At 38.0% G+C, this 121,896-nt stretch overlaps 1 protein-coding gene across 1 annotated transcript; it reads right to left on the bottom strand.

The window, feature by feature from the left end:
* Positions 1-2,234: 2,234 nt before the first annotated feature.
* EGLN1 (egl-9 family hypoxia inducible factor 1) lies at positions 2,235-106,708 on the bottom strand. Its single transcript, XM_053711115.1, has 5 exons — positions 105,437-106,708; positions 47,912-48,031; positions 18,913-19,049; positions 4,963-5,030; positions 2,235-2,959 (listed from the first exon to the last, which is right to left on the bottom strand). Exons 1-5 carry the CDS (start codon positions 106,313-106,315, stop codon positions 2,895-2,897), a joined length of 1,269 nt encoding a protein of 422 aa, XP_053567090.1. The 5' UTR covers positions 106,316-106,708; the 3' UTR covers positions 2,235-2,894.
* Positions 106,709-121,896: the final 15,188 nt, after the last annotated feature.

The following is a 121,896-nucleotide window of genomic DNA, read 5'->3' as shown; positions in this document are numbered from 1 at the left end:
GCTAAGGAAAGTAGTCTGGACTTAGACACCATGTCAGCAGAACAAGATTTCAGCCAAAGTGCTCTCCTGGAGAGAACAGCAAATGCAGAAATTTTGCATTTAAACATATGATTTGCATAATGGCATCACAAATTAAAGAATTTGCCATTTTAAGAGCTTTAATTCTATCTTGAATATCTTCCAGAGGGGTCTCTACAAAAACCATGTCAAATAAGGAGTCACACCAGAATGTAGAGGCTTCAAGCAACAGCAGCTACACCCGCCGTGGGTTGGAAAAGGAGAACCATCTGATCAAACAACCTTCACAATTAACCTTCCATATTTCTGTCCATAGGGTCTCTAAAAGAAGTACTGTCCTCTAATGGGATAGTAGTTCTCTTAGCCAGAGTGGATATAGCACCATCCACTTTAGGAAATGCACTCCACAACTCCAGATAATTATCAGGAACTGGAAACATCTTCTTAAAATTTGGAGAAGGAGAGACTTGAACTCCTGGTTACTTCCATTCCTTAGAAATAATGTACGCCATTTGGGCAAGAACCGGGAAGGCGTCAGGAGCCTTGGCTCTGGTCTTATACACCATGTTCAACTTAGAAATCTTCTGTTCCTCCGTTGGTTTAGACTCTGGAACATCTAAAGTAGATAAGATCTCCTTTAGTAGAAAAACGCTAATGTTCAAGTCTGCCTGTGAAACAGCAGGAGAGTGGTACTGCAGGACAAGGGTTGGTATTTCAGTACTAGCATATTCCAGAGAAGTAGAGGGCTCTGAAGGGTTAATCTGCATAACAGGAGAAAAAGTAGGAGTGATAGGCTTAAGCACAGTAGAATGAGACTTCAGCACAGAACGTAAACAAATGGCACATAGTTGAGCAGGAGGGGGCACACTTTGGTCACTATACATAACATACATTTGCTTGAGTCCAACATAACTGAAATATTAACCTCCTCAGAGGAAATAGACAATTGTGTGTCCTCCATGATGTGGATAAGGACCTAAGGTAATGAACAACACACCAAACACTTCCAGGCACACTCAGACCCCCAAAGCTAATGCTGGGGTGACTCACCACCTCCAGGTATACCAGAGAGAGGCTTGGAGCAATCTGGATGACTGTTGCTCCTGAGGAGACAGGAACTATGCAAGCCACCTGTCTGAAACTTCCCAAGCTGATTCCGCCCCCTGCTACGGCACTACCAAAAGAGTGCAAAGAAGCTGCGCTATTAAGTCTGCCCCAGGCCTCAAAAAGCTCCTGTCATGGTGATCGCCCTCTCTCTTGCATAAAACATGTACACAAGAGCCCAATAAATGGTGTGTGGCGGTCTAAGTAACCTCTGTAATGATCGTAAGGAAACGCTGTCAGCACAATCCCTTCTGTGATTAAACTCCCTTTCCCTAGCCCAACATCCCACTATGGAAAGTTTTAGGTACAAAACTGACCCCCTATGAGGCTACCGGTGCACACCCCAGTCACCCTGCTGTAGAGTCCCAGCTGAGCTTCCCAGTAAAAAAGAAGCATTAAAGGGACTTACCCTTAGAGGTCTTCTGCTGTGCAGTCAACACAGCCTTCCAGGTCTGACAGCTCCATCCTAACATCTGACAGGGACCTGAGAACAGAGGAAAACAGTGTAACGAACACTGGATGCCAGTAGGGGTGTTAGTATTCGAACTGCAATGAGGCATGGGAAGCTTCCCTGCAACATCCAGATGCTAACCTTCACCAATATTCTAACTAAGAGGTTTACATGGCTACTACTTTACACCAATCATTACTTGCAGGAAACAATCCATTTAAGGAATTACTTAAATAATAATTACTTGGAGGGTAGGGGAAGTGGGAGGGATATTTATAGCTTTTGCTGGAGTGTCTTTGCCTCCTCCTGGTGGCCAGGTGTTGAACTCCCACAGGTAATGAATGAAATCTTGGACTCTCACTGCCATTAGAAATAAATAGTTGGTTGTACATCAAACATAAAAATGATTTGTAAATGAGGTACAGATTATTCAAAACCTATAAGGGCACTATTAAAGCTCTACAATATAAATGAAACATTCAAGGCACTGTGTTCAAGTTATGACATGTTATGTTTTAACTATTAATATTATCAACATCACCATAGTAGATTTGATAACAGTTTGGCAGGAAGCAAACATAACACCAGTCTTTTGACCTGTATGACAGATCATGCAAGACATGGAAATATCTTAAGAAACAATGGTATGCAAATATCATAATTCTTTTCCATTAACTGAGGTCTGTATTTTTATTTTTTTAATGTACATACTTTTCTTGAAAATATGATAATACTCTCATGAACCCAGCAGCCTACAACATTTTAAAGGAGAATCGTTTAATGAACCTTCATTATTTAAACATTCAGAATATTAATATAAAGTAGAAAAAAAAGGATATTTCATAATTGATCGAAATCTTCGTTTTCTGAGCCTTCTTTCCAAAGGAAAGAAAATAAAGAAATGAAATATATGGGTAAATTAATTATATGGTTAACAATGAAGACCAATTTTATTGTGATTGGAAAAACGATGTTGAACTGAATGCTGAAATAAAAATATATATCTGAGACAGATGGCCTTGGATATTTAACATCTTAAGGTAAAATCATCTTTATTAAGCAATTCATTATATTAATTTGTATTTCTTTAATCAGTGCCAGGATAGAATTTCCTCTTGGGTCAGTATGGTTCAATGTCCTAAAGAAGTTGTGTTTTTTTAGCTTTCAACCCTTTGCTTTACAGATCCAGAAGAAATCAAGTGTTAACCCAATTGTATGATCAAGGAAGCAGCAATACTGACTGAAATGCATGGTAAGGGGTCTTTTTATGACTAGAAGATGTTGACAAAATATGTTAATCACTTCTGCTTGCAACAAGGCCTTAAAATACTTCTTTTACAAGTGAATCAGAGGATTTGTTGAGTTCAACTCTCACTCCCTTTTCACCTAAGAAGAAGAGAAAATAATAATTAGTATTAGTAAAGGTTGATAAGAATTTCCTTAACAGCTGTAGCAATGTATATGTGCGTGTCCAAAAAAACAAAAAAGAGAATGATAACTGTGCTGTAAGAGGTTTACTGAAAGCAAAACAGTATATAAAGGGGAATCCCTATACTCCTATATCTAAACACAGAGTAGAAATACTCTCTAAAAAGAGAGAAAATACTATATGTTATGCAAATTACAGCTTAATTAGTAACTATTTAGACAGAATATAGATTAAAAAGCAAATAGTAACATTTAATATACATAAAAAACGATTAAAACAATGTTGCACTTAAGTAATCACACACTGTGATCAGACATAAAACGATAGAAAGTGCAGTATCAATTTACACAGTAAAATCCACATATAATTCAATAGCTGGAGAAAGTCCATCAATGTATAAAGTCCCAAACCAGGATTCTGAATGGTACTGGAGAATAGGGTGCCGAGATTGCTGGAATATAAAGAAATTCCAATCACAAAGAAGAACCAAACAACAAGGTGTTACGTCTTACTTACACCGGAAAGGTTCTGTTAGATCTCCTTCAATCTCTCTTGGCACTGGCTTCCGTAATTTTAGGTCCGAAGTCCTGTAACTGAAGCTCAAAATATGTGTCAATATGCTAAGTGGGATCAGGATGGGTATATGGATGCTACGAGAAACCTGGTGTCAAGTGAGATCAAAGGAGATCTAACAGAACTTTTCCAGTGTAAGTAAGACGTAACACCTTGTTGTTTGGTTCTTTTTTGTGGTGATTGGAATTTCTTTATAGTCCAGCAATCTCGGCACCCTATCCTCCAATACCATTCGGAATCCTGGTTTGGGACTTTATGCATTGATGGACTTTTTCCAGCCATTCCATTATATGTGAATTTTACTGTGTAAATTGATACTGCACTTTCTATCGTTGTATGTCTGATCACAGTGTGCGATTACTTAAGTGCAACATTGTTTTAATAATTTTTTTATGTATATTAAATGTTACTATTTGATTTTTTAACCTATATTCTGTTTAAATAGTTACTGATTAAGCTGCAATTTCTAGCACATATGGTATTTTCTCTCTTTTTAGAGATTATTTGTACTACGTGTGCGTGTCCAAAAAACAAAAAAAAAACAAGGAGGCCTATGAAGATCAAAGTTTGGCCTTTTCAAGCTCCAAATCACATTATTACTTTAACCTGCATAAAGATTGATTTCTCCTCTGTAGGCAAAGATGGCTGTATGTAAATAAGTATGCAAAGAAAGAGAATTATGAGCGGTGTATAAATGGTGTTTGTGTGCCTACTGATGCATGTGCAGCTGGAGATGAATAGTAATCAATGTGCTGAACTTTTCACAAGGTTCAAGCCCATGCCAAGGACATTAGTCTAGGACAGCTGTGAAATGTATGTCTGAACAAAACAATCTTTTTTCACTTTTAAGACACACTTATTTTTCAACATTATTGCTACTCTTAAAATAGACAGTCTATTCAAAATTAAATTTTCATGATTTAGATAGGGCACGCAATTAAAAAAAAATATTCCAATTTACTTTTATCATTAAATTTGCTTTGTTCGTTTGGTATTCTTTGTTGAAAGCTAAACCCTTGAAGGCTGCCTCTTATCTCAAAGCATTTGTCAGTTTTTCACAGCTAGAGGGCATTAGTTAATGTGTGCCATGTAGATAACATTGTGCTCATGCACGTGGAGTTACTTATGAGAAGGCACTGATTGGCTAAAATGCAAATCTGTCAAAAGAACTGAAATAAGGGGGCAGTCTGCAGAGACTTAGATACAAGGTAATCACAGAGGCAAAAAGTATATTAATATAACCGGATTAGGTATGCAAAACTGGGGAATGGGTAATAAAGGGATTATCTATCTTTTTAAACAATAAATATTCTGGAGTAGACTGTCCCTTTAATAATACAAATAAATGTTGATTTGTTGAAAAAGTAACATCGCAATTAGAACTGACCTGTTAGATATTTTTCTTTAGCTCGTGCTCTTTCGTCTGCATCGAAATACCACACTGTTATAGCGTACCTGAGAAGATAAAATTACACAAAAATTAAGATATGCCAAAACAGTGCACAATTGTCCTTAATAAAAATATTTAGTCACCATGAATCCGCTCTGGACATACTCTACCTTATCAAGTACAGTCAAAATTTGTCATTACCACCTCTTGTGGAAGTTTATTCCATGAATCAATCACTCTTTCTGTAAAGAAGAGCTTCCTCAAATTACTCCTTAATATACTAGCTATTCTAACCCTAACACATTATCTGAAACCCATTTCAGTAGTTATTACCAAATTCCTAGGATCATTATTAAAAACAGTGGGCTGCTTTTATATTTGATCATCAAAGTTGCTGAGGTTCTGGTGAAGCATCACAACAGAATCAGGTTTCCCTGGAAGGTCTTATCAAGAAGAAAAAAACAAATTTATGTCAAGTCCTATAAAACACCTCATCCAGCAAGAACTCCAGTAAACAAAACCCAATCCATCAGTAAACTAAAGGATGATGCAAGAGCTTTGATGACTTCCACAGGCTAATGGTGGTAGCATTTGTCTAGACTGATTTGGAGAAAGCCCCTGATGCAACTTCTGTTTTAGCCTACTTTTGACTACAAATGGGAATCTAAGGTGGGATTGTATGTCATCCGGCACTCCAAGACAATTCATGATTAGTATGAAAGGTCTACTCTAAATTCATCTGTCTGCTGATAATTAGAACAAGGGAGCTAATATTGCATTATGAAAATTATACTTTTTGAACATGTGCCCAATTATAATAGTAGTTAAAAAGGCAGACCTGAGTCAATCTTTAGTTTGCTATCCCATCAAGGAATTGAATTTTGAGGGAAAAATCTCACATTATCTGGGACTTTTGGAGAGATGATTTGTACCTCTTTCAGTCAATGATCTGCTCCAAGAGACCTAAAATACAATATTCTTTATCTAAGAATTCTGGAACACTTGTAATCTACTGGAATTCTTTTTGAGTAGCTTCTTACCTCCTAAAACATGGAGCCCAAAATATCATCAATTGTTATTCACAGTAATAAATTAATCAGCAACAATAGTGTGGTACTAGGAATATCAACAATTTTAAAAATGGCTCATAATTACCATACTAGCAATTCTTAAATGTTGCTTTAGAGTTTCATTTAGGGTTTAGCTGCAGTGGATTTCAATCATGACTATTGCATCAAGTGACAATTCTGAATTCATGTGGCAGTAGCACCTGTTTGATACACAGCCTCATTCCTCCTGTCAAAGATAGAAACTTCTCCAAGATGTCTGAAAAGATTTCTTTCATTTCTCTATACAACCTTCTCCCATCAAATGCATTTAGTGTTTAATGTCCCCAATACAATTACCAAAAGTAATCATTTAATTTTCATCTGTCTAGGATTACTTAAAGGGACAGTCTACCCCAGAATTTTTATTGTTTTAAAAGATAGATAATCCCTTTATTACCCATTTCCCAGTTTTGCATAACTAACACAGTTATAATAATATACTTTTAACCTCTGTGATTATCTTGTATCTAAGCCTCTGCAAACTGCCCCTTTTTTCAGTTCTTTTGACAGACTTGCAGTCTAGCCAATCAGTGCCTGCTCCCAGATAACTTCTCGTGCACAAGCACAGTGTTATCTATATGAAATACGTGAACTAACACCCTCTAGTGGTGAAAAACTGTTAAAATGCAATCTGAAAGAGATGGGCTTCAAGGTCTAAGAAATTAGCATATGAACCTCCTAGGTTAAGCTTTAAACTAAGAATACCAAGAGAACAAAGCAAAATTGGTGATAAAAGTAAATTTGAAAATTGTTTAAAATTACATGTCCTATCTGAATCATGAAAGTTTATTTTGGCCTAGACTGTCCCTTTAACAGTACTCATGAACAATAAATTACAAAAGCAGTAAAGATATAAATGCTGGCATCAGAATTAAATAAGACACAATTCTTAAAATAGTCTAAACACTGGACTATCGATTTATGTGCAAACATTTAACTTGCAGCGTTTAAAAAAGCACATGGTATACTCCAGACAGCAACTTTGCAGAAGTCCTGCATCCAGATAACAGTCACCACTGCATATGAGGTTTAAACCATCCTTATAGAATGAGCCTTAAAGGGATAGGAAAGTCAAGATTAAACTTGCATGAATCAGATAGAGCAGGCCATTTTAAGACACTTTTAAATTCACTTCTATTTTCAAATGTGCTTTGTTCTCTTAGTATCCCTTGTTCAAAAATGAATACGCACATATAATACACTAGCAGGAGCTGCTGCTAATTGGTGCCTGCACACATTTGTCTCTTGTGATTGGCTAAATAGATATGTTCAGCTTCCTGTCAGTAGTGCAATGCTGTCACTTCAGCAAACAAGAGAATGAAGAAAATTAGATAATAGCTATAAATTGGAAAGTTGTTTAAAATTGTATGTTCTATCTGAATCATAATAGAAAATTTTGGGGTTTACTATCTCTTTAAGCCAATAGAACAATTCAGTGAAAAAACATAATTTATGTAAGAACTTACCTGATAAATTCATTTCTTTCATATTAGCAAGAGTCCATGAGCTAGTGACGTATGGGATATACATTCCTACCAGGAGGGGCAAAGTTTCCCAAACCTTAAAATGCCTATAAATACACCCCTCACCACACCCACAAATCAGTTTAACGAATAGCCAAGAAGTGTGGTGATAAGAAAAAGGTGCGAAAGCATAAAAAAAATAAGGAATTGGAATAATTGTGCTTTATACAAAAAAATCATAACCACCACAAAAAAGGGTGGGCCTCATGGACTCTTGCTAATATGAAAGAAATGAATTTATCAGGTAAGTTCTTACATAAATTATGTTTTCTTTCATGTAATTAGCAAGAGTCCATGAGCTAGTGACGTATGGGATAATAAATACCCAAGATGTGGAACTTCCACGCAAGAGTCACTAGAGAGGGAGGGATAAAATAAAGACAGCCAATTCCGCTGAAAAAATAATCCACAACCCAAATCAAAAAGTTTTAATCTTATAATGAAAAAAACTGAAATTATAAGCAGAAGAATCAAACTGAAACAGCTGCCTGAAGTACTTTTCTACCAAAAACTGCTTCAGAAGAAGAAAACACATCAAAATGGTAGAATTTAGTAAAAGTATGCAAAGAAGACCAAGTTGCTGCTTTGCAAATCTGATCAACCGAAGCTTCATTCCTAAACGCCCAGGAAGTAGAAACTGACCTAGTAGAATGAGCTGTAATCCTTTGAGGAGGAGTTCTACCCGACTCGACATAAGCATGATGAATCAAAGACTTTAACCAAGACGCCAAAGAAATGGCAGAGGCCTTCTGACCTTTCCTGGAACCGGAAAAGATAACAAATAGACTAGAAGTCTTTCGGAAATCTTTAGTAGCTTCAACATAATATTTCAAAGCTCTAACTACATCCAAAGAATGTAACGATCTTTCCTTAGAATTCGGACACAAAGAAGGAACCACAATTTCTCTACTAATGTTGTTAGAATTCACAACTTTAGGAAAAAATTTAAATGAAGTCCGCAACACCGCCTTATCCTGATGAAAAATCAGAAAAAGGAGATTCACAAGAAAGAGCAGATAACTCAGAAACTCTTCTAGCAGAAGAGATGGCCAAAAGGAACAACACTTTCCAAGAAAGTAATTTAATATCCAGAGAATGCATAGGTTCAAACGGAGGAGCTTGTAAAGCCCCCAGTACCAAATTCAAACTCCAAGGAGGAGAGATTGACTTAATGACAGGTTTTATACGAACCAAAGCCTGTACAAAACAATGAATATCAGGAAGATTAGCAATCTTTCTGTGAAACAGCACAGAAAGAGCAGAAATTTGTCCTTTCAAAGAACTTGCAGACAAACCTTTATCCAGACCATCCTGAAGAAACTGTAAAATTCTAGGAATTCTAAAAGAATGCCAAGAGAATTTATGAGAAGAACACCAAGAAATGTAAGTCTTCCAGACTCGATAATATATCTTCCTAGACACAGATTTATGAGCCTGTAACATAGTATTAATTACGGAGTCAGAGAAACCTCTATGACTGAGAATCAAGCGTTCAATCTCCATACCTTCATATTTAATGATTTGAGATCCTGATGGAAAAAAGGACCTTGAGATAGAAGGTCTGGTCTTAATGGAAGAGTCCAAGGTTGGCAAGTAGCCATCCGAACAAGATCTGCATACCAAAACCTGTGAGGCCATGCTGGAGCCACCAGCAGAACAAACGAACGCTCTTTTAGAATCTTGGAGATCACTCTTGGAAGAAGAACTAGAGGCGGAAAGATATAGGCAGGATGATACTTCCAAGGAAGTGACAATGCATCCACTGCCTCCGCCTGAGGATCCCTGGATCTGGACAGATACCTGGGAAGTTTCTTGTTTAGATGAGAGGCCATCAGATCTATTTCTGGAAGTCCCCAGATTTGAACAATCTGAAGAAATACCTCTGGGTGAAGAGACCATTCGCCCGGATGTAACGTCTGGCGACTGAGATAATCCGCTTCCCAATTGTCTATACCTGGGATGTGAACCGCAGAAATTAGACAGGAGCTGGATTCCGCCCATACAAGTATCCGAGATACTTCTTTCATAGCCAGAGGACTGTGAGTCCCCCCTTGATGATTGGCATATGCCACGGTTGTGACATTGTCCGTCTGAAAACAAATGAACGATTCTCTCTTCAGAAGAGGCCACGACTGAAGAGCTCTGAAAATCGCACGGAGTTCCAAAATGTTGATTGGTAATCTCGCCTCCTGAGATTCCCAAACCCCCTGCGCTGTCAGAGACCCCCATACAGCTCCCCAACCTGTCAGACTCGCATCTGTTGAGATCACAGTCCAGGTTGGAAGAACAAAAGAAGCCCCTTAAACTAAACGATGGTGATCTGTCCACCACGTCAGAGAGTGTCGTACAATCGGATTTAAAGATATTAACTGTGATATCTTCGTATAATCCCTGCACCACTGGTTCAGCATACAAAGCTGAAGAGGTCGCATGTGAAAATGAGCAAAGGGGATCGCGTCCGATGCAGCAGTCATAAGACCTAGAATTTCCATGCATAAGGCTACCGAAGGGAATGATTGAGACTGAAGGTTTCGACAAGCTGAAACCAATTTCAGACGTCTCTTGTCCGTCAGAGACAAATTATATAATATATCAATTATATAAGTTTAAGTGATATACACTGTTAACATTTGAGATAATAGTCTCACATACCATTGAGATATTAATCTCACATACCACTAGAAATACTACTACAAATAACCCAATCAAAGATTGGTTATATATTATTTTAAATATTTAATTCACAAATATTATTTTATTCACAATATTACCAATCAAAGATTGGCTCACACATTATACATCTAAACACAATCCTACTCACAGCTCACACCAGAGCGCTCCCCTCCCCCCACTTAGCCAAAACTCTAATCTGTCAGATGGCACAGGATACAATTTCTTAAACCTTTTAGAAGGAGTAAATGAATTACCCAGATTATTCCATTCCCTAGAAATTACTTCAGAAATAGCATCGGGGACAGGAAAAACTTCCGGAATAACTAAAGGAGGTTTAAAAAACTAATTTAAACGCTTAGAAGATTTAGTATCAAGAGGACTAGATTCCTCCATCTCTAATGCGATTAAAACTTCTTTAAGTAAAGAACGAATAAATTCCATTTTAAATAAATATAAAGATTTATCAGTGTCAATATCTGAGACAGAATCCTCTGAACCAGAAAAATCATCATCAGAAACAGACAAATCAGAATGATGATGTTCATTTAAAAATTCATCTGAAAAATGTGAAGTTTTAAAAGACCTTTTACGTTTACTGGAAGGAGGAATAACAGACATAGCCTTCCTAATAGATTTTGAAACAAAATCTCTTATATTAACAGGAACATCCTGAGTATTAGATGTTGATGGAACAGCAACAGGTAATGGAATATTACTAATGGAAATACTATCTGCATTAGCAAGTTTATCATGACATTCATCACAAACTACAGCCGGAGGAACAGTTACCACAAGTTTACAGCAAATACACTTAACTTTGGTGGAACCAGCATCAGGCAGCGTTTTTCCAGAACTAGCTTCTGATCCAGGGTCAATCTGAGACATCTGGCAATATGTAAGAGAAAAAACAACATATAAAGCAAAATCTATCAAATTCCTTAAAAGACAGTTTCAGGAATGGGAAAAAATGCCAATGAACAAGCCTCTAGCAAGCAGAAGCAAATGAAAAATGAGACTTAAATAATGTGAAAAAAAGGTGGAGACAAAAATGACGCCCACATTTTTTAGCGCCAAAAAAGACGCCCACATTATTGGCGCCTAAATGCTTTTGGCGCCAATAATGACGCCACATCCGGTGACACCGACATTTTTGGCGCAAAACGTCAAAAAAATTACGCAAACATGAACAACTTCCGGCGACAAACATGACGCCGGAAATGACAAGAAATTTTTTGCGCCAAAAAAGTCCGCGCCAAGAATGACGCAATAAAATGAAGCATTTTCAGCCCCCGCAAGCCTAACAGCCCACAGGGAAAAAAGTCAATTTTTAAGGTAAGAAAAAATGATTTATTCATATGCATTATCCCAAATAATGAAACTGACTGTCTGAAATAAGGAATATTGATCATCCTGAATCAAGGCAAATAAATGTTTAAACACATACATTTATAACTTTATATAAAAGTGCCCAACCATAGCTTAGAGTGTCACAAAAAATAAGACTTACTTACCCCAGGACACTCATCTACATGTAGTAGAAAGCCAAACCAGTACTGAAACGAGAATCAGTAGAGGTAATGGTATATAAGAGTATATTGTCGATCTGAAAAGGGAGGTAAGAGATGAATCTCTACGACCGATAACAGAGAACCTATGAAATAGATCCCGTAGAAGGAGACCATTGAATTCAAATAGGCAATACTCTCTTCACATCCCTCTGACATTCACTGCACACTGAGAGGAAAACCGGGCTCCAGCCTGCTGCGAAGCGCATATCAATGTAGAATCTAGCACAAACTTACTTCACCACCTCCACGGGAGGCAAAGTTTGTAAAACTGATTTGTGGGTGTGGTGAGGGGTGTATTTATAGGCATTTTGAGGTTTGGGAAACTTTGCCCCTCCTGGTAGGAATGTATATCCCATATGTCACTAGCTCATGGACTCTTGCTAATTACATGAAAGAAAGAAGTGTTTTTTGATTACATAAATAAAAAAAATGCTTGGAGTTCTACTACATTTGTCAATAGAAATTATTCCTATTGAAACAGACCCATTTTTCACCCTTCCAGACCTCAAAATTGTGCCACAGCCTGATTATGCGAAACCAGTCATATAAAAAATAAAAGGTGAATGGGACACATACTCTATTTGGTCCACTTCTAGAAGACATTCACTCCCAGAGATGTTACCCACATACAAGCGGCCATCCCTTGGAGAAACCTGAGAAACAGCAATGATTGAAGCACGCAGACATTTTTTTCTTCTCTAAGAAAATGGTGTTCAAATGTAACGTGTAATTCTTAGAGGCAAGATGTGAACTCGAGTTATCTTCCACAGAAAATCATAGAATGTGAGTGATCGCATTGAATAGTTCTCAAAAGCGACTCCATCTTGAAAACAGTAGTAACAAGTTGTTGAATACCCTGGTGTTTAGCACTTGACAAACTGACACATAATTAAGAAGTGTGTTTTGTGTTGGACTTGTGTGAACTGAGGGCCTAGTATTCTCTCTTTACAATATCTAATACTCAAGCATGTAATCAAGCTACCAGACCTTCAAAGAGAATGATAGATGAACTCCATTAGTAAAATCTATATATGTGTGGCCTCATGCTAATTTTGTCAGGTGAAAGCTGTCTTCACCTCTAAATTGCAGATATAGGGGCCGATTTATCATTGGTCTGTCCGACATGATCCGCTCAGCAGATCATGTCCGACAGACATCGATGAATACCAACAGCATACGCTTGTGAACTGTTGTGCAATGCCACCCCCTGCAGCTTTGCAGCCAATTGGCCGCTAACAGGGGGTGTCAATCAGCCCAATCGTATGAGATTGAGCGGATTGATGTCCGCAGCCTCAGAGCAGGAGGACCAGTTACTATTAAATAGTTAATTATTTTTTTAAAAATCTATGATCTGTTGCTTCCACCCTGATTGACCTATGGCTGGAAGGTCTTTAATCCTGTGCACCTAATAATTCCTGTTTCTTTACATTTTAATATAATAGGAGGTGCCTATGAAGAAACAAAATAAAAAAAAATAAAAAATATATACACACACACTCACTGGCCACTTTATTAGGTTCACCTTGCTAGTACCGGGTTGGACCCCCTTTTGCCTTTAGAACTGCCTTAATTCTTCTTGGCATAGATTCAACAAGGTGTTGGAAACATTCCTCAGAGATTTTGGCTCATATTGACATGATAACATCACGCTGTTGCTGCAGAATTGTTGGCTGCACATCCATGATGAGAATCTCCCGTTCCACCACCTCCCAAAGGTGCTCTATTGGATTGAGATCTGATGACTGTGGAGGCCATTGGAGTACAGTGAACTCATTGTCATGTTCAAGAAACCAGTTTGAGATGATTTGAGCTTTGTGACAATTAAGGTGGCAGGTGACTGACCACATAGGGCCACAGAGAAATGGAATGGACAGGGAGAAGCTTTTAAAACAAAGAGAGATGCAATGGATCCATAGGCTAGAGACACTTAGGCCTAAAGGTCTTAATAAAGATTATGATTTAACAGTGTTTCTATAACATTGAACATATCTATCTATCTATCAATTTGGTACTTGTAAAGCGCAAACTAATCACTCGTGAGGGTCTCAAGACGCTATGGGAGGGGGGGGAGAGGGGGGCTAAGGGAAGACGATTCAGTTGAAGAGCCAGGTCTTGAGGTCCATCCTGAAGTTTGAAAGGGAGGTGGATTGTCTGAGGTGCAACGGGAGGGAGTTCCATGACCTTGCTGCCATATAGGAGAAGGATTTTCCTCCAGCTGTTTTTTTCTTGATGCGGGGGATGACTGCGAGTGCTTGGTCGGCAGAGCGGAGTTGTCTGGAGGGGGTATAGAAATTGACACAGTGGTTGATGTATTCAGGACCGATATTGTGGAGGGCCTTGAATGCATGGGTTAGGAGCTTGAAGGTGATTCTCTTGTTGACGGGGAGCCAGTGTAGGTTCCTTAGGTGTTCGGTGATGTGGTTTTGGCGAGGGATGTCGAGGATGAGTCTGGCCGAGGTGTTCTGGATGCGTTGGAGTCGTTTCTGGAGTTTGATGGTGGACCCGGCGTAGAGTGCATTGCCGTAGTCCAGTCGACTACTGACGAGGGCGTGGGTGACAGATTTTCTAGTTTCGGTGGGGAGCCACTTGAAGATTTTTCGCAGTAGGTGGAGTATGTGAAAACAAGTCGAAGAGACAGCGTTAACTTGGCGGTCCATGGAAAGTGATATACGATACATTGAATCGCCTAACCCACTTCCTATCCTCCAACTTATTTATTGACCCCCTGCAATCTGGCTTCCGTCCCGAACACTCAACTGAGACTACCCTCACCAAGGTTACGAACTATCTTTTTTCTGCTAAAAACAATGGCCACTATTCTATACTTATCTTACTTGATCTGTCTGCTGTCTTTGACACTGTTGACCATCCCCTCCTCCTATGGACTCTTAGCTCCCTTGGGCTCTGTGACATTGCCCTCTCCTGGATCCACTCTTATCTCTCTAATAGGTCCTTTTCAGTCTCCTTTGCTGGCGACTCCTCCTCTCCATTGCCTCGGTCTGTTGGAGTACCTCAAGGCTCTGTTCGAGACCCTCTACTCTTCTCTATTTATACTTTCTCACTGGGTAAGCTTATCAGTAGCTATGGCTTCAACTATCACCTCTATGCTGAAGATACTCAGATCTACCTATCCACCCCTGCACTCTCTCCTTCTGTCCTTTCCCACATCAGCGACTGCTTATCTGGCATTTCTTCATGGATGGCCTCTCACCACCTAAAAATCAACATCTCCAAGACTGAGCTTCTTCTAATCCCCCATCTAATTCTACTCCAGTTTCTAACTTTACTATCACTGTTGGTGGCACCACTATCTCCCCATCACCCCAAGTCCGCTGCCTAGGAGTTAGACTTGACTCCAATCTGTCCTTCATACCCCACATCCAATCGCTCTCTTCATCCTGTCGCTACCACCTACGCAATATCTCCAAAATTCGTCCTTTTCTGAGTGCTGAAACTACTAAACAGCTAATCCATTCCCTAGTAATTTCCCGGCTTGACTACTGTAATAACCTACTAACTGGCCTTCCTCTCTCCCGCCTCTCCCCCCTTCAATCCATCCTAAATGCCTCTGCTAGGCTAATCCACCTCTCCCGATGTTCTGTATCCACTACACCCCTCTGTGAGTCCCTTCACTGGCTCCCCATTCACAGCAGAATTAAATTCAAAATTCTCACTCTGACCTACAAAGCCCTTACCAATGCAGCCCCCCCCCCCCCACCTGTCCTCACTCATCAACAAATATACTCCAGCCCGTCCCCTAAGATCCAACAACAATCTACTCCTTGCCTCTTCTACCATCATCTCCTCCCATGCTAGACTACAGCACTTCTCTTGTGCGGCACCAACCCTCTGGAACGCACTTCCTCTAGCTGTCAGACTTTCCCCCAACCTCTCCTCCTTTAAACGCTCCCTAAAGACCTTCTTTTTCAGAGAAGCCTATCACCAAATCAGTAACTAATGAATTCCACTTGCCCTCATCTAACTCCACACTAACATCATTTTCACCTTTGCAGTCCTCACCTCCTGTTTCTCACCCCCCCCTACCCATTTAGATTGTAAGTTCCCACGGGAACAGGGCTCCCAATTCCCTCTGTATTTGTTCATTAAATTTTGTCTGGTGTCTCATATTGTACTGTCCTTTTATGTTTGTTATCCATGGACAGTGCTGCGAAATCTGTTGGTGCTTTATAAATAAAGAATAATAATAATAACCTGTCTTTTGATTGGATCTGTTAAAAAAAATAAAAAATTATTCAATATGCTTAGTTTATAAATAGCCTGTATCTCTAGCATCTGTATGTGTGAATTGTATTCAGTATTTGTATCTATGATACATTGAATTGAAATTATATCATTATGATACATAGTTACAATTACATAGATTGCTATCTCAAGAAATGTAATATATGTGACTGCAATAACTAGTTTTATCCACTAGATGGCAGTAGGTAACCAGGAATGGAGAGATTGGCACCAAAAAAGCCTTTAAAAGTTTGTACAAAATGAATGCACAACATGTATGATTAAGGGGGAGCCCCCGAAACATCACTATTGTTTTTACCTTTTGCCAATAAAGTAAAGATATACTTTTAAGGTGCTGTGGACCATCTTTGTGATGAGATTTGTGACATGGTGCATTACCCTGCTGGAAGTGGCCAAAAGAAGATGGTTACACTGTAGTCATAAAGGGATGGACATGGTCAACAATACTCAGGTAGGCCTTGGCATTTAAACAATGCTCAATTGGTACTAATGGGCCCAAAGTGTGCCAAGAAAATATCCCCCACACCATTACACCACCAGCAGCCTGAACCGTTGATACAAGGCAGGGTGGATCCATGCTTTCATGTTGTTTACGACAAATTCTGACCCTACCATCTGAATGTCGCAACTGAAATCGAAACTCATCAGACCAGGCCACATTTTTCCAATTTTCTTTTGTCCAATTTTGGTGAGCCTGTGCGAATAGTAGGCTTAGTTTCCTGTTCTTAACTGACAGGAGTGGTCTTCTGCTGTTTAAACCCAACTTCTTCAAGGTTCGACGTGTTGTGTGTTCAGAGATGGTATTCTGCATACCTTGGTTGCAATGAGTGGTTATTTGAATTACTGTTGCCTTTCTATCATCTCGAACCAGTCTGCGCATTCTCCTTTGACATCAACAAGGCATTTCCATCCACAAAACTGGTGCTCACTGTTTTTTTTCTGTTTATTGGACCATTCTCTGTAAACCCTAAAGAGGGTTGTGCATGAAAATCCCAGTAGATCAGCAGTTTTTTAAATACTCAGACCAGCCCGCCTGGCACCAACAACAATGCCACGTTCAGAATCACTTAAATCCCCTTTCTTCCCCATTCTGATGCTCGGTTTGAACTTCAGCAAGTCGTCTTCACCACGTCTAGATTCCTAAATGCATTGAGTTGCTGCCATGTGATTGGCTGATTAGCAATTTGTGTTACTAAGCAGTTGAACAGGTGTATCTAATAAAGTGTCCGGTATATATATATATATACACACACAGTATATATATATATATATATATATACACACTCACACACACATATATACATACACGCTTAGGAGCCGGCCCATTTTTGGTTCAGTACCTGGGTAGCACTTGCTGATTGGTGGCTAAATGTAGACACCAATAAGCAAGTGTTATCCAGGGTGCTGAACCTAAAATACTAGTTCTTCGTACGGCAGTTCTGTCTGGGTAAGCAGGCGGCTCATGTAAAGCTTATTCTGCAAGGTCACCTTTGGATTGAACTGGTACATGGTACATGGTCTGAAAAATAAAACTTACCAGGATAGGCTCAATGACCTAAATATGTATAGCTTAGAGGAGAGAAGGGAAAGAGGTGATATGATAGCAACTTTCAAGTACATGAAAGGGTTTAGTAAAACTGAGGCTGTGGGTATTTTACATAAAATGGAAAATTCAAGAACAAGGGGTCATGAGCTCAAGCTAAAGGGTAGTAGATTCAGGAGTAATTTTAAGAAGCATTTCTTTACAGAAAGAGTGATTGATTTATGGAATAAACTTCCACAAGAGGTAGTAGCAACAAACACTGTGGGGGACTTTAAAAATGCCTGGGACGATCATAAGGCTATCCTACGAACTAGATAAGTTTATACTGTTAGGTAAGGTCGGGCAGACTTGCTGGGCCTATGGCTCTTATCTGCCGTCAATATCTATGTTTCTAACTGCTAATTTAAATTAAAAAAGCAGCGTCCAGGCACATTTCAGTGATAATAAAATAGAGCTTGTACATTATTTATAGTAATAAGTAGATTTCTGCAAACTTCTGTATTTTTATGACAATCAGCTTGTAACTGGATGGACATAAAACCACTCATTTGAAAGAGGAGGACTGGTGTATTCCAATAGGTTTATGACCTCTATGTACTGTATGCTGGAAACAAAGGAAGTACACCATTAAACAATTTTGTAATTTGTATATGGCTCTATTGGGTGATCATTGTTGCAAATGTCAACAATAAATAGCCATGTAACCTCTTTATAACAGGGGGCACTTGCCCCATTTTATTACTTACATGAGGTGCTAAAGTACCATTTAGAGACCAGAGCACACTAAAAATCCCCTACTTCATAGATGATTGCAATTTCTATGTCAACCACTCTATCTAGAGTGGTCCGCTCATTAGAAAGCTTTATCACTTCTTTCATGTGAGTGGTATTGTGTGTGTATGTTATATTGCTACTTTTAGGAGACTGGGGGTTCTCACTAACCAGACAACATAATAAAAAGGGAAGTATATTGCTATTTTGAAAGAAAGAACAACTATCTTTTTAAAATAAGGTATTTATGGTGCCTAGCCTAGCGAACTTTGAAAAAAGTATTTACTGTCCGTTTAAGAGAATGGACACCAAAATGTTTATAAAACATGTGGCACAGATCAAATACCCCAAACAATTATTAAAATATTGTTTTGTAGCTCAAATGTTTAATAAAAAATATATTTTTTTTTAAATAATTAACCTTGTCATTTCTCATATCTAATTCAAATATCAAAATACCCATTTGTTGCATATTTACTATAAGCAAAACTGTATACCTTGTGGCAAAGGCTGGCTGAACTTCATGAGGGTTGCGTCGATCGGACCAGAAAAACAACAGTCTATCAAATTTAGGTTCAATATCTGCAAACTGGGCTTTCCCTTCAGGAAAAATTCGAAGCACACCTCCATTCACCTACAAGGAAAAATGTATTAAATAAATATATCAATAAAGAAAAAAAAAAGTTAGTAGCTAAGCTAAACATGAAGGTCCCTACCCTTTTCCCAACCCAGTGTGGTAAAAAGATATATTTATTTATAAAATGTCATCTTCTGACTCATCACATTTGCCCATTTATTAGGATACCTGCTGATTTTTATAAGTGCAGAGAGTGGACTATCTGTTGCCGCAAGATGATCATCACTATGATAATCAATTTATAGCTTTAAGAACACTAAAGTCTTACCTGAATAGTGGCACACTCTCTTTCAAATAAGGGTCTTAAAGAGATATTCATTTTTTATTATTATTTTTTAAACAATGTAAAGTTGGATAATATTATAAACTTTTAGATTATTTACTATTATTTATTCTTTGTTGTTTTGATTCAATTTTATTTAAAAATCGATTAATTTCCAAACCCACCATCCTCATGTGGGCTACCTCAGTAGGACCTCCGTGAGTAAGCACTGACCTGCATGTGAATTGAGAGCCATTGCCTAAGCCCCAACAGAGATAAAGCACCGGATGGGGAACTAAAAATCAGTAGCATTAAAGATGATGTGGTTTGATAAATGTATTGGAAGGTAGCGCACATGTGATTCAAAATGTACCTTATTGCACATGCGTTTGTGAGTGTGCATTTCCCTCATTAATATGCAAATTAAACACTGCATACAACCACCATGATTGCCAACATTAATTACAACAGGCACAGACTTATGTGGAGGGATGTTGTTGATGTAGAAAAATTGGGAAGGATTGAAGAGGTTTTTTTAAAAAAAATGAGATGTTTCGTTTTGGACTAAAAGTACATGTTTTTTATTTAGATTATATTAATATATAATATCCAATATGTTTAATGTATCTGTTATTACAAATAGTTATAAACCTTTAAGATACATATTCTAAAGTTAAGGGTTGAAAGAGTCTTTTTATAATCACCAGAACCTCAAAATTAGGACCAAAGCTGTATTTTTATGACAATTAGTTGGCAGCTGGAAGGACAAAAAGCCACTCATTTGAAAGAGGACTGCTATATCCAAAGAAGGTTTATGACCTCTATGTACTGTATGACATAACTTAATCATTGCTTTCATATGAGTGGTATTGTGTATCTGCTATATGTTTTCTTTAGGATACTGGGTATTCTCCTAATCAGTAAAAATTGCAATCACCTAAAAAAAAAAGGACATTAAATTGATCATTTGAAATAAAGGGCTACCCTATTTCTAAAGTAACGTGCCTAGCTGGAGAAAGTTATCATGATAACTATGGGGAATCTCCTCTTTTAAATTAGTTGTTTCATACATCATTAAATCAGAGTGAAAGAGGGATAATATCCCAACCTCTCCATAGAAAAACTTCCTTGTGGTCAGGAGAACAGGAGTTCACCATTTCTTGCAGTGATCATTTGCATCATAGTGGGAACACATCACTTATCCCTCTAGATTAAACAAACTTGTTTTTCACACCATTTTCAAACAAGAGGTTTTATGTGTCTTTAAAGGGACATGAAACCCAACATTTTTCTTTCATGATTCAGATAGAGAATACAATTTGAAACAATTTTCTAATTTACTTCTATTATTTAATTTGCTTCCTTCTCTTGTTATACTTTGCTGAAAGGTTTATCTAGGCAAGTTCATGTGCAGCAGACAACCTTAGTTCTAGCTGTTGAATGGTCGCTGCATATAAATAGTGTACCTATTTTTATTGGCTCACCAATGTGTTCAGTTAGAAATCAGTAGTGCATTGCTGCTCCTTCAACAAATGATACCAAGAGAATACACATTGGATCAGCCAATCCAATTGAGCTTGCATTCTATTGGTTGATCGGAACAGCCAATAGAATGCGAGCTCAATCTGATTGGCTGATTGGATCAGCCAATCCGATTGAACTTGAATCTGATTGGCTGATTCAATCAGCCAATCAGATTTTTCCTACCTTAATTCCGATTGGCTGATAGAATCCTATCAGCCAATCGGAATTCGAGGGACGCCAGCTTGGATGACGTCACTTAAAGGAACCTTCATTCGTCGGAAGTCGCCGGAAGAAGAGGATGGATCCGCGTCGGCTGTTTCAAGATGGTCCCGCTCCGGATGGAAGAAGATAGAAGATGCCGCCTGGATGAAGATGTCTACCGGTCCGGATGCCCTCTTCTTGCCGGATAGGATGAAGACTTCGGACCCTCTTCTGGACGGATCGGTGATACCCGGCGTGGTGAAGATAAGGTAGGAAGATCTTCAGGGGCTTAGTGTTAGGTTTATTTAAGAGGGGTTTGCGTTAGATTAGGGGTATGTGGGTGGTGGGTTGTAATTTTGGGGGGGTATTGTATGTTTTTTTACAGGCAAAAGAGCTGTTTTCTTTGGGGCATGCCCCGCAAAAGGCCCTTTTAAGGGCTGGTAAGGTAAAAGAGCTGTACATTTTTTATTTTAGAATAGGGTAGGGCATTTTTTTATTTTGGGGGGCTTTGGTATTTTTTTAGGGGGCTTAGAGTAGGTGTAATTAGTTTAAAATTCTTGTAATCTTTTTTTATTTTTAGTAATTTAGTGTTTGTTTTTTTTGTAATTTAGTTTAGTTGATTTAATTGTAGATAATTGTAGATAGTTTATTTAATTAATTTATTGATAGTGTAGTGTTAGGTTTAATTGTAACTTAGGTTAGGATTTATTTTACAGGTAATTTTGTAATTATTTTAACTAGATAACTATTAAATAGTTATTAACTATTTAATAGCTATTGTACCTGGTTAAAATAAATACAAAGTTGCCTGTAAAATAAATATTAATCCTAAAATAGCTACAATATAATTATTAGTTATATTGTAGCTATATTAGGGTTTATTTTACAGGTAAGTATTTAGCTTTAAATAGGATTAATTTATTTAATAAGATTTATTTTATTTCGTTAGATTTAAATTATATTTAACTTAGGGGGGTGTTAGTGTTAGGGTTAGACTTAGCTTTAGGGGTTAATACATTTATTAGAGTAGCGGCGAGGTCCGGTCGGCAGATTAGGGGTTAATACTTGAAGTTAGGTGTCGGCGATGTTAGGGAGGGCAGATTAGGGGTTAATACTATTTATTATAGGGTTTTTGAGTCGGGAGTGAGGCGGATTAGGGGTTAATACATTTATTATAGTAGCGGTGAGGTCCGGTCGGCAGATTAGGGGTTAATAATTGTAGGTAGGTGGCGGCGACGTTGGGCGGCAGATTAGGGGTTAATAAATATAATATAGGGGTCGGCGGTGTTAGGGGCAGCAGATTAGGGGTACATAGGGATAACGTAGGTTGCGGCGGTGTACGAAGCGGCAGATTAGGGGTTAAAAATAATATGCAGGGGTCAGCGATAGCGGGGGCGGCAGATTAGGGGTTAAAAAGTGTAAGGTTAGGGTTGTTTAGACTCAGGGTACATGTTAGGGTGTTAGGTGCAGACTTAGGAAGTGTTTCCCCATAGGAAACAATGGGGCTGCGTTAGGAGCTGAACGCTGCTTTTTTGCAGGTGTTAGGTTTTTTCCAGCTCAAACTACCCCATTGTTTCCTATGGGGGAATCGTGCACAAGCACGTTTTTGAAGCTGGCCGCGTCCGTAAGCAACGCTGGTATTGAGAGTTGAAGTGGCGGTAAATATGCCTGTTCGCTCCCTTTTTGGAGCCTAACGCAGCCCTTCTGAGAACTCTAAATGCCAGCGTTGTTTAAAAGGTGCGGGGGGAAAAAAACACGCGTAGCTAACGCACCCCTTCTAACGCAAAACTCTAAATCTAGGCGTAAGAGATTGCAACATGAAACAAACCATGAAAACAGATTTTAAGCCCTTGTACATAAAATAAGAGCGCATACATTTCACGGACATTAGTACAGATATATGGGGTTTCTGTACAACAGGAATAACATAAAAAGCATTATTATGTTATATAACTTATGTTTCATTACAATAAAAAAAGATTAATAAAAATATGACTTTCCACTGGAAATTCAAAGAAGATCTTACATCCTAGGGAAGTATTAACAGATCTGGAATCATCCAGAAAGAAAATTAAGAAAACCTCAGAGAAGGTTTAAAAAGTCTGAACTACAAAAAACTAATCTAGAATAATTTTAAAAAGGCAATGATAAATACCGTTCATTACCACTAGATGGTAGTAGACAACAGGGATTTCAAATATTGTAGAAAGGTTGATGTAAAAAGGATGACCCTTTCCATCTCCACACATAATAAACAAATACTTGTTCTCTAAAAGAAAGCTGATTTAGAGAAAAAGAAACCCTGAAAAAAGAAACGTAAAGGGAAGACACAGACTGTATGAACTTTACCAAGTATACATTCTACTGTGGCTACGCAGACCCAAATTACTAGACCCAGTAAAATATATATTTTGACTTTTCAAACAATATAAACACAATATATAGAGTTCATAAGAAAAACCCAGTAGCTGAGTCAAAATATAATGCACCAGAGAACATGATTCTCTATGAGGTGTAGCGTAGCAGCGCTCCCTGTTCATGAGGGAGAAGCAATCAGAAGTGCGCCACAAGAAAAATGGCATCTACTCTAAAGGGCATCATTGTACAGGATAGCCCTATCGTTACTGTCACCATTACGGATGAAGGCTAGGCTAACTGCTCTGCACTGAGAGCCCCATACCACTGCAACACAGGAGAAAAAGCCACCGTCTCTTAAAAAGGATCGAACAGAACGCACTGAAATAAAAAGTGTGACGCGCTGTGAGCTGTAAATGCAGCCCTCGCTAAAAGCCATTTAACCCCTTAATGACCACAGCACTTTTCTATTTTCTGTCCGTTTGGGACCAAGGCTATTTTTACATTTTTGTGGTGTTTGTGTTTAGCTGTAATTTTCCTCTTACTCATTTACTGTACCCACACATATTATATACCGTTTTTCTCGCCATTAAATGGACTTTCTAAAGATACCATTATTTTCATCATATCTTATAATTTACTATAAAAAAATTATAAAATATGAGGAAAAATTAAAAAAAATAAACACTTTTTCTAACTTTGACCCCCAAAATCTGTTACATATCTACAACCACCAAAAAACACCCATGCTAAATAGTTTCTAATTTTTGTCCTGAGTTTAGAAATACCCAATGTTTACATGTTCTTTGCTTTTTTTGCAAGTTATAGGGCACTAAATAAAAGTAGCACTTTGCTATTTCCAAACCATTTTTTTTTTCAAAATTAGCGCTAGTTACATTAGAACACTAATATCTTTTAGGAATCTCTGAATATTCATTGACATGTATATATTTTTTTTTAGTAGACAACCCAAAGTATTGATCTAGGCCCATTGTGGTATATTTCATGCCACCATTTCACCGCCAAATGCGATCAAATAAAAAAAATCGTTCACTTTTTCACAAATTTTTTCACAAACTTTAGGTTTCTCACTGAAATTATTTACAAACAGCTTGTGCAATTATGGCACAAATGGTTGTAAATTCTTCTCTGGGATCCCCTTTGTTCATAAATAGCAGACTTATATGGCTTTGGTGTTGCTTTTTGGTAATTAGAATGCCACTAAATGCCACTGCGCACTACACGTGTATTATGCCCAGCAGTGTAGGGGTTAATTAGGGAGCATGTAGGGAGCTTTTTGGGGTAATTTTAGCTTTAGTGTAGTGTAGTAGACAACCCCAAGTATTGATCTAGGCCCATTTTGGTATATTTCATGCCACCATTTCACCGCCAAATGCGATCAAATAAAAAAAAAAAGTTACATTTTTCACAATTTTAGGTTTCTCACTGAAATCATTTACAAACAGCTTGTGCAGTTATGGCACAAATGGTTGTAAATGCTTCTCTGGGATCCCCTTTGTTCAGAAATAGCAGACATATATGGCTTTGGCGTTGCTTTTTGGTATTTAGAAGGCCACTAAATGCCGCTGCGCATCACACGTGTATTATGGCTAGCAGTGAAGGGGTTAATTAGGTAGCTTGTAGGGAGCTTGCAGGGTTAATATTAGATTTAGTGTAGAGCTCAGCCTCCCACCTGAAACATCAGACCCCCTGATCCCTCCCAAACAGCTCTCTTCCCTCCCCCACCCCACAATTGTCCCCGCCATCTTAAGTACTGGCAGAAACTCTGCCAGTACTAAAATAAAAGGTATTTGGCCCTTTTTAAAAAAAAAAAAAAAAAAAAGAAGCATATTTACATATGCTGATGTGTACGATCCCCCCTTAGACCCCAACCTCACTGATCCCCCCCAAACAGCTCTATAACCCTCCCACTCTAACTTAATGGGCGCCATCTTGGGTACTGGCAGCTGTCTGCCAGTACCCAGTTTAGAAGAAAAAATTGGGTTTTTTTTTACATTTGTTAAAACGTTTCTGTAGTGTAGCTTCCCCCTCACACAAAACCAACCCCCCACCCCTCCATGATCACTTTTTGTGCTTTTGCACAAACAAGATTAGGCCACATTTATTAAAACATTTTCCGTAGTGTAGCAGTTCCCACCCGCTCCCGCCCCGTGCACGCGCCCGCCCGCCACCCTCCATGCACGCGCGCGCCCGTGCGCGCCCCCGACGATCCCGCCCCCGATCCCGCCCCCCTTGACGTCACGCGGCACACCGATGGCCGCCCACCCGCCTCCCAAGTCGGCTCCCACCCACCAACGAAACCGGCCATCGATGTCCGGTGCAGAGAGGGCCACAGAGTGGCTCTCTCTGCATCGGATGGCCATGTGAGGTTATTGCAGGATGCCTCCATATCGAGGCATCACTGCAATAACCGGAAAGCAGCTGGAAGCGAGCAGGATCGCTTCCAGCTGCTTTCCACACCGAGGACGTGCAGGGTACGTCCTCAGGCGTTAACTGCCTTTTTTTTGAGGACGTACCCTGCACGTCCTCGGTCATTAAGGGGTTAACGCCACTGTATGATAGTTTAGAGTTGCGTAGCGGCCATGTGCACGAGCCCCTCTCCCACAAGCGCCATAATAATGAAGCGCCCTAGATGTGAGCTGTGTATGCGGCCATCATGCTGGTACCGTGTTTTAAAATAACTGTAGTGACATCACTAGCAACTTAGGGCTAGATTACAAGAGTCACATTATTTAGCTCTACAGCCTGCATGGGAATGGTATTGCTATGAGTATACCTAGATATGAGTACAATTAAGTCCCAGCCGGCCTGGATGCAAAGAAGGAGCAGACAAAAGAAGGCCATATTAAATGCGCAACAATTGTCGTCCTTAAAGCAACCGCCGCCCCAGATGTATGACCCCAAGCATAATATAGAAGACTGTCACTCCTATAATATAAAGGGAACCGTTATTCTATATAAGAAATTAACATCTTATGTCCCAAATGCTTATTAAGAGCCCTACCACTGTAAAGTAAAAACTCCACTGCCCATAATATCCCTGACATTTGTCTATTGAAAGGGATAGGAACTAATCCCCTCCAGGGATCCTTGACCTTTGCTCCTTAAGTGTTGTCCCCCCACCTGGAAGGTAAAAAGGCACTTACCTGGTCTGTTGTAGGGCAGGAGCCCTTCTAGGTGTGATAGACCATATCTATCAGGGACCTGAAGAGAAAGAAAATACAGAGTAACCAACCCTGGTTTTCCAAATAGGGGTAGCATAATGTTAGAAACAAAGCAAAGACTACCTCACCGCTTTCTAACTGCTATCAGCCACCATTAATCTTACTAAAGAGATTGACATGGACACAGAATAGCCCCTAAGCCTTGCTTGCAGGGAAAAGTACCCATAAAAGGATTAAATATCTTCAGACACCAACTTCGCACATCCTCTATTGACAGAGGCAAAAAGAATGACTGGGGGTTATAGGTAAGGGAAGTTACACTAAACAGCTTTGATGGGGTGCTCTTTGTCTCCTCCTGCTGGCCAGGAGTTAAATATCACACTAGTAATTGGAATGACGTCGTGGACTCTCCATGTCATAGGAAAGAAAGAACATTTTTGGGTTTCATATCCCTTTAAATAATTATAATTCAGAAGCAATACATTTCTACTTTTGACTAGGAAAAAATAAATAAATAAAAAGCTGGCTCCGGAGGCGGAGTAGAGCATAAAGGAAGGGGCCTTTGACCCCAAGGAGGAAGCAGGTCATGGTTAGGGTAGGGGACAAGTGTTGGTATATAAGAGTGGGCTGTGACAGCACAATTTCACTCCATTAATTAGAAACCAAAGAGGAACCTAGTTGACTGTTTAACGGTTTTATAGTACACTATTTTATATTACATTTTGTAAATGGTTTATAGTTCAATAAACAGGCTCTGGCCAGACTTATTTATCCATATTGGTTTTTTGTGTCTTGGGTGGAATTGGGTTTTATTAAAGTAGGCCGGGAATATTAACAACTTGTGGGGTCAAGGCCCACTGCAATTTAAATTCAAGAAATTGCAAAACAAAATTAACTTTGCTTAATGAAAATCTGTAATTGAAATATTGCTGTATAGTAGTTCTTATGGGGGAAGACATATTTTATTATATGATGTGCTTTTCAAAAAAATAAGCATGAGAAGAAATGTTCATGCAAATAGTTTAAATATACAAAGGGAAGTAAAAAATTCCTGAACTAATCAGGAAAATGTAGATAAGGTCATATAGACAAATACAGCTCACATACATCTCAGCACTCTTGTATCACATACTGGCGTCAAGCACATAAAACAATAGAGGTATTATGGTTAGGAACAAGTAGAAAGTTTTGTACTCGACAATCTAGGCAAAGCATATACATTTTGTACCAAATGCAGGGGACATTGTATTTTTTCTATAAATTGCTGTAGTTACATGAAATGCAATTAATGAACACCCATAACAGAAAAAAACGACAAGTTCCAATTTGTTAGAGCATGTTATATTTACAGCAGGGTGGATTTAATTTAAATAAATCAAATTTAAATCAGGATTTAAATCACAATTTGAATCACTAGTCAGTAAGACTCAATTTAAATCATGGTTTTCTACATAAAGGTTTTATTTTTAGAACAACAACTATTTCGATTATTTTTCCAGTTTTATCAGAAAATTACTGATTTAGTTATATACTATTGATAATTATGCAATTATTGGGCGGTAAGCTATTAGTTCAGCTGTACTTTATTGCAAAGAGAAAAATAATCATTACCTTTTTAATAGCAATTTAAAGTGATGGTAAATCCGATCGTTTAAAAAACACTAGGATTTACCATCACTAAAAATAAAGTGGACTTTTAGTGATCACCTAGTAAAAAAATGTGCTAAATTCAACCCAGCTGTGCTACGGCTACTCGCTAAAGTCAGCTGCTTCGGCTGCCCATGACACATCGCTCTTTACAAATGAGGTGACTTTCCACCTCTAAACCAACTGTCACATGACTCTAGCTATTAGAGGTAGAAACGTTACCTCATTGAAAAAAGAGCGCTGTGCTGTGGGCGGCCAGATGTGATGACTTTACCGTAGAGCCGCAGCACAGAAAGGATGAGTTTAGCACTTTTTCTTTACGAAGTGATCAATGAAAGTCCACCTTATTTTTAGTCATAGTAAATCTTAGCGTTTTTTTAAATGCTTGAATTTACCATCACTTAAACAGTTTTTACTGCTTGTCCCTCCATCATCAAATTTAGGTCATATTCCACTTCAGACAATCCTCTTTTCATTGAGCTTCTTGACACTTAGGGTCACATTACGAGTGGTGCGGTAACAGTTATGTGCGAGAAATAACACAATATGATGCTTACCTGATAAATTTATTTCTCTTGTGGTGTATCCAGTCCATGGATCATCCATTACTTGTGGGATATTCTCATTCCCAACAGGAAGTTGCAAGAGGACACCCACAGCAGAGCTGTAATATAGCTCCTCCCCTGTCATAGCCAGTCATTCGACCGAAAACAAGCCGAGAAAGGAGGAACCATAGGGTGTAGTGGTTACTGTAGTTTAAATTTAAAAATTACCTGCCTTAAAATGACAGGGCGGGCCGTGGACTGGATACACCACAAGAGAAATAAATTTATCAGGTAAGCATAAATTGTGTTTTCTCTTGTAAGGTGTATCCAGTCCACGGATCATCCATTACTTGTGGGATACCAATACCAAAGCTAAAGTACACGGATGAAGGGAGGGACAAGGCAGGAACTTAAATGGAAGGAACCACTGCCTGTAAAACCTCTCTCCCAAATATAGCTTCCGAAGAAGCAAAAGTTGCAAATCTGTTCAACAGAAGCCTCATTTTTAAAGGCCCAAGTGGAAGCCACAGCTCTAGTGGAATGAGCTGTAATCCTTTCAGGAGGCTGCTGTCCAGCAGTCTCATAGGCTAAGCGGATTAAGCTTCTTAGCCAAAAAGAAAAAGAGGTTGCCAAAGCCTTTTGACCTCTCCTCTGTCCAGAGTAGACAACAAACAAAGCAGATGTTTGACGAAAATCTTTAGTAGCTTGTAAGTAAAACTTTAAAGCACGGACCACGTCCAGATTGTGTAACACAAGGATGGAACCACAATCTCTTGATTGATATTCTTGTTAGATACCACCTTAGTGAGCCCCCTCCGGGCCCCCGAGCCTACCCCGGCTTCCCCGCTCGGAGGACGGGTCCCCGGGAGGCTGAGGGGAACCGCCGCCCCAGAAGTGGCGCCCCCCGGTGGCCGTAAAAGGTAGCGAGCTCCCCGCGGCCCCCGAGCCTACCCCGGCTTCGCCGCTCGCAGGACTTAGGTAAGAACCCAGGTTTGGTACGCAGGACTACCTTATCCGTATGAAAAATCAGATAAGGAGAATCACATTGTAAGGCAGATAGCTCAGAGACTCTACGAGCCGAGGAAATAGCTACCAAAAAAAAAAAAAAAAAAAAAAAAAAGAACTTTCCAAGATAAAAGTTTGATATCTATGGAATGAAGAGGTTCAAACGGAACTCCTTGAAGAACCTTAAGAACCAAGTTTAATCTCCATGGTGGACCAACAGGTTTAAACACAGGCTTGATTCAAACTAAAGCCTGACAAAATGCCTGAACGTCTGGAACATCTGCCAGACGCTAGTGCAAAAGAATAGACAGAGCAAAAATCTGTCCCTTTAAGAAACTAGCTGACAATCCTTTTTCCAAACCTTCTTGGAGAAAAGATAAAATCCTAGGAATCCTGACCTTACTCCATGAGTAACCCTTGGATTCACACCAATAAAGATATCTACGCCATACCTTATGGTAAATTTTCCTGGTGACAGGCTTTCGTGCCTGTATTAAGGTATCAATAACTGACTCGGAGAAGCCACGCTTTGATAAAATCAAGCATTCAATCTCCAGGCAGTCAGCCTCAGAGAAATTAGATTTGGATGGTTGAAAGGACCCTGAAGTAGAAGGTCCTGTCTCAGAGGCAGAGACCATGGTGGAAAGGATGACATGTCCACTAGATCTGCATACCAGGTCCTGCGTGGCCACGCAGGTGCTATCAGAATCACAGATGCTCTCTCCTGCTTGATCTTGGCAATCAGTCGAGGGAGCAGAGGAAACGGTGGAAACACATAAGCCAGGTTGAAAGACCAGGGCGCTGCTAGAGTATCTATCAGTGTCGCCTTGGGATCCCTGGACCTGGATCCGTAACACGGAAGCTTGGCGTTCTGGCGAGACGCCATGAGATCCAGTTCTGGTTTGCCCCAACGGAGAATCAGTTGTGCAAATACCCACTCTCCCGGATGAAAAGTCTGACGACTTAGAAAATCCGCCTCCCAGTGCTCTACACCTGGGATATGGATAGCTGATAGGTGGCAAGAGTGAATCTCTGCCCAGTGAATTATTTTTGAAACTTCTAACATCTCTAGGGAACTTCTTGTTCCCCCTCGATGGTTGATGTAAGCTACAGTCGTGATGTTGACCGACTGAAATCTGATGTACCTCAGAGTTGCTAACTGAGGCCAAACCTGAAGAGCCTTGAATATCGCTCTTAGTTCCAGAATATTTATTGGAAGGAGAGACTCCTCCTGAGTCCACGATCCCTGAGCCTTCAGGGAGTTCCAGACTGCACCCCAACCTAGAAGGCTGGCATTTGTTGTTACAATAGTCCAATCTGGCCTGCGAAGGTCATACCTTTGGACAGATGGACCCGAGATAGCCACCAGGGAAGAGGATCCCTGGTCTCTTGGTCCAGATTCAGTTGAGGGGCCAAATCTGTGTAATCCCCGCTCCACTGACTGAGCCTGCATAGTTGCAGCGGTCTGAGATGTAAGCGTGCAAACGGCACTATGTCCATTGCCGCTACCATTAAGCCGATTACTTCCATATACTGAGCCACCAAAGGGCGCGGAATGGATTGAAGAACCCGACAGGAATTTAGAAGCTTTGATAACCTGGACTCCGTCAAGGTAAATTTTCATTTCTACAGAATCTATCAGAGTCCCTAGAAAGGAAACTCTTGTGAGTGGGGATAGAGAACACTTTTCCTCGATCACTTTCCACCCATGCGACCTCAGAAATGCCAGTACTACGTCCGTATGAGACTTGGCAATTTGGAAGTTTGACGCCTGTATCAGGATGTCGTCTAAATAAGGGGCTACTGCTATGCCCCGCGGCCTTAGGACCGCCAAAAGCGACCCTAGAACCTTTGTAAAGATTCTTGGGGCTGTAGCTAATCCAAAGGGAAGAGCTACAACTGGTAATGCCTGTCTTGAAAGGCAAACCTGAGAAACCGATGATGATCTTTGTGTATCGGAATGTGAAGATAAGAATCCTTTAGATCCACTGTAGTCATATATTGACCCTCCTGGATCAGTGGTAGGATGGTACGAATAGTTTCCATCTTGAACGATGGAACTTTGAGGAATTTGTTTAAGATCTTTAGATCCAAAATCGGTCTGAAGGTTCCCTCTTTTTTGGGAACCACAAACAGATTTGAGGAAAAACCCTGTTCCTGTTCCTCCTTTGGAACTGGATGGATCACTCCCATAACTAGGAGGTCTCGTACACAGTGTAAGAATGCCTCACTCTTTATCTGGTTTGCAGATAATTGTGAAAGGTGAAATCTCCCTTTTGGGGGGGGAAGCTTTGAAGTCCAGAAGATATCCCTGGGATATAATTTCCAATGCCCAGGGATCCTGAACATCTCTTGCCCACGCCTGGGCGAAGAGTGAAAGTCTGCCCCCTACTAGATCCGTTACCGGATAGGGGGTCGTTCCTTCATGCTGTCTTAGAGGCAGCAGCAGACTTTTTGACCTGCTTACCTTTTTTCCAAGTCTGGTTTGGTCTCCAGACCGTCTTGGATTGAGCAAAAGTTCCCTCTTGTTTATTATTAGAGGAAGTTGATGCCGCACCTGCCTTGAAGTTTCGAAAGGCACGAAAATTAGACTGTTTGGCCCTAGATTTGGACCTGTCCTGAGGAAGGGCACAACCTTTTCCTCCCGTGATATCAGCAATAATCTCCTTCAAACCAGGCCCGAATAGGGTCTGCCCCTTGAAGGGAATGTTAAGTAGCTTAGATTTTAAAGACACGGTTGCTGACCATGATTTAAGCCATAGCGCTCTGCGCGCCTGTATAGCAAAACCAGAATTCTTAGCCGTTAGTTTATTCAAATGAACAATGGCATCAGAAATAAAATAATTGGCTAGCTTAAGTGCTCTAAGTTTGCCAAGTATGTCATCCAATGGAGTCTCTACCTGTAAAGCCTCTTCCAGAGACTCAAACCAGTACGCCGCAGCAGCAGTGACAGGGGCAATGCATGCAATGGGCTGTAGGATAAAACCTTGTTAAATAAATATTTTCTTAAGGTAACCTTCTAATTTTTGATCCATTGGCTCTAAAAAAGCACAACTGTCCTCGACAGGGATAGTAGTACGCTTTGCTAGAGTAGAAACTGCTCCCTCCACCTTAGGGACTGTCTGCCATAAGTCCCGTGTGGTGGCGTCTATTGGAAAACATTTTTCTAAAAATAGGAGGGGAAGAGAACGGCACACCTGGTCTATCCCATTCCTTATTAATAATTTCTGTAAACCTTTTAGGTATTGGAAAAACATCAGTACACACCGGTACTGCAAAGCATTTATCCAGTCTACAAAATTTCTCTGGCACTGCAATGGTATCACAGTCATTCAGAGCAGCTAAAACCTCCCTAAGTAACACGCGGAGGTGTTCAAGCTTAAATTTAAATGTAGAAATATTAGAATCAGGTATCTTTCCTGAGTCATTAACATCACCCACTGACTGAAGCTCTCCTTCCTCAGCTTCTGCATATTGTGAGGCAGTATCAGACATGGTTCTTAAAGCGTCAGTATGCTCTGCATTTTGTCTCACCCCAGAGCTATCTCGCTAACCTCTAAGTTCAGGTAGTCTGGCTAATACCGCTGACAGTGTATTATCCATGACTGCCGCCATGTCTTGTAAAGTAAACGCTATGGGCGCCCTAGATGTACTTGGCGCCATTTGAGCGTGAGTCCCTTGGGCGGGAGTCAAAGGGTCTGACACGTGGGGAGAGTTAGTCGGCATAACTTTCCCCTCGTCAGATTCCTCTGGTGATAATATTTTTAAAAACAGAATATGATCTTTATTGCATAAAATGAAATCAGTAAATTTGGTACACATTCTAAGAGGGGGTTCCACCATGGCTTTTAAACATAATGAACAAGGAGTTTCTTCTATGTCAGACATGTTTATACAGACTAGCAATGAGACTAGCAAGCTTGGAAAACACTTTAAATCAAGTTAACAAGCAAATATAAAAAACGGTACTGGGCCTTTAAGAGAAACAAATTTTGTCAGAATTTGAAAAACAGTGAAAAAATGCAGTAAATCAAACGAAATTTTTACAGTGTATGTAATAGGCTAGCAGAGCATTGCATCCACTTGCAAATGGATGATTAACCCCTTAGTTCAAAAAACTTTTTTTTTTTTTTTTTTTTTAACAGTCACAACCAACTGCCAAAGCAAGCTGTGGTCCTACCTTCGCCAATAAACGACTTTGGAAAGCCTTTGAGCCCTTTAGAGATGTCCTATAGCATACAGGGGACTCCTGAGGGAAGCTGGATGTCACAGTTTGTAATTTTAACTGCACCAACTGTAACTTTTATACTATAACAGTGGAAAGCCTCAGTAAAACTGTTTCTAGTCAAAATTTAAGCCAGCCATGTGGAAAAAACTAGGCCCCAATAAAGTTTTATCACCAATGCATATATAAAAACGATTAAACATGCCAGCAAACGTTTATATTGCAATATCAAAAGGGTATTACCCCTGGGAGTAAGCATGATACCAGTCGTTATTACATCACTGTATTCAGGCTTAACTTACATTAATCCGGTATCAGCAGCATTTTCTAGTGTTTTCCATCTCTAGAAAAAATTATAACTGCACATACCTGATAGCAGAATAAACTACACGCCATTCTCTCGCTGAAGTTACCTCATCTGTGTAATCCCCTCAGACATATGTGAGAATAGCAATGGATCTTAGTTACAACCTGCTAAGATCATAGAAACCTCAGGCAGATTCTTCTTCTATTTACTGTCTGAGATAAAATAGCACAACTCCGGTACTATTTAAAATTAACAAACTTTTGATTGAAGAAAATTAACTATATTTAACCACTCTCTCCTACAACATCCTATCTTGTTGAGAGTTGCAAGAGAATGACTGGCTATGACAGTTAGGGGAGGAGCTATATTACAGCTCTGCTGTGGGTGTCCTCTTGCAACTTTCTGTTGGGAATGAGAATATCCCACAAGTAATGGATGATCCGTGGACTGGATACACCTTACAAGAGAAAACATAATTTATGCTTACCTGATAAATTCCTTTCTTCTGTTGTGTGATCAGTCCACGGGTCATCATTACTTCTGGGATATAACTCCTCCCCAACAGGAAATGCAAGAGGATTCACCCAGCAGAGCTGCATATAGCTCCTCCCCTCTACGTCAGTCCCAGTCATTCGACCAAGAATCAACGAGAAAGGAGTAACCAAGGGTGAAGTGGTGACTGGAGTATAATTTAAAAGATATTTACCTGCCTTAAAACAGGGCGGGCCGTGGACTGATCACACAACAGAAGAAAGGAATTTATCAGGTAAGCATAAATTATGTTTTCTTCTGTTATGTGTGATCAGTCCACGGGTCATCATTACTTCTGGGATACCAATACCAAAGCAAAAGTACACGGATGACGGGAGGGATAGGCAGGCTCATTATACAGAAGGAACCACTGCCTGAAGAACCTTTCTCCCAAAAATAGCCTCCGAAGAAGCAAAAGTATCAAATTTGTAAAATTTGGAAAAAGTATGAAGCGAAGACCAAGTTGCAGCCTTGCAAATCTGTTCAACAGAGGCCTCATTCTTAAAAGCCCAAGTGGAAGCCACAGCTCTAGTGGAGTGAGCTGTAATTCTTTCAGGAGGCTGCTGTCCAGCAGTCTCATAGGCTAAGCGTATTATGCTACGAAGCCAAAAAGAGAGAGAGGTAGCGGAAGCTTTTTGACCTCTCCTCTGTCCAGAATAAACGACAAACAGGGAAGAAGTTTGGCGAAAATCTTTAGTTGCCTGCAAGTAGAACTTGAGGGCACGAACTACATCTAGATTGTGTAGAAGACGTTCCTTCTTTGAAGAAGGATTTGGACACAAGGATGGAACAACAATCTCTTGATTGATATTCCTGTTAGTGACTACCTTAGGTAAGAACCCAGGTTTAGTACGCAGAACAACCTTGTCTGAGTGAAAAATCAGATAAGGAGAATCACAATGTAAGGCTGATAACTCAGAGACTCTTCGAGCCGAGGAAATAGCCATTAAAAACAGAACTTTCCAAGATAACAATTTTATATCAATGGAATGAAGGGGTTCAAACGGAACACCCTGTAAAACGTTAAGAACTAAGTTTAAACTCCATGGCGGAGCAACAGCTTTAAACACAGGCTTGATCCTAGCTAAAGCCTGACAAAAAGCCTGGACATCTGGATTTTCTGACAGACGCCTGTGTAATAAGATGGACAGAGCTGAAATCTGTCCCTTTAATGAACTAGCTGATAAACCCTTTTCTAACCCTTCTTGTAGAAAAGACAATATCCTAGGGATCCTAACCTTACTCCAGGAGTAACGTTTGGATTCGCACCAGTATAGGTATTTACGCCATATTTTATGGTAAATTTTTCTGGTAACAGGCTTCCTAGCCTGTATCAGGGTATCAATAACTGACTCAGAAAAACCACGTTTTGATAAAATCAAGCGTTCAATTTCCAAGCAGTCAGCTTCAGAGAAGTTAGATTTTGATGTTTGAATGGACCCTGTATCAGAAGGTCCTGTCTTAGAGGTAGAGACCAAGGCGGACAGGATGACATGTCCACTAGATCTGCATACCAAGTCCTGCGTGGCCATGCAGGCGCTATTAGAATCACTGATGCTCTTTCCTGTTTGATTTTGGCAATCAATCGAGGAAGCAGCGGGAAGGGTGGAAACACATAAGCCATCCCGAATTTCCAAGGTGCTGTCAAAGCATCTATCAGAACCGCTCCCGGATCCCTGGATCTGGACCCGTAGCGAGGAAGTTTGGTGTTCTGGCGAGACGCCATGAGATCTATCTCTGGTTTGCCCCAACGTCGAAGTATTTGGGCAAAGACCTCCGGATGAAGTTCCCACTCCCCCGGATGAAAAGTCTGGCGGCTCAAGAAATCCGCCTCCCAGTTCTCCACTCCCGGGATGTGGATTGCTGACAGGTGGCAAGAGTGTGACTCTGCCCAGCGAATTATCTTTGATACTTCCACCATTGCTAGGGAGCTTCTTGTCCCTCCCTGATGGTTGATGTAAGCTACAGTCGTGATGTTGTCCGACTGAAACCTGATGAACCCCCGAGTTGCTAATTGGGGCCAAGCCAGAAGGGCATTGAGAACTGCTCTCAATTCCAGAATGTTTATTGGAAGGAGACTCTCCTCCTGATTCCATAGTCCCTGAGCCTTCAGAGAATTCCAGACAGCGCCCCAACCTAGTAGGCTGGCGTCTGTTGTTACAATTGTCCAGTCTGGCCTGCTGAATGGCATCCCCCTGGACAGGTGTGGCCGATGAAGCCACCATAGAAGAGAATTTCTGGTCTCTTGATTCAGATTCAGAGAAGGGGACAAATCTGAGTAATCCCCATTCCACTGACCTAGCATGCACAATTGCAGCGGTCTGAGGTGTAGACGTGCAAAAGGTACTATGTCCATTGCCGCTACCATTAAGCCGATCACCTCCATACATTGAGCTACTGACGGGTGTTGAATGGAATGAAGGGCACGGCATGCATCTTGAAGCTTTGTTAACCTGTCCTCTGTCAGGTAAATCTTCATTTCTACAGAATCTATAAGAGTCCCCAAGAATGGAACTCTTGTGAGAGGAAAAAGAGAACTCTTCTTTTCGTTCACTTTCCATCCATGCGACCTTAGAAATGCCAGAACTAACTCTGTATGAGACTTGGCAGTTTGAAAGCTTGAAGCTTGAATTAGAATGTCGTCTAGGTATGGAGCTACCGAAATCCCTCGCGGTCTTAGTACCGCCAGAAGGGCACCCAGAACCTTTGTGAAGATTCTTGGAGCCGTAGCCAATCCGAATGGGAGAGCTACAAACTGGTAGTGCCTGTCTAAGAAGGCAAACCTTAGATACCGGTGATGATCCTTGTGGATCGGTATGTGAAGGTAAGCATCCTTTAAATCCACTGTGGTCATGTACTGACCCTCTTGGATCATGGGTAGGATTGTCCGAATAGTTTCCATTTTGAACGATGGAACTCTTAGGAATTTGTTTAGAATCTTTAAATCTAAGATTGGCCTGAAAGTTCCCTCTTTTTTGGGAACCACGAACAGGTTTGAGTAGAACCCTTGTCCTAGTTCCGACCGCGGAACCGGATGGATCACTCCCATTGTTAACAGATCTTGTACGCAGCGTAGAAACGCTTCTTTCTTTATCTGGTTTGTTGACAACCTTGACAGATGAAATCTCCCTCTTGGGGGAGATAATTTGAAGTCTAGAAGGTATCCCTGAGATATGATCTCTAGTGCCCAGGGATCCTGAACATCTCTTGCCCAGGCCTGGGCGAAGAGAGAGAGTCTGCCCCCCACTAGATCCGGTCCCGGATCGGGGGCTCTCGGTTCATGCTGTCTTTGGGGCAGCAGCAGGTTTCCTGGCCTGCTTGCTCTTGTTCCAGGACTGGTTAGGCTTCCAGCCTTGCCTGTAACGAGCAACAGCTCCTTCCTGTTTTGGTGCAGTGGAGGTTGATGCTGCTCCTGTTTTGAAATTCCGAAAGGGACGAAAATTAGACTGTCTAGCCTTAACTTTGGCCTTGTCCTGAGGTAGGGCGTGGCCCTTACCTCCCGTAATGTCAGCGATAATTTCTTTCAAACCGGGCCCGAATAAGGACTGCCCCTTGAAAGGTATATTAAGTAATTTGGACTTAGAAGTAACATCAGCTGACCAGGATTTTAGCCACAGCGCCCTGCGTGCCTGTATGGCGAATCCTGAGTTCTTAGCCGTAAGTTTGGTTAAATGTACTACGGCCTCCGAAATGAAAGAATTAGCTAGTTTAAGGACTCTAAGCCTGTCCGTAATGTCGTCTAGCGTAGAGGAACTAAGGTTCTCTTCAAGCGACTCAATCCAAAATGCTGCCGCAGCCGTAATCGGCGCGATACATGCAAGGGGTTGTAATATAAAACCTTGTTGAACAAACATTTTCTTAAGGTAACCCTCTAATTTTTTATCCATTGGATCTGAGAAAGCACAGCTATCCTCCACCGGGATAGTGGTACGCTTAGCTAAAGTAGAAACTGCTCCCTCCACCTTGGGGACCGTTTGCCATAAGTCCCTAGTGGTGGCGTCTATTGGAAACATCTTTCTAAATATTGGAGGGGGTGAGAACGGCACACCGGGTCTATCCCACTCCTTAGTAACAATTTCAGTTAGTCTCTTAGGTATAGGAAAAACGTCAGTACTCGCCGGTACCGCAAAGTATTTATCCAACCTACACAGTTTCTCTGGTATTGCAACGGTGTTACAATCGTTGAGAGCTGCTAAGACCTCCCCTAGTAGTACACGGAGGTTCTCCAATTTAAATTTAAAATTTGAAATATCTGAGTCCAATCTGTTTGGATCAGAACCGTCACCCACAGAATGAAGCTCTCCGTCCTCATGCTCTGCGAGCTGTGACGCAGTATCAGACATGGCCCTAGCATTGTCAGCGCACTCTGTTCTCACCCCAGAGTGATCACGCTTGCCTCTTAGTTCTGGTAATTTAGACAAAACTTCAGTCATAACAGTAGCCATATCTTGTAATGTTATCTGTAATGGTCGCCCAGATGTACTAGGCGCCAAAATATCACGCACCTCCCGGGCGGGAGATGCAGGTACTGCCGCGTGAGGCGAGTTAGTCGGCATAACTCTCCCCTCGCAGTGTGGTGAAATTTGTTCACATTGTACAGATTGACTTTTATTTAAAGTAGCATCAATACAGTTAGTACATAAATTTCTATTGGGCTCCACCTTGGCATTGGAACAAATGACACAGATATCTTCCTCTGAGTCAGACATGTTTAACACACTAGCAAAAAAACTTACAACTTGGTTATAATCTTTTTTAGCAACAAAAAACGCACTGTGCCTCAAAGAGGTACTAACGATTAAATGACAGTTGAAATAATGAACTGAAAAACTGTTATAGCATCAAACTTTAAAACAACACAATCTTTTAGCAAAGGTTTGTTCCCATTAGTAAAAACAACACTAATTAAATTTGTACATAAGAAAATAAAACAACGTTTTTATTCACAGTCACTATAAGGATTCTCACAGCTCTGCTGAGAGAATTTACCTCCCTTCAAAGAAGTTTGAAGACCCCTGAGATCTGTCAGAGATGAACCGGATCATGCAGGAAATATAAAAGTAACTGACTGGAATTTTTTGATGCGTAGCAAAGAGCGCCAAAAACGGCCCCTCCCTCTCCCACACAGCAGTGAAGAGAAACGAAACTGTCACAATTAAAGCAAAAAAAAAAAAAAACTGCCAAGTGGAAAATAATGCCCAAATATTTATTCACACAGTACCTCAGCAAAGTTAAACGATTCTACATTCCAGCAAAAACGTTTAACATGAGAATAGTTATTAAAAGGATTAATGACCTTTAACAGAGTAGTTCCGGTGAAATACCATCCCCAGAATACTGAAGTGTATACATACATGTCATTTTAACGGTATGGCAGGCTTTTCTCATCAATTCCATTCAGAAAATAAAAACTGCCACATACCTCAATGCAGATTCATCTGCCCGCTGTCCCCTGATCTGAAGCCTTTACCTCCCTCAGATGGTCGAGAACAGCAATATGATCTTAACGACTCCGGTTAAAAACATAGTAAAAATCTCTGTCAGATTCTTCCTCAAACTCTGCCAGAGAAGTAATAACACGCTCCGGTGCTATTTTAAAATAACAAACTTTTGATTGAAGTCATAAAAACTAAGTATAATCACCATAGTCCTCTCACACATCCTATCTAGTCGTTGGGTGCAAGAGAATGACTGGGACTGACGTAGAGGGGAGGAGCTATATGCAGCTCTGCTGGGTGAATCCTCTTGCATTTCCTGTTGGGGAGGAGTTATATCCCAGAAGTAATGATGACCCGTGGACTGATCACACATAACAGAAGAAAAGGGGTTTATTGCGGGAGTTTGTGCTTTACGGGCTTACCGCTGGTATTACGAGTTGAAAGTAAACACGATCGTTTAAGCGCAATCACGATTTATGCTAAAATGATTAATGTGACTACAGAGCTCTGGTTAACTGTTTTGCAAAACAAAAAAGTTGCATAAAACACATCAAAAGTACATTACAAAATATAGTTACACTCATAATAACACTGTCTAATGCAAGTAGAAGAAAACACAGAGAGCAACCGCAACGCAAGGTAAAAGCATTTAATGTTTGGTATGGCGCTATCAATACAATTGCACTTACAAGATGTTAGTAACAATATCGCCTTTGATAAACAATTCTCCGACTGCACCCAGGCTCTTTAACTCCTGACGTCACTTCCAGTTCTATTGCGTCCAAGCGTCTGTGTAAAAATCAGAAGCGCTGATATATATCACCACCGGTAGCAGTTTGTCTCTGTAACAACAACTCGTTTGTGTGGGAACAAAGTCTGTAATGTTGTCCTCCGTCTACGCGTTTCATCCGATTAACACGGAATTTCTCAAGACGCTTGGACGCAATAGAACTGGAAGTGACGTCAGGAGTCAAAGAGCCTGGGTCCAGTCGGAGAATTGTTTATCAAAGGCGATATTGTAACTAACATCTTGTAAGTGCAATTGTATTGATAGCGCCATACCAAACATTAAATGCTTTTACCTTGAGTTGCGGTTGCGCTCTGTGTTTTCTTCTACTTGCAGTATCGATTGGGCTGGGCGCTCTTTACCCATGCAGACCTTGCAGTGTGCGGCATATGGTCTGAGCACTGACAGGCTGACCCCCCACCCCTGCAGCAATGCTGGATATGACCTCTGGATATGACGCTGAGCACGTGCACTCAACTTCTTTGGTTGACCATGGCAAGGCCTGTTCTGAGTGGAACCTGTCCTGTGAAACCGCTGTATGGTCTTGCCCACCATGCTGCAGCTCAGTTTCAGGGTCTTGGCAATCTTCTTATAGCCTAGGCCATCTTTATGTAGAGCAACAATTCTTTTTTTCAGATCCTCAGAGAGTTCTTTTCCATGTGGTGCCATGTTGAACTTCCAGTGAGCAGTATGAGAGAGTGTGAGAGCGATAACACCAAATTTAACACACCTGCTCCCCATTCACACCTGAGACCTTGTAACACTAATGAGTCACATGACACCGGGGAGGGAAAATGGCTAATTGGGCCCAATTTGGACATTTCCACTTAGGGGTGTACTCAATTTTGTTGCCAATGGTTTAGACATTATTGGCTGTGTGTTGAATTATTTTGAGGGGACAGCAAATTTACAATGTTATACAAGCTGTACACTCACTACTTTACATTGTAGCAAAGTGTCATTTCTTCAGTGTTGTCACATGAAAAGATATAATAAAATATTTACAAAAATGTGAGGGGTGTACTCACTTTTGTGAGATACTGTATGTGTGTGTATATATCTATACCTATATATAATCATGTGTAAATATATGGTATAGATATGTATTGTAACAAAATACCATCAGATATATCAAGAAATATGTATTTATGAATAAATAGAACATATGAATGTGAAATAGTCATATTTTCATGTCGGGTTAGCGCACTTGAGAATATGCGATGTTTGCGCACGAGTAGGTTTTTTCTATTTTTTTTTCTTCATTGACTTCTAAGGGAGAATAGGTTATTGCGCACACGATATGCTAAGTTTCGCTTTATGCACTTGTTAGGTTAGCGTGCAAGCACAGCCAGCTTGCTTTCAACTCATAATACGAGCGCAACCCAACAAACTTACTTATCTCACAGTTAACGCGGGATCGTTAATTAGCACTCCACTTGTAATCAGACCCTTAGTAAGGGGGTTGATTCTGTGTACACAGAATTGCAGGGAAACAATGTAATAAAATGGACAAAAAGTTAAAATTAAACTTTCATTATTCAGATAGACCATGCAATTTTAAAGAACATTCCAATATACTTCTATTATCAAATTTGTTAGAATGGTAGCTGCACATATATGCCCCTTCTAATTGGCTTACCCATTGTGTTCAGCTAATTCCTAGTAGTTCTGCTGCTCCTTCAACAAAGGAGAGAGAATGAAGCGGTTTAGAAAGTTGTTTTTTTATTTCATGCTTTATCTAAATCATGAAAGTTTAATTTTGACTCTAGTGTTCCTTTAACAATATTGTCTTTAGGGTATGGTTCAGATCGGTGTCAATTTTGTACAGATTAAAGCTAAAATGCATGGTATCATCTGAAAGGAATTGCTTTTCAATAGCCTAACTCCATCCATAATTTGCCTTATTTGGAGGGGTCAATCTGGGCTTTAGTCAACAGACAACAAGGCTGTCATAACTTACTATAAAAGTACATTGTTTTGCAGTTGTTACCTGATAAAGCCAATTAGGGGCAGATATGTAGCAGAGTTAGCCTTGATAAGTCAGCAGTTCTGAGAAGAAGAAAGTGTTACATTTTCAAAGCTAAATTACATGAAAGGGTATAAAATAAATAAGGAACATATATTGCAAAGTTGTATCATGATGCATAAGATAACTAAACATTTATATGACATCAACAAAAGCATGTGTGGCGATGTCAGAAAGGGGAGAACATGGGAGTGTCTTGCAGGGAAGGGAGCATCATCTCCTTTACTAGACACAGACCCTTATTAAAGGTATGGGAAAGTTAAAATTAAACTTGCATGATTCAGATAGAGCAGGTCATTTTAAGACACTTTTAAATTGACTTCTGATTTTAAATGTGCTTCGTTCTCTTAATATCCCTTGTTAAAAAATGAATATGCACATATTATACACTAGTGGGAGCTGCTGCTAATTGGTGCCTGCACACATTTGTCTCTTGTGATTGGCTAAATAGATATTTTCAGCTTCCTGTCAGTAGTGCAATGCTGTCCCTTCAGCAATGGATAACAAGAGAATGAAACAAAATTGGATAATAGAATTAAATTGGAAAGTTGTTTAAAATTGTATGTTCTATCTGAATGATAAAACAATATGTTGGGGTTTACTATCCCTTTAAGACCCCTCTTTTGTAAAAGATAGGACTGCTCTTTCAAAAAGAAAAATCTAAAAGCACAGCACAGTGTTTTGCTGGGGACCAAGTCTTTATGAGCTTCAGAACAAAAAACAAAAAATGTATAGAGATACCCAAGTCTCTCTTTTATAGGGGCAGTAAAGTCAAAATTAGCATTAAGGAGTAGATTACAAGTAGAGCGCTAATTTATTGCACGCCCGTAATTGGGCAAATTCACCCATTTATGAGGGCGCGTAGTTTGCGGTAGCAATTAGCAGTCCGAAAATTAACCAAAGATCAGATCTAAATGTCCTTCAATTGCCCCCAAAATATAGTGTAGTGTAGTTTATTAAAATAAAAAAAAGTAGAATATTTTTTTTTAAAAATATTTACTGTATGAAACAGTTATGAGGGTTAAATTGAGTGACCAGGTCTATGGGGAACTGTATGTTCCCTGTAAATATATATGTATGTTCTTATATACATATATATTTATGTGTTAATACGTTATTGACACATACATATATATGTATATATTCATATACATATATATTTAAATTTGCTGCCCATCACTGCGCGACTTACCCCTTTCGCTATGCTAGGTTCTCATCGGAGCACAAAGCTTCCCTGCAATGCGAACGTGACCTCGCGTTCGCTTTGCACCTAACCTGTAATACCAGCGCACATTTTTAGTGAGTAGAGCTCAAGAAACGCGCTTGCATAAGCAATATTTTGCGCTCCACTTGTAATCTGGCCCTAAATGAATTAGATAGAGCATGACATTTTAAACAACTTTCCAATATACTTTTATTATTCATTTTTCTTAGTTCTCCTGGTATTCTTTATTAAAAAGTAATACTAGGTGCGCTCAGGAGCGTGCACGAGTCATCTGGCAGTAAATTGTTTATAGCAATGTTATACATGCTCCTAAGCTTCTATGAGCCTACCGAGTTTTACTCTTAAAGGGACATAATACTCATATGCTAAATCACTTGAAATTGATGCAGTATAGCTGTAAAAAGCTGACAGGAAAATCTCACCTGAGCATCTCTATGTAAAAAAGGAAGATATTTTACCTCACAATCTCCTCAGCTCAGCAGAGTAAGTTCTGTGTAAAAAGTTATACTCAGCTGCTCCCAGCTGCAGGTAAAAATAAAAAAAAATGAAGAAATGAACAGCAGCCAATCAGCATCAGCATTGCTGAGGTCATGAACTCTTACTGTGATCTCATGAGATTTGACTTAACTCTCATGAGATTTCATAGTAAGCTTCTTTTACCTGATTGGTGAAATAATATGAGAGTGCACGATGCTAGTCCCTTCAGATGTCCCAGGACAAACACACTAAAATGCTGCTTAGAAATCCTTTACAATGGGAGGTGGCTACTGAGGAACTTTTGAGGTAAAATATCTTTCTTTTTTACATAGAGATGTTCAGGTGATATTTTCTAGTCAGCTTTTTACAGCTATGCTGCATCACTTTCAAGTGTTTAAACATTTGGGTATTATGGCCCTTTAACTAAGAATATCAAGAGTACAAAGCAAATGTAATAATAGAAGTAAATTGGACAGTTGTTTAAAATCACATGTTCTATCTAAATCAGGACAGTTTCATTTTGACTGTCTTTAACCCCTTCACTACCGGGACTTTCAGAGAAGAAGTTGCCCAAAATACTGGAGAATTTTTAGCATTTTTGCTATCACTCCATTTAAACAGAAATAGTCTTGTTTTTATTAATTTACCTGTCAAAACTATATTTTTTTATCTAGGCCCATTTTGGTATATTTCATGCCACCATTTCACCGCCAAATTTGATCATGTAAAAGAAAATGTTAATTTTTTCACAAACATTTCTCACTGAAATTATTTACATACAGCATGTGCAATCATGGCACAAATGGTTGTAAAAGCTTCTCTGGGATCCCCTTTGTTCAGAAAAAGCAGACATATATGGCTTTGCCATTGATTTTTGCTAATTAGAAGGCCCCTAATTGCAGCTGCGCACAACACACTTCTATTATTCAGCAGTGAAAGGGGTCAATCAGGTAGCTCGTAAGGTTAATTTTAGCTTTAGTGTAGATATTACCCTCCCTCCTGACACTTCCCACCCCCTGATCCCTACCTGATCTGTAGTGTAGTGGTTCCCCCACCTCACCCCCTCTGGCGATCATTAGTTAGGAAGGGCCCCCACCCTTTTTCTGTAGTGTTGTTACTTATCCCTCCCTGTCCCTTTATTTTTTTTTTCTCCCTTTATTGCTGGACCGCCAACCCGCTTTCAGGATTCCCTCCTACACCTCCCGCCGGCACCAGCAAATTATCGTTGCAGACAGTGTCACCATCTGTAATAATCTGGCATCTACCCTCATATGGAACCAGAGCACCGATCGTGCTCCAGTTCCATATGAAGACAGATGCGATGAGCTCAGGAACTCCAGCTCTCGGCTGTAATTTAACAGCCAAGACTGCTGGAGCTTCCTGCAGCTCAGACGTATATATACATTGTGCAATACAATATGCAAAGTACTGCACAACGTATATATATGTCATTATGGGTTATGGTGTTAAATAAATATATAAATTTTGTGTGTAGAGCCATGTTATCATTGTGGTAACATTGATCACCTGGCAAAGAAGTGATATATTTCTGCATTGGCACAAAAATAGTCCCTTTAGTTTATTTTATAATCCCTAAAAACCTGTAAGAGCCCTCTGTCTCATTCAGCATATTTTGAACCTGCTGGGACCGCTTATAAAAAACAAGGTAAAAAAAAACTGTTGAAAAAAACTAGATATTACTTGTGTGGGTTAATCACTGAAATATGAGTTACAATAATGTTTAAATGTAAGCAGTAAACAAAAGCTCTAAATCAGCTTAGCACAGGGGTGTGAATTGTAACCTGATATCTTTGTAGAAAAAAATGTTGAAGTACAGCACTTCAGTTCACTATAACAGAAAATAAGGAAGATGACTAGAAAGTCAGTGTGTTTCTAAAATGAATACTTTTGTTGGGAAATAAAACAAACAGATAAAAGATAAATTGGAATAGAATGCTCCACTGCAGTCGTTTACAGTCTTCCTATCAAACGCATGTAAATACTAAAGTATTACCCTAGTAGTAATAAAAATACAGACTAAATGTAAATACAGGTATACCTCACTTTACAGCGCTTCACTTTTTGAAACAGTGCTGAACTCATTGTGAGATTGCGAGAAAAGTGACTGGCACCATTTTGTTATGCGCAGTTCACTCTGTTTACAGAATTACATTGCAATCTGTGTCTCAGTGTTGTAGTCTGGCAAATTTTACTACAGTAATTGTCACTATTTTACAGATACAGTTTTTATTGAATACGAATTGAAAACTGTGCTGTGCTAGTGTTAAACTAAATGTAGCGTTATTGCACCCCTAATATATGTTAGTTCAAACGTTTTTTCAAGTTTTTAAACACACTGGCAAATGAAAAGAAAGCTAAAACCACGTTGTTTCACTTTAAAGGGACATAATACTCATATACTAAATCACTTGAACCTAATGCAGTATAACTGTACAAAGCTGACAGGAAAATATCACATAAGCATTTTTATGTAAAAAAGGAAGATATTTTACCTCACAATCTCCTCAGCTCAGCAGAGTAAGTGCTGTGTAAAAAGTTATACTCAGCTGCTGCCCAGCTGCAAGTAAAAAAAAAAAAAAAAAAAAAAAAAAAGAGGAAGAAATGAACAGCAGCCATTCAGCATCAACAGTGCTGAGGTCATGAACTCTTTTACTGTGATCTCATGAGATTTGACTTAACTCTCATGATATTTCATAGTAAACTTCCTTAAACTGAATAGGCAAATAAGATGAGAGTGCACAAGGCTCAATCCCTTAGCTGTCCCGGGACAGACATACTGATATGCTGCTTAGAAGTCCTTTACAATGGGATGTGGCTACTGAGGAACTTTTGAGGTAAAATATCTTTCTTTTTTACATAGAGATGCTCAGGTGATATTTTCTAGTCCGCTTTTTACAGCTATGCTGCATCACTTTCAAGTGCTTCAACATTTGGGTATCATGGCCATTTAAGGCTGTTTTTTACTTTACAGCGGGCTCCGGTCCCTAACCCGCTGTTTGAGTGAGGTATACCTGTAATAGGATTCAAATCTAAACATCGTGCAAAGAGCATTAACTAAAATTTGGAAGTAACTTTATAAATGCTAAAGTTTAATGTACCTTTGCGTCCCAATCTTTATTTAGGTAGTATATACAAGTGACACATCTGCCATCGCCATTCGGATTGTCAACATGCCGTACATATCCTGTTCCTTTTCCTGGGTAACAAGCTACCATTGCCTGTAAAAACAAAGATAATGGTTTGTGATTTACATATAATGTATACATACATTTTCACAATAAATATAATACCTATAATTAAAGAATTACTATGATCTTTGACCTTTTAGGTTTAAGCATATGGACAAAGGCCTACCACTCCAAAGTTCTCCCACGTTCTAATCGGTAAAGGGAAAAGGGACTACATTTCCCATACTGCTTCAGTGGTGCGTGCCTTTGCCACGGAACGGACTGCCAGTCAAAGCAAATAGTAAAAAAACAGTCACACTCAAATGAAGTAATTATAAAAAACAAATCGGTAATTAATGCTCATTAAAAAAAAGCATATGGATGCAATACAAATATGTCTTACGTTCATGTTTCGTGACAAACATGGCCTCTTACTCATACATTTTGAAAAATACAGATATCTCAACAAATCTTCTCTGAGAAGAATATCTTCTCTAAGTTAAAGCTTACACAATAGTTAAAGCTTATACATTAGAAAATGGAGATGACAGAAAAGCCAAAAAAATAATATGTAATGTTTATCATGCATTTTAGACATGCAACCTAACCCCTTAGTGACCAGACCATTTTTCAATTTTCATACCGTTAGGGACCAGGGCTGTTTTTACATTTCTGCGGTGTTTGTGTTTAGCTATAATTTTCCTCGTACTCATTTACTGTACCCACACATATTATATACCGTTTCTCTCGCCATTAAATGGACTTTCTAAAGATACCATTATTTTCATCATATATAATTTACTATAATTTTTTTAATAAAATTTGATGAAAAAATTGGAAAAAAAACACTTTTTCTAACTTTGACCCCCAAAATCTCTTACGCATCTACAACCACCGAAAAACTCCCATGCTAAATAGTTTCTAAATTTTGTCCTGAGTTTAGAAATACCCACTGTTTACATGTTCTTTGCTTTTTTTGCAAGTTATAGGGCAACAAATACAAGTAGCACTTTGCTATTTCCAAACCATTTTTTTTTTTTTTTTTTTTTAAATTAGCGAAAGTTACATTGTAACACTGATATCTGTCAGGAATCCCTGAGTAACCCTTCACATGTATATATATTTTTTTTTTTAGTAGACAACAAAGTATTAATCTAGGCCCATTTTGGTATATTTCATGCCACCATTTCACCGCCAAATGCGATCAAATAATATTTTTTTTAAAAAGAAACTTTAGGTTTCTCACTGAAATTATTTACAAACAGCTTGTGCAATTATAGCATTGATGGTTGTAAATGCTTCTCTGGGATCCCCTTTGTTCAGAAATAGCAGATATATATGGCTTTGGCATTGCTTTTTGGTAATTAGAAGGCTGCTGCACACCACACTTTTATTATGCCCAGCAGTGAAGGGGTTAATTGGGTAGCTTGTAGGGTTACAAGCTACCTCCCTGACTCCCCTAAAACAGCTCTCTTCCCTCCCCCACCCCCAAAGGTCACCCTCATCTTAAGTACTGGCAGGAAGTCTGCCATCACAAAAATAAAAGTATATATATATATATATATATATATATATATATATATATATATATATATATATATATATATATATATATATATATATATATATATATATATATATATATATATTCTGCCCCTTACCTCCCTTGCCTCCCAACCTTCCTGACCCCCCCCCCAAACAGCTCTCTAACCCTCCTCCCTCTACCTATTAGCCACCATGTTATGTACTGGCAGCTGTCTATATTTTTTTTGCTTTTATTTGTTTTATATATATATTTTCCATAGTGTAGCTGCCCCCCCCTCATTCCCCTACCACCCTACCCCCTTCCAGATAATTTTACTAAACTATTATCCCCCTCTCCCTCCTTCTCACTTTTTTCCCTAGTGTAAGTGGTTCCACCCGCTCCCGCCCCCTCAAGCGATGGGCCGCCCACCCGGCTCCCTCCTATCCCTCCCACACCACCAACGATCAGCACCATCGCTGGCCGGTGGAGAGAAGGCCACCGAGTGGCCCTCGCTGCATTGGTTGCTTACCAGAGAGAATTGCACAATGCCTCAATATCGAGGTATCGCTGCAATACCCTGAAACCGTCTGGAAGCGATCACTATTGCTTACATCACTTAATGACCAAGGATGTACCCTGTACGTCCTCAGGGGTTTTAACGACTGGTTTTTGCAGGACGTACCCTGTACATCCTTGGTCGCCAAGGGGTTAAAAGTGACAGGAAACCCCAACATTTTCTTTCATGATTTGGATAGAACATACAGTTATAAACAACTTTCCAATTTACTTCTGTTATCAAATTTGCTTTGTTCTCTTGTTACCCATTGCTGAAGGAACAGCATTGTACTACTGGCAGCTATCTGAACATATCTAGTTAGCCAATCACAAGAGAAAAATGTGTGCAAGCACCAATCAGCAGCTAGCGCCCACTAGTGTAGGATATGTGCGTATTATTTTTCAACAAGGGATACCAAGAGAACGAAACACATTTGAAAATAGAAGTGAATTTAAAAGTGTCTTCAAATGACATGCTCTATCTGAATCATGCAAGTTTAATTTTGACTTTCCTATCCCTTTAAAGGGACCTTAAACACTAAATATATTTTATAAGCATAGTAATTTGGTTATTTCATGGCTCCATCTAGTCATGGGTTCTGCCATGTTGAAATCTATCTTACACTACATTCCAGTGCTGATGTCTTTGCACATGTGCAGCAAATGTCCTTCAGATACCTGTGTTCTATCGAAAACTCCAAAGGATCGAAAACTCTTCCGATGAATCCATACATCTGATTGGTTGTGCATCCTGTCCCTCACTGAGACACGGGCCAATCAGATGGGACTGTAATTGCCTATCTTTACGATCTATATTCCCTCCTCCTGGGGGGTTCAAGGGTGACGAAGCCCCTCCTATAAACTTAATTCCCCAAAGTTTACTTGGGGTGGATTCCAGAGGATCGGCAGTGTGCCCCCCAGACAGAGGCAAAAACAGATAGTGAAAATGGAAAAATCACCGGAAGTTACGTAATCTTGGAGTTTGACAGAACACCTGCAGTGTAACCTAGGTTCCAAAATGGTAACAGACATAATTAGAGGGAGGTGCATAAACTGTATTTTAATGTCCCTTTAAAGGGACACTAAACAAAATACATTTCCATGAACCTCACTATAATCATGGCTGCTGCCACTTTGGAACCTAGGTTACACTGCAGGTATCTGAAGGAGAGTTGCTGCACATGTGCAAACAGGTCAGCACTAGAATTAAATAAATGATAGATTTCAACATGGCAGCACCCAAGACTAAAAGGAGGCAAAAATAGCATCAATACTATGTATATAAAAACAGAATTTATGCTTACCTGATAAATTACTTTCTCCAACGGTGTGTCCGGTCCACGGCGTCATCCTTACTTGTGGGATATTCTCTTCCCCAACAGGAAATGGCAAAGAGCCCAGCAAAGCTGGTCACATGATCCCCCCTAGGCTCCGCCTTCCCCAGTCATTCGACCGACGTAAAGGAGGAATATGCATAGGAGAAATCATATGATACCGTGGTGACTGTAGTTAGAGAAAATAATTCAACAGACCTGATCAAAAACCAGGGCGGGCCGTGGACCGGACACACCGTTGGAGAAAGTAATTTATCAGGTAAGCATAAATTCTGTTTTCTCCAACATAGGTGTGTCCGGTCCACGGCGTCATCCTTACTTGTGGGAACCAATACCAAAGCTTTAGGACACGGATGATGGGAGGGAACAAATCAGGTCGCCTAGATGGAAGGCACCACGGCTTGCAAAACCTTTCTCCCAAAAATAGCCTCAGAAGAAGCAAAAGTATCAAATTTGTAGAATTTGGTAAAAGTGTGCAGTGAAGACCAAGTCGCTGCCTTACATATCTGATCAACAGAAGCCTCGTTCTTGAAGGCCCAAGTGGAAGCCACAGCCCTAGTGGAGTGAGCTGTGATTCTTTCAGGAGGCTGCCGTCCGGCAGTCTCATAAGCCAATCGGATAATGCTTTTAAGCCAGAAAGAGAGAGAGGTAGAAGTTGCTTTTTGACCTCTCCTTTTACCAGAATAAACAACAAACAAAGAAGATGTTTGTCTGAAATCCTTAGTAGCTGCTAAGTAAAATTTGAGAGCACGAACTACATCCAAGTTGTGCAACAAACATTCCTTCTTTGAAACTGGATTAGGACACAAAGAAGGCACGACTATCTCCTGGTTAATATTTTTATTAGAAACAACTTTCGGAAGAAAACCAGGTTTAGTACGCAAAACCACCTTATCTGCATGGAACACCAGATATGGAGGAGAACACTGCAGAGCAGATAACTCTGAAACTCTTCTAGCAGAAGAGATTGCAACCAAAAACAAAACTTTCCAAGATAATAACTCTATATCAACGGAATGTAGGGGTTCAAACGGAATCCCCTGAAGAACTGAAAGAACTAGATTGAGACTCCAGGGAGGAGTCAAAGGTTTGTAAACAGGCTTGATTCTAACCAGAGCCTGAACAAAAACCTGAACGTCTGGTACAGCCGCCAGCTTTTTGTGAAGTAAAACAGATAAAGCAGAAATCTGTCCCTTCAAAGAACTTGCAGATAAACCTTTCTCCAAACCCTCTTGAAGAAAGGATAGAATCCTAGGAATTTTTATCTTGTTCCATGGGAATCCTTTAGATTCACACCAACAGATATATTTTTTCCATATTTTATGGTAGATTTTTCTAGTTACAGGCTTTCTAGCCTGAACAAGAGTATCAATGACAGAATCTGAGAACCCACGCTTTGATAAAATCAAGCGTTCAATCTCCAAGCAGTCAGTTGGAGTGAGGCCAGATTTGGATGTTCGAACGGACCTTGAACAAGAAGGTCCTGTCTCAGAGGTAGCTTCCATGGTGGAGCTGATGACATATTCACCAGGTCTGCATACCAAGTCCTGCGTGGCCACGCAGGAGCTATCAAGATCACCGATACCCTCTCCTGTTTGATCCTGGCTACCAGCCTGGGAATGAGAGGAAACGGTGGGAACACATAAGCTAGGTTGAAGGTCCAAGGTGCTACTAGTGCATCCACTAGAGCCGCCTTGGGATCCCTGGATCTGGACCCGTAGCAAAGAACCTTGAAGTTCTGGCGAGACGCCATCAGATCCACGTCTGGGATGCCCCATAATTGAGTTATTTGGGCAAAGATTTCTGGATGGAGTTCCCACTCCCCCGGATGAAATTTCTGACGACTCAGAAAATCCGCTTCCCAATTTTCCACTCCTGGGATGTGGATTGCAGACAAGTGGCAGGAGTGATTCTCCGCCCATTGAATTATTTTGGTCACTTCTTCCATCGCCAGGGAACTCCTTGTTCCCCCCTGATGGTTGATATACGCGACAGTCGTCATGTTGTCTGATTGAAACCTTATGAAGTTGGCCTTTGCAAGCTGAGGCCAAGCTCTGAGAGCATTGAATATCGCTCTCAGTTCCAGAATGTTTATCGGTAGAAGAGATTCTTCCCGAGACCAAAGCCCCTGAGCTTTCAGGGGTTCCCAGACCGCGCCCCAGCCCACCAGACTGGCGTCGGTCGTGACAATGACCCACTCTGGTCTGCGGAAGCTCATCCCTTGTGACAAGTTGTCCAGGGTCAGCCACCAACGGAGTGAATCTCTGGTCCTCTGATCTACTTGTATCGTTGGAGACAAGTCTGTATAATCCCCATTCCACTGTCTGAGCATGCACAGTTGTAATGGTCTTAGATGAATTCGCGCAAAAGGAACTATGTCCATTGCCGCAACCATCAAACCTATTACTTCCATGCACTGCGCTATGGAAGGAAGAAGAACAGAATGAAGTACTTGACAAGAGTTTAGAAGTTTTGATTTTCTGGCTTCTGTCAGAAAAATCTTCATTTCTAAGGAGTCTATTATTGTTCCCAAGAAGGGGACTCTTGTTGACGGAGATAGAGAACTTTTCTCTACGTTCACTTTCCACCCGTGAGATCTGAGAAAGGCTAGGACAATGTCCGTATGAGCCTTTGCTTGTGGCAGAGACGACGCTTGAATTAGAATGTCGTCCAAGTAAGGTACTACTGCAATGCCCCTCGGTCTTAGCACCGCTAGAAGGGACCCTAGTACCTTTGTGAAAATTCTCGGGGCAGTGGCTAATCCGAATGGAAGTGCCACGAACTGGTAATGTTTGTCCAGAAACGCGAACCTTAGGAACTGATGATGTTCCTTGTGGATAGGAATATGTAGATACGCATCCTTTAAATCCACCGTGGTCATGAATTGACCTTCCTGGATGGTAGGAAGAATTGTTCGAATGGTTTCCATCTTGAACGATGGAACCCTGAGAAATTTGTTTAAGATCTTGAGATCCAAGATTGGTCTGAATGTTCCCTCTTTTTTGGGAACTATGAACAGATTTGAGTAGAATCCCATCCCTCGTTCCTTCAATGGAACAGGATGAATCACTCCCATTTTTAACAGGTCTTCTACACAATGTAAGAATGCCTGTTTTTTTATGTGGTCTGAAGACAATTGAGACCTGTGGAATCTTCCCCTTGGGGGTAGTTCCTTGAATTCCAGAAGATAACCTTGGGAGACTATTTCTAGAGCCCAAGGATCCAGAACATCTCTTGCCCATGCCTGAGCGAAGAGAGAAAGTCTGCCCCCCACCAGATCCGGTCCCGGATCGGGGGCCAACATCTCATGCTGTCTTGGTAGCAGTGGCAGGTTTCTTGGCCTGCTTACCTTTGTTCCAGCCTTGCATGGGCCTCCAGGCTGGCTTGGCTTGAGACGTATTACCCTCTTGCTTAGAGGGTGTAGAGCTTGAGGCTGGTCCGTTTCTACGAAAGGGACGAAAATTAGGCTTATTTTTAGCCTTGAAAGACCTATCCTGAGGAAGGGCATGGCCCTTTCCCCCAGTGATATCTGAAATAATCTCTTTCAAGTCAGGGCCAAACAGCGTTTTCCCCTTGAAAGGAATATTAAGCAATTTGTTCTTGGATGACGCATCCGCTGACCAAGACTTTAGCCATAGCGCTCTGCGCGCCACAATAGCAAACCCTGAATTTTTCGCCGCTAATCTAGCTAATTGCAGGGTAGCGTCTAGAGTAAAAGAATTAGCCAATTTAAGAGCACGAATTCTGTCCATAATCTCCTCATAAGGGGTAACTTTATCTAGCGACTTTTCTAGTTCATCAAACCAAAAAGACGCTGCTGTAGTAACAGGAACAATGCATGAAATTGGCTGTAGAAGGTAACCTTGCTGAACAAACATCTTTTTAAGCAAACCTTCTAACTTTTTATCCATAGGATCTTTGAAAGCACAACTATCTTCTATAGGGATAGTGGTGCGTTTGTTTAAGGTAGAGACCGCCCCCTCGACCTTAGGGACTGTCTGCCATAAGTCCTTTCTGGGGTCGACTATAGGAAACAATTTCTTAAATATAGGGGGAGGGACAAAAGGTATGCCGGGCCTTTCCCATTCTTTGTTTACAATATCCACCACCCGCTTGGGTATAGGAAAAGCTTCGGGGGGCACCGGGACCTCTAGAAACTTGTCCATCTTACATAATTTCTCTGGAACGACCAAATTGTCACAATCATCCAGAGTAGAAAGCACCTCCTTAAGCAGAGCGCGGAGATGTTCCAATTTAAATTTGAATGTAATAACATCAGGTTCAGCTTGTTGAGAAATTTTTCCTGAATCTGAAATTTCTCCCTCAGACAAAACCTCCCTAGCCCCTTCAGACTGGTGTAAGGGCATGTCAGAACCATTATCATCTGCGCCCTCATGCTCTACAGTATCTAAAACAGAGCAGTCGCGCTTTTGCTGATAAGTGGGCATTTTGGCTAAAATGTTTTTAATAGAATTATCCATTACAGCCGTTAATTGTTGCATAGTAAGAATAATAGGCGCACTAGATGTACTAGGGGCCTCTTGTGTGGGCAAGACTGGTGTAGACACATAAGGGGATGATGCAGTACCATGCTTACTCCCCTCACTAGAGGAATCATCTTGGGCATCATTTTCACTATCACATGCATCACATATATTTAAATGAGAAGGAACTTTGGCTTCCTGACATACAGAACATAGTCTATCTGAAGGTACAGACATGATAAACAGGCATAAACTTGATAACAAAGTACAAAAAACGTTTTAAAATAAAACCGTTACTGTCACTTTAAATTTTAAACTGAACACACTTTATTACTGAATATGCGAAAAAGTATGAAGGAATTGTCCAAAATTCACCAAAATTTCACCACAGTGTCATAAAGCCTTGAAAGTATTGCACACCAAATTTGAAAGATTTAACTCTAAAAATAACGGAACCGGAGCCGTTTTTTCATTTAACCCCTATACAGTCCCTGGTATCTGCTTTGCTGAGACCCAACTAAGCCCAGAGGGGAATACGATACCAAATGACGCCTTCAGCACGCTTTTTCAGTGTATCTGAGCTCCTCACACATGCATCTGCATGCTCTGACTCCCAAAAACAACTGCGCATTAGTGGCGCGAAACTGAGGCTCTGCCTAAGACTAGAGAAGGCCCCCAGTGAAAAAGGTGTCCAATACAGTGCCTGCCGTTTTTATTAACAAATTTCCCAGATAAAAACAACTCCTCAGAGTAACAAACCACTAAACAAGCTAATAAAACAAATGTTTTATCCCAGAAAAATGTCTACCAGTCTTTAAAGCCCTTGTGAAGCCCTTTATAAATTGTTATTAAAATGGCTTACCGGATCCCATAGGGAAAATGACAGCTTCCAGCATTACCAAGTCTTGTTAGAAATGTGTCATACTTCAAGCAGTGAAAGTCTGCACACTGTTCCCCCCAACTGAAGTTACTTCATCTCAACAGTCCTGTGTGGAAACAGCCATCGATTTTAGTAACGGTTGCTAAAATCATCTTCCTCTTACAAACAGAAATCTTCATCTCCTTTCTGTTTCAGAGTAAATAGTACATACCAGCACTATTTTAAAATAACAAACTCTTGATTGAAGCAATAAAACTACATTTAAACACCAAAAAACTCTAAGCCATCTCCGTGGAGATGTTGCCTGTACAACGGCAAAGAGAATGACTGGGGAAGGCGGAGCCTAGGGGGGATCATGTGACCAGCTTTGCTGGGCTCTTTGCCATTTCCTGTTGGGGAAGAGAATATCCCACAAGTAAGGATGACGCCGTGGACCGGACACACCTATGTTGGAGAAATGTATTTAGTGTTTAATGTCCCTTTAAGGGCTACATTACACATTGCAAGCTTGATATGCATCACAGTGAGAAAAACCTTGTTTACTATCTCTTTGCTTCCATGTCCGTTAAATAATGCAGTAGGAGTTGTGCTCAGACATGTAGTTTCTAGAACTTTCAGGTAAACAAGTTTTTCATGCTAGCGTTTTATATAAGAGGGGAAAAAAAGGCTTTCCCTGTTTTCAGTGAAACAAACTTATTAACCCAGATTTTTTTATTTCATGATTCAGATAGAGAATAAAATTTAAAAAAAAAAAAAAATCCAGTTCACTTCTATTATCAAATTTCCTTTGTTCTCGTGTTATTCTTTGTTGAAAAGATATCTAGATAGGTAACATGCACATGTCTGGCGGACTACATGACAGGAAATAGTGCTCTTGCTAGATTGTTGCAAAACTGCTGTCATATAGTGCTGCAGACACATGCACACTCCTGAACTCACCTTCCTGCTTTTCAGCAAAGGATAAAAAGAAACAAAGACAATTTTATAATAGAAGTAAATTGGAAAGTTGTTTTAAATTGTATGTTCTATCTGAATCCTAAAATATATATTTTTTCTTTTATGTCCCTTTAATATGCTGAAAATAATACACGTTAAAGAGACATGAAACTCAAAATTTTTATTTCATTATTCAGATAGAGAATACAATTTTAAACAGAATTCCAATTTACTTCTATTATCTAATTTGTTTAAAAATGCACATGGGTGAGCCAATCACACAAGGCATCTATGTGCAACCACCAATCAGCAGCTACAGAGCCTATTTAGATATGCTTTTCAACAAAGGATATCAAGAGATTGAAGCAAATTAGATAATAGGAGTAAATTGGAAAGTTGTTCAAATTGAATGCTCTTTCTAAATCATGAAAGAAAAAAATTGAGTTTAATGTCCCTTTAAAGTCCTAAATCAAATTAGAAAACTGGCATGAAGTAGAACAAACATCATCAAAATTGGCTGTTTTAAAGGGACATTGAAATGTACATTTTTCTACTCTTTAAAGGGACATTATACACTAGATTTTTCTTTGCATAAATGTTTTGTAGATGAGCTATTTATATAGCCCATACAGTTAGTTTGTTTTTAAAAATTGATAGTTTTGCTTATTTTTAAATAACATTGTGCTGATTTTCAGACTCCTAACCAAGCCCCAAAGTTTTAGGAGAATACCGATGTATACCTTCTACAGCTTGCTCCTGTTTGTGTAAAGGGTCTTCTCATATGCAGAGGAAGGGGGAGGGGGGAGTGTCTACTTTCACTGGGCGTTCCAGTCAACCTAATAAAAAGTGCTAAACGGGGAGCTGCTAAGTAAGTTTTTAAACGGTTTTATACTGGATTTTTAGATCAGCATCTGTGCATATTATTCTTTATAGTAATGCCTATTACATGCAGTTTTATGAAAATTGGTGTATACTGTCCCTTTAATGTGTTCCTAATGATCGATTTTGCTTGCTGGACTGTATTAAAAAGTTTGCAAACAGCTCAGTTATCTTTATTTTGTCAATTTAAATAGTTGTTTTTGCTGTTCAAACCTCCACTGAAAAATATGAATACTGCTGTATTCTCTGTAGAATAGTTATATAAATAGGGGAATATGTTATCATCCCATTGGAAGGTGGAGGGGGAGAGATTTTTGTTTCTGATATACTGTAGCTGGTTTTGTTCAGTGAACCCCATCCATAATTAGAACTTAAATACCTATTAGGCTTTATAGACATGTATAGAAACGTATTCGTTTAGAAGAGCAGATCCCAAATGGTTTGCCCTCTAGAACACATGCACATAAGTGCTGCAGACCTACTACACATTACATACAACAAGCCATATGGCTAACATTTTCATTGGTTGCTGGACCAAGCGTCATTTTAAAAAAGCGATAACGAAGGGAGGCAGCCAGTGGATTGTGAGTGACATAGGATGATATCAGGGATTATGACATATTTGTAGGTACTTCTAAAATATAATAGAATTACTTTTGTAAGTTTTAAAGGGACAGTCTAGTCACAATTAAACTTTCATGATTCAGATAGAGCATGCAATTTTAAGCAACTTTCCTATTTACTTTTATTATCAAATTTGCTTTGTTCTCTTGGTATTCTTTGTTGAAAGCTAAACCTAGTAGGCTCATATGCTAACTTCTAAGCCCTTGAAGGCTGCCTCTTATCTCTGTGTATTTTGACAGTTTTTCACAGCCAGACAGTGCTAGTTCGTGTGTGCCATACAGATAACATTGTGCTCACTCCCCTGGAGTTATTTATGAGTCAGCACAGATTGGCTAAAATACAAGTCTGTCAAATGACAGAGATAAGGGGGCAGTCTGCAGAGGCTTAGATACAAAGTAATCACAGAGGTAAAAAGTACATTAATATAACCATGTTGGTTATGCAAAACTGGGGAATGGGTAATAAAGGGATTATCTATCTTTTAAACAATAAAAAAAATCTGGTTTAGACTGTCCCTTTAAAGTAAGTATTTTACTGACTTTACTATCACTTTAAGACTCAAGCAGAAACAAGACCCATTCCAGTGAGCTGTCCACTCCAAAGCTCGGGAATAAAACAAGGCATATCTAGTGAGTTCAACTGCTCTCTATTTAACGCAAATTACATAAAATGTAGGTGTTTTTGAAGCCGAATAAATGTTAAAATAACAGTGAACTATATGGCATTGAATTTGTACTAATCTTCCAACCAATCACAATTTGCAGCACACAATGCAATTATTTCCATATATCTGACATCTTTAACAAATGTCTACCAACCTGCTTCAAGATTATTGTGTCGTCTTGTAGAAGATTCAGAATGAGTTACTTGGTCTTATGCAAATACAAACACAGACAAATCTAGGTAAAGCATAACGCATATGAAGTTCTTTTTTAAAGGGACACTGAACCCAAAAATTGTCTTTTATGATTCAGATAGAGCATGCAATTTTAAGCAACTTTCTAATTTACACTTATTATCAAATTTTCTTCAATCTCTTGGTATCTTTATGTGAAAGCAAGAATGTAAGTTTAGATGCCAGCCCATTTTTGGTGAACAACCTGGGTTGTTCTTGCTGATTGGTGGATAAATTCCCCCACCAATAAACAAGTGCTGTCCAGGGATCTTAACCAAAAAAATAGCTAAGATGCCTTCTTTTTCAAATAAAGATAGCAAGATTAAAAAAATGATCATAGGAGAAAGTTGCTTAAAATTGCATACTCTATCTGAATCATGAAAGAAACAAATTGGGTTCAGTGTCCCTTTAAGCAAATAGATAGGTTTGTTCCAGTAAAAAAATTTTTAGCAGCACATGAAATGAACAAACAATTCCAAGGTGGCACCTTATATGAAAAGGTTTGACATGTCTACAGTTTTTGCCAGACAGGCAAGAATTTTTGGACCAAATGGGTCAAATAAGGTTATGTTATGTGACCAAAATTCTTGATTTCACATGGGCCTGCCCTGTAATGAAATGTTTAAATAGGTTCTGCCAATACTTTTATTAAAAGGGACATGAAATCCATTTTTTTTCCTTTCATGATTCAGATAACGAATGCAATTTTAAACAACTTTCCAATTGAAGTCTATTATGTAATTTGCTTCATTCTCTTTGTATCTTTTGTTGAAGAAACAGCAATGCATATGGATGAGCCAATAACATGAGACATACACGTGCAGCCACCAGTCAGCAGCTCCTGAGCCTAACTAGGTATGCTTTTCAGCAAAGGATACCAAGAAAACATAACAAATTAGATAGAAATAAATTGGAAAGTTATTTAAAATTGCATGCTTTCTATGAATCTCGAAAGAAAAAATTAAAGGGACAGTATACTCCAAAATTGTTATTGTTTTTAAAAAAATAGATAACACCTTTACTACTCATTCCCCAGCTTTGCACAAACAACATTGTTATATTAATATACTGTATAACCTTTAAACCACTAAATTTCTGCCTGTTTCTAAGCCGCTGCAGGACACCTTTATCTCAGTGCATTTTTATAGCTTTTCACAGCAATGCTCATTCATGTGTGCCATATAGATAACATTGTACTCACTCCCGTGGAGTTATTTACGAGTCAGCACGGATTATCACTGAGATAAGGGGCAGTCTCCATAGGCTTAGATACAAGGTAATCACAGAGGTAATAAGTATATTAATATAACCGTGTTGGTTGTGCAATACTGGGGAATGGGTACTAAAAGGAATAACTATCTTTTTTAAACAATAAAACATTTTGAAGTAGACTTTTGCTTTAAGTTTCGTCAGCCATACTCATGCTTCCTGCTAAAGTTATTAAAAAGCCTTTAAATCATCCAAAAGTGTAAATTTGTAAACTGATGTTCTGTGACATTGACAACAAAGTTAGATTTTTCATTTAGATATTAGATTAGATGGTATTTATTAAATTGCCTGTAAAGTACCACAGAGCCTACTTGGATGTCCAGTAGTTTATACAAAATTCCATGGTACAGACAAACCATGTACTTTTAAGAAACTTTGCTATTTGCATTAACTACCAAATGTACTTTGTTTCTTTTGGTATTCTTTGTTGAAAAGAATGCCGAAGTAAGTGTAGGAACAGCAATTACACTACTGGAAGCTATTTGACGATTGGTGGCTTCTCACAAATGTCTCGTCACTGTTTTAACCTCTGTGTTTACCTTGCTCCCAGTAATGCATTTCTGCTCTGAAACAGGGATTAAACAAATATGCAAACAGTAGTGTAATAATAAAATGCTGTAACACATTACATCTTTTTATTGTTGCACTTTTAGGTTAATTTAATAATAAAATGCTCTTACAAAGCAGGGCTTTATATTATTACACTAGATATCCCTATAAAAGGGACATTAAACACTATAAAAAAACCCTCTGCAATATACTTTAATTTTTATTATTTATTTTGCCCCCTTTTCCCGTAATTCCATTCTGAAACTGTGAGCTTTTCAGTTCCTGTTCCACACAGCCATTGGCTGCACACCAGTGACTTATTTATAACTGTCCCTAATTGGCCACAGCAGTAAAAGTAACCTAAGTTACAACATGGCAGCTCCCATTGTTTTATAGACATTAAGGGACCGATTATCGATGCACCTGTTTCCGTGCGACCCTTCAGGCTCACTGGAAACAGCAGTTATGAAGCAGCGATCTTAAGACCGCTGCTCCTCAACTGGTCTGCCTGCTCTGAGGCTGTGGACATCAATCTGCCCGATCTCATACGATCGGGCTGATAGGCTGCAAATCTACAGGGGGGCATTGCACAAGCAGTTCACAAGAACGGCTTGTGCAATGAAACTGTTGGCATTCATCGATGTCTGTCGGACATGACCTGCTGAGCGGATCATGTCGGACAGACCGATGATAAATCAGCCCCTAGGGGTGGATTTAATAAGCAGCAGATGCAGCTTAATCCGCCCAAAGTTTCCGGCAATCCGGAAACTGAAGTTAAGAAGCAGCAGTCGTAAGATACGATCGGGATGATTGACATCCTATTGGCCGTGAATGTGCAGGTGGGGTGAATTGCACAAGCATTTCTTGTGTATGTCGACATTTAGCGATGCAGGGCGGACTTGATTTGCCATAACGAATCATGTCCGCCCAGGAATTAATAAATATAACCCTAAAACTTTATACTTATCTTGTCAATATTTAAGCAACCAATGAAACATTTAAAATTACACCTACATGTTATGCTCAGATTAATCTTTTCTTTGAAGGCTTCATTGTATCTAACATTAATTTAGGGCAAGATTACAAGTGGAGCGCTAAATGATCGCATTTGCGGGCTCGCAATAATTAACCAGTGGCTGGTTATTGCTACTGCGAGCTCGCGGTAACAATTAGCGCTCAGAAAATTAACCAGAGATCCCAAATGCCTTTAAAATAGAGGGTATTTTAGTTTTTTATTAAAAGAAATGTAGCTTTTTTTTTAAATAAAAAACAACTGCACTAGGCAGTTTTTGTGATCTAAAGTTGGTGGGAGTGGGGTGTTAGAAAGAAAAAAAAAAACAGCACTGAAAAGTGTTTTTACAATGCGGTCTATGGGAACTATGTGTTCCCAGTAAATATGCAGTATATGTATATGACTGTATACACATATATGTATGTGTTAATATGTGTATATACACATATTAACACATACAGTATATTTTACAAATGCTGAAATCGCTGCGCTACTTACCCCCTTCACTGTGCTTAGGTTCTGACAGAATCAGAATGGAAAAAAGCTCCCATTGGAGCCCATGGAAGCGCGCTCTCGTAAGCGCAATGCTTCCCATCAATGTGAAAGTGAGCTCACTGCTAACTTGTAATACCAGCTTACATTAGCATGCGCTGGTATGACAAAGTGATATTTAGTGCTCCACTTGTTATCTGTCCCTTAGTGTTTAATGTCCCTTTAAGGGTTTAGTTCATTCATTACTGACGTTAACAATCTGTTTAGCCCCTTTGCAGGAGATACAAAAAATAGCTTTATCCAAGAAAAGGTGAACTAATAAAATGCAGTAATAGTGGGGGGGGGTTTTTTTTTTTTGCATTTTCACTTTGTAAAGAATATCAAGCTATGCCTTATGTAGCAATAATCAAGAAACAGATTTGTTTAAATAAAATAAAAAGACAGTTAAAAAGACAGACAGTTTGATTTGCCCACATCTTTCCTCTTAAAATATGTAAACAGTAATGAATAATCTGTATAGGAGGTAATTACTTAGTTCTAGGAAAACCTTCCTACACAACGCATTTCTGAAAGTAAGTCGCAATGTAAACACAATAAAGTTATTACATGTGACGTCAAATCCCAGTGCTACCATCTATTTTAAGCCGTTTAAAGAGAAAAACAAAATGTTTTACAGACAACCAGAATTTTAAATCACTGTGTGTTGCTGGTAATAGAGGGTTTAGAATCACCGTTTTGTATGTGGGTTATTGGTCATTACGCGGTTTTTGTGTTTTTATGTATGTATCTATGTATGTGTGCATGTATATAAATATATATATATATATGTATGGGTGTATATATGTATCAGTGTATGTATGTATATATCTATGTATTTGTGTATGTATGTATGTATGTATCTATCCCTATGTATGTGTGTGTGTATATATATATATATATATATATATATATATATATATATATAAAAGATATCTATGTATCTATCTCTAAATATGTATCTATCTATGTATGTGTGAATGTATCTATATATGTATGTATGTATGTATGTATGTATGTATGTATTTGTGCTACACAAATAAATACATACACACATACATATATACACACATAGATACATGCATTGTATGTAGGTATTTGTGTGTGTATGTATGTATTTGTGTAGCTATGTATGTTTGTATGTATATATATATATATATATATATGTATATATATATATATATATATATATATGTATCTATGCATGTATGTGTGTATCTATGTATGTGTGTGTGTATTTATGTATTTAGTATGTGTGTATTTATGTATTTAGTATCTATGTATGTGTGTGTGTGTGTGTGTATGTATGTAGTATCTATATATGTGTGTGTGTGTATGTATTTAGTATCTATATATGTGTGTATTTATGTATTTAGTATCTGTGTATGTGTGTGTATGTATGTACCTATGGATATGTGTATGAATGAATGCATGTATGCATGTATGTATGTATGTCTGTGCATGTATGTATGTATGTATGTAGATGTTGTACATGTATGGCTTTTAGGAATATAGAGTCCAGAGATTTATTATGCCTATACTTACTGAAAGGAGCACAGTGCGCTGGGACACAAAGTTCTCAGCTTGTCTACCTAGGCATTATCTTTGCCTTTAGATATTGAGGCATATTTAAGAAATGTCTTGCGAACCTGATCCGACAGTGCAGACATCGATGAATGCGGAGAGCAATACGCTCTCCGCATTTAACATTGCACCAGGTGCAACGCAGCCCCCTGCAGACTCGCGGCCAATGGGCCGCCAGCACGGGGTGTCAATCAACCCGATCGTACTCGATCGGGTTGAAATGTTGCGATTCCTGTCCGCCTGCTCAGAGCAGGCGGACAGGGTTATGCAGCAGCGGTCTTTGTGACCGCTGCTTCATAACTGCTGTTTATGGCGAGTCTGAAGACTCGCCAGAAACACGGGCTGTCAAGCTCCTTTCGGAGCTTGATAGATAGTACCCATTGTTAGTATTCATTTTTCCTCACCCTCAATATCTCACAGTTTTTATTGGCTACACTAGGAGGCGTCCTTCTTGTTTTTCTTTTTCATTTGAGTATTTATACACTGGCAGTGAGCACACTTTATAATGACTTGAGATTCTATACACTATACCCTGATGAGTACACTGCTTTGTATAAATATCATGAGTATATTTACTTTGATAAACATGTTGTGCATTATAATGATATGAGTATCTATACACTGATGAGTACGCTGCGCAGTATAATGATGGCGAGTATCTATACACAGATAATGACCACATGCCTATGTATAGACTGACTGATATGGGCCCCTCCAGCACTTAGGCCCCTGCACCTGTTGCACCTAGGGTTGCCATCTGTCCCTTAAAATACAGAACACTTATAAGTTACACATGCTGCAGGGTGTGCAGGGAGTAACATGAATAGTGCTGTCCAGAAACACAATACATGTTCCTCCCTGCATGCCCTGCAGCATGTGTAACTCATAAGTGTCCAGGAAAACATGGCTGAGGTGGCAAACCTAGTTGCACCAATGGTGGTTTCTACCCTGACCTGCGACGTGCAGTAGGTAACTCAATAAAATGTCTGGTCTATCCCATATACACACATTGTGGCTCTAAGTTCCCCTCTTAACTTCTAAGCACATATTTCTATGGCAATAAAAATTCCCACCACCAAGACAATGTAACTGAAAATCTTGGGTCAAAAGTTGAAAATGGTATCTCAAATTCAGGTTCAAAGAACACAGAGGATAAATTCACACATCCTTTTTTTTAGGTACCAGGCACGGTTTCCTCTCTAAATACAACAGACTCCATATCTGGTATAGTGTATATATCACATACTATACACATAAAAGTAAGTAGCATATAAACTATGTAAGATAAAGAAGCCTGTTCCATTGCAATGCCAATAATGCAATTTTAACAGATTTTACATTTACAAGTTTTCAAGTTTCTTATTATTGGGAATCAATGATAAAGAACAGTATGATTAATTTAAATAAAACATCTTGACATTAAAGGGACATTGAACATAAACACATTTTAGAAGCATAATATGTAGGTTATTTCCAGACTCCCTCTAGTCATGAGTGCCGCCATGTTGAAATCTATCTTTCACTGCATTCCAGTGCGGATGTGTTTGCACATGTGCAGCAATTCTCCTTCAGATACCTGGAGTGAAACCTAGGCTCCAAAATGGTGTCACCCATAAATAGAGGGAGGTACATGAAATGTTTTTAGTGTGTAATGTCCCTTTAAGTATTTAATAACATGCCATAAAGGAGCTGGATATGCAAAATATTGTTGAGTGTGTTCTCTTATAGGAGAAATATGTTTTGAACATTTATATGATACCCTACTGACTGGAGTACATACTTTTTCTTGATATAATGTAAGGTGGAAAATTATGTTAAGAGATTTTGCATCTTATATGCAAAATGTAAGAAGATTGGCAATAGAGGTATACATTTATGTACCAGTGCTGTGCTAGATTACATTGGGGTCACTGTACTGTGTATAGCAAATGCTATTTATTCAATATAACTTGAAACATAATACAGCAAATCATTTATTTGTAGTTTCAAAGCAATCATATTGCTATAAAACTGCAATCTCTTTTCTATTAAAAGGAAAACTAGTAAATTAGTATAGCATATGAATAAAGTGTACCCTATAAAATTGTGCGTGTGCATTTTATTTTTTTAACCCTTTGAGTGCTAACGACGTCTCTGAGCCATCGCAAATTGTCCCAGTCAGGTGCTAATGACGGCTCAGAGCCATCGCTAGCACTCACCCACCTTAAAGGCAATCTGAGGTCTCCCACTGACTCCCTCCCCGGCGATCTGGCCTGTATAGTGACAGGCAACGCCGGGGCTTAACGTTTTGCTGTCGTCACTGTGCAACTTTATTTAAAAATTACAATGGACAGTATAGTGAAATGGGGGCATGCTGCTTAGAAACCTGTATCTCAGGTATCTAGGAAGCTACAGACCCCCAAGACCCACCAATGGAAAGTTAAACGCCTAACCTTTCCAACGGTATAAGTCTTGGGGATCTGGGAATAAAAAAAGTTAAAAAATAAATATATCTTTAAAAAAAACAAAAAAAACAACAACTCTCAAATACAGCTTAGCACCCAGGTGGGAAATTGCTGAGCACTCAAAGGGTTAAAGAACACTCAGTGGCGTCCCTTGCTTTAGTAGATTTGATTTTCCACTCATCTAACGATTCCAACCAAGGTTATGCTTTGTTGTTGCTTAATACACAATTCAATTACAGGCTTCCTTCCTAAATGACTCACGATTTAGTATGAATTTTACTACAAATCCTGCAGCGTTTAAATCTCAAGTGAGAATAATGAAACAATGATCAACAAAACTTTCCCTCTTGACAAAATTGTTGATGATAGGGGTACAAAATTAAAACTAATGAATGGAGTTATAAACTACAAACTATTATTCCTTTTGCAACTTGCTCACAATCTCAGATACATTAAGTTACATTTATGTCAAGTTTAAATATATATATATATATATATATATATATATATATATTTATATTTAAAGAGGCAGAGATTATGGTTTATCTAGACCAGGCACTTGATTTTCATCTAGAGTTTTGGGATATCTATGGTATATAGTTTATATAGGTGTTATACCTTTAGATCAGTGTTTCCCCAATTCCAATGCTCAGACCCTTAACAGACAAGATATTCATTATACAGTATCTTAACTACAAAACAGATTAAATAATCATCTCACCAATCAGATGATTATTTCACCTGTGCTCTAGTTAAGCTATAATGAATATCTGGCTTGTTAAATTGATAGTAAACTTAAAATGTTTTAAAATCAGGTCCGGAATCTAAACAATATTTTAAAGTTAAAATTATTTTTTATTAGGTTTCGAAAAAAAAATTGCGCAAGGTAACATTCTTGCAATACATAACAGTAATTTCAGGTTGACTTATTACATTCATTCTCATTATATACATATCGGTGCATTTTGTTACCTCTTCTGGAGTCTGTACGAAATGCTTATATTCATGTAAATATACAGAAGTAATGCTTTTTTATCTAAACGTTTCTTACCATGTGCTGTAACCTGTTTTAAACAGAACACTAACAGGAAAATAAAGAACAAGTGTCTAAATGAATAAGTATTCCTGATTTGCTGATTTGCAAAATATTCCCCAATAGTAAATAAAAGAAGAAATAAATAAAAATAAATAAATTAATTAAATAAGGTAGATGCTAATCTCTGTCTTTTTTTAATCTAATCTATTTTAGATGGACTTTAATTGATCACTTTTAAAGAGGATTTGCTGTAACTTTTTATGCTAGCTGCTCTGCCTACTTCAAAACTCTTTTGTGAGCTAACAGTTTAAACTGCTCTCCAATCTGTGCTCTAGCTACAAAAAAGTGCCGTATGGCTAGAGCGCTGATTGGAGAACAGTTCAAACTATTAGCTCATTAAAAAAAAATTGTTTTGAAGTGGGCAGCCAGAGTGCAGGGTATTAGAATGGCATGGCTAGCTTAAAAAGTAAGTTACGCGCCTCTTCATTAGATGTGATATTTTATAGCCAGCTATTTCCAGATATGCTGCGTCACTTTCAGGGTATACAGCATTTGGGTAACATGTCCTTTTAAGCTAAAGCAAGAATACATATCGCCAGGTGTATTTGCAGCATGAAATGTGTGCATTACATTGGTGATTTAAAGGGCCACTAAACCCAAAATCTTTCTTTCATGATTCAGATAGAGAATAGAAATTTAAACAACATTCCAGTTTACTTCTATTATTTATTTTGCTTCATTTTTTAGATATCCTTAGTTGAAGAAAAAGCAATGCACATGGTGAGCCAATCACACAAGGCTTCTATGTGCAGCAACCAATCAGCTGCTACTGAGCATATCTAGATATGCTTTTCAGCAAAGAATATCAAGAGAATAAAACAAATTAGATAATATAAGTAAATTAGAAAGATGTTTAAAATTACATTCTCTTTCTAAATCATGAAATAAAAAATGTGGGTTTCATGGAGCTTTAAAGAAGAAAAAAAAAGAAGAAAAATAAAAATACTGTAGATGCATATGAAAATGAATGAGGTGACATCATGGGCTACTCAAACAAATGAAATTACCCTACAAATGTCCAACTCAGAGGGCTGAAAACAGGATGTAATAAACTTTTCTTTAATATGACAAAGCTTTAAATTTTCCTTTCATGATTCAGATAGAACTTACAATTTTAAACAACTTTCCAATTTACTTCTACTATCAAATTTTCTGTTTTCTTGTTATCCTTTGTTGAAAAGCAGGGATGTAAGTTTAGAAGTGTTCATGTGTCTGCAGCACTATATTGCAAGGGCATAAAGAGAGCTCCAAGAAAAGAAACCCTGCTGTTTCTAAGTGACCCATCTAGATCAGTGATCGCTAACCGGTGGTCCATGGACCACTGGTGTTCCGCGAGAAGATGTTGGTGGTCCGTGACACCATCAAGAAGGAATTAATCTCCTCTGATGGTGTAACTCCCGCCACACCGCTAGTCCCTACAGTGCCTGGCTAGACATCAGTGAAAACCGACGGAGGAGGAGTTAAATTACAATCTCCCTACGCACGTTGCGTAGTACTGCACAACTTGCGTAGCTTGATTGTGTTTTAAACTCCTCCCGCCCGGCGCGCTGCTCAGAGAAAGATGCTTCCATTCTAAAGCCAGCAGAGGTTGCTATAGTCTTGGCTTGAAATAGTGGAATTAAAGTATATATAAAAAAAAAAAAAAAAAAAAAAAAAGAGATCTATTTCATTTATTTTCTTCCCTTTACCTGTCTCTTTGAAGTAGTTTTCCTAATTCCTTCATATGGTCTTACATCACTGTTTGTCTTCCTCCACTCCATCTTCTTCTTTTTTTTTTTTTTTTATTAAATATTAATTATTTTTCATTCTAATAATTTTCACACGCACAAAGCCACCTGAATTCCAGTAATTGCCATCCAGCAGATCAGCCATATCCCACCAGTATTATAGTAATTGCCTGTAACATCAGTCATGGTTAGCTCACATCCATATTGAGAGCTTTCTGATATAAACTTAATTTATGACTCCAATGATCTTAAAGGGTTAGAAATCTTCGCCAAATAGTACCACAATAAAATACATTACTATAATTATAGATATAAATATACAATAAAATCAACTTTTTTCCTGGAACAAAGCTTTTAAATATTTTTAATTTATCTTTAAAATCCACATACAACGAGCAGTAACAACCGCCCATAAAATAGGCAGAGTTTATGCAAGATGTAGCAATCATCCTCATCCAATAGGCAAGTGTTTCTGCCTATTTCCTTTAAATATTAATAGGACGTTCTTTATTGAAACTTTGCATGCGCACTGATTGTGTAAGGGAAACGCCTGTGCAATACTATCAAAAATCCTCAGAGGCCATATTTAAAATTATGCTCCATCGCATGCGCAGACCAGATGAGAATGTCAGTGTCCACATACTACTGGTGCTTATCATTTACTTTGATCAAGGTAAGTATAATAAGTGCCCCTAGGCTAATGAGCTAGTTGATTTGATCAAAGTAAAAGGAAATTCCCTTCTTAGACTAACGATCATTTGTTTTAACCCCTGAAAAGCGAGCATGTTATTTTCTTATGATAAGGCAGAAAATACATAGAGTGACTAATCAGCAATTATTTTTGACCACTAGACTAACAAGCAAGTTGTTTTGTTCTTACAACAGATTAATCGCAAGAGCTGTCGAGAGTAAAAGCAATAGCGACTTCAGGTGTTAATTATTAACATTAGTCGCATCCAAAGTTGCTTTAAATCTTTGCAGCTCCTGCGATTAATCTGTTGTAAGAACAAAACAACTTGCTCGTTAGTCTAGGGGTTAAAATAATTGCTGATTAGTCACTCTATGAATTTTCTGCCTTATCATAAGAAAAAAACATGCTTGGATTTTTTAAGGTTAAAAAAAAATGATCGTTAGTCTAGGCAGGGAACTTCCTTTTACTTTGATCTAATCAACTAGCTCATTAGCCTAGGGGTACTTATTATACTTACCTCGATCAAAGTAACACAGATGATTCCCCATGTTTGAGCTCTGTGAATCTTTAGCGCTCTGGTGCACCACTCCCACCAACGTTACTGTCACTAACATGAAGTCCACCATGCTTCCTGTGCCAGCATTAGTGACGTTAAGACTGAGGGGCCAAGATACGCATGCGTTACTATTAAAATAATTATATGCGCATGCGGGACGCCATGATGTTTCTTCCTAGGTAGAACGTCATAGAGTCCGCATAATGAGATAAAAATGGGTTTGGAGCAATAATAATACCTATTTTAAATATTTCATATGCATAATTAAGTTTTAAAGAAAATTAAAATGTTTTTGGGTTTACTATCCCTTTAAGTAGTTTTGAATAATTCCTAACTGGGGAGGTCAAATTGAAGTCTTTAAACATAATTACTTTTTTCCCACTTTCTGCCTCTCTGTTTCCAACTCAAAAGTTGGCACTCACCCTTCATCTGTCATTTGGAAGTTCTCAGTTCTGTCATTCAGTTAGTTAATTCCAAAAAATTATTCTTAAAAATATGTAAATATATACATAATGTAAACTTAGCTATGGTTATACTAGTTATGTACAGTATGTGTTTATATATATATATATATATATATATACACACACACACACATACATATATATACACAGGTGAAACTCGAAAAATTGGAATATCGTGCAAAAGTTAATTTATTTCACTAATGCAACTTAAAAGGTGAAACTAATATACGAGATAGACTCATTACATGCATGGCAAGATAGTTCAAGCTGTGATTATGGATTACAGCTCATGAAAACCCCAAATCCACAATCTCAGAAAATTAGAATATTGTGAAAAGGTGCAATATTCTAGGCTCAAATTGTCCCACTCTAATCAGCTAATTAAGCCATTACACCTGCAATGGGTTCCTGAGCCTTTAAATGGTCTCTCAGTCTGGTTCAGTAGGATTCTGATGGGAAAGACTGCTGACCTGACAGTTGTGCAGAAAACCATCATTGACACCCTCCATAAGGAGGGAAAGCCTCAAAAGGTAATTGCAAAATAAGTTGGATGTTCCCAAAGTGCTGCATCAAAGCACATTAATAGAAAGTTATGTGGAAGGGAAAAGTGTGGAAGAAAAAGGTGCACAAGCAGCAGGGATGACCGCAGCCTGGAGAGGATTGTCAGGAAAAGGCCATTCAAAAGTGTTGGGGACATTCACAAGAGCCACCGCACACAGACAGATCCTGGACATGGGCTTCAAATGTCGTATTCCTCTTGTCAAGCCACTCCTGAACAACAAACAACGTCAGAAGTGTCTTACCTGGAATAAAAAAACAGACCTGGTCTGTTGCTCAGTGGTCTAAAGTCCTCTTTTCTGATGAGAGCAAATTTTACATCTCATTTGCAAACCAAGGACCCAGAGTATGGAGGAAGAATGCTTGAAGTCCAGTGTGAAGTTTCCACAGTCTGTGTTGATTTGGGGAGCCATGTCATCTGCTGGTGTTGGTCCACTGTGCTTCATTAAGTCCACGGTCAATGCAGCCGTCTACCAGGAGATTTTAGAGCACTTCATGCTTCCTTCTGCAGACAAGCTCTATTGGGATGCTGACTTCATTTTCCAGCAGGACTTGGCACCTGCCCACACTGCCAAAGCACCAAAACCTGGTTCAATGACCGTGGGATTACTGTGCTTGACTGGCCAGCAAACTCGCCTGACCTGAACCCCATAGAGAATCTATGGGGCATTGCCAAGAGAAAGATGAGAGACATTAGACCGAACAATGCAGAAGAGCTGAAGGCCGCTATTGAAGCATCCTGGTCTTCCATAACACCTCAGCAGTGCCACAGGCTGATAGCTTCCATGCCATGCTGCACTGAGGCAGTAATTGCTGCAAAAGGGGCCCAAACCAAGTACTGAGTACATACAGTATGCATGCTTTTACTTTTCAGAAGTCCGATATTGTTCTACAGGTATGTACAATCCTTGTTTTATTGATTGCATGTAATATTCTAATTTTCTGAGATTGTGGATTTGGAGTTTCCATGAGCTGTAAGCCATAATCATCACAATTATGACAAATCACGGCTTGAACTATCTTGCTTTGCATGTAATGAGTCTATCTCATATATTAGTTTCACCTTTTAAGTTGCATTAGTGAAATAAATTAACTTTTGCACGATATTCTAATTTTTCGAGTTTCACCTATATATATATATATATATATATATATATATATATATATATATATATATATACACATACATATATACATATACACATTATAGGAGGTTTGTACCTTTTTAAAACAAATTCATGTTAGTGGTCCACGGGATTCAAAATTGTGAGTTTAGTGGTCTCTGAGGTCGGAAAGGTTGGCGACCCCTGCTCTAGATCAACTCTACTATAGTACAAAAAACAAAATGAAGAAACAGTGCTAATAAAAGCACAGATATAATGAATACTAAAATAGGTTGAAAAAGCAAAAACTAATTTATTAAACAAGTATCATACTATACACATAAAAATCAATAAGGGACGTCTCCCGTCTGAACAGTTAAAAGCCTAATAAATGCGCATAAAAAACACAAGTCAGTGTGTACAAATGGATAAAATACGTATATGATATAAACGGCATCCAAGTTAAGCAAATGCCCTTAGAATTATGCAGTTGGTGGGGCAAATCATGTACCTTAAAAAGTTATGCTTGAATATAGGTCTATCGGATATTTGACCAATTGTTTGTATCCTAAAAAACGCACTGGATCCCTCGGCAGCTATGTTTTCTGGGTCTTGGGGAGCAGCTAAGCATTCACCACTAGCCCTTGCGTTTATGGGTATTTGTATGCAACAGTTATTCCACCCGATAAGAGGTTTTGGAGACAGTTGTGAGGGTTTTGGTTTACCTGCATGGAGCGATGCACACGTGACCTATATGAACATGATGCCAGGTCATAGGTCAAACGTGTAACAATATAGTGTCGGTTTAAAGGATAACCGATTGTAACTTCTCACAGTTTGTAGCGGATACAAGTATACTTGCAGGTTTCTATCTTTTCCTAGTTCCAGGGCCGATCCTCTCTATAGTTTGTTTCAGAGTTGCACCTCCCTCCGTTCTAGGCTTAAACTCCCCAGGGTAGGACCAGAATGTATGGCAGATTTGACAATTGTAGCAATGACACCAAAAGGTCTTAGTCAACGCGTTTTGACCTTTGCTCTGGGCTTTATCACGACATATCTATAACTATATGGCAGCAGTTTTGCAACAATGTTATACATTAGCAAGAACACTAAATGACAGCAATATTTCCTGTCATGTAGTGCTGCTTCAGGTATGTACTTGCTTACCTACCTAAGTATCTCTTCAACAAAGAATAACATGAGAACAAAGCAAAATTTGATAATAGGAGTAAATTGTAAACTTTTTAAAATTGTATTCTCTATCTGAACAAAAAAAGAAAAAAAGTGTTTAATGTCCCTTTAAGCATGCAATAAGACAAACATCTGGGTACATTATACATACATACATACATCAAGGCTTGACAATACCTGGTGGATATGGAGCTATGGCTCCTAAAATATTATGACAGTCTCCTACATTTATAGAATATTCTACATATCTCTATATAAATGATGTCTCTTAAACTCAAAGGGACATTGTACACTAGATTTTTCTTTGCATAAATGTTTTGTAGATTTTCATTTTATATAGCCCATCTGGGAGTGTTTTTTTAAAAATGTATAGTTTTGCTTATTTTTAAATAACATTGTGATTGTTAGACTCCTAACCAAGCCCCAACATTTTAGATGTATACTGATGTCTACAGATTTCTGTGGCTCATTTGTAAAAATGTGTCTTTTCATCTGAAGGGAAGGGGGGAGGGTCTGCTATTCCTGCTTTATCAGCCCATTTCACTAGGTGTCCCAGCCTAACCTCATCAACAGTGCTAAACTTGGAGCTTCTAAGTATGTTTTTAAAATAGTTTATACTGGATGTTTAGATCAGTATCTGTGCAGATTCTTCTTTATAGTAGTGTAAATTGCATGCAGTTACATGAAAATTGGTGTATGCTGTCCCTTTAAAAAAAAATTTGCTTGGCTCCTTAGCTGCATATACATTCGGCAATCCCTGTATACATTATTTTATGGAAAGGTATTTAGAGCAAAATAAATCTTTTTGTGAACGTTTTCTCAAAACAAACAAGATGTAACTCCACCCAGTATCTTTCCAGGGAACTTTTTCTACCCAAGTGATTCTCATGAACTTTGATCTATAGTGTAGGACTCACAGTATGGCCATTTCTTTTATTAAACACGATTTATGCACTTTCCTTAAAAGGAAAGAAAAAAAAATATGGCACAATGCTACCGCATCTGTGTCAAAACAAATATGCTTCCTTCCATGAAGTGTCGTGCTGTAAAGACATTTCCTGCCTAAGGAAAATAGTAGATTTTAAAGACAAGGTTGGAGCCAGGAATAAAACTTCTAGTACAGTGAAATTCAGAATAATTCTGTGTGTATACAAGTTGTGTTCTGTAAATCAGAAAACGGCTACACATATAAACAATCAGATTTATAAAATGGTTTATTTCTTCAGATGCAAAATAAACAGATGTTAGGTTAATTTTCCCCTTCGAAAAAAAATAATAATAAAAAAAAAATATATATATATATATATATATATATATATATATATATATTTGATATCAGTCTGCATATTTTGTTTTGAACTTATTTTCACTGGCCTACTCATGAGGAACACATGGGGCTTGATTTATTAAGCAAGGGCGGACAGGGGCAGATATATTCACCCCTGTCTGCCCCAGCTCACCTCTGGTGGGCAGCAATTCGCTGTCGGAATTTACCATTGCACACAATCTTTATTTTGCCCTCGCGTGCAACACCGCCCCCTGCCCGTGCACAGCCAATCAGGCATGGGAAGGAGCTGTCAATCTCCCTGGTCGGACGAGAACGGGGAGATTGAAATTCTCTACCTTAAACCTTTTATAACCTTTCATGACATTATGCACGAAACCCTAGAGAACACACATATACTGATATATATATATATATATATATATATAATGCATGTCAATGTATAGCTCTAGTTAAGTGGCAGAAATATGTTACCTCGCATTCTATTGGCTGATTGGAACAGCCAATAGAATGCAAGGTCAATCCTATTGGCTGATTGGATCAGCCAATCGGATTGAACTTCAATCAGATTGGCTGATTGCATCAGCCAATAGGATTTTTCCTACCTTAATTCCGATTGGCTGATAGAATCCTATCAGCCAATCGAAATTCAAGGGACGCCATCTTGGATGACGTCATTTAAAGGAACCTTCATTCGTTGTTAGTCCGTCGGCCAGGAAGGATGCTCCGCGTCGGATGTCTTCAAGATGGAGCCGCTCCTCGTCGGATGGAAGAAGATAGAAGATGCCGCTTGGATGAAGACTTCTGCTCGGCTGGAGGACCTCTTCTGCCCGGATCGGATGAAGACTTCTGCCCGGCTTGGTGAAGACGGCTCAAGGTAGGGTGATCTTCAAGGGGGTAGTGTTGGGTGGGTTTTAGAGTAAGGTTGGGTGTGGGTGGTGGGTTTTAATGTTGGGGGGGTGTATTTCTTTTTTACAGGTAAAAGAGCTGATTACTTTGGGGCAATGCCCCGCAAAAAGCCCTTTTAAGGGCTATTTGTAATTTAGTATAGAGTAGGGAATTTTATTATTTTGGGGCGCTTTTTTATTTTATTAGGGGGCTTAGATTAGGTGTAATTAGTTAAAACTTCTTGTATTTTTTTTATTTTCTGTAATTTAGTGTTTGTTTGTTTTTGTTCTATAGTTTAATTTATTTAATTGTATTTAATTTTAGGTAATTTTAGTTAATTTATTTAATTAATTTAATGATAGTGTAGTGTTAGGTGTAATTGTAACTTAGGTTAGGTTTTATTTTACAGGTAAATTTGTACTTATTTTAACTAGGTAGCTACTAAATAGTTAATAACTATTTAATAGCTATTGTACCTAGTTAAAATAAATACAAAGTTGCCTGTAAAATAAAAATAAATCCTAAAATAGCTACAATGTAATTATTAATGATATTGTAGTTATCTTAGGTTTTATTTTATAGGTAAGTATTTAGTTTTAAATAGGAATAATTTAGTTAATATTAATTTTATTTAGATTTATTTAAATAATATTTAAGTTAGGGGGGTGTTAGGGTTAGACTTAGGTTTAGGGGTTAATAACTTTATTATAGTGGAGGCGACGTTGGCGGCGGCAGATTAGGGGTTAATACATTTAATAGGCTATGTTGGCTATGGCGGTTTAGGGGTTAATACTAGAATAGGTTTATTGCGGTGTGGGCTATGGCGGTTTAAGGGTTAATAATTTAGTTATTACTTGCGGTGTGGGCTATGGCGGTTTAGGGGTTAATAGACTTTATTAGTTATTGCGGTGGGGGATTGCGGTTGACAGGTAGATAGACATTGCGCATGCGTTAGGTGTTAGTTTACTTTTGCAGGCATTTTCGGGAGTTACGGTGCTCCCATACTCAGTGCAAGACCTGCTACAGCTGCCTTTTATGGTGAGGTGAAAATGGAGTAAGATTTCTCCATTTTCGCCACGTAAGGCCTTGCGCTGGATATTGAATACCGATTTACGACGCGGTCCCATGTTAGCCTATGGGAGTAAAAATTGCGAGCGACGGGTGAAATATACGGGCGTAACTTGTATGCTACGCCGTATTTGTAATACCAAAATCTGGGGTCGCCGGCTTTTGCGGGCGACGCTCTATATGTAATGGAGGCCATTATGTCAACCTCACCCATATATTGCAAAAGAACTAATGAAATGTGCAGTTGTGTTCAATGTATCCCAATCATAATTTAACCATCAGCTGCCTGACATAAGATTGCTAAAGTAATGTGCTCTGTTTAGTATGGTACTTATTTGACCTTGTACAGAGAAACCTTATGCTGCAAAGTTTAGGTCTAGAGTTTCCTTCATTTTTAGAGATAATACTGGCCAAGGTCATTAGCATAATTAATTATACAGCTTAAATACAAAATGAAAGTACCCAGGATTGTTTATAAATGATTAAATTGTATAATTACATAAAAGGGCATTAAACACTGAATAAATGCTAGATAGAATGAAACATTTAAAGAAAAGATTAGTCTGAGAATAACCTGTAGATTTATGTTTTAAAATTTAATTCACTGTTTAAATATTGACAAAATGAGTGTAAAGTTTTAGTGTCTATAAAACAATGGGAGCTGCCATGTTGTAACTTGTGTTACCTTCTCTGCTGTGGCCAATTAGAGACAGTTATAAATAGGTCACTAGAGTGTGCAACCAATGCTTGTGCTTTATTTAACAGTGTTCTGCACTTCCATTTCTAACAGGAACTGAAAAGCTCACAATTTCAGAATGGAATTACAGGAAAGGGGGACAAAATAAATAATGAAAGTATATTGTAGATTTTGTTTTTTTTTATATACAAGATTTGTAATTTTATGTTACCATCTCAAAGTGTTTAATGTCCCTTTAAAAGAATTTTCCACATTTCTATTCTTTATTTCCTACATTCTAATACCTTAAAGGGACATAAAATCCCAAATTTTTGTTTTGTGTTTCAAAAACTTTCCAATGTACTTCAATTATCAAAATGTTCTTGTTATCCTTTGTTGAATAAGAGGAAAGTAAATTCAGGAAAGTGCATGTCTGCAGTATTATATGGCAGCAGTTTTGTAACAATGTTATACATTAGCAAGAACACTAAATGGCAGCACTATTTCCTGTCATGTAGTGCTCTAAACATGTGCACGCTACCTATCCAGATATCTCTTCAACAAAGAATAATATGAGAATTAAGCAAATGTGATAAAAGAAGTAAAATGGAAAGTTTTTTAAAATTGCATTCTCTAACTCAAGCATGAAAGAAACATTTTGAATTTCATGTCCCTTTAAAAATACCACCCATGCTGATAAAACACCAGCTGGGTGTAGTGGTATAACATTATCTAGGATTTATCCATTTTATCTGGAGATTGGAAACATTATTTTAAACTTAAAGGGACACTGAACCCAATTTTATTCTTTTGTGATTCAGATAGAGCATGCAATTTTAAGCAACTTTCTAATTTACTCCTATTATCAATTTTTCTTCGTTCTCTTACTATCATTATTTGAAAAAGAAGGCATCTAAGCTATTTTTTGGTTCAGAACGCTGGACAGCACTTTTTTATTGGTGGATGAATTTATCCACCAATCAGCAAGGACAACCCAGGTTGTTCAACAAAAATGGGCCGGCATCTAAACTTACATTCTTGCATTTCAAATAAAGATACCAAGAGAATGAAAAAAATTTGATAATAGGCGTAAATTAGAAAGTTGCTTAAAATTTCATGCTCAGTCTGAATCACGAAAGAAAAATTTTGGGTACAGTGTCCCTTTAAGAAGCTAGCAAGGTTATGAATTGTCATTTTATTATTATTAAAGATCATTTACAAGCTAAAATCTGATAATATATAGGGGCATATTTATTATGGTGCGAGCGGACATGACCCGATATAGTGTATGATGTCCGCCGCACATCGATAAATGCCAACAGCATATGCTCTCTGTATTTATCATTCCACCAGCAGTTCTTGTGAACTGCTGGTGCAATACCGCCCCCTGCAGATTCACGGTGTCAATCAACCCGATCGTCCCTTTAGTTTAAATCTTATGGATCCAATAACATTAGCTAATAAAATAATCTAAACTCTTTTATTTGTGAATATTATTGGTGAAGTAGAGATCTTTAATGGGAAGTAGAAATACTAGAGATGGTGATTTAGAACTCAAACCTGAACTCTGTTTATAGACAGTAATATTAAAATATGGATTTTGAGAATCTAGAAAGACAATGACGCTGAGAAAATGACGCAAATTTGAAAATAGCAGTAAATTTGAAAGTTGTTTCTCACTGATTTTCAAACCTGTCCTCAGGCCTCCCCAACAGGCCAGATTTTCAGGATTACCTTGGATGAGAGCAGATAAAATAACCATGGTTACTAATCAGCTGATTATTTCACCTGTGCTGCACTTCAGATATCCTCAAAATGGGGCCTGTTAGGGAGGTCGGAATATAGGTTTGAAAAACAGTGCTCTATCTGAATCATGAACGAAAAAAAAATGGGTTGAAAAGGGACAGTCTACTCCAGAATTTTTATTGTTTAAAAAGATATCTATCTTTATTTATCATTCCCCAATTTTGTGTAACCAACCTGGTTATATTAAAATACCTTTTCCCTTCTGTGATTACCTTGTATCTAAGACTCTACAGACTGCCCCCTTATCTCAGTTCTTTTGACAGACTTTCAGTTTAGCCAATCAGCCCTGACTCATAAATAACTCCACAAGAGTGATAACACTGTTATCTATATGGCACACATGAACTAGTGCTGTCTAGCTGTGAAAAACTGTCAAAATACACTGAGATAAGAGGCAGCCTTCAGGGCTTAGAAATTAGCATATGAGCCTACCAAGGTTTAGCTTTTCACAAAGAATACCAAGAGAACAAAGAAAATTTGATGCTAAAAGTAAATTGGAAAGTTGTTTAAAATTGCATGTCCTATCTGAATCATGAAAGTTTAATTCTGAATAGACTGTCCCTTGTGTTTAACCCATCTGCAGGTACAGATATTGTACAATGAGAACGTTTTAATGCATTTTCTTATTGAATCTTTATGACCCTTTAAAGTCAAACCAGCAAACAGAACAAAACGAGAAAGAAGATGGTGATTTTATGCAAATCTTTAACATTGTATTTAAACCTATTATCTGTTTTAAGCCAGTTCTTCCCTTCTCTTTTCAACAGCAATGAATCCAAATTCAAGCTGAATCATTCACACTGCGTATGTATCTATGAGGCCAGACATCATACACATATGCTGAGTCTGACCTTAGTCTAAAAAGTGTCTTATTTGGCTACTGATAAGAAAAAGTTACTAGAGAATAGCTGCAGAAAACTGGTATCTCTCTTACAAGATGCTTTGCAACCACAGTGTCAAGATAAAAAAAAAAAATTTTCAATCATAGGATCTAGGAAGGTTCAAAGTCTATTGGTTTAGATTATATTTAGCAAGTTTAGGGTTTAGAAGAGGATCATTTTATATATTATGTTACCTTTCACTTTTTCTAAACAATCTTGCTAGTTCAAAAACGTATTAAAGAGACATTAAACACTAAATAAAAGCTAAATAGAATAATACATTTAAAGAAAATATTATTCTGAGAATAATATGTAGATCTATTTTTTAAAGTTGCATTAGTTGTTTAAATAGTGGCAAATATGTGTAAAGTTTTAGTGCCTATAAAACAATAGGAGCTGCTGTATAATACTTTCTCTGCTATGGCCAATTAGAGACAGTTATAAATAAGTCACTAGAGTGTTCAGCCAATGGCTGCGTGGAATATAAGAGTGTTCTTCACTTCCATTTCTAACAGGAACTGAAATACTCACAATTTCAGAATGGAATTACAGGAAAAGGGGACAAAATAAATAATGAAAGTATATTGCTGAGTTTTTCTTATATATACACATTTTATCATTTTATATTACCATCTCAAAGTGTTTAATGTCCCTTTAATGCTTATTTTCACCTGTAAATTTGTACAACAGTCCTTTTAACAATATATAAACCAGAAATATATAAAAGGACTTTAGACACCACATTTTCATAAACAAAACATATTTTTATGGTGGATAATAGCCATAAGCCCAACAAGTTTGTCCATATTTTCTATAAAACATAAGTTAGGTATTAGAATATCCTAATGCTTATCACAGTCATTTTTGTCATTACCACCTCTAATTGAAATCAACCACCCTTTCTGTGAAGTGCTTCCACAAATAACTCCTGAACCTACTGCCCATCAACTTGAGATGATGACAAATTCTTGCCGACTTTAAAGGGGCAGTGTACTAAGGCAGGCAGCACATTTATTGGCCATGTACTAACTAATGTGCGGACAATGTTCTCAACTTGTGAACCTGTCCGCCAGGCTTTGCAGTGGACCCTGTGTATGTACTATTACAAATTCAAGCAAGTATATAACGCTGCACGCAAGAAGGGCCTGTCAATCAACTCGAGCAAAAGCCTTCAGGGTGAATTCTCCCTGTCAAATCAGAAGTATTTAACGGGACACTGAACCCAATTTTATTCTTTCATGATTCAGATAGAGCATCACATTTTAAACAACTTTCTAATTTACTCCTATTATCAATTTTTCTTCGTTGTCTTGCTATCTTTATTTTAAAAGCAGGAATGTAAATCTTAGCAGCCAGCCCATTTTAGGTTCAGCACCATGGATAGCGCTTGCTTATTGTAGGCTTACATTTACCCACCAATAAGCATAACCCAGGTTTTCAACCAAAAATGGGCCAGCTCCTATGCATCACATTCCTGCTTTTTAAATAAAGATAGCAAGAAAACAAAGACAAATTGATAATAGGAGTAAATTAGAAAGTTGCTTAAAATGCGCAATCTAAATCATGAAAAAAAAAATTGGGTTTAGTGTCCCTTTAAAGGGTTAGGCTCTCCCTCCCAACCAACCCCACTGGGAGGTTGATTTGTTCTAATGTATTTTGTTTAAAAATCTTTTTTGGAGCTATTTCTGGAGTACAAAAACTTTTTAAATATACGGCAAAGTTTCAACAGGAAAAAATGTTATTTCAGATAAAAACATAAAGGTAAAGGAGTTATTTGCAAACAATTGAATACACTCCAGAACAGTATACTGTCCCTTTGAAGGGACATGAAACCCAAAACATTTCTTTGATGCTTCAGATAGAGAATCCTTTTTTTAACAACATTCCAGTTTGCTTATTTTATTTAATTTGCTTCACTCTTCAGATATATTCTTTGTTGAAAAAATAGCAATGCACATGGGTGAGCCAATCACACAAGGCATCTATGTGCAGCCACCAATCAGCAGCTACTGAGCCTATTTAGATATGCTTTTCAACAAGTATATCAAGAGAATGAAGCAAATTAGATAATAGAAGTAAATTTAAAATGTTGTTAAAAATGGCATGCTCTTTCTAATTCATGATGAATAAAATAAATTAAAAAAGGGGATAAAAATATTTTATTATTATCATTTTATTTATTTTTTCACTTTTTCTGTGACGGGGGGGGGGGGGCTTCATGTTTTTGTGCCTACAGGCACCTGAGATGTAAATCCGTCCCTGACGACATTACTCTTAGGATTACATCACCTGGCATCTAAGTTAAAGTATCCCACCAACTTCCCTCTCTCTCCCAGTAGTGCGTATAGCCAAGACAAGAGATTAAAGGAAAGAAAAGAGAGATAAATCGGTTAAAGAGGTGCACACCCGAACTGCCACCTTCCAAATGAATCTGGGCTGGTTCGAGGACTCTCACAACCAATAAAAGAAATACATTTATCAGGTAAGAATAAATTATATTTTCTTTCTAATGGTTGTGAGAGTCCATGACATTTCTTCTTGGAACCAATACCCTAGCTGAGAAGTCCACAAAAAACAAGGTGGGAAAAACAGGAAGAAAGGCAGGCACCTACAGTATTTACCAGGTACAACTGCCTGTAGGACCTTTCTACCAAAAACAGCCTCAGCTGAGACATAAACATCAAAGTGGGTGAGTCAAGGACTGTAGTCTTTGACAGGCTGACTGCAGTTAGATTTTTTGTGGCTCTGTCAGAAACATAGCTACCGAATCTATAATGACTCACAAAAAATGTACTCTTGTTTGAGAAGTTAAAGAACTCTTGACTACACTGGTTAGTTCACAAATCATGGCAGAAAGATCAGAGTAGTTTCTGGGTATGTACAGCCTTTAAAGGTGAAGATGGAGCCTGAACTAAGATATCGTCCAGGTATGGTGCTACTGAAACCCTCTGGACTCAGCTTTCTGATAGAAGTGCACCAGAACCTTTGTAAGGATTCACGGAGCTGTGGCCAGTCGAAAAAAGCAAGGCCACACACTGGTAATGATTGTTCAGAAAGGCAAATCTCAAGTATTGATGATGATCCGGATGAATGGGGATGTACAGGTACACAACCTTTAGATCTCTGGTGGTCATGAATTGCCCCTGGAGAACTAGAGGGAGGATAGATCTTATATTCTCCATCTTGAATGAGGGAACCCTTAGAAGTTTGATTTTAAATCCAGAATGGGTCAGAACATTCTCTCTTTCTTTGGCACTATAAACAGATTGGATTAAAAACCACTCACATGATCTGACACAGGTATTGGGACAATAACCCTCATGTGTTCCAGATCCTTCATACACTGTAAGAACACATTTCTCTTTTCTTGATGTCTGGATAAACCTTCCATGAGGAGGTTGAGCTCTGAAACCTATTCTGTATTCTTGGGATACTACTTCCATGACACAAGGGCCCCTGTCAGACTATTCCCAGGCTTCCCGATAAAGGCTTAATCTTCCCCTACTGGGGAAGAGACCGGACCGGGGGCTGCACCTTCATGTTAATGGTGTCAGAAGCAGGATTTTTGGACGACTTGAGTTTACTCCAAGAAGAGTTTGGTCTCCAAGTCTGTTTGGTAGACTCCACTTTTTGTGTACCAGGTGACTTCTGGTTTTTGGTCTGACAAAAAGAATGGCTGCTAGACCTTCCCTTGGATCTATCCTTCTTATCCTGAGGCAAAAATGCTCCCTTGCTGCCTGATACTTCAGAAATAATGAAGACCAGACCAGGTCCAAAAAGATTTTTACTTTTAAAGGCAAAGGTCAATGATCCCAAAACAAAAAACCTGTCACAAAACACATCAATACATTAGAATGTACAGTTACACTCATAATAACACCATCTAATAAAAATTATTAAAAACAATATTGCACACAGAAGCACCAAAATTTCTGCCGCAGAAACATTATTTTGTTTTTCATTTTTTTGCCTGTTATTTTCTGTAAAATTATTGTGTAGCATATTTCAAATTTGTTGCCAGCCTAGAGCTGCTGTTTGAGTTCATTACTAGACTTACTGTTTTGCATATAATAATAGTTTTCTAGGACTATACTTTATTTGGATAATTGGTAAAAAAAAACCTGTTAAATCTGATTCTGTTACACAGAACTAAATACAGAATAATACAGTATATTCATTGATATTTAATATTGTTTTAAGTAGGGATGCAGAAACATTTTAGCCGAAAATTGCATTATCGGGGTTTTTTTCGGTTTCGGGGTTTTTTTTGCCTGTTTTTTTTATTGTTAAAATTATTGTGTAGCATATTATTGTTTTTAAGATTTTTTTTTGTCCAATTTTAGTGTGTTACTTTCAATAAAAGTGTAGCTATTTTATTGGCTTCCAGTTTTTCAATTCAGATTAATTCATTAAATAGTCTAATTATGCAAAAAAAAAAAAAAATTGGAAAAAAATTCGGATTTGGTTTCGGTTCAGAATTTCTATTTCGGTGCATAACTAGCTCAAAGATATGAGATCTTAGGCAAGCAAAGGGCTTAACCCTGAGATACATAAATATACATGTCTACATACATACATACAGGTATCCCTCAGTTTACGCCGGGGTTAGGTTCCAGAAGGAACGGTTGTAAATCGAAACCGTTGTAAATTGAAACCCAGTTTATAATGTAAGTCAATGGGAAGTGAGGGAGTTAGGTTCCAGGCCCCTCTCAAATTGACATAAGTAACACCTAATACATTATTTTTAAAGCTTTGAATTGAAGACTTTAAATGCTAAACAGCATTATAAACCTACCGTATATACTTGAGTATAAGCCGAATTTTTCAGCCCACTTTTTGGGCTGAAAAATCCACTTCGGCTTATACTCCAGTGAACAAAAAAAAAAAAAAAAAAAACTTACCGAGGACTTGCGCGCGGCCGAGGATTCGGTGCTTCCGGGATCGCCATTCACAGAAGGCGCAGTACAGCTTAAACGCGATAGAGGTAAGGAGCCCGCTGAAGCTCTGTTTGGACATACAGATGAGGAGGAGGAATCCAGTTTTGAAGGATTTTGATGCTTGTGTTTTAACTTGGTTGCTTATTGAGTTAAGGTTTTTGTACATTTAAAGTTATTGTTAATACTTTAATGTTATATATTGTTTTTGTTGAATATACTGATAATATATTGTTTTTGTTGACCCTCTTTTCCACATGCCTCAATTAAAGCAATTTTATTGTTATCTACCTGTATTTTTATTTTTGAAATTTACCGTGAGCTGCTGCATTTCCCAGCCTCGGCTTATACTCGAGTCAATATCTTTTCCAGTTTTTTTGGGTAAAATTAGGGGTCTCGGCTTATACTCGAGTCGGCTTATACTCAAGTATATACGGTAATAAAGGGATTTGGGAGTAGTAATAGATAACAAGCTAAAGATGAGTGCACAATGCAGGGCAGCGGCTTCAAAGGCTAATAAGATACTAGCATGTATTAAAAGAGGCATTGATTCAAGGGAGGAAAGCATAATTCTGTCATTATATAAAGCCCTGGTAAGACCTCACCTTGAGTTTGGAGTGCAGTTCTGGGGACCGATTGCTAAAAAAGATATTGCAGAACTAGAAAATGTTCAGAGAAGGGCCACAAAGCTAATAAGGGGATTGGAGAAATTAACCTATGAGGAGAGGCTAGCCAAACTGGGTCTGTTCTCTTTAGAAAAAAGGCGCTTAAGAGGTGACATGATTACTTTATATAAATATATTCAAGGCCCATATACAGAGATGGCAGAAGCTCTGTTTATTCCAAGAAAATTGTTTCTGACAAGAGGTCATAATTTAAGGTTGGAGGACAGGAGATTTAATCTCCTGCAACGGAAACGTTTTTTCACTGTAAGAGCAATAAAATTGTGGAACTCATTACCAAAGGAGGTAGTGAATGCCAATACCATTGATACATTTAAAAATAGTCTGGATAAATTTCTGGATATAAACAAAATTCATGGATATGATTGCTAGTATTAATGGGGTTATCACATTTTTAATGGGGTTATTTAAGCTTAACTGGAGCTTTTTGTAAGTATTTTAGATTTGTATAGGTTGAACTCGATGGACTTCAGTCTTTTTTAAACCTTATCTACTATGTTACTATGTTACAACACAGAATATATAATTAAACTAAGTTAAATGAACAAAAACATTTGCTAAAACAGCACAAACTTGCATTTTTTGCAAACAGTTCTTTCTATGCATTCCAATCTGGACTTATTTATAGACAGGAAGATCTTGTTCCTTTGAAAGCAGCTTGATAGCTCAGGTCTAGCTAGCTACACTGATTAATTTTAGCCTGCTTGTGTGCTTGGCTTGCATATCTTTTCTGCAACACAAGTGGACTGCTCCACCTACTGGCTATTTTAATCAATGCACTGCTTCTCAATGCTTTTTAATAGCAGTCACATGACTGAAAAAAAGGTTGTTATTCTGAAATGGTGCAAATTGAACCGTTGTAAACCGAGGGCCACCTGTATATATTTATTTGTGGGTACATATGTACTTACAGACATATATACACATATAAATACATATGTATACATATATATACAAACACACATATATAAAAGTGTAGTGGAGCCCTTTGCAGTTAAAAAGTTAAAATAGATGAAAACCTGAAAAATCATATTTATTTATATTTAATAATACTGTGTATTTGCTGTAAATATTTCACATTCTAATGTTCTGCACATATGTTCTAAGTATTTATAAATAGAAATTCCTATATATATATATATATATATATATATATATATATATATATATATATATATATATATATATATATATATATATATATATATATATATAGGAATATCTATTTATAAATACTTAGAACATATGTGCAGAACATTGGAATGTGAAATATTCCAATGTGAAATACATACAGTATATATTTCTGTATATATCTATACCTATATATAATCTATATATTTTATGTTGGGTCACCCCACTTGAGAATATGCAATCAGGTTTACCCGCTAGTAGGTTGTTAGGGTTTTTTCCCCTTTTTTTGCTCTATTGAGGTCTATAGGGGAACACGTTCACAATATTCTTCGGCTTTTGCGCTCATCGGGTTAGTGTGCAAGCAAAAGCGTTTAACTTTAAGTTAGTGCTAGAGGGATCGTTAAATACTGCTCCACTTGTAATATGGCCCAAAGTCATATAGAAAGTAGCAATGCACTACTGGGAGCTAGATAAACACATCTGGCGAGTCAATGACAAGAGGTATGTGTGTGTAGCCACCCACTAGCTCTCAGTAGTGTACTGCTGCTCCTAAGCCTACCTATCTACTAGGACACCAAGAAAATAAGGTACATTTTAAAAAAGAATTAAATTGAAATGTTTCTTATATGAAGTTTCTGAAACATGCATTTTATTTAATTTTGGCTGTGATGCCCCTTTAAGCTAGTAAAGTTCTGTTTTTTTATTTTTTTACTCGATTGTTGCACATATTTAAATATAAACTTGTACAAGTACTAAATAAAATATTATAAATAATTGTACCTTCTTGCATTTTGTGTGCAGAGATGTTCTTAAAGGGAAATTAAACAAAAAAAAATTTCTTTCATGATTCAGATAGAGAATATCATTTTTAAAACGTTTCCAATTTACTTCTATTATCAAATTTGCTTCATTCTTATGTTATTCTTAGTTGAAAAATATATGAATAGGTAACTTGCACATAACTGGAGTACTACATGACAGGAAATAGTGTTCTTGCTAATTTATAACATTGTTGCAAAACTACTGCCATATAGTACTGAAGACACATACACACTCCTGAACTTACCATCCTGATTTTCAACAAAGAATAAAAAGAAAACAAATGACAATTTTAAAATAGACGTACATTGGAAAGTTGTTTAAAATGGTATGTTCTATTTGAATAATAAAAGAGAAATTTGGGGGGTTTATGTCCCTTTAAGACGAATTCTATATCACAGCAAGCCAAAAACACACCCACCTTATTTTCAGCTTAGGTAAAGGTTACTTAACAGAATTGCCTTGGGCATACACAGTTATAGGTCAGCAGATTGCTGTAATTGCATTTAAATCACACTCCTGGCAGAGCAACCAGCAAAATGTTTTGCCAGTCAGTAAATAGCAGTCTGTTTTGTTAAACCGTCATCTGATGAATCACTTTTGGTAATCTTCAGTGTTATGCAAACATGATTCTACAGTTTTTTTTTTTTGTATAATATGCTCAGTTCTGAAACCAATGTATAAAGAGATGAGGAAAAAATAAAATAATAAAAAAACTGTACTTACTGGAACAAGATAGTATAGACATATTTGTTATTTTATATATATATATATATATATATATATATATATATATATAAAAAATATATAAAAGGGCTGGGTGATATGGGCAAAAAAAACTACAGAATATTAATGTGTGTATGTGTATATATATATATATATATATATATATATATATATATATATATATATATATATATATATATATATATATATATATACACATACACACACACATATATACTTCAAGGAAAGGAGAGGCACTCACAAGACTTAGTTAACACAAATTGTATTAACACAAATTGTATTAATATGTTCAGCACTGAACATAGCATACACTCTTGTATTGAGAAACAGTCTTGATAAAGATCCCTGTGAGGACCGAAACGTTGACTGACTGAATTGATGAACAATTAAAAAAATTTGGGTTAATTAAGTCCTGTGAGTGCCTCTTCTTTCCTTGAAGTTTCTACCTATCTACCATAGAGTGCTGTGCACCCAGGCAATACACACTTACAGTGAGTGCTTGGATCCCAAATTTTTTTTATATAATATATATATATATATATATATATATATATATATATATATATATATATATATATATATATATATATATATATATATATATATATATATATATATATATATATATTGGCCTAATCATTTGAGGGACTTTTTCTAGCAGGTATATGCAATTATTTTTTTCAGAAGAAATTTCCAAAAGGACTGACAATCTTTTTTTTAATTAAAACTGGGGACGCCCAGTTTGTGTGTTTTTTTATTTATTTATATTTATTTATATACACACACACACTCTTTTTTTTTTATTTATTTATATTTATTTATATATACATACACACTCTTTTTTTTTTTTTATATATATTTATTTATATATACACACACACTCTTTTTTTTTTATTTATTTATATTTATTTATATATACACACACACTCTTTTTTTTTTATTTATTTATATTTATTTATATACACACACACTCTTTTTTTTAATTTATTTATATTTATTTATATATACACACACACTCTTTTATATAAAAGTTATCTCCCAGATGCACCCTTGTATAATAGTTTATAGTTAATGTTTTATATACTGTTTGGTGCAAAGAATTACGTTTTTAGGCAAATAATAAAGACTTTAATTTTGCAGCCTTTATGTTGTTTTAGCTAGACTTGCACTGACTGCTGTTCTGTCTTAAAGTGACAGTGTTTAATTATATTATTTTAGCATAAAATTTTTATTTTTCCTCTTTTGCCCTGTATTCTTTAGTAAAGAATTCTGTTGGTGTTTTACATGCTGGCTTACCTTCAGAAGGTGCAAGCAGTGTTTGAGTATTGCTGCTTTATTCCCCTTTTTTGATAGGGTTAATAATGTACTATGCTAGTTTTAATCGTCTTCGCTTCTCTATTGATGTAGAGTTAGAGCGTTACTTCAGAGCCCTATGTCTCCCAGGATGATGCTGTTTAGGCAATGCCACAGTTTTCTCCTTAAACGTTTCAAGCCTTCATGGCGTTACATGCAGTGCCCTGCGATTCCTCTAAATCTTCTGGAGGAGTGTATTTACCTGCAGATTTTGCAGCTCAGGTATTCTCTCAATATCTGCGGTGTTACCTGCCTTTCTTTTCTTTCAGGGAAAGTGCAAGAGGACATTTAAATATTCAGATAGTAAGGTTTCTGCTAAATATGTTGCTATCCCTCATAAGTCTGATACGGTGCAGTCACTAGGAGCTTCTGAGGGTGATATATCACATTCGAACAGTATAATTCCTTCATCTAATGCTGAGGAGTATCCTTCAGATTTAAGCTTGAACACCTTCGTGTATGGTAAGGAGGTTTTGGCTAATTTGGGGCGACTCCGATACGTAGGTCGTTGTCAACCCTAGGAATCTAGTAAATTTTATAAATACTAGTATTCCTTTGTGGAAGTTTTTCCTGTTCCAGACAGTGCTAGTAGGTTTTTAACAGGAATGGGAGAAGTCAGGGATTTTTTTTTCCCCATCCTTTTTTTTTTGTTTTTCTTTTCAAAAACTGGTTTCCTGTTGTTGTCGCTATTAAATATCAGGGTGCACTGTGCCTAAAGTAGTAGGGCACTTCTACTCTGGCTAAGAGAACTACGATTTCTAGAGAGGATAGCTGTTCTTTTCAGGATCAATGGACTAAGCTGGTTACTTACATGGAAGTTTGTATTGCCACTGTGTCAAGGGCGGCATCTTATTGGTGCAATGCCTTTTCTAATTCCATTTAGATAGAGACTCATTTGGAGCAGCTCTAGTACAGAATTTAGGCTCTTAAGCTAGCCAATTCTTTATATCTGATGCTACCAACCACATGATATCTGGCTTTGCTGTTCTAGTCCGCGGGGCATTATGGACAGTGGATTTTCCTCTGAGTCCAAGTTTCTGGTGCAATCGTACAAGAGTAAGACCTTGTTTTGGCCCTAATCTGACAGGAATAGTTCTGATATAAAGGATTTTGCCCCCATTCCGGAATTGGTCCAAGTGGGGAGTTGATTCTCTTTGTTTGTCTTCAGACATGGATGCAAGATGTTCCAGATAGTCTGTGGACATTGTGTTTCAGAGTTACTAGTAGTCATTCCTTTGCTGCCTGAGGCAGGTTTCGCCTCTCAATTTTATCTACGGGCCAGATAACTGAGGTTTTTTTGCAGTGTATGTAGGATTTCTCTTCCCTGTGGGTGATAGTTCCAGTTCCTGTAAGAGAACAGGGTCTAGGATTTTATAATTTCTGTTTAAGGAATTTCATCCTATAGTAGTCCTAAAGTGTCTCAACAGGTTGTCTCAGGGTACCGTTCTTCAGTTGGAAACCAGTGAACTAGGAGGGTCAGTTCATAGTGACCTTAGTCCTAAAGGACGCGTAATTTCAAGTTCCTGAGGTTTGCCTTTCTGTCAAACTCTTTCAGTTTGTGGCTCTTGCCTTTGGCCTTGCCATGGTTCTCAGAAGGGGTTGTATTGGCAGTGATCTGGTTCCAGGGAATTGCTGTGGTGCCATTCCTGGACATCATAATGGTTCAAGCGCCATCTTTCAAGATGCTAACTCTCATACTGAGATCTTGTTGTCTCTCTTCATTCCTTGAATGGAAGTGTATCTGACAATGAGCTCCCTTGGTCCAGCTACAGAGGTAGTTTCTTAGGGACCAGATTAGTTTCCCTATCTCTGAAATTATTTTTCACAGAGGTCAGGAAATAGAGGATTTTTTCTTCTTGCTTCTTTCGGCACTCTTCTGTTTTAATCCTTCAGTGGCTCTATGTATGGAGGTAATGGTCTGATGGTTGCTTCATTGGACATTATTCCTTTGCTCGATCCATCTGAGAGTCTTATGCTATAGTGGACCAAGGATCTTGTGGTTTTGTCTTGGAGGATAGATCTTGATCTGTCAACATGAGATTCTTCTCTGTGAATCAGAGAAGCAAGTTAATGGTGGAGCGCCCGCTTTGCTTGCAAGAGGTAGCGGGATCTTTACCTGCATTCTACAGAATTTTTTGGCTCTCTCAAGTACATCTGTCTCGGGGCACATGCTTCCGGAGACTTTCCTATGTGTTAATCATGGTCACTAGCCTGTTGGGTTGGTGACTATGGACTTGGGAGGAGCCTGCTCTTCCCTTAATCTTTTTGGAGTAGAGAGTGGTCTGCAATGCTCTGATGGCTCCTCCTCAGTTTTTGTTTTTCAGGTTCTAGTTGCACAATTTTTTCTCAGTGGTTTACATTAACCATCTGGGAGGAACCTGGAGTTCCTTTGCCATGACAGGCGTGGATTGTTCGGCGGATGCGCACATTCTAGTTTGTTCTCTATTCTCTGTTCAAGAGAGTATACCGAGAGCGGACTTCTTGAGCAGTCAGATTTTTCATTCCGGGGAGTGGTCTCCCGGAGGGTTCTCCAGGTTAACCCTCACATAAGGGGTGCTGGAGTTGTCGATGGCAGTATGCCAAGTTTCTAAGTTGTGTTTAGGGGCATGAGATTGGTAGGCTGCTCTGATAAATACCCTGGCGATTTTAATGGTTCCTGCATAGTCTCGCAGGATATGGTTTTATGACCTAGCAGAGATGTATTTCTTCCACCTTGGTGGTTGTTCCTGAGAGAAGGTCCTTCTGATTTAGGGTCCTTTCTTTCATCCTACTTTTGTTTTCTCTGAAGCTTTCAGCTTGGAGATTGAATGCTTAGTTCTGTCTAAGCATGATTTTTTTGAATCGGTCATTGAGATCATGGTTCAGGCTCGCAAGCCTGTTATTGGTAAATTTTACCATAAGGTATGACGTAAATTTCTTGATTGGTGTGAGTCTATGGACTACTCTTGAAAGTAGGGTCGGGATTTCTAGGGGTTTCGCCCTTCTCTGGGACGTTCTGGAGTACGTTTTGTCAGTCAGTTCTCTGAAGGGTCAGATTTCTGCGTTATTCTTTTTTATACAGGTGTCTGGCGGATGTACCAGATGTATAATCTTTTTGTCAGACCCTGGTTTAGTATCAGGCCTGTGTTAAAGTCTGTTGCTCCTCCTGGAGTTTTTAACCTTGTTTTTAAGGTTTTGCAGCAGGCTCAGTTTGAGCCGTAGCATTCCATAGATTTTAAAATGTTATCTTGGAATGTTTTTTCTTTTGTATCTTCTGTTCAGAAAGTTTAGGTACTCTCGGCATTGCAGTGTGATTCACTTTATTTTATTTTGGATAAGAGGGTTTTTTATCCTAAGTGGAAATATTGTCTGGGAATCGTTGTTCCCTCTGTGTGTCCTCATTCTTATCTTTTGAGGTACGTGTGTGCAGAATTTGGATGTTGTGCGGGCTTCTGTTTTTGTTTGTTTTCTCTGTATTAGAAAACTACTGCTACTTCTCTTTTTCTGGTTGAGAAGTTAACTTTGTTTGCTTTTCAGAACTGTGGGGTTGCAGTTTCCCGAGAGAGTTATGGCTCTTTATTCGAGGGCTGTCTCTTCTTTCTTTGGCTTTCAAAATGAAGCTTCTGTGGAACAGATTTGCAAGTCTGCAACTTTGTTTTTTCTTTGCATTTATTTTTCCAAATTTGATTCTTTGTCTCAGTTGAGGCTTCTTTTGGGATATAAGTTCTTCAAGCAGTGGTGTCATCTGTTTAGATTACCTGTCTTGTCCCTCCCTAATCATTTGTGTCCTCTAGCTTGGGTATCTTCTTTTTCCATTTTTCTTCGGCTGAATGACTGGGGGTTATAAGTAAGGGAAGTGACATATATAGCAGCTTTGCTGTGGTGCTCTTTGCCTCCTCCTGCTGGCCAGGAGTGATACTCCCACTAGTAATTGATGATTCCGTGGACTCACCATATCCGGAAATAAATAAATTTATCAGGTAAGCATAAATTATGATTTTAATAAAATAACTGCAAAAAGCAGTTATGAGGGTTTAAAGGGACACTGAACCCAATTTTTTTCTTTCATGATTCAGATAGAGCATGCAATTTTAAGCAACTTTCTAATTTTTTCCTATTAGCAAATGTTCTTCATTCTCTTGATATCTTTATTTGAAAAGCAAGAATGTAAGTTTAGATGCCGGACCATTTTTGGTTACCAACCTGCTGTCCAGGGTTCTGGGCTTTCTGTTTCAAATAAAGATAAAGAAAAATTGATAATAGGAGTAAATTAGAAAGTTGCTTAAAATTGCATGCTCTATCTGAATTATGAAAGAAAAAATTTGGGTTTATTGTCCCTTTAAGTTGGCGGGTGTGCCTTTACATTTCGGGCTATGGGAACTGTGTGTTCCCTGTAAATATTTATGTATATGACTATACACATATTAACACAAATATATATGTATATAGTCATATATGTTTACAATTTGCTGCCATCGCTGCACAACTTTACCCCCTTTGCTGCACTAGTTCTCATGCCGTGTGCTAACTTTATATGCTCATGTTAATAAGAGCACAAAATTTTTAAACTAGAAATGACCTGAAAGGACCTGACAAGTTAAAGGGACAGTTAACACCAAAATTGTTATTGTTTAAAAAGATAAATAACGCCTTTACTACGCATTCCCCAGCTTTGCACAACCAACATTGTTATATTAATATACTTTATAACATTTAAACCTCTAAGTTTCTGCCTGTTTCTAAGCCACTACAGACAGCCTCTAATCACAAGCTTTTTTATTAGCTTTTCACAACAAGAGACCAGGGCCGGATTGGGGCGCCAGGATGCCGGAATACCGGGAAAAATCCCGGTGGTCCGGGCCATTAGGGCCCACTGGTGGGCCGGCAACTGCAGCATGCACCACACCGGGCCAGCAGCAGAGGAGAGCAGCACAGTCAGTCACTACCTTCATTAAATCATCATAGGTGAGTGACAGTGTGTGAGACTGTGACTGAGCGGCCGCTGCCAGTTAGTATACCCCCATTGTCTCCATTGTCCTTTGCGTCGTAATTCCCCAGACAGCCTAGTCACCCTCCCCACAAGCACCAGCGTCCAGCCTCCCTGAGTCCCCTCCCCCACGCACACTCCGCACGCCTCCAGTAGTAGAGTAAGGTTGCACACCCCACGGCATGCTGTGTGGCTGGGGGAGGTTGTGCTGACCGCCAACGCCGTGAGTTCCAGGCCTAGTGCTGTGTGTGTTGTGTGTGATGAGGGGCAGGCGCACGTTAAGGCTGGTGCAAACAACTTATTTCTGGGTCTGGCTGCTTAATTCTTGGGGTTATGCTGCTGCATTATATACATTGTTAACAGAAAGGTGCTGCTGCAATTTGACTGAGACAAAGCCGGTTAGCCAATTAACCCCTTTTGTTGCTGAAACAGCTATTGTAAAGTATATCACTAAAATACATTATGGTTGTATATAACTGTATATCACTATCATTAAAATATATTATGGTTGTAATTCAACAAGGCTTTTCCTGCCTCACTAACTGGTTCACATATAGGCGCATCCACAGCTTTATCACATCCCACCAACAATCTCCAAACATGACTAGACCGTTGACTAATTACGAACAGTTATGTGTTAGATGCCCACCGACCCGGCACACACTTTTGACGATATATAAGATATTGATCACCCCATTCCCAGGACAACCCTTACCATACCTAGATAGCTGGGAAAAAGACATAGGAATAACAATCCCGCAACATATAGGCAAGAATATAGTCCAATCCACTCTGAAAACCTCTATCTCCACAGCTGCATTAGAAATCAATCTGAAAATTCTCCATAGGTGGTATTATACACCTCAAAAAATCCATAGATTATACCATAGAGCTAACAATAAGTGCTGGCGGTGTGGCCACGTTAATAGCGGCATGACTCACATGTGGTGGTGGTGCACAGTTATCCAAAATCTATGGAGGGCTGTGATTACTGAAATAGTGGACATCTTGGAAACTCAATTTCCCCTAGACCCTTTGCTATGGTTACTAAACAAACCTCCTAAAATAAAACATAAACCCTCTCTCAAATTATTCTACATTATGGTTAATAGCGTGAAATTTTTAATAGCTAAAAATTGGAAAGCAAAAGACCCCCCCACAAAAGTAATGTGGGTGCAAAGGGTATCTGAGTTTATCCATCTCGAGGAGCTTTACTATATGAACAGTGACAGAATGGACATGTACTCAGATATCCTGACAACTTGGGAATCTTATATTAGAGACAAATAGTCTAGCTACAAATTCACATCTGAAAGTATTGGGTATAGTATCAATACACAGAGTAGCCATATAGTCCCTTCACTGGCTAGTGACCTAACGAGCGTAATCAATAGAGAGTCCTTACATATCCCATAAAACTACACATGAACACTTAGATGAAGTGGTCTTTATTTAGATGTAGGCTGCACCGGTCCAAAGTTACGTTGTTTTGTTAAAACTAATTAGCTAATGAGCCTTTTTGTACAATGTCAAGCTATTCATGTATAAGTATATGGAGCTGTGTCTCCAAAAGTTGTAAATCACATTTTCTATTTTACATAATAAAGCTAATTTTCAAAAAAATAAATAAAAAAAAATACATTATGGTTGTATATCACTAATCACTATATATGTATATCACTGTCTGTATTACACAGTGATATACATATATAGTGATATACAACCATAATGTATTTTAATGATAGTGATATACAGTGATATACATATATAGTGAGATACAACCATAATGTATTTAATTGATAGTGATATACAGTCTGTATATCACTATCATTAAAATACATTATGGTTGTATATCACTATATATGTATATATCACTGTATATCACTATTATTAAAATACAATATGGTTGTATATCACTATATATGTATATCACTGTATATCACTATCATTAAAATACATTATGGTTGGTATTTAGTGTATTATTATACCTTGATTATAATACTACTTAGGATTGCAGACTTTTTATTAAAAACACTTTCAGCCTGTATTACATATCCACCGCATTGTTTCATTAAGTGATTTCAGAATGTAAAGTTGTATTTTATCCAAATAATATATTCTTTGCTGTTTAGTGCACTTATACTGACGCATTATTTCTGGAAAGTTTCAAAATTTGTATGGGCTGGGGTGAAGGGGGCGTGGCTGGACTGAAGGGGGCGTGGTTGGGCGGAGGGGGGGTGGCTGGGCCGGTCTATACAAATTTTCAGGGCTGGTCTGATTTTCCAGTCCGGCCCTGAAGAGACTACTAATCCATGAAGGCCATATAGATAACATTGTGCTCACGGCCGTGGAGTTATTTATTAGCAATTGGCTAAAACGCAAGTCAAAAGATTATAAATAGTATTTTTTTTTTTATTTAAAACTGAAATGGCTTTAGATAGTCATGCAAGAAAGAGCTTCTTCTGACAGCTAATCAATCAGAGACTCTCATAGGGGCTACAGGGTAGCATGAAACAAAGGCTGTTTTACTAGTAATTAACAGATAGGACCTATGCAGGTTCTACTGTATTGTAATCTTAAACACAACGTTTACACAGACAGCACGAAACATATACAAACAAAGGAATGCAGCTTCTTTCATACCCCAACAGGAAAACTGTCAAACCTAAGTTTTAAGTGACAACATTTAAATATAATTTCTATTTTACTTAAACCTTGTGTTTTCCTGAAACACAGATTCTGACAGCAGATAAGACATTCAAGCAAGAATACACATATTAGCAAAATGTTATTACCACATATCTAAATATGCCTTATGCACCAGGATTCAAATTCTGACTCTGCTCAAAGAGACAGAGGTCCTGTGTATAGCAACTGTGATGACTCATATGTTTCATACATATCTAGATATGATTAACGTGTGCACACACACATACCAGAAAGTCTCACTAGTCATTGTAGGATTAAAATCAGGGGTGATCAACTTTGGCACTCCAGAGGTTTTGGAACTACATTTCCCATGATGCTTAGACACTTTAAGCTGACTGAGCATCATGGGAAATGTAGTTCCAAAACCTCTGGAGTGGCAAAGTTGATCACCCCCAGATTAAATGGACATTAAACACTAAATACAATTTATTAGCTGTCACGATCCTTCCGTTCATCGCCGTGTCACTGCGGCTCCTGGATCTTCTCTCTGTGAATAACGTCACGTTGCCTAGCAACGTGACGCGTCCTCCGACACTCCCTCTGATGACGTCGCCGCTCCTGCCTTTTAAACCACGGCGGGAGATCTTCTCAGGGCGCGTTTGTCTGATTAATTCCGGTGCTGTGAGTACTTATTCTGAACCTGTCTGACCTTGCTTTCTTTATTCCTATACTGACTCCTGGATACCGACTATTGCCTGCCTGACCTTGCTTATGCCTAGACCCTTCTTCTGACTCCTGGATACTGACTATTGCCTGCCTGACCTTGCTTATGCCTAGACCCTTCTTCTGACTCCTGGATACTGACTATTGCCTGCCTGACCTTGCTTATGCCTTGACCCTCAAACACTCCTGGATATATTTTCCTTTGCATGTCTGAGTCTTCTACAGTCTCTATCTTGCTTCAGTCCTGCCTAAAGTGAGCATTTATCTTTGGTTTGTTGCAACCTGCTTAAAGGGACATTTACTTTTACAAGCTGCTAAAGAGAACATTAACATTTGTTTGTTGCAAACCTGCTTAAAGGGACATTTACTTTTACAAGCTGCTAAAAAGAACATTAACATTTGTTTGTTGCAAACCTGCTTAAAGGGACATTTACTTTTACAAGTTGCTAAAGAGAACATTAATCATTTGTTTGTTGCAAATCTGCTTAAAGGGACATTTCTTTTCATTTACTTCAAACCTGCTTAAAGGAACTTTGTTGTCTGTTGGAATCAATTCTACTTAAAGGGACGCTAACTCTTTTGTTGCTATCCTGCTTAAAAGAACATTTATTATTTTTGTATCCTACCTTATTTGTTTCCTGAGTGGGTCACGTCCTGGTTATTTCTCAGTGTGCTAGCGTGTGTTTTACTTTTCACGCTAGCAGTTGGGTTAAACCCTGGACTGATTCCAAAACGGCTGACATTAGCATAGTATTGAGGTTTTTCGCCTTCTCACTCTAGCCATGGTTGCCTCCATGTTGAACTCTAGCTTTCACTGCATTCAAGGGCTGGTGTGTTTGCACGTGCCGCAACTCTCCTTTAGATACCTGAAGTGAAACCTATGTTCCAAAATGGAGCCACCCATAATTAGAAGGCAGTGCATTAAATGTATTTAATATTTAGTGTAGCCCAATAAAAGGAGTGAAAAGTACATTTTATGTTGTGGTCCTGGGATTTTTAGATTTTGCATTTCTTTATTAACAGTTTGTAATGTCTCTCAATGTAAGATCTCCACAGTGGTAATTAAAGGGATATTAAACAGTATAGACATGCTAGATATAATGATGTATTCATAGCAAAGTCCGAGAATAGTATGTAGATGCATTTTTACAATTATATTAACTGTCTAAAATTCTAAATACTGACTATATAAGTGTAAAGATTGTTTCTATAAAGTTTGTTAGCTTTCATAAACTCCATAACACTTAAGTTTTTCCCCTTTTCTTTCTCTTATGAAGAAGACAATTAAGGACTAAAAAAAACTGTGCAAACAGGGCTGCATGGAAATCGTGTTAAATAAAGTTTTTTAAAAACAAATTATTTTAGATTACAATCTCATACTGTTTGATATCCCATTAAAAGTTTTCTAGCTGACACAGTGTTCGCTGCTGCTTACAATTGACTTGTTGACAGATGAATATCTTGCAGCCCCGCTGCCACATGTAAGAATGCACATAGCGCATTTCCTGATCTTGAAATAGAAATTTTCAATTGAAATTAGAAATAGTATGTAAGCACTGTAAAATAAATCAACATGTTGCACATTAGAGCGTAAAAGGATAGGAAAGTCAAAATTAAACTTGTATGATTCAGACAGAACATGTAACTTTAAGACACTTAAATTCACTTCTATTTTCAAATGTGCTTTGTTCTCTTGGTATCCCTTGTTGAAAAAAAGAATACGCACATATCCTACATCCTAGTTGCTGATTGGTGCCTGCACACATTTGTCTCTAGTGATTAGCTAACTTGATGTGTTCAGCTAGCTGCCAGTAGTTCAATGCTGTTCCTTCAGCAAAGGATAGCAAGATAATGAAGCAGATCTGATAAATTGGAGTAAGTTGGAAAGTTGTTTAAAATTGTATGTTCTATCCAAATCATGAAGCAAAATTTTGGGGTTTCCTGTCCCTTTAAAGGGACACTCAAGTCAAAATTAAACTTTCATGATTAAGATAGAGCCCACAATTTTCAAAAAATTTCTAATTTACTTCCATTGTCTAAATGTGCACAATCTTTTTATATGCACACTTTCTAAATCACCGGCTCCTACTGAGCATGTGGAAGATTCACAGGATATATGTATAATGCATTTTGTGATTGGCTGATGGCTGTCACTTGATGCATTAGGAAGGAAAATGTAACTAACTTTGACATTTGTCAGAAAAAAAAATCTACTACATTTTTATTTGAAATTCAAACTAAGTGCTTTTGCATTGTCTCATTATTATGCATTCATCGATTATGCTATTATACTGTGTTTAGTGATCCTAGCTATAATTCCAAGTATGACAAAGATGCTTCAGTTGTTTTAATGATGTTCAATTTGCAAATTTTGAACAAATATATCTCAGTGCTGTGGTAGATTGCAATGTGATAGATACATAAATAACATATCTTTATTGCAAATCTATTTTAACTTCTTCAAAAAGGTTAAAAGAACCAGTCAACACAGTAGATTTGCATAATCAACCAATGCAAGATAATAAGACAATGCAATAGCACTAAGGGCTCGATTTACCAAAGCTCTACGGCTGCAAGTTCTCACAAGAACTTGCTCGCCGTATTTATCAAGCAGCGGTCACCAGACCGCCGCTTCCCTAACCTCTTCGCCACCTCTAAGGTGGCGAAATTCAATCTCCGCGGTCGACTCCGACCGAGGAGATTGACAGCTCCTGCCCGCGCGTGATTGGCTGTGCGCGGGCAGGGGGCGGGATTGCACGCAAGCGCAAAATTGCGCTTGTGTGCAATGGTGAGTACCTGCGGGTAATTTCGCCGCCCCTGTCCGCTGCAGCTCGCCTCTGACGGGCTGAATTCCGAATTGCACACAAGCGTCATTTTGCGCTTGTGTGCATTTCCTCCCCCTGCCTGCGCACAGCCAATCACGCACGGGCAGGAGCTGTCAATATTCCCGGCCGGACGAGACTGAGGAGATTGAAGGTGGCGAAAGGTTAGGAAAGCAGCGGTCTGATGACCGCTGCTTGTTAAATACGGACTGCAGGTTCTCTTTTAGAAATGACTTTACATAATGCCACAACCAAAGTAATTAGCAACTGAATTGATCACCCTCCCCCTTCCCACCAAAAAGAATAACGGTTTTGATATAAACAGATACATACATGTTGCCACTACATTCAAACAAACAGGTCCATCTAGTTTATCAATTTGCCCATCAACCTTTCTAATAATATATATATATATATATATATATATATATATATATATATATATATATATATATATATTTATTTTATTTATTTATATTTTTTTTATAAATAATACTCAGGATAGACATGTGTATTTCAAATATCTTTGCATAACCTCCAGGTATTTGTTCCTACCATTTACATTTTGAGAGAACTCCACTTACTTTCTAGATCTTAACTGGAAACGATTGTTTGACAATAAAATGCTCTAATGTGTTATACCCCATGGTTAGAGGCAATCATTTATGCATAGATGAAAATGCTCTAATGTATTAGAGCATTTGTTATCGCACTATTATGCCCAAGTGGAGCGCTAACAGTAACGCGAGAGGGGGTTTATCGCGGGTGTTTGCGCTCATCAGGTTTATCACTGGTATATAGGGTGACCACATTTCCAAACTGCCATTCAGGGAGTGTGTGGTGTCAGGTTTAAAGGGACATTAAACCCAAATTTTTTCTTTCATGATTTAGAAAGAGAATGCAATTTTAAACAATTTTGTAATTTACTTCTATTAGCTATGTTGCTTCATTCTCTTGATATCCTTTGCTGAAAAGCATATCTAGATAGGCTTATTAGTTGCAGATTGGTGGCTGCACATAGATGCCCCGTGTGATTGGCTCACCCATGTGCATTGCTATTTCTTCAGCAAAGCATATCTAAAGAATGAAGCAAATTAGATAATAGAAGTAAATTGGAATGTTGTTTAAAATTGTATTCTCTACCTGAATCATGAAAGACATTTTTGGGGATTAGTGTCCCTTTAACTACAATAAGGAATAAAGTACACACACATTTTAGTCACTTCACCAAAAACTGCAGCTATATTGTAATATATTACTTCAGAAATTTTCAGACAAAGCGTAAAAATAGGGTCACGAAGTAAAAATCCACAGTCACCTGAACAAAAACGTATGACACACAACCTTTAGCAAGTACGTACAATGTGTTTAATGAATACCTAGAGCAACGGGGGAGTTCAACCTTTTCATATATGTGCCAAAACAAACATACAAAATATTGTGCTTAACTACTTATACATAAGCAACCATTAAATAAAGATTTATTAATTGGACAGTAAGCACTTATTTTTGTATGTGTGTGCAGCAGGTGTGTCTCAACTTTAAAAATTATTTTGATTTATATTTTATCAACCGCCGCCCCCCACAAAAAAAAAAAATCCTCTCGTATTCTTCACAGACTTCCTTTCTGGTGCTGCATTTTATAATAAAAAAAATCAACATGTCACATGGTTGATGTCTAATCACAACCTGCTTGATTGCACTGTTCACCTTAACATAGAACACTCTAGTGCTGGATAAAACAGCAGTTTTAACCAGTACGGGAGTGTGCTACATTAAGGTGAACAACGCATTTGTGCGATTAGAAAGCAACCCTGTTACAAGTTTTTTTTGTCTTTTTAAAAAAAAAGCAGTGCAGAAAGGAGGGCTTTGAGGGATTAAAAATAGAAATCAACATCATTTATAGAGGTGAGATTCTCATTATCTTCAAAGTGATAATAAATCAGAGCGTTTAACAAAAGCTAGGATTTACCATCACTAAAAATAAAGTGGAGTTTAAGTGATCAGATATGTAAAAAAGGTGCTAAACTCACCCTGAGTGTGCCGCCGCAGATCGCTAAACTCAGCGGCCCCAGCCTCCCACAGCACATCGCTCTTCTACCAATGAGGCGCTGCTTTCACCTCTAAACCAATAGCCGTGCGTGCTTACAGAACACTGCCAGCTGACATGCGCTATTGGTTTAGAGGTGCAAAAGTCACCTCATTGAAGGAGAGCAATGTGCCGTGGACCGCCACTGAGTTATGTAACAAAAATCGTGATTGTTTACTGTCCCTTTAAGCTAAATATAAGCAAGTTTTACCTTGCACAAGTGCCATTCTGTGGCTGGCATAATACAGTGATTTAGAGATACAAAAATGCAGTATCTTTGACAATTTGTGCTCTCTTACATCAAAATAATAATAATAATAATAATAATAATCATGCATAGGTTATACAGATACAGTATTTTGTCCAGGATTGGACAAGACTAATTTACCGTACAAATAGTATAGACCCGCTGTTTGTTAAAGGGACAGTCTAATCAAAATTAAACTTTCATAATTCAGATAGGGCATAACATTTGAAGGCTGCCTCTTATCTCAGTGGATTTTCAGTTTTTCACAGCTAGACGGTGCTAGTTCATGTGTGCCATATAGATAACATTGTACTTAGTCCCGTGGAGATATTTAGTCAGCACTGATTGGATAAAATACAAGTCTGTCAAAATAAATGAAATAAGTCTGCAGAGGCTTAGATACAGGGTATATATATATATATATATATATATATATATATATTTATATTTAGATACAAGGTAATCACAGAGGTAAAAAGTATATTAATATAACTGTTGGTTATGCAAAACCAAGGAATGGGTAATAAAGGGATTATCTATCTTTTTAAACAATAACAATTCTGGAGTAGACTGTCCTTTTAAATTTCAATGCTGTACAAATTAAATCCAATCTGCATCTATTGTTATTATTATTGATTATTTGTAGATAATCAACAGATTCTGCCGTTCAAATAATTTTATATCTAAAATTGCAATAGAAGTTGTATAATCGTGTTTGTATAAGTCAGTTTAACTAAATGTTGTGCATGTTATTAAAGGGTAGACAATTTGTTATCATAACTGGTGGAAATCATGTGGGTCTCACCTTAGTTCTGCCGTTAATCCTGAAGTTGCCAAGCTTGCCATTGCAGTGTCGGATCAGATCATCCATACAGTTCATAAGATCCCCTATTGCTTTACAGCCAGCTTCCTTACCCTCTACCCAGGTAATCTGGTCACCGCGGATATCACGGGATGAATCACTCTTCTGGCTCACAAGCTGCCCATCTGTAAAGCGGCCAGTACTATGCAATGCTTTCACCTCACTGATAATCTTCTCCCCTACCTCTTGCCCCAGGAAATCATCCAACACACAGATGCCATGTTTGTTCATGCAGGGGATGATGTACCCCAGGGCAAGTTTCTGGGACAGCAACTTAGCCTGACCATTCGGCCTCCCTAATTCGTCCGCCCTTCGCCTTGCTGCGCTGCTACCCCCAGCCTCCCCAGATGTTTGTGTATAATCCTCCTCCTTGATGGCCCTCAATGTTGCCCCACCAACTACCACTTCTTGTTGCTTTGTTCCACCAGACCCTGGTATGACAGCACCCCTTGCCCTGTCTGTGGCAGCTTCAGTTCCCAAAGTTTCAGCGCCCACTGCTGCAGCCTCACTTGGGGACTTAATGTCTGAGGAGTACGTTGCTAGGGGAGATGAGGAAGAAAGCTGGTTCTGTTGTTTTTGGGGGTTGCTATTAACTGCAATGTGAGCAGAGTCTGGTGCAGGGTTAGTTGTAGAAGTTCCTTTACAAACCAGCTTGTGCTTTTTCCAGTCCTGTCTCTGGTGTTCTTTGCTGCAGTAGAAGGAGCTCCGGCATCGGCCACAACGCAATAAGTTCTCCATCTTCCCACATAGCTCACAGTACTGGTGGTCATATTCACTCTGACTGGTGCTTTTATGGCCCCCATCATTGCCACCTCCAGCCATAGTGAACGCTTCTTGTCACCTGCTGTTGTGAAATAGGCCTTTGCCCACCAAAAAAATGTAATTGAGAAACAAGGTAAATATTAACTGTTTTTTACCTTCTCAGAAAAATATAAAAATCCCAAATAAAATAAAAAGTATCAAGCTGCATAAGAGCTAAACATTTTCAGCAAAACACATGTGTTAAAATAATTTCAGCTGTCATCCAACTAAAAGCTTGCACAGGGGGCGGTTTTATTCCATTTTGTCTACATGTAAACATTGTAGACTAAAAAATAAAAGAGATCAGCAACAGGTAATATTTTAAGCAACATAAAACACGTCTTCTTGTTAGCAACTGACACTACATCAGAGCTGCCGGGGATGGGCAGAAGCAAGAGAGACTGTGGGAGTGACAGGCTGGCCTCTCTCTGATTATGTTTCCTACTTTCTGGTTGGTTTCTTAATACCATGTGATTTTTTTCAGTTCTATAATACAGCATTGGTTTCTGGGAAATGTAGTTTTACTTTTAACATTCACATTATGTAAGCATGCAGCTTTCTATTGAATTGTACTACACTGCCCAGATAGCCTTGAAACTGTAAGTTTTGATTGGACATTTAGTTTTATGAAGTATTTCCTCCCAACTTGCATAGACAGACGGGAAGTAATAACCCAAACAGAAATTTCAGATATGCACTGTAGTAACGCAATTAAGCTGTCCATTAATAATGTAATATGCAAGCCCTATTCCGTTTTTATTATATAATTTTGCTTTTTTCATTTAAAGATTTTATATCTGAAGGGAAACATTTAAACCATAAATAATCTATCAGTATTCTAGATAAATTCCTTTTATAAAATAGGTGTTGGAAAAAAAAAGGTGTTGGGATATTGCTACTAAAATGCAAATGTGTCCTTTTCATAAACTGTGTAACTAAATTCTACATTTAATGTACATATACAGTTAATGTGATGCTTTATTGTCAAATGTCTGCCCTTTTTTAGTATGAAAATATTACATTGATTAATAATGATAGATAAATAACTCAAGTATGTCCCCATTTTACAAGTCAATATATACGCATTTAAATGCTACATGCTATATGCTCATTTAAATTATTATTATGTTATTGATATTAATAGAATGACAATAAAGATACATTTAGTTTGATTTGTGAAAAGAAAATTATTTTATAGAATTTTGCTTTTAAGACAAAAACAAAATATCAAGGCGGAAGCATTGAAAATATCAAAACCATACAATATATTGCCAAACTATAGTAAACTCTTTTAGTGTTAGTCTATTTGACACCACTGCGCATTAACCACTCATTGCATTTATACATTAATGCTTTTTTTTTTTTTTTGTGAGACACCCACACAAATCTATCACTGTGGGGTTGTTTTGGGGGCAAACAAAGCACACATATAAAATAACTTCTGTATAAAAGTTGTTAGAAATACCTAAATATAAGAAAAAGTGACCATACGAAATGCAAGAACAATTACATTTTTGTGTCCTTTAAATTTATGGTATCCATAAATAGAAAGGGAAAACATTGTTTCAAAAAAATACTTCAAATGCACAGTTTATGACTTCACATATAGTATTAGTACAACTTTCCAAGATTAAATACAAAAACTATATCACTTAATTAAAAAATATTAACTGACAATTAGAATTATTTTAGTCACTTTTCACCAACTTGCGATTTATGTAGAAAATTAAATAAAAGTTAAAATAACCAAAATTCTGATTCTACTGTTGACTCATTTTGACAATTTATGCAATGTTCATACCAATGTTGTGCACTGGTAGTAGAAAGTATCTTCATTAAAGGGGTAGAAAGGTCAAAACTGAAATGTGCATGAGTGCATTTCAGTTTTAAATACGTGTTCATACATTTTTGCAATATACTACCATTAGCAACAATGTTTCTATTAAAAGTGCTGTTTTTCTGCAGCATATACACATATTCAGTGAGGGTCTATGCACCAGTATTCAAACACCATGCATGCTGAGAAAATTAGAAGTGGGTATTGGCTTATATGACAAATTTAAGGGCCACAAAACCCAAATTTTTTCTTTTGTGGTTCAGATAGAGCATGCAATTTTAAGCAACTTTCTAATTTACCCCTACTATAAATTTCTCTTCATTCTCTTGCTATTTTTATTTGAAAAAGCAGGAATGTAAGCATAGGAGCCGGACCCTTTTGGTTCAGCACCTGGGTAGCAATTGCTGATTGGCGGCTACATTTACCCAGCAATCAAATGGGATGTAATTTTAAACAACTTTCCAATTTATTTTTGTCATCAAATTTACTTTGTTCTCTTGGTATTCTTAGTTGAAAGCTAAACCTAGGTAGGCTCATATGCTACTTTCTAAGCACTTGGAGGGGCCTCTTATCTGAATGCATTTAACAGTTTTTCACAGCTAGAGGGTGTTAGTTCATGTGTGTCATATAAAAAAAACATTGTGCTCACGTCCGTGGAGTTACTTATGGGAGGGCACTGATTGGCTAAAATGCAAGTCTGTCAAAATAACTGAAATAAGGGTGCAGTCTGCAGAGGCTTAGATACAGGGTAATCACAGAGGTAAAAAGTATATTAATATAACTGTGTTGGTTATGCAAAACTGGGATGGGTAATAAAGAGATTATCTATCTTTTTAAGCAATAAAAATTCTGGAGTAGACTGTCCTTTTAATGCTAAATTCAGCGTGGTAATACCAGATTCAGCGTGGTAATACCAGCCCTTCCACTGAACTGAACACATGTTACTTTTTCCTTAGGATAGCCTTATGCATCTCCCAGGCATTTTTTAATTCCTTTACAGTCTTTGTGTTTACCACCTCAACTGGAAGTTTATTCCATGAATCCACCACCCTTTCTGTAAAAAAAAAATGCTTCCTCAAATTTCTCCTAAATCTGCTACCCTCTAACCTTAGATTGTGAAGTACTCACCTATGTTACCTTTTTTTAAAGCGCTGACATGCATCTTAGAGGGGAAACTCTCCTCTTTCAAATGAGGGGCTGACGTAGTGGGAGTGGAAGGGAAGCAGAGGACTGTGTAAAAATGGTTAAATTGTGATTAGAACTCTTAATATTTCATGTTTAGCTTTAAAAAATATGTTTACCTATTGTTATTCAAGTTTAGTGAGATACAGCCAATCAGAAGCCATACCAGTAAATTGGTTCCACTCTATAGAAGCATGCTCATTGGCTTTACATTTGTTCGCTGTCAAAATGATGTGTGAGTGAAGTCACGCTAACTTCACGCTAAGAGTGGCTACTCTCACAAATCCCCTTGGCAATAAGCAAATAAAAAGCAACACGAGCATGCCCACACACTACCAATAACATGTGAAGTACTATCTTTGGCTGGTTGTGTTGCCCTGAACTTGATAAAGAAATATTAGAAGAAGAAGAATAGCTGAAGCTAGGTAATTCATTAGAGAGAGTCGAATATCCCTTAAATAGTTAAAGGGACACTCAAGTCAAAATAAACTTTTATAATTCAGAAAGAGCATGTAGCTTTAAGACACTTTCCAATTTACATGCATTATCACATTTTGCACAGTCTTTTTATATACACACTTTCTGGGGAACAAGATCATACTGAGCATGTGCATAAGCTCACTGGGAATACGTATACTAGTCTGTGATTGGGTGATGTCTGTCACATGATACAGGGGGCCGGCAAAATGGGAGAAAAAATAAATTTGTCAGAAAAAAATCTACTGTTTATTTGAAATTTAGAGTAAGTGTTAAATCATTGTCTTTTTATTATGCACTTGTTAATTATGCAATTCTACTGCATTGAGTGGTCCTTTAAGACTAATTCCTAACAATTGTTTTCATTACTATTCTTACATACAGAATTTGATGGTAGATGAGAACCAAAAGTGTACCCATATTACTTGCATAGCATACATTTACTTATTACTTAGGATAGCTTTATGCGTGTCCCAGACATTTTTAAATTATTTTACAGTCCTTGGCCCCTATTTATGAAAGTCTGGCGGACCTGATCCGACAGTGCGGATCAGGTCCTTCAGACCTCGCTGAATACGACAAGCAATACGCTCACAAGAGCTGCTGGTGCAACGCCGCCCCCTGCAGACTTGCGGCCAATGGGCCGCCAGCAGGGGGGTGTCAATCAACCCGATCGTACTCGATCGGGTTGATTTCCGGCGATGTCTGTCCGCCAGCTCAGAGCAGGCGGACAGGTTATGGAGCAGTGGTCTTTGTGACCACTGCTTCATAATTGCTGTTTCTGGCGAGCCTGCGGGCTCGCCAGAAACACGGGGCATCAAGCTCCATTTGGAGCTTGATAAATATGCCCCCTTGTGTTTACCACCTGTATTGGAAGTTTATTCCATGAATCAACCACCCTTTCTGTAAAAAAAATCAGCTTCTTCACATTTCACCTGGATCTGCTACCCTCTTAAGAATTTGTGACAGATAAAGGGTGATATTGGCATAGATTCATGAAAGAATGAGACTGTGACTTTTTCAGATTGTAGACATTGTACTGTGAAATTAGTTTCCGCTATATATGTTTTCAACAACTTGTTATACTAGCTGCAGAGGATAAAATCAGATATTGCTCCTTTATGTTTATATTTGTAAATTAAGTAGTTGATTATGCTAATTGAAAATACAACTAAATGGGCTGAGCTTGCAGAACAGCAAAGATTCCTTATCTGATTCTCTATACACACATGCCTTTCTATCTTATCTATTTGTTAACACACAAAGGTTGATACTTTGGGCCTGATTATAAAAGATTCTCCTGCTTGGAGAGAAATTTTAGTGCAGATTTCACAGGGGCTGAACTCACTAAATGCTAAATGAAAAAGGGAGGGACCCTCTAGCACTGTGAGATCTTTCACAAGGCAGGCAAATTTTGCTATTCTTGTCTAAGGGGTGTTATCTGTATTTCTGCATTGAATGAGAGACAAGCCCAGTGCAATATAGCACTGCATGATATCAAAATTTTGTTACACTTTGTGATTTGTATTATATATTGCTTTACACTTTAGATTGGTCCCTTCAGTATTATTAAATTTAAGCTTTGCACTTTCTATTTTATATGGTAATACATTTAGGTTTAGATGTAGATCCATCATTAATTTTATTAATTCTGATTATGTTTTGAAAGTTTCTGTGTTACTTTAACAAATTAAGTTTATACTTTGTATAATTCTGTGTATCTCTATTCTAAAAGAAAATGTGCCTTCAGAAAGTGGGAGTTCCCTGGGTATGTCTGAAGCTCTCTCACAATTCTAGTGAAATGCTGTAAGAATTTTAAACAAGCTAGTCTCACTGAATTTTCATGCCATCTGTATGCAGGTGAAGTTTGCACAAAATTCACAGTAAACTTATTTAACTGACAGAAATATAATATATACTAAACTAGTGGCAAAAACAAGTAGATTATAGTCAAAACATTACAGTTTATTTTGTATTTGCTGCAAACTGAGACTTTATATCAGCCCCAGTTAAATATGTTGACTAATTCTATTGATTGAGTGTTAAAACAATAAAGAGAACAATGTAATACATAGTTTTTGTGTGTGTTTGATAATTAAAACCCCAGCATACTTTTGACTGTCCCCTCCCTTTAAAGAGAAATGTTGTTTCCTTTTTTCTATTGTTATATGCCTATAATTATATACATAAACCCACCATATATGACATTGTTTTTATTCCATTTTATTGTATATTGTTTCATACACTTAGTAATTGATTGGTTGGTTACCATAATACCATAGGTATTATTGGAATACCATAAAAGTATGCCAAACTTCAGATTTTTCCATAGCTATTATTGGAATACTGTACTGTAAAATGTTTTCCCATTTATCATGTCCCAATGGTCCACTTCAGCTGCTGAAGTGTATTAAATTGTCAACAAATATCTCATTTACCTTAATTTTGTTATTTGAAACAGCTGCTTTTGCTTGTTACAACCACCAGTTATGCTGAACATTTCAATACTGCAGAAATGGCTACAGAAAAGCTATACAAACAAGAGGCATTAGCATAAATCAACCTCCCAGTGGGGATGGGAGAGAGACCATTTTAATGGTTCATCCTGTATTTGTTTTGAATACAACAGTTTGTTATCAGCTACTTGCCTAAGGACATTGTCTTTTAAATATTGACTTCTTGACAAAATCATGGGTTATATATTAATGTACATAAAGTAATCCATCCTGTTGTTGGCACTGATATCATTATTACTTTTTGGAACCTCACTCATCAATTTAAGTTATAATTTGCAAAAATGTGTCTATTAAAATGTTACTACACTACATAGAACAGACTTTAAAATATGCACAAATTATGTATAGACAGAGAAAACAAAACAATCATTTAGACAGGAAATTGTCATCGACAATCATTTAGACAGGAAATAATATAATTCACAACATTGATTTCACAATAGTAAACATAAAAACTTGTGGTTACTAACAAAAACAGCTCCAAACAAACTTGCAAATTTGTACAAATTTGTTAAGCAGAAAACAAACACACACACAAACACCAAAACACAAATATTAATATAATATAGAAAAAAATAATATTGTTGTGTTTCTAAATAATTGTGAGATCACTAGAAGAGTGCAGGTTTGTGTTTCACAGTCTTATTATGTCCCATCAAGAGCACCTCTGAGTCAGCATTACTAAATATAGGGGTGGTATTTAAAGGGAGATGAAACCCACATTTTTTTTTTCTTTCATGATTCAGAAACATAATGCAATTCCAAACATCTTTCCAATTTATTTCTATTATCTACTTTGCTTCATTCTCTTTGTATCCTTTGCTGAAAAGCATACCTAGGTAGGCTGTGGAGCAGCAATGCACTATTAGGAGCTAGCTGCTGATTGGTGGTTGTACATATATGCCTCTTGTCATTGGCTCATCCAATGTGTTCAGATAACTCCCAGTAGTGCATTGCTGCACCTTCAACAAAGAGGATACAGCATTGGATAAAGTTGTTTAAAATTGTATGTTCTATCTGAATCATGAAAGAAAACATTTGGGTTTCATGTCCCTTAAACAAACCCAGAGAATGGAATGGCTGGGGTGGGTAATTTTGCATCAGTAAGGTAATTTCAGTATGCAAAAGCCTTCAAAACTGGATTTTCAAGTTGTGGTCTGCACCATATTTTCAAGAAATGTGAAGAAACTGGGTAGAAGATTGAAATGGTGAATGGATCTAAAAAGCTGTATCTGATGAACAGTACTTAGATAGCAGCAGCATTAGTGACAGAAGGAAATTTAGTAGTGAGGTTTCTCAGTATCTGGGGATCATTTAGCTTGTAAAGGGACATGAAAATCAAAATAAACTTGTCTGATTCAGACAGAGCATGTATTTTTAGGAGATTTTAAAATTTACTTCTATTATGTATTTTTTTATTGTTTAACTATTTTTATTAAAGGGATATGAAATCCAAAAATGTTCTTTCATGATTTAGAAAGAGCATGCGATTTTAAACAACTTTCTAATTTACTTCTATTATCAATTGTTCTTTGTTCTCTTTGCTCTCTTTTATTGAAAAGCAGGGTTGTAATGCTTTGGAGCCTGCCCATTTCTGGAGCACTATATGGCAGCAGTTTTGCAAGAATGTTATCCATTTGCAAGAGCAGTAGATGGTAGCACTATTTCCAGCACAGTAGCTCAGTAATGGCAGCATATTTTTGAATATATATGTATATGACTATATACATATATATTTATGTGTTAATATGTGTATATACACATACACATATTAACACATACATATATATGTATATAGTCATATACATACATATTAACTGGGAACACACAGTTCCCATAGACAGCAATGTAAAGGCACTTTTCAGTGCCCTTTTGTTTCTAACACCCCATACCCGCCAACTTTAGACCCCCAAAAACTGCCTAGTACTACATTTAAAAAAAAAATATATATATATATAATGCCCTCCATTTTGAGGGCATTTGGTGCACTTTTAGAAAATTGTTATGGCTTGTTAATTATTGTTCGCCCACAAACGGCAAATTTGCCCATTTGCAGGTGTGCGATAATTTAGCGATCCACTTGTAATCTGGCCCTAAATTGGGCACACTGCTGTCACATAAGAATGTGCTATGGTGTACAGCAAAAAAAACCTTCAGAGACGATGTTAGCAATTCTGAACCTTATGTTTTCAGCACAAGAAATATTTCGCACATTTACCTCTGACGACGGGAAATATCAGTGGGTACAGAAATATTTTGTTCCAGGTTTGTACTTATATAACAGTATACAATGACACCTTATATAATAAAAACCTAGAGAGCCCTCTACACTATAAAACACTCCCTCAAACTCTTACACAATCTCCCAATGTAATAAGATTTATAGCCCCCAGAAATAATAAGATGCCCATAAGTGTCCCCCCCCCCCCCCCGGCAGCTCCGGTATGGGTACTCACCCCTTTCCTGGGATTGGCAGGCATGAAAATAAGATTAGAATGCTTAGAAGTAGGCCCCAACTGTTGTAGCTGAAATCTAGTCACAGAGGAATGAGAGAGAAAGCCTGGGAACACTGAGGGGGCAGAGCTACCACCAGGAATAAATCCAATGTCTTTGTATAATGAAAAAAACACACTTTTGGCTGTTTGTGAATAAAATATAGTGCAAAAAGCATAATAAGTATATAAACCCTTTCAAAATGTGTTCATTCACTAAGCGATTACCGGTTTTCTTTAAGGGCCATACACATAATTTTTTAAAGTACTCAAATTAAAAATCCCTTAAGCTGCCAGGGGGTTAAAAAGGGTTTGTTCTCTTGTTATCTTTTATTGAAGAGTAAAACTAGGTAGGCTGATAAGAGGTCAGGAGTGTGAACGTGTCTTTAGTACTCTATGGGGCTGATTTATCATGTGTCTGGCGGACATGATCCGCTATATAAATACCGACAGCATACGCTGTCAGCATTTATCATTGCACAAGCATTATTTTTCAATGTAGTTCCAAAATATCAGGGTTGCCAAGGTTAGCCATCACTGGACTAGGGGGTAAAATGTGGAGGAAAAAAGTATCTCTAAGTATATCTATAAATAGAATAAGATATAGGTGCATATTTATCAAGCTCCAAGGTCTTAAGACCGCTGCTCCATAACTTGTCCGCCTGCCCTGAGGCGGCGGACAGAAATCAACCCGATCTAATACAATTAACAACCGAATCCACACCCGAATCCGCAGGGGGCGGAATTGCCCCAGCAGTTCACAAGAACTGCTTGTGCAATGATAAATGCCGACAGCGTACGCTGTTGGCATTTATCGATGTGCAGCGGACATGATATGCTACTTCGTATAATTTCCGCTCGCACATTAATAAATATACCCCATTGAGTTTTATTTATCCAGTGAATAAGATAAAACAACACAAGATGTTAAAAACAAGAGTCCCATTGGGGGTTTAACTCAGAGTATGATCTAATTAATTATTGGAAATAAAACTTGGGAGAAAGCTACTGGTTTTAAGGAGACACATTTAACAATCATTTTGCACTTTTTGATCCTTTCTCTGCTGTTGTTGTGTTTGTTCTACCTTGTGTTTATTCTTATTCACTGGATAAATAGAACTCATTGGGGCCTATCTATCTAGTGTCAACCGCAAATACGCCGGAATTCCGCATCGTGATTGTTGCAAGATTGATCCGACCTAGTTATCAAAGCCTCAAGACTGACAAATGTTGAAATTTGTGACGTAACATACGAACCGCCGGTCTCAATCCAACGCAGATTGATGCTTACGTTCTTATAGATGTTCCAAATACACCTTCGGCTCTATTTGACACTTTTTCCCATTTATCAAACTTTTAACAGGTACGCTCGCGGCTATTTGGACGCAGCGTACCTGGTTTTCAAACCGCTACCCATGAGGCCGCGGATGCCATAGAAATCAATGGGAGTATGAAAGCACCGAAAGCTTATGCTCGATGCTGCCAGAGAATGAAGCATACACCATTGATTTCTATGGTAGAAAAAAAGTTCCACAACCCCGCCGCAACCTAAATAAACTTATTAACCCCTAAACCTTTGGCCTCCCACATCACCACCACTAACTAAACCTATTAACCCCTAAACCATCAGCCCCCCACATCGCAAAAAACAAAATTAAGCTATTAACACCTAAACCTAACAACCCCATAACTTTAAATTAAAATTACAACATCCATATCTTCAAATAAATTAAAACTTACCTGTAGAATTAAAAGAAACTAATTTTAAACTATTAATTAACCTAGCCTAACTATTATACTAAAATCAAATTAAACTACCAATTAAATAAAATAAATTACATATTAAAAAACCTAACCCTACTAAAATTATTTAAATCTACAATTAAACATTATTACAAAGTCCTATTGGCTGTTCCAATCAGCCAATAGGATTTGAGCTCTCATTCTATTGGCAGATTGGAACAGCCAATAGAATGAGAGCTGCTCAAATCCTATTGGCTGATTTGAACAGCCAATAGGATTTTAGCAGCTCTAATTCCTATTAGCTGATTGAAATCTTTCAGCCTATAGGAATGCAAGGGACGCCATCTTTGATGGCGTCACCTGCATTGAAGTTCCAGTGTACTGCAGCGACTGTATGAAGGGGTATGCTCCGCGCCGAATGTCTTCAGGGTGGACCCGCTCCGCGCTGGATGGATGAAGATAGAAAATGTCGTCTGGATGAAGACTTCTTGCCGTCTAGATGAGGACTTCGCCGACTGGATGAAGATAGAAAAGGCCGCCTGGATGAAGACGTCTTGCTGCATGGATGAGGACTTTGTCGGCTGGATGAATCCTTCAAGCGGGACTTCAAGAACTGTAAGTGGATCGTCAGGGGTTAATGTTAGGTTTTTTTAAGGTTTTTTTTGGGTGGGTTTTATTTTTAGATTAGGGTCTGGGCAAGGTGAAAGAGCTAAATGCCCTTTTAAGGGCAATGCCCATACAAATGCACTTTTCAGGGTAGCTTAGGTTTTTTTTAGAATAAGGGTTTTTATTTGGGGGGGTTGGTTGGGTGGTGGGTTTTACTGTTGGGGGGGGTTATTTTTTTGTACAGGTAAAACAGCTGATATCTTTGGGGCAAAGGGCCATTGGTAGTTTATTGTAGGCTAGGGTTTTTTTTTATTTTGGGGGGCTTTTTTATTTTGATAGGGCTATTAGATTAGGTGTAAAAAAAACTTTTTTGATAATTTGGTTTGTTATTTTTTGTAATTTAGTGTTAGTTTTTTTGGTAACTTTTTTTGTAATTTAGTACTTTTAATAAGGTTTAATTGTATATTTAAATAATTTTAGTAGGGTTAGGTTTTTTTAATATGTAAATTATTTTATTTAATTGGTAGTTTAATTTAATTCTTTTTTGTAATTTAGTACTTTTAATAAGGTTTAATTGTATATTTAAATAATTTTAGTAGGGTTAAGTTTTTTTAATATGTAATTTATTTTATTTAATTGGTTTAATTTAATTTTCGTATAATAGTTAGGGTAGGTTAATTAATAGTTTAAAATTAGTTTATTTATTAAGAGCCATTGGTAGTTTATTGTAGGCTAGGTTTTTTTTATTTTGGGGAGGCTTTTTTATTTTGATAGGGCTATTAGATTAGGTGTAAAAAAAATATATTTTTGATAATTTGGTTTGTTATTTTTCCTAATTTAGTGTTTGTTTGTTTTTTGGTAACTAACGCCTAGATTTAGAGTTTTGCGGCCAAAGGGGTGCGTTAGCTACGCATGCTTTTTTTCTGGCCGCACCTTTTAAATACCGCTGGTATTGAGAGTTCACAGAAGGGCTGCGTTAGGCTCCAAAAAAGGAACGTAGAGCATATTTACCACAACTGCAACTTAGATACCAGCGTTGCTTACGGATGCGGCCAGCTTCAAAAACGTGCTCGTGCACGATTCCCCCATAGAAAACAATGGGGCTGTTTGAGCTGAAAAAAAACCTAACACCTGCAAAAAATCAGCGTTCAGCTCCTAACGCAGCCCCATTGTTTGCTATGCGGAAACACTTCCTAAGTCTGCACCTAACACCCTAACATGTACCCCGAGTCTAAACACCCCTAACCTTACACTTATTAACCCCTAATCTGCCGCCCCCGCTATCGCTGACCCCTGCATATTATTATTAACCCCTAATCTGCCGCTCCGTACACCACCACAAGCTACATTATAGCTATGTACCCCTAATCTGCTGCCCCTAACACCGCCGACCCCTATATTATATTTATTAACCCCTAATCTGCCCCCCTCAACGTTGCCTCCACCTGCCTACACTTATTAACCCCTAATCTGCCGAGCGGACCACACCGCTACTATAATAAATTTATTAACCCCTAATCCGCCTCACTCCCGCCTCAATAACCCTATAATAAATAGTATTAACCCCTAATCTGCCGATCGGAGCTCACCGCTACTCTAATAAATTTTTTAACCCCTAAAGCTAATTCTAACCCTAACCCTAACACCTCCCTAAGTTAAATATAATTTTATTCTAACGAAATAAATTAACTCTTATTAAATAAATTATTCCTATTTAAATCTAAATACTTACCTGTAAAATAAACCCTAATATAGCTACAATATAAATAATAATTATATTGTAGCTATTTTAGGATTAATATTTATTTTACAGGCAACTTTGTATTTATTTTAACCAGGTACAATAGCTATTAAATAGTTAATAACTATTTAATAGTTACCTAGTTAAAATAATTACAAAATTACCTGTAAAATAAATCCTAACCTAAGTTACAATTAAACCTAACACTACACTATCAATAAATAAATTAAATAAACTACCTACAATTATCTGCAACTAAACCTAACACTACACTATCAATAAATTAATTAAATACAATACCTACAAATAAATACAATTAAATAAACTAACTAAAGTACAAAAAATAAAAAAGAACTAAGTTACAAAAAAGAAAAAAATATTTACAAACATTAGAAAAATATTACAACAATTTTAAACTAATTACACCTACTCTAAGCCCCCTAATAAAATAACAAAGACCCCCAAAATAAAAAAATGCCCTACCCTATTCTAAAATTAAAATAGAAAAGCTCTTTTACCGCGGGGCATGCCCCAAAGAATTCAGCTCTTTTGCCTGTAAAAAAAACACATACAATACCCCCCCCCAACATTTACAACCCACCACCCACATACCCCTAATCTAACCCAAACCCCCCTTAAATAAACCTAACACTAAGCCCCTGAAGATCTCCCTACCTTGTCTTCACCTCACCGGGTCCCGATCTGTCCAGAAGAGCCTCCGATGTCTTGATCCAAGCCCAAGCGGGGGGCTGAAGAGTGACGTCCATCCTCGAGCTGAAGTCTGGATCCAAGCGGCGGCTGAAGAAATCCATCATCGGGCTGAAGTCGGAAGTCCATCATCGGGATGAAGTCTTCTATCAAGCAGCATCTTCAATCTTCTTTCTTCCTGAGCGGAGCGGAGCCATCTTCTTCCCAGCCGACGCGGATCCATCCTCTTCTAACGACGCCTACTCGCCGAATGACGGTTCCTTTAAATGACGTCATCCAAGATGGCGTCCCTCGAATTCCGATTGGCTGATAGGATTCTATCAGCCAATCGGAATTAAGGTAGGAATATTCTGATTGGCTGATGGAATCAGCCAATCAGATTCAAGTTCAATCCGATTAGCTGATCCAATCAACCAATCAGATTGAGCTTGCAATCTATTGGCTGTTCCGATGATGGACTTCCGACTTCAGCCCGATGATGGATTTCTTCAGCCGCCGCTTGGATCCAGACTTCAGCCCGAGGATGGACGTCACTCTTCAGCCCCCCGCTTGGGCTTGGATCAAGACATCGGAGGCTCTTCTGGACAGATCGGGACCCGGTGAGGTGAAGACAAGGTAGGGAGATCTTCAGGGGCTTAGTGTTAGGTTTATTTAAGGGGGGTTTGGGTTAGATTAGGGGTATGTGGGTGGTAAGGTAAAAGAGCTTTGAACTTTTTTAATTTAGAATAGGATAGGGCATTTTTTTATTTTGGGGGGCTTTGTTATTTTATTAGGGGGCTTAGAGTAGGTGTAATTAGTTTAAAATTGTTGTAATATTTTTCTAATGTTTGTAAATATTTTTTTATTATTTTGTAACTTAGTTCTTTTTTATTTTTTGTACTTTAGTTAGTTTATTTAATTGTATTTATTTGTAGGTATTTTATTTAATTAATTTATTGATAGTGTAGTGTTAGGTTTAATTGTAGATAATTGTAGGTATTTTATTTAATTAATTTATTGATAGTGTAGTGTTAGGTTTAATTGTAACTTAGGTTAGGATTTATTTTACAGGTAATTTTGTAATTATTTTAACTAGGTAACTATTAAATAGTTATTAACTATTTAATAGCTATTGTACCTGGTTAAAATAAATACAAAGTTGCCTGTAAAATAAATATTAATCCTAAAATAGCTACAATATAATTATTATTTATATTGTAGCTATATTAGGGTTTATTTTACAGGTAAGTATTTAGATTTAAATAGGAATAATTTATTTAATAAGAGTTAATTTATTTAGTTAGATTTAAATTATATTTAATTTAGGGGGGTGTTAGGGTTAGGGTTAGAATTAGCTTTAGGGGTTAAAAAATTTATTAGAGTAGCGGTGAGCTCCGATCGGCAGATTAGGGGTTAATACTTGAAGTTAGGTGTCGGCGATGTTAGGGAGGGCAGATTAGGGGTTAATACTATTTATTATAGGGTTATTGAGGCGGGAGTGAGGCGGATTAGGGGTTAATAACTTTATTATAATAGCGGCGTGGTCCGGTCGGCAGATTAGGGGTTAATAAGTGTAGGTAGGTAGCGGCGACGTTGGGGGCAGCATATTAGGGGTTAATAAATATAATATAGGGGTCGGCAGTGTTAGGGGCAGCAGATTAGGGGTTCATAGGGATAACGTAGGTGGCAGCGGTAGGTTTAGTTAGTGGTGGTGATGTGGGAGGCCAGAGGTTTAGGGGTTAATAACTTTATTTAGGTTGCAGCGGTGTCAGGGAGCGGCGGGATAGGGGTTAATAACTTTATTTAGGTTGCGGCGGTGGCGGGATAGGGGTTAAACATTTTAGTATAGTGGTGGCGTTTAGTGAAATGGTATAAATAAAGTTAGGAAAAACACGAATAGCAGCGTCATCGATGACTGTTAACAACAGTCCGATACTCATCGCCCCGTACTTGGTGCACTTGTTTTTTGATGTAGATTGTATTCAGATCTGCGGCCGCAATGTTTGGCGAAGTTAGGCGAGCGTATTGACACCCGCGAATGCAATATAGTTGACGCTTTGATATATATCCCTCAATATCTTATTCTATTTATAGATATACTTAGAGATATTATTCAGTAAAAAAAAAATCCTTGACGGTTACAAATATATTACATTACAGCTATAAATATCCATACATTATTAATATACCAATAATAATGTCTTATGAAAATACATAGATCTATTTTTTGTTTCAAAGATATATCCCTTATATGGAAGAAATGCAATATTGTATCTTTTTCATTGGTGTCTTTGGGAAAATCAGTCAGGATGCATAACCTC

The sequence above is a fragment of the Bombina bombina genome, chromosome 4 (assembly GCF_027579735.1).
Source record: "Bombina bombina isolate aBomBom1 chromosome 4, aBomBom1.pri, whole genome shotgun sequence".
NCBI lineage: Eukaryota > Metazoa > Chordata > Amphibia > Anura > Bombinatoridae > Bombina > Bombina bombina.
The sequence above is the reverse complement of the archived record's forward strand: the minus strand, read 5'-3'. Positions and strand labels throughout refer to the sequence as shown.

What these genes read in the sequence shown, in the direction of transcription:
- EGLN1 (XM_053711115.1), bottom strand. Translation starts at nt 106,315, where the DNA reads ATGGCTGGAGGTGGCAATGATGGGGGCCATAAAAGCACCAGTCAGAGT. An exon ending in GGATTAACGGCAGAACTAAG is followed by an intron (nt 48,032 to 105,436) that starts GTGAGACCCACA and finishes TTGTTTTTACAG; the next exon opens with GCAATGGTAGCTTGTTACCC. An exon ending in TAAAGAAAAATATCTAACAG is followed by an intron (nt 2,960 to 4,962) that starts GTCAGTTCTAAT and finishes TCTTCTTCTTAG; the next exon opens with GTGAAAAGGGAGTGAGAGTT.